The following is a 114689-nucleotide window of genomic DNA, read 5'->3' as shown; positions in this document are numbered from 1 at the left end:
GAAACATGAATGACTAAAGATTATGGGAGCAGTAGTAAAAAAAAAACCCAAAAAAACCTAAACCCCACTAACTCCATTTGAGTCAGAGGCCTTTGTGTTTCAAAGGCTGCTTGATTAAGCTGCTACAGCTTGTAATGATGTAATTTTGCACACTGAGAGGAATGCGATGTATGAGCAAAGGTATGATTTTACTGGGGCTTTTTCTCTGCTTAGGATCAGAAGTCTTCCAATGAGGAAATGAAAACTCTCTCATGATCCTTCTGGAAAGAAGAGTTTACTCTTTGTTTCTCATTTCTGTGTAGCTTCACTACAAGGCAAGTGAACATAAAAGCTGACAGAAAATGAGATAATATTACTGAGATGATTCACACAGTGAGGTCATTCAAAGCTGACTGACTAAATAGTTCAGAAAGCAAATATTACAGCATTTCATGGCTGAAGAATCTTACATTACTGTGAAGGCAAAAGTAATCATGAGTGTTTCACGCATACTGGTAGGACAGCCCTGCCTCTGGCTCCCCATGAGGGTACCCCATGAAAAGTTAAGTTGAAGTACTTGGATTTAGGTTCAATAGTGGATTTGGGCTGGAAGGTTAGAAACTATGTGTGCCAGGTACCATATGGGGCAGAGAATAGACTCTATACTCGGTGGCATCTTGTGTTTTGTTTTGCTGTTCTCTCCCAGTGACACTGATGAAAGCCAAAAAGGCTCTGGGAGGTCAGTTTGCCAGAGGTGTATCTTTGCTACACCTCAGATCTTTATGGTGAGATAATCTGCTGAAGATAGAAACACAGCAACAAGCCCTTCCTGCTCCACTAGTAGCTTCTGCAATTTTTTTCCTGACAACTGCTTTGCTCTCCTGCACTGAAGAGCTGCCTTTCTACAGAAATGTCTTTCCCCGAGAAAACCTTTTGGGGAATAACTCAGCATTTTTCAATCAAGTTGAGGTTACCCATTTTGCATTGCTGTCTTTCTCCTGTAGATACCTTTTTGGATGCTCTTCTTTTCATTTTCTTGCTTCCAGGGAATGGTGAATTCTTAGAATATGGATGCTCTGCACAGAAGTAATATTTGAAGCAGTTTGTACAATATATCTAAAATTAATTAGCATTTTAGATCTTTGAGTGTTATTTTCTTATGGGAATTAAATATGCAACATAAAAGAACATTTTCTGTCTCTGTTGCTTTTATGTGCCATGTTGCATGCAGTGGTCCAGGTAGAAAAGCTATATTTGTCCATGTCTAGAACCCACACATAGGGAAGAGTTGAATCAGTTCTTCTAAGTGTGCTGTTGAAAATCAGAAAACTACACAATTACTGTAACAAAAAATAATCTAACAAGCAAACTAACCAGTTTTAATTCAATGGAAGCATTTACATCTGCTAATGTGCCATTTAATGTGCTGTGTAATACAATTCTGCATTCCTAATTGAAGCAAACTTTACATGCGCTATATCAAATGTCTCATTGGTTGCATTTCCAATGTCTTCCTGGGTCTTTAATTACGTTCCTGTGCCAGGGGAAAAAATGAAAAAGAAGAAAAGGAACTAGAACTAATTCCTATTAAGTTGTCTAAAGTGAAATAACTGCAACTGTAGGCATGCTCTGCCTGAAATCCCCAGAACTTGAAAGAAAAAATTCTGCTGATTTCAGGGGGCATTTGCTCTGATTTTGTGTAAACACTGTTGCAACCATACCTGTGCTCCACAAGCATTGTAAAAGCAAGTGGAGGGACTCCAGTGTATTTTGGAATGCATGGGCCTAAGGGCAGTATTACAAATGCCATAAGCATTCCCTTCATAGATGTCTCTGGCCTCATGACAAATGAGCTCAGCCTTTGAGCGAGCAGGGAGATGAAACATAGTCAGCATGCTTACAAAATATATTAAGACTGTTTAGATGAAAAACTCAAGTAACCGAGGTGTTTTAGCTGTGAGCAAGATGATTAGATAATATCAGTTTCAGTGTGATTTTTTTCCGTATGGTTTTTCTAACATGCAGCATTCTTATGGAAGTGGTTCTTGAGCAATAGGATTTTCAAAAGGCTTATACTAAATACAGTGTGATGCATTTGCCTTTGAAAAAGGCTGTATCAGTTTATAGATATTTGCCTCTGGTGCACTAAGTTATTCCAGTTGCTAGTAAAAAGTGAGTAGGAATCCTTTGTTCCCTTGAGGTATATTGCACTACTGCTAGCAACTTACAAGTCGCTATCATACAGGACATCAAAACAGGTGCTAACATGGTATGGGTATCAAGAAAATGGAGTTCGGTCTACCTGTATTATGAAGCATCCAAACAAGTACTTGTGGAGAGTTATTTCTCAAAAAATGAAGTCAATGCCGTAGTTAGCCTTAATTGCTTACAGTACGTTCCCTTGCAGGAGTTCTAACATGAAATGAGGAATTCCTGTCCTTGTGGGCAGTTTTACTGAAATAGAGAACCTAGTGAGTCCTGTAGTCTACAAGCCCTCCTCTTCTTTCAACCTTCAGTGGCAGAAAGTTTGTCAGCTGTAAGAGATGTATAAATATTATTTCTAAAAATAGTGATTTTGAAGCAGCTCTTTTTGCAAACAATATTCTCCTTTCTCAATGCAAGCTTCTATACACTGTGAAAACAAATGCATTGTGGCAGCAGAAATATGAAATAGTTTGCTGGCTGGTTTGATACATTCTCAGATAGAAGAAGGGCCCACAGTCTTCTGCTGAAGAATGAGTCTCTGAAGCCATTCCAAAGAAGGGATGAAAATTAATGGTGGTTACCTCTGAGAGCGAAGCTGTAACCTTCACAGAGACTTTCTTTCCAGCTGTGTTCAAAGGCACTGTAATGAGAACTGCAGTGACTCATTTTAGTTGATGACTACATAACTATTCATTTGCACTTAATGAGTTTATTCCACCAGGTGTAGGACAAATTCTAAACAAATAATGCCGCTGAATCATACACATCAATAAATTTGAGCACTAAACTGATTCTTAGTAACAAAGGTAATGATAAAGAGAGAGGAAGAAAAGCTGCTTCCAATTAATGAAAATGCCCTTTGTATTTTCTAATAGCTCAAACATTAATTTGAAAATGGCTTTCTCTGCAATAATTTACAGACAAGCACTTCATAGTGGGGGAACAATTCAAATTTATGTGCACTCAAACGGTGATGATCTGATTAACTTATTAAATTTTTGTTGATTCTACAGTCCAGATGAAGTGTACCATTCTTCATGGGTTTCATACCTTGCGGTTTTAGGTTCTCACATTGTCAGACTTCAGGCTTCGGTTGTTACTGAAGGTCTTTCCCCTGGGACATCCTCTGATTCAGAGTGGTCAGAACCAAGAGCCCAGGAATTGATTCTTTTTGTCTCTTTCCATTAATTCTGGAGATCCATTCTCTTCCATATTGGAGGAGCACTTGATTAAATTTAGCACTAGAATTCACATAGTCTTCAGCTGCTGTGGAGTATAATTGTGTGAATTATTAGATACACACAATTCACGTTTGAGTTGATTCAGTCAGGGGATATCCATGCTGGATTTAAGTTCAAGAAGCTTAGCTTGAACCCTGTCAAGCTTATTGTCCTTCAAAGGAAGTGAGATAGCTTTTGAAGCAAGAGAAGATAAAAATTATCCATGGGAAAAGACAAAAGAACATAGTCAAATCAATCTGCCAAATCTAGTGTCCAGTGGCTTTAAACAATGGTCAGTAATACCAATTTATCTGTAATGAATTTGTCAGCTAGAGCTACCCCAGATTTAATACCCATCCCCTTGGATTTTTTTGTGCACTCCAGATAATTCCAAGGACAATACAAAATTGTTCAGATCCTCAGATATTGTGTAGGAAAGACTGCCGAGATGCCACACACTAGCACAAATTCTTTTAAATATAAATATAGCTATCTCCAGCATCCCTTTCACAATGAAAGATAGGCTCCCTGTGGCTATGCAGGAACATTAAATAGTTCAACCTAGTGTAATTAGAATTAAATAAACATGAGCCCTAAACCAACCAGCCCTTCATTTACCACTCTGCTTCATGGTTAACCCTACCATTTATTCCCTGTCCTGTTTTCACCTTGGACCGATCCAGCCTTTCAGGGTGATGTTAATATAGTCCACCACTGTTCAGACAGAAGATGGACTTGAAGCATGACTGTATATTCAGGTGTGACTTAGATGTCATGGCTCTCTCCTGCACATCCCCTTGGAGCTGCAATTGCTGGCTGATATGGTGTCTGTCCGTATTCAAGGAAGAGAATTGTTTAAAAATATGCAAATATTTTAGCTGGCTTTAGTCAAAACTTAAACTTCATCTTCCAAAACAGCCCTGAGTCTTGTCCAGTATCTGCAAATTCTGAATAAACTTAGTTTGTTTACTGAATAGGAACATAGTTTTGCTTTTTATCAGTGCAACGTTCCAGCTTTTTCTATTTACTTTATTTACCAGGTAGCATTATTAACCCCAATATTTAAGTCTGTAATCTCACTCGTTGCTTCCAATAATTCTTATATCCACTGACCCAGAGACTCTAGGACTCCTCCCCACCCACCCAAAAGCCCCCTCTCATTCTGGAGACCAAAATCTGAAGTTTGAATCAGTCCTTCCTTAAAATTCAGTGGAAACTTTGCCTAGGTAGAAAGCTTGAGTCTTTATCTGAGTACCATTTAAATAAAAAGTAGTGTCAGTTTGACAGAAGTTATCTGCAAAGATCCAGCTTAACTGACAAGAGTCACTTGCTGTATTCGCTGGGGTTCATCTGCACAAGGGTACCCAGAGGAGGTGAGGTTCGTGAATTAAATTTGTAAAGTCGACATTCTTACACTGATTATCTTCTAGGAGCTATCCACAACCAGTTAAGAACATTTTATTTTCAAGTAAAAACAGCCACGTAGTGTTTTAACATGCAGTAGTTTACTCATGTTGTCTTCCCACCTTTTCTTGATTCACTTCAACTTCCCTGACTATTTCCCTCTTGTCCATTTGTCCATGTGTTCTTTAAAAATCTGGGCCCTTGTGGCTGAGTCGAAAGACAGTTTTGGCTTTCTTTATTAAAACCCTTGCCATAGCAAAAGGGGAATTCCTGCCTGAATGATACAGACATTTGTTCTATGTTTGAGGCAGGAAAATTCTTCTAAGTGCACAACATGAAGCACAGCTCGAAGCAGCACCAAATGAATGAAGTAAAGCCAAGTCAGATGCCGTGAGCACAGACTAATTCTATGATGTCTCACAATACCTACATATAGGGAAGACCATCGTCCCACCTGCCTATGTCACCCCCATTAATGTTCTTCCTGTCAGTCTTGGATTGGGTTAATTGTGGCTCAGCTTTTTAGTCTAGTGTTCAGTGAGGCTGTATTGTCGGAATGATACTCACTTTTGTCTCTATTTTCCTGGCACCAGAGAAAGGCAGACACCTTTCTTCACTGAATGCATGCTCCTCTATATTCCCCTGCACTGCTAGGAACTCTTGCTCAAAGGTAGTCCAGCAAAATTTTATCCTAGTCACTAAAATGTGTTCATGCTTGGCACATGTAGAATGTAAAAAACCCAACTATTTGAGATGGTAAGGCTTACTTTGGTCAAATGAGTCTGCTTCTTGGCTCACATCTTGTAATACACATTGCAGCCCAAAGCACATTTTTATGACCACATTACAGTGTTAAAAAAGATCCCATGGCCCCTTGAAAATACAGTATCTATGACAGCTTTGCTGTCACAGTCTTAACTAAAGCAGTATAAATGCATAAATAGAATGGGAAGGTGGAGGCGCTTCAGGGCATTCCCCTAAAATAGTAACAGTTCCCTAATGAGGTATTTAAAGTGAATCTTCCCCTAATGGGAAACTGTATATCCAAAACTAGTTGGCATTCCAGTCAGGTGACGAAAAAGCAATATCCTCTCATTAGCTGACTGGAATTATCACACAAAAAAGAAGCCAATTTTTCTTTTTTAATTCAGGTTGCAAGCCTAAATCTCTGTTTTCAAAAGAAACTTTCTCTAGAAGACCTCTGTTCACTCTTTCTTTGGCAGTGCCTGGGGAGTTTTAACTCTAATGGGCAGTGCTGGGCTCTCGCTGAATGCAACAAAGCAGCCACAGGGCCAGTGGTGAGCCTGGGACAGGTATCAGTGGCAAATAAAGTCATATAACACTTGTGCATTGCTAAATGCAGGTCACTAATCTTTCCTGTCCCATTACTTTTAATGCTCTGATCATATTTTTATGAAGTAGATTGCTAAGCTTCCATTATCCAATAATGCCGAGGTGTGAGAAACTGCCTCTTGCACAACGGAGATTGTCACCTGCACACAATTTTGGGCATCACCGAGAGCTAAGGTTGTGTCTGCAGGCTATAAATTAACTGTTGCAGCAGCCTGCATCACTTATGTAGTCCTTCAGGAGCTATATGTCAATGTATATCAAAATAACAATATATCAACAACTGTCTGAGGCACAGGACATGAGATAAAAAGAAAATGAGATCATTTAAAAAAAAAAAGAAAAAGGTTGGACAACTATCATTTGCTGATGAGCAGCTTCAGAAGTCGTTATTCATAAGCCAGCATTTGCTACAATAAGTTCTTGTCAACCTGTAAGCAAGGGGAGGGAGAAGTGATGGACCTGGGTACAGCATGGAGACCCCACAGCTCCAGCAGCTTGAGCTGGCCCTTAGTTTGGCCTTCTGCCATGACATTGAGAGGTAATTAGTTGAGGGTCATTTAAACTGTGCTCATTCGATCAAATGCAGCTCATACTTCATCAAAATGAGGAGAATTTACATCAGCCTTACCCTTTGTATTGAGGTTGATGCTAGCTGTAATGGGAACTATATATTTATAGCTGCTCCCAGAAAGGGTTGCTCTGTCATGTACTGCCTGATAAACAACAGAATGAGATTTTGATACCACATGAAACGAAAAAAAGAGGGAAAGGAAATGAGGAATGTCATTTGATGGACACTGATAGGTATTTATTCACCATGACCTAATTCACTGCTCGTTTCTGGAGCCCAGGGCAATGAATAACATATTAAGTGATATTAATGTGAAATATGTTTTTCTGCTCCAACAGCAATCTTAGGAAATAAACTTCTATTACATGTAAAAAGCATACACAACTTTTTCTTCTTTTCCAGAATGTTTTTCACAGTTGCAGGCTGCAGCAGTATGGCTAGTTACATTAATTCTACCATTATTACCAATCTCAGAGCCCAGGACTTTTCTAGTTACTCTGCTAAGCAATCCTATTCTTCTAATTCCATTTCCTTCTGTTCCTAAGGACCCTCCAACCCCTTTTTAATGTATGAGTGAAGCAGAAATACAGCTCAAAATTTTATGTCTATCAGCACTTTTAAAGATACTAACCAAAGCTATTTATCCCCTCTCTCTCTCTAGCAAAGCAGAAGCTTGGAAACAAACTTCTTTATTTTCTAAAATCCTGTAAACAGCAGTGCATGTTCACAGGTGTATTTGATGTAACATTTTATATCAACATGCTTATTTCTTTCATGAGGAAAGCAGTAAGCAGATGAAACTGGGAAGCACTAGTAAAAAAAAAAGAAAAAAACGACATGAAATATGATACAAAATTGCAGTAATAGTATTTATGTTCTTTTACATACATTCCCATAAAGTATAAATCAAGATAATGCCAAGATTATGCTCCTTCCCCTCTTTAATGGAAGAAGAAATGCAAATACTCTAGACATTAAAATTCATTTCTGGGCCCTCTTGGAAACATACAGAGGATTTTTTACACTATGACTGACTTTTATCTTGTAGCTGAAAATAAAAATATCTGTACTAAAATAGGGGAAAATTTGTGCCTTAACAAAGGGAGACCTCCAAATCTATAAAAATAAACAAACAATTAAGTAAATCCTAACAGTTCAATGCCTGTTAAACAGGAAGGCAATGTTCACTGCAGTTTTGCTAAGTGTGAGATCCAAGTACCTGAACTGAAAAAAGGTTGCAAAACATCAGTATTTTAATGAAATCTCAATATGTTTCTTAATGAATTTCTGATTTCTTTTAAACAGGCTTTGTTACTCTGACAGGCTGACTTAAACCTGATCGTATTCTGTATCAGCCTCACTATTGGATGTTGAGCGTCAGCTCGCTTCAGTTAAAGATTGCCTGAATTCATGTCACCTGGCTGTAAGATTTTAGGACAGAAGCCTAATTACCCCAAGGTCCCTGTATTCTCCATGGAGAGAGAGAAGCCTCTCCCAAGGGTGAACCAGGTCCTATACATTGACTGTGCAATCTATGCTGGTATCCTGGTCTCTCAGGGCGCAGCTGGGCTACATCTCCACAGGCATATGAGGAGAAACCTGAATGGATGAGGATGGTCTCCCCTCACATCCTGGCTTTCTCTGGAGAAAATATTGGATGTATGGTAAGGAAGAAAGCTACACCACACTCACAGAGAGCTTGTGTGAATTGTAAATTGTGTGAATTGTAAATTATGGAGTGTACCACAAACCTAATCTGTATGGCCATGTAGATCCAGACTAGAGATAAGGTTCAAGGGCGCAGTTTGTCTAAATCAGAGCAAGGTTATGGAGGACCAGTTTTAGCTCCAAATCTGTGCTTGACCCATCTACATGCCCTCACCAGCAGCTCCGTTTTCAAAGCATGTCCTTGATCATCACCACGAATTCCTCAGGACACAGAACTGTGAGCTACTTGCACTGACAGCTGTGCAGGAGACGGGTCTCATGGTTGTTCAGTCAAAGTGCAGTGGTGGTGGTGTCCTTTGTCCAATGGCTTACTGAGTAGAAAGACAAACTTGAACATCACCACAGACATAAAGACACCAGATATGGCCATGATGGTAATCCAACCCAGGATACAAAACTGTATGAGATATGAGAAAAAATAACCAAAGCGCTCAATGCCACATAAGAATGATGAAACATGAAAATATTTACTTCTGAGGCTTGAAAAATAACCATGCTAAAAGCAAATCAGTTTAGAATAGCAATTTTTATGGAGACAGAAAATATAGAGAAGTTTTGCAAATAACTAAACTCTGTAGTTGTAGATGATCTTTACTTTATAAAGGTACCTCCAGAGCTTTAAAGGACTGTTCTGTCCTTATGTCACAATTGATAGGAATTTAATTATTCCACTTGAGTATGCTTTTGGCTCACAAATCAAAACTAGTTATCAGCAAAAGCTGTTAATTTCTCTTAGAGAGTTTTCTTTTGAGTTCTTGTGCTGAAACACTAGTCTTGAATAACTTTCTTATATAATTTATAGAAAATGGCTAGTTTCTGTCTCGAATTCACCCACTTTATGTGTTCTTTACCACAGGCTAGGGGTTTAATCCATTTCAGAGGAGCATTAAAGCTCTTAAATTTAAAAATTAAAAATTCCTTCCTTTCTCTGGGAATGTAACTTGGTTTTAAGAATGAGAGATCTCTGTTTAGCCAAAAGCTGAAAGTTGGAAATGAGATAGATGTCCCTAGATAGGTCTATAAATCTTGAGCACGATGTTCTGGTTTGGAATCACCTGCAATCCACATGCCACAGTAGCCTCAGGCACTGACGTTAATCATTCTTATTTCAATGGTCACAAAGGGATCAAGACGTCAGCTGTATTGGATCCTGATCCAAATTCTCCTGACATGTATTATGAATTTCTGGGATGCTTGAGTTGAAAAGGGTGGTTATAGAGTAAAGTGACAGTGAAGTAGTAAGCAGGTAAGAGTAAACAAAAGATAGTAAAGATAGCAAAGTACAGTGATTTGAATGATATAGTAAAATGGGAAGGTATGAAAATAGCTGTAATTTTTTACATCTTCCCATTGTAGCATATTTTTCTAATATATTACTATTTTTTCTACTTTGACAACAACTTCATATGCATCATTTGACTACAGGAGTGCATAAGCTGATTGGAATAACCAAAATCGTTTTAGTTTCTGTGTGAGACATGACCAAAAGTGTCCATGAGGTCCTTCAAGGCAGATTCAGAATCCCGCACAGTAGTGAAATTCTGTCTTGCCTCCAAAGATTGTAGAGCTGGAGGACTTACTGCCACATTGTGACAAACACAATAGAAAATACTGTACTACCTCTGAGGTTGGACTTAGTAGCCTTAGTAGACCAAAGTATCAGTTTACCAGCCAACTGAATTGACTTTTGGATATGTAATATCATGGACTGACTCTATTTGCACTCTGAGTTTCTCAGGTCCCTAACTCAAGTCTGGGAGCTGTTTTGATAGGTGAGCATAGGACAGTATTTGAAATAATGAAACTTGGACTGGAGATAGGCTGTGCAATGGTTTTCATCTGACCATACAGCATTATCCTTGCAAAATACGTGTTCAGCCATGCAGAAAATTTAAGCTAAAAATAAACTGAAGCTTCTCAAAGACAGTTAAATGTCTGGCTCCCAAATCAATGAAAGGTAGCTTTGGAAATAGCTTCAATATGCTAAAGCAAAAAAGGGCATACCTCAATATGTACCTTTCTCACAGTTGAGCTTCCAAAACACATAAATATCAATAGTGATTCCTGGATTTCAGTATTTCAGCTAAAATTCCATGTATATATGTATGTACATGTAGCATTTACAATGGTATTTTTTTATTTACATTGTCTTTAAAATGAGAATCATTACATGCCAGATTTCAATGGCAAATACAAGACTTCTATAATCACATGGAAAGCAATCATATCTATGTTTGCTTGAGAAGAGGGTTACCTTTTTAGTCATGTTCTTCGTTTCCCCCCTTTGCTGTTGTGCTTTTTAGCATAATACAAACCTAAAATGCTCTTGTGCTTGCCAACTGGTGGACAGCCGTGGGAGCCGATTTAAGCAGTAAGCAAAATCCCCCATCTGGTATCTGGACTTCCAATGTATGTCCTGCACATTAGCACAGCTGAGGCTCCAGCTGAGACCCTCAATGTATTTCCACCAGGTGAGCCAAAATATTAAGCCAGGAGGTGCTTTATTAAACTTGTCTCAGCTGGAAGCTGGTCTCTGTGATATTTTTCAGTGTTACTAAATTAGTTCATTCCATTCATAGATTCTACTTTAGAACAGTTTTACTCTTTTCCGCAGGCAACCTGTTTTTTATTACAACCTATTTTTATATGAATCTTGTTCTGCAGATTTCTTGGAAGAAAGAAAAATGGTCTCTGAGCTTGAAGTGTGTTCGGTGCCATTCACTGATTTATCAAGTGAATTTGGCATCAGGCCTTTTTTTCTCTTGCTGAAATATCATATTGCTCCCTGAAAGCTTTGTTAAAAAGACCAATGCCCAGTGATCATAGTAGCTGTGATTTGTATGGAATACATTGCGTGGTTTAAGATTTTTGAAGTATGCTGCCTTTTTTACAGAAACGATCTTATTATTGACTCTCATATAGTTTCCCTGACAGAAGAGAGATAGTAATAATACCCATCATGAACATCTGAAATTTCTCTTTGGGTCACAAGATTGTCTCCAGTCTCATCTCTGTATTCTCAATGTAGTCTATGTCTAGGTTCTTATGTTATTTGTAGGCCTAATTCCTTCCGCCTTTGGAAATATAAAAGTAGCTTCAGAGTCTAACTTTAAAGCACTGTCAATGGGAAGGAATAAACACCCTCATTTAAGTTTGGGCTTTCTTTGTTAGCACCTGTCAAAAGTTTTTGAAGCCGCTGCCTGTTTTGAGCCAAATGAAGGCACAGTTATTTGTCAGAGAGATATCTGGTGATGATTGCCTAGAGGAAAGGACCTTATTAAGACAATCACCAGGGTAAACAGAGAGAGGTCAGCCCTGGTGGTTATATTTGGTTTGCCCAACAACCAAAAGGCTGCCAACTGTTCATATGCATGGCCAATCACATCCTGACCAAGGGCACAGCCTCTGCCTGGCCAGCAAGCAAAGCACACAGGTAGAAGACATGGGAGATCCCAACCTCTGCATGCAGGTGCAAGGCATGTAGATTTGAGGTTAAGGGTACTCTGAGCAGGTGAGTGTCATATGGCTCAGAGCTGGTCACACTGGGGGATATATTGGGGGTCACAGAACAAAGCTATTGCATGGTTAATTCCACTTAAAAATAAGAAAAGCTGTTTTACTATGAAGGTTGTCAAATACTGACAAAAGTTGCCCAGGGAGACTGTGGAGTTCCTGGAGGAACTCCAGCTGGCCATGGCCTCAAGTAACCTCTTCTATTTGACTCTGCTTGGACAAGGGCAGGCAGCAAACATCCAGAAGTCCTTCCAATCTCTGCAATTCTATGACTTGGTGAAGCATAGGGCACATGGGAGTGAGGAGAATCCAAAGTGGGGATGCCAGGAACGAGGGTGTCATTGAAGGGCATAAGGGACATGGAAGGTGGGTGGGCAAATGGGGAAGGCTGCTATCAGGGAATTGTTACGGTACTGTGGGGCTGTGACATAGAAGGACAATAAGAGTTCCCATAAGACCACGGACATAGCAGTGTATACTGAAAAGGATACATAACAGATGCTGGAGGTGGGATTCGCAGGGGAGATGGGTTTATCACCTGAGAAGATAAGGAATATAGAGGAGCCCTAGGAAACATAGCTTAATTAGTTCCACAGGCCCTGAGAGGCTTGCTATGTTTCATCATGTTTTCGGTTCTTCAAATGTTTTCAGCTCTTTTATGCAGAATCTTGGCTGCTGGTTTGTTTTTTTTTCTGTCATTATTGGGTTTGGGGTTTTTTCCCTCCTTAATTTTTGCTTTAATATCATGCATCTCAGTGAGACCATTTTTCACTTTCTTGACTTAATTGTAGGCAAGAGGTGGAACCTGCTTACCATGTGTTACTTTATTATGTATTCTTTCTTTCTGTGTGCTTCTTTCTTTGATTTGAATTACTTTGTTTGGCTCTTTTATTGTGCTTACAGGGTGCTAATGCACTTCCAGCATATCATAGGAGTCATTCATATCAGAAGAGTTTAGCTTTGATCACGCTTTTCCTGTTATCCTTGTTGATTACCACTATTTGCATATTAGTTGATTCCCCAGGTTTGTGATCTGTTATTTGGTCTGGTTCCATCCTCTGTCTCTCCAGGATCCTTGTTTGCTTTGCTTTCCTGCTTTGCTTTGCTCTGCTTTGGTGTAAGAGATGTTTCAAAACTAATTGATTTTAAAGACAAAGGTTTGTTTTACACATTTGCTTTTTTAACTTTGGGCAGTGTGGTAGTTTTAGTCTAGGCCTTCCTTGGTGACTAGTTTGTAACCAAGGAAGTGGCCAGATTACTCGGTATTCCCTATGATTTTTACATAAGCCAGGGGTATAAAGAAGAAGGGAGAAGAGGCCTTTGCCCTCTTCCCTTCCAGTGGCTCTGGAGGTGCAAGTTCCCTGCTGTCGGTTCTGCCGTGTGGGGGAGTGGGGCCTAGCGAGGCCTAGTAGGACCCTGGGAGGCGGAAGGTGCCAGCGGTTGTCCAGCACGATTGTGCTGTCCCAAGGAGAGTAGTAAGATATTCTTTTGTTAATTCTTTAGTTGCTAGATATTGACTTATTAACGTGTATATTTTATTTTGGTTTTGTTCCTTTTTCCTCTCCCCTGCCTTCCCTTTCCCTTTTCCTTCTGGAATTGACTGTACATAGTATTTCATCTGTATATAGCTGTATATAACATAAATACATTTATTTTCATATAGTTTGGCTAGTTTTGATTTTTTCATAGTTTTTTTCCTTAGCTCTTCGCCGGAGTTTTTTTTTTGTGTTGGGTCTGGGGACTTGGTGGGGAGCCAAGTAAAACTTAGACAGGCAGTTTTAATTTATTTCATTACAAATGAGTCTTCAATATTCACTAGAGATCATGTGGTGAATTGTTTACTATTAAATACCTGGTTGAAATAGGAAGTACAATAAAATGACAGTGCTTTAACAAATCAGTCCTGAGAAAATCAGGAAAAGAATACTTTCAGCGTTAAGATTTTGGCAGGGCTAAGTGTGCTTCTACATACAGATGTATTTCTGTCTGTGTGAAAGTTTGCAGTCAGCTTCTAAAGTCATACAGTGAGAAGTACCTAGTTTTTCTAGTGTTCGGGACAGTGAAGGCCATTTAAACTATCTGCTTCTGTCTCCCTTGTAAAACCATACATTCACTACTCTGTTCTGTAGAGTAGTGCTCCTCATTTTGTTAACTGCCTATGAACCTGCACATTGGGTAAATGAGGTGTTGATAAATGGGAAGTAAAGACATATCCAATTATGAATAATAGTGCAAGTTCTTTGTCTGTGACTGTCATCTCCCTCTAGACTTCTCCCTGTGTCTGAGTAGATTCCTCCATTTGGTCGTATTAACAATTCTCAAGTTAACTTCTACTGCCTGCTCTGAGGCTCCTGCTCCTTCTCTTGGATGTTTCACCTTGGATTGGCTGCCATCCCGTATCAAACTGAGTACCTCCAGAACTGAAATTTCAAGGCTGCCCTTGAAATCATCTCTGCTTCTCTAACCTCCAGCACTGTCAATGACAAGACTTTCTCTCTCCTCTCTTGAAGATGACTTATGAGCCTCTCAGACACCTACTCTTCCAGATCAGACAAAATTTCACTGTCACAACTTCCTGTTGCCTCACCTCTGGTTCTCTTCCTTGGGTCCCACGAGTATATCAAATTCAGAATCCTTGCTTTTCTGTATGAAGTTTCCACTTTTTAATTGGCCATAAACATTTTTCATACCCCTTTTCCTTCTTCCAATGATATTTCTCCATGTATTCATTTAAGTAGAATCTGCTTAATGACAATTTATTTGCTTTCCTTAAGCTCACCTATGGCAGTGACTATTCAGTAGGGTGAAGAGCAAGACGGACCATAAGCACAGCAACAACCATGACCTGCACCCTTTTTCTTTACCTTGTGAAAGAGTATTTCAGCTGCTGCTCCAGCTCAAATCATCCATAGTGTGAATGTGTTGAGTTAATGAGATAGATCCAGTCTGATTGAGAAGTTCACAGGTGCTCAGGCTCTACCCTTCCAGAAAGTCATAGACTAAGATCCGTATGTCCCATTATAGATTTTTATATATCCTGAGCAGGTGATGAACAAATGAAGATCACATCACAACTCCCTCACCTTATTTTCCTCCACAATTTTATTTTTTTTAGGATATTTACAAAACTGGTTTCTCAGACCTACACATTCATCCTATTCAGGTTGTTCCTGAAAGTTTCCATCCAGAGCTGAAAGCATGTATTCTGCATGAACTGAAGATGCATATAAACTTTTGTACTACCAGTTGCCCTAAGCTAAACCAATCTGTAATGTGGGTTATTGTTCCATATTTCTGGACATCCTTCCATGTTCTGTGAGTCCTGCAAATCTACAAGGTCTTCCCAGGCCATCAGCGTGGTGGTTCTTATAGTTTCTCTGAGTGGCCAATCAAGACATTTTACACCATGGTCCCATATTGTTAATTTTCTTGAATCAGTCTTTAGTGATGCCAGACCACAAACCCTACTGCCTTCCATATATCATTGATGGAGGTAATGAGGACACTGAATCAGTTTTAATTTTTCAGACATGCTTTTTGCATGCATACACTTTCCCTACTTTTTGGGACTGATCACCATTTTAAACATGAAGCTCTATATGACAGCTGGACTTCCGCATGGCTTTCTACATCCTAATGGCTTTGTAAGAAAAATAAAGAATACCCAGTGCATTCCACAAAACGAAGTGTGGGAAGAACTTAAATACCTATCTGTGGATGAACAGAGATATATATATGTGTGTGTGTGTTTATGCATAAAGCATACATATGTAGTATGTATATGTATAGTGTATATGTCCATTTTTATTTATATATGTGTACATACACAGAAACACAAACACAAGGCGAAGAATATATTCCAGAATCTTTAAATAATGCTGTATTATGGATGCAAAGTGACATTTTGAGGCACAAAATGCCAGTTTACTTGTTTAAGTATAAGGTACCCACATGAAATAAAACACAGAGCCATAAATCCTATTATTAGAGAGTTTCACTCTGTGTTTGTCATTTCTACAATTTTGGAGGCTTTTTCCTGAGCCAGTGGGATATAATTTCTTAATGATACAATAATATCTTTCCTCAATTCTTTCTCCTGAAGTATTCTATGTTCATTTTTGCAACTTTAGTTCTGCTGGAATCAGGTAGAAGAAGGAACCTGGTGCCTTTCTCTTTAGAAGACAATCCCAGTGCACACAGTGAAGCCTGGTATTTTTGGAAGCAATGAGAAATCTTTCAAGTGATCTATGTGGGTGTCATCTTTTCTGATGCAACAGTTTAATATTTTTGCGAGAAACAAAGATAGCCTTTTTATGGAACCAGAGACTAGGCTTGAGAGAGTAATCTCAGTACCAAGGGGAGGTGAACGAGTGATTTCCACCTTTGGCTCACTTATGTTACTAACACCTGAATAAAACATTCTTAATTATTTCTGAAGGTCTCCCTGGACATTTTTCACAATTTGGATGACTCCTACATATATTCAGGTGTTTTAAAAAAAATATTTATTTTTTTAACATGATAAAGGTTTTACGTATGTTGTTACTTATTATAATTAAGATGTGGTCATAAAATTAAAACAAAATTATCAAAATAATATACTGGTTTGCAAGATATATTTACTAGAAATATGAGCTGAAAATTTTCCCTGCACAATGAATATAATTCCTTTTTGGAGAAGTTTTGCGAGACACATTTTGAATTTGCAAATATCAAACATGCTAACATGAGGCCACATCTTTTAGATGCAAATTAAATGTACAGATTTTTTTGAGAAGTGGGGTCTTTATCTTCTCTTTTGGAGAACAGTTTTAAAAAGTAGGTCCCTGGAGAAAGTGAAAGATTTTGGAGGAATCATAAGAAAATAGGAAAAAAAGAAAAATAAGGAAAAAAGAAAAATAGGGGGAAAAAATAAAAGGAAATTGGTGTTGGGAATGGGGAAGACTGAGGAGAGAATTTTGACTAGGGTTTTCAATTTGCAATGTAAACTCTGTATTTCAGAGAAAAATTATTAGACTTATGCTCAGAATGAAACATATTAAAAAATTGTGTTTCCTGGTCCTAAGTGTTTCCCATAATGTCATATTGTGCCACTGAAACTGCCACAGTCTTCCTGCTTATCATCCCAGTTTTTTTTGCAAACTGCTGCGTCAGCCCTTTGCAAGATTGGGTCATGAGATATGAAAATTGTTGCTTCATTTCAACAATTTTACTACTTTTCTTTAAATAATAGTGTGGTATAGCATTCCCTGTTGAGTAAGCGCAAAAGATTGCCCTTTGCCCACTTTCTGTATTTTTCTGTACCTGGCAAGCCAGCAAAATCCATGAATTTTACTAGTTCTTAATAAATACTCAGCAGTGATACGAAGCAGCAGGGGAGATGCAAAAGGAATAATAATTCTGTTAAATGAAAAAGAGTAGGATTAAGTCAGTTCATTTATGTTCAGGAAGGAGAAGGAATATGCTTACATATGATAAAAATAAACTGATGAAATATCTAATATTTATAGAACATTGCTCCGAAGTCATTTCAATATGAATAGCAAATTGCCTTTAATCTTCTCATCTGAGCCAGGCTTACCTTCAAGTCTGCGCTCTCTCACCATTTCTTTTGTGGGAACTCCCCCCATTTTCTGCTAGAGGGAGAAAGCAGGGAATTAGGTGGTCTCCCAACCTTGGGGCTGGAAATGCATCAGTACAAATTACTTATACCCCAGTCTAATTCATTATATTTCTGGAGCTATAGTAGGGAAGCATTCCTTTTCAAAATCCCACTATAAGGGAGAGCTGCATGCTGCCACCATGACCCTGAAAAGTCCCAAGGGCCAAAGAGCAAATACCACTCTCAGGAGATTGCTCAGCTGAGGAGTATTGCACAGCTGCATCGAAGAAGCACTAGACACAATGAAAATATTTACATTTCATCCACAGTTTAACAGTAAAGAATAATATCCCACTCCCTGCCAAGCAGAATCAGACACCATTTGTTTCAATACCAACATTGCTGTTGGGTCATTTTTGGGAAACCAGAAGAACATAGCTCCCTGCAAAATGGTCCAGTCCACAGTTCTTGGTAAAACTGGTGTAGTGATAGAGCAAACCTGTAAGAAGAGGTTGGATATTCGGGATCCATACCTCGCATTGTAACCATTTACCTCTCTTTTGCCACTATTTCAGATGATGTTTGGATAATACCTAAGCCCCTCTGTCACCAACATAGAAATTTGTCATTTTATATTAAGTTTTCCTCCAAAATGTCCATCTGCTGTTCTACTTATCAAAACACCATTGTTATTTCATCAGGAGAAGGGCTACTTATAGGCACTGGCCACATTTCAGTTCCAGTTTTGTCATTTGGCTTTGGCTAAAACAGTGCTGACTGGAAGGCGAATGCTCAGTATGGAGTAGCTGCTTTCTGACTTGGGGCCAGCTGCCCTGGCCACACCACTCCACTCTTCGCCACGCCCAGCTCATGCCTGTTCAGTGCTGTTCCTTATGCACATCCATGTCCTTCTCTATGCCACCAACTTTCCTTTGTCTTGTCTTGTCTTTTCCATGGTAACAACCTGACACATCCAAAACCTGGTCTTGCTGGGTCTCGTCTGGCATATTCAGAGACTGCCTAATCCCCACTACAACACTTTCTATGGTGTTTGCATTTGGATTGTTGACATGGTCAAGAACATGAAGCAATTATCATCATGACAGGTCTCAGTTAAGCCCATGTACTGTTAACTTGATGTTGTTATTTCCTCACCAATGCATACAGAAAGCTTGGATGGGATAGAGACAAACCTGCATAAGGGAGTAGGCATTACCACAGGGATGGGAAAAAAAACCCTGCACTCTCCTGACGGGACAGATATTGATATGCCCAACTATGGCACATGGAAATGGAGTCTGCTGCAAATTGAGGTAGTAAATTAAGCTCGTCTTTTGGCATTGGGCTAATACACTCCTGAGCAGTGAGGTCAATGACATTTCCCTGCACTGTAGCAGCTATTATGGACTCAACTCATCTCTGCCTTCCAGATCCTAGTGCCTCACTTCAGCTTCCTTAGTGTCACATCACTGCTGGTCTCTTTGAGGAACAAAAGATGGGAATTACTCACTTTTCTGTTAAATTAAGACAGCAAGAGAAATATTCACTCTCTACAACTACCTGAAAGGAGATTGGAGGAAGGTGGGGGTCAGTCTCTTCTCCCAGGCAACCAGCAGTAGGACAAAAGTCTTAAGCTGTGCCAAGAGAGTTTTAGGTTAGACATTAAGAAAAAATTATTTATAAAGAGAGTGATCAGACGTTGGAATGGGCTGCCCAGGGCGGTGGTGGAGTCCTTGGAGGTATTTAAGAAGAGACTAGATGTGCCACTTAGTGCTATGGTCCAGTTGACAGGGTGATGTTGGGTCATAGTTGGACTCGATGATCTCAGAGGTCTTTTCCAACCTAGTTGATTCTGTGATTCTGATTCTGTGATATCTGTGATGAAACACGAAAATTGTCCATTCATATACAGTTATGTTCAGGACCTATCACTCGTTATGTTTAGATAGTAGGTTGCATCTTTCCTCTAATTTCACTTTTTTAATTGCTTCACTCTCTATCATAGTCTCTCATGGATCATCATTTGTACATTTCCATGCTGCATTTCCCCGTTCTGCAAACAGCTTGCTAAATGGAGGGTATGAGTCCAGCACCCTGCTGGGCACTTCCATTGCTGACACCTGAAGTTGCCAGGGCTGAGCTCCTGGGAGGCTACCAGGAACCTGCTACTACCTGCCTGCTCCGTGTTCAGGTGGATGGGAATTACATCAAAAAGGCAGGAAATCCCCCTGGACTCTGCTTACCAGCTGTCCAAAACTCCTTCTGTTAGGCTGCATTGCTACCTTACAGTGCTGAGTAAGGTGTGGGAATAGATGGGGCTGACCCGTGGAAAGGGCAATTCACTCTTTTATTCAGAGATGGGGAAGACAAAATGCAGAACACAGCATGCTGCCTATATACACTCCTGGAATGTATAATTTGTCAAAATAATGTTCTTTTAATACCTGATTAGACTTTCTTGCAAGCCTGAGGCACTAGTATTTCTTATGGTTAATCAGGATCCCTGGTGCCAGAGTAAGCACTCCTGTGCAGCAGCCCCACTCTTCCATTTCAGTGAGGTAATGAAAAAGCAGCCTGATTTTAAGTCAGTTATTTTTACAGGATATCCATGGTACCTTCTGGAAGAAAAGTGTGAAATAGTAAGTGTGTTATGCTATGATTTTAGAGGTTACTTAAGCACCCTATGGAGGTGCTTTACAGAAAAGTCTGTGTCAGTAGCTAAGTAAATAATGTATAAGGAGCAGATATAAATTTGGGTTGCAGTGAAGAAGGAAAAGTTGGAAAAGAGAGTGAAACAATGTAGCACCACTTTGATTCAATCTTCTGCAGTCAAAAAAAAAGTACAGGTTTTAGATACACATTCAGTAATTTAAATCTGCTGACCTTTAATTCTCACTTAGAATCTATGAAACAATGTGAAATCCATATTTCAGGTAAATATGTGACCTTGTACCAGAGTCAACTTGTTAAGCTAGAGATAGAGAGGATGTGTCAAGGGATAGTCTGTTAAATAAAGCTATGGTATGAAGGACATTCTCTTCAATACAAATATTTCACCTCTTGATATTTACTGTGCAGGTTGTGGCTGTGAAATCCTTCCCTTTGTGCATGGACTTTTTTAGCTGTTCCCATTTTCATTTTTCTGTGTGCTCCTATTAAAATTCACATCACACCATAGTTCAGTTCTATTAAAAAAAAAAAATCCCACTATATTATTGCATTATGTGAAGAATAAAAGCAGAAGAATCCTAAATCATTTCAATTAGGTTGATACATTCCTGTGCACAATTTTGGTAGCACTTATCTCACCTCCATTGATATTGTTAAAGTTTCATACCAAGCCTTCACACTGTTCTGCTTTTGTGTAATCTTTATAGTAATAGAGCTAATTCAATAATATTCACACTGCCAAGTGAAGAAGCCCATAATGTAAAACTCAATTACCTTTTCTATTCCTTTTCTCAGTTGCTCTTCTGCTGTGCTTACTCTTTTATCTTTTTCACTGTAAACAGGTAGCTTATTTAAATTTAATAGACACCACTGCCTTCCTCGTTTCCTTTTTTTTCCCTTTGAACCTTCTAGACACTCTCATGAGATGTTCATTCACCTTTGTGTAATACCATAGTAATAGTAATATGAGGAAAAAAAATTAACGATTGCATGCAAGCTATACTAAAGGCCTAATGAACACTTTGTTTTTAAAGAATGTCACTTGGATTCCTAACTGCACTTTGGTAAATTATACAAATTAAATATTCATTACTTTGTACTTCATTAGTTCACATTTGGAACACTTTTTCTTCATTATAGTAGCCTGGGGTAAAGGTTTTTTAATATGGTTTATTCTGTTATTTTTCAGAAAATCTTTAGTTAAAATGTTAGAGGAAAGTTGTATTTATTCCACAACAGAACAGAACATCCATATAGTCCAGAGACTGAGAATTTTCTCCCACAAGAATATTATGTAGGTTCAGAAATTGTTCAGACTTCTTATTTCAATAACCAAAGTAACTAAATATTTAAACTGACTCTTGCAGTAAGTTTGCTTACTGATCATATCCCCTCTCAGAAAGAATTACAATTTCATCAGCATGAGCGATGCCTGTGAAGCACAAAGCATGTATTCTTGCACAAAGCACTGTTGCCTTGCATTGCTTGTAGTCAATGCTGCCTGTGTCTCTTCAGGGGGTTTATTTGGTGCAGGAGGCAGATGCTGCTCACCAGCCTTGAGAAAGTGGAAGGAGTTACAAGGAGGGTGGCAGCTGGGGGTTCAGTAGCCCTGATTCCCCCTGAGATAAGGTGGCCATGAGATTGCCTCTACCCCACAAGACCCTGGCCAATGCAGAGAAGTTCTTGCAGCTATTTGAAACATTGGAAGGATGTTAGCTGAATGAAATCCCTTAAAATGTTTAGTGCCTCTGATTTGCTTTCCTCACATGTTCCTTCATCCTCAGACATGGTTTCTGGGGATACAGTCCATCTCCAGAAAGCCTCCTCACAAGCTGTGCAACACTTTAAAACAGAAAAGCATTTTTTATTTTGATTGTTTATGGGCATTAAGCCATGTCAAACCTTGTTGTTCAGATCTGAAACTAGGGAAGCTGGCAATTTCAGCTGAATTTCAGATGCACTGGAGGGAGGGGATTCATTAAAATAAAATCTTACAAGAGCTTGGGTTTAGCTTGTTGGTTTTCAGTGAGCACACAGTTGTTAGATGTAAAGGAGAGACTCCTGACCTGGTGATTAGTAACTACACAAAGAGAAATAATTTGCTTTGTAGCTCAGCTGTCATATTGCTCCTTGCCAGGAGAAATAGTCTTTTAATTCTCTTTGCAAGTAGCCCTCAGCAACAGAATGTGTTTGTGTGAATGATGGGATGAAGTGAGTGTGTTGGCCTACCCATACATTATCCTTATCCATTGATAGGGCTGTGGAGTGCTGAGCTGCACATGTTGAATGCTTAAGACCCAATGTAGGGTCAAGTGTAAAGCAGAGCTTTACAAAACTTCACAAATGCAGGGTTGAAAATCATGGTCCATGTGACTTCACTGAGGTTACCGAGGGAACCCATAGAAGAACTATGAAGAATTACTGTCTTATGATTCCTCTTCTTCTCCATCAATAGCAATTTTTTATCTGCTCTTCTGCTAAAACACTTTGTTGAAATAAAGTGTGATGGTTTGAGTTGCTGCTATAGGATGCAGGAATATCCCTGTGTTTAAATGAGATTGTGACCACTTTAGGTCCTCATCCTTCCCCAGCCAGCAGGTACTGTGCACATTTTGGCAAGTCAGCTATTCTTGTGCCTCTGGCAGTACAAGTGGAAAACTGGAGAGAGAATAGGACACTGCTGAAAAGAAACAGGTGCATCTGTACTAGGTTAATAAATCAGAAACAGGCAAACATTAAATCTGAACAGTGTCCAGCTCTCTGTGTGCCTGCATTTTGCTGCATACTAATTTTCTCTTTTTTTTTTTTTTGTGAGAACTACATCAAACATAAATCAAGTTCTATCTCAGAGACTGCATGAAAATCAAATCATACATGGATCTTGTTTTATTTGCTGAGAACAGGCATCTCCAGACTATGTTTAGAGCTTCTAGGGGATGCAATTGAAGAGGTATAAATTAAGATAAGACGCTGTGTTACCAGTCACTGTTTCTTATACAGGTAGTTGTATTAAGAGCAATAAACAAGCACCACTTTGAAAGGTTAAGGCAATAGCCAGGAATGGATCAAAAGTGCAGCATTCTTGGCCATTGCATGTTTTATTAAGCAGCTACATGGTCCACCGGATAGTTATTTCCAATTTAGCTGGACAGGTTGCTTTGTTATGAGACAGCCCATGAAAGGCATGTAGTCCATAGCTTCTTTAGCTTCTTGAAAAAGGCTCCTTTTAAAAGTTGTGTTGCTGTATTGTTGGTGTCCTTTCACATTGTGCACACACATGCAGACCTGAAGCCTAGGCAGAACTCCCTCGCTAGTCAGGGGATTCAGTTCCTCATTCCCTGTGTCCTCTGCTTTAATGGACTGTAGCACTGGTTTATTCCTGGTTGCCTTTTCCTAAACCTTTCACCCTTGGGGCCAATGTCTCATTCACTGACAAACTTCAGAGTAATTCCCTCCAAAATATGTCCATATTAGTCCCCAGTTCAGTGTTGCCTATCAGTTCGCATTTGTGCACATCTGTGTGTGCTTGTCGGGGTGAGAACTCTGGCACACATTATCCTCTGATCTGTGTCCAAGTTTGCCTCTCAACAGACCTATGTAGTTTGTTCTGATTCAGAGGCTGTGGATTAATTTCCAGGCATACAGTGCAGTAACTAAGGGATTTTGGTCCCTTTGATTGAGTCAACAAAGCTGGCCATATGGACATACTCTGGAACTACAGTTTTTTACTTCAGGAAGATATGAAAAAAGCAACCATAGGCAGTGGCCGACATCTACACACAGAATTTGCCCAGGGTTCTAAAACATGCTTCTTAACTGAGCTCCTCTTCCAGTGACTGAAGAGCAGTGCTTCTCTCTTGCTTCAGCCAGCCCTTCAACCCAATGTCTCCCATATAATGAGTCCTGAGGAGTCCTGGCCTTGTTCTCCTGAAGGTCTTTGGGGAGGACATTCACCTGAAGTGAGAAGATGGCTCACTTTAACTCCATTGGTGCTAAAGGACTCATCAACATCACAGTATGTTGAACATAGTCAGATTTCCCCAAAAAACAGTGACTAGTTATGAACTTTGAATAAAAGTGACCATTCAACACTTATGAAGATGGCTTCACTAGTGGAAGTAAGAGGATTGTATGTTTAATGCAGGAAACGCAATGTGTAAATAAGAACATCTGATGATACAAACATTAACATACAAAATTAATATCTTCTTGTCACAGTTTGAGACTTTTAAAAAATCCAATTTCCAAATTTCCAAGCCCCCTCCCACAATTTGCTTCAGTGTGAGAGGGTTTTTCCAGACATAACACATCTACTAGCATGGGGAAATTATATCAAATTTATTGCTACACGATAAATACTATAATACATTATATACAACAATTCTAACTATCTCTCCTATGGTAAAGCAATGTATTTACATTAGATCAAGTCCCTCCTTTCCCTCCAATAAAAGTTCAGAAGGAAAGAAGAAAAGGTCTTTTCCACTCTCAGGGCAGCAGTGTCTGTCCTTTTCAAGGCAGCAGACATAGCTGGAGTTGTCGTAGCTGGAAAATCTCTCTCTCTTTACTACAATACAGGGGTTTTTGCTCACCCTTCTTGGCCCTTCAGCTCCAACCGAAGGTCTCATCTATGGGCCTCGAGAGAAACAGCTTGTTATCACCACAGTCGACATTCACGAGATACAGGGGTAAAAGCTCAAAGTCTTTAATCCTCCACTCTGTGGACAGACTCTCGGGAGACTCCTCTGGGGATTTCCACCCCTCCTCCCCAGGGTCAGAACGTTTAGGGGCTCTCAGTTCAGTTTTTGCCCCAAGCATTCTACCAGAGCTCCTTTGCTCTGTCTCAAACTGCCAACGTGGCAAAGGGTGGGGGGAAAGGAAGACAACTTCCCTCGCATTCCTTCTGGCCATCCTGGTCCAACTCCAGGACATCTCTGCATTCCAGAACTCCCTTCAAATGGAAGTCCATCCCCTCCTTCCAAAAGGGGTCTCAAGGGTTTGGGGAAATAAAGCCAAGTCTCACCCCAAACAGTCTCTACTAAGCTTAGTCCTCTCTTTCTCTCCATCGGACAGCTCTGTGTCTCTCAGCTTGGCTCCATGCTGTCTTTGCTGCTTCCCTCTTATCTTCTTGGCTTTCAGCCACAGCTCTCTACTCAGTGCTACTTATGCTGCCACTTCAGTGTCTCTGGCTGTCCACTCACAGCAAAGAAACTTCCCCCAGCTTTCTTGGCCACAGTACTCGGCCCAGTTTGACACTGTTCCAAGTTTCCACAACCCCAACCGGGGGCTGGGGGGGCCTTGGCCCCCAGCGGAGCTCCCTGGCCCCTCTCTCCTCGTGGTCTCAAAACATGGCTACCTCTCTTCCAACTTATCTCTTCTTTTCTGGCCTGTTGTGATATGTTTAATTTTGCAGGGGTGCTGACTGGGTCAACACCAAGAACACCACCCCCTGAAGTTATCCATTTTCTAACTCCAGGGGAAACCCCTTTTTAACCCACGACACCTCTGCAAGGCCCTTACATAGCTTGAGGCAAAACTCAGGATGGTTAACAATCCCCTTGAGTGTATTATCCAACAAGAAGACCTGTGTTCATTAAATATTTTTATTATTAGTTGAGATTGCCTACACTCTAGAATACAGCTGTAATTGACAGCTAAAGTTGTGATTCCTATTGCATTCTCTCCAAATAAAACAAAATCCTAAAATAATATAATACTGCAGCTATATCTAATCACAACCATGCAGAACAATAGGAATTCTGTGCTAATTTCACTATGCTTTTAACATGTTTGAAAATGGTGTGGCCTAGGACAGATCTTGTACTTCATCATGAGTGTGCAGGAGAGATGGGAATAATGGCATGGCACCATGAGATGGTTTATAGCCATCTCATTGGTGATGCCTCATTTTACTGAAACGGAACAGAGCATCCTGGCTCCCTGCATATAACTTTTCCTTGAAGAATGTTAATGGTTTCTTGTTCTGTTTCAGGTCGTTTTCAGACCCCAGTAACAATCAGCTCTGATACTCTGAGCGGTAAATGAGAAGGAGATAGGAGGGAAGAAATTGGCCTACCCAGGGCAAATGTTATGCAGGAGAGTCATAGAGTTAGAGGAGAAGAAAAATACTTTAAAAAAAAAAACCCAGCAAAAAATCATCTAAAAATGACCTATGATATTTGATGTGGGGTAGTACAGGAGGATAAAAACTAGAGACAGAGGGGTGGAGCCCAAAAAGGATTTAGGATTGGCAGCAGGCTAAATACTGGCCCCAAGGCTACATTCCCATATGATGCTGACGGGTCTCACCTCTCCACAGGCAACCAACATGTGGCTGAGTATTACTGGCATTCAGGAAATATAAAACAATGTGTAGGGACTTGTCTAACTTGACCAATAGGTGTGCAAAAGACAGGATGCCTCTTAACCCTGACCTTCTCTGAGGTGCAGGTGCTTTGGAGTGGACATCAGGGAAATGCCTCTGGGCTTTGCTGAGCCTTATCCTTGAACATGCTCCTGTGCCAGCCTTGTCCTACAAAATCCAGGTGAAGGGTTATGCAATAGCTCAGCTCTTGGACCCATCCAGAAGAAAAGTGTGAGATCAGATTGCAATTTCTCTGTTGTAGAATGGAAATGCAGATACTAATCTGCAAAGTTGTAAATACTGTACTGCAATTAGTATGTTTTTCTGCACTCATCTCAGTGCTTTAAGGTTAAATTTTTCTTTGTTTCCTGAGCCTATGACAACTACTTAAGATACTAACACTTCAGTTTTACTATTAAAACACAGAACAAACAATATGTATTTTTCTACATTTGCAAGCCCTTCTGACTAAGAGTCTTGTAAAGTAATGATGAATCTCCCCAATTTTTTAATTTCTCTTTACTCCTGCAAAAAATTCTCACAGGTATAAATTAGATGAGGCCAGGGACACATTTGTAATATCCCATCTTTTCCTGGTAACAATAGGAAATCAGAGAAGTCCCTCAAGCAGAGTGCATTAAAGGTGGCAGAACAAAGATCTTGAAGAGACCTCATCAAACACAGACAATATTCAGCATTAATTCAGTGTCCATTTTAATTTGTTGCAGATGGACAGGAAATAAGGCCTGAGTGACAACTTTATTTGGTAAGTCATACACTGCTGAAAATTTTATGAAATGATGCAACATATGTGCAAAACAGTGGGGCTTTTCATTAGCAATGCTTGATTAAGATACAGTGAAAATGTAATTTTCATTAGCTATTTGTCAATAAAAGGCATGAAAAATAATTGAGATTAAAACCTTGCTCTGCATAATTCTGCCTTTGTGTTTGCAGAAGAACCCTTATCACAATACCTTTTAATAATATGGAACACCTATTGCAGCATTTGTTTTGTCCCATTATGCTGGGAATACTAATTGTTCTCTTCATTTTGCCTTCAGCCAAAGCTCCCATTTGTGATGTGGAGCATTATCTTTTCCAGTATTCTTACATCAGTGGTGTCTATGAAACATCTGGCAGTTGCTGTGGACACTTTTTTAGCCAAAGGTGCATTTTCACATGCAGACTCTCAATTGCTTTCATAAAAGCTGGCATGTGTGCAATGGCTTGTGTCCCATGAAAGGACATTTGTATTGTATCTTATGCTGAATTAAAACCAGCAGAGAGAGTCAGAGATAAAAAAGGTGAGGAGAGTGCACAGCCCTAGGGCGCTATAATGAATATCATTCTCATGGAAAATGTCATTACTGCTGGCATTTTAGATTGAAAATAGGAAAAGTTATAATAAACCTCTCTCATAATAATAGTAATAACAATCCTTTAGAATAATTTTTAAATTAACCTTATTAGTAAATTCATTTAGGTTTAGTTATTTCCCTGATTCCCAGCAGAGGAATTCTTTAGAGGGCTAACGCCAGCAATGTGTTTCCTCCTTTTCTGACAGCTTTCCTTGAACTCTACATGGAAATCAATTTACCTCCTCATTCTTCATAGAGGTGGCAGCTTCTACATAGAAATACTCCTTTAAACAGAAGCCAATTAAAGGGCTGGCAAACTGTTTTCAGAAAAGAAAGCTGCCTGTTCCAAAGCACTGAATACCAGAGCCAACTACAAAAGAAAAACCAAAAAACAATTTTGTTTTTCCAATTTAAAAGCAAAACCATCCTGGTGCAAGATGCTTCTAAGTGACATGGGGCTAAAGGAAGACACCATAGTTAAATACAGAATAATAATTTTTCTTGGCTTTCTGTAGTAGCACACAATTATCTGTGAGTAATGCTACAAAGCAACCAGTGAGCAGGGCACTTAATAAAACCCAAACAACTGTCACATGTAGGTTATAAGGTTATTTCTCAAACATAAATAAACTGGAAATCCATCCGATGCCGATGGATGGAATTTGAGAAAGTGCTATGAAGTTTACCACAAAATAAAAAATGAGTTTCACATGCTATTTTATTTCTCAAGGGCATTTTGCTAAACATATGCATATTTTGTCACAGCTTACCCACAAAAAAAAGAAATTGGTATCACAGGGATTTTAAAGATGAAGTGTTCTTTAATTGCATGGTATATTATTTTTTATTATATAATCACAACAAAAATGACAATTATGCAATGATGCAGCTCATCATTGAGCTTTTGATAGCTTTTTCCTGATTCAAAATAGTGTAGGTAAATTTTATTATTGCCTCATGGAATATAAAACTGAAACACAAAACTCAGTGTCAAAGGCCATAATGATTTACTGGTTCCCTAAGTGAAGCATCCAAATCCAAGTCCAGTGCAGTAAGTGAGTAGCTGGGCTTCAAAGATAATATTCTCCTGCAGATCAGCATTTGGCTGCCACCCTTTGTGCCTTTTGAGCTCAGCAGAGGCTGCAGATGTTCAGCATCTCTGAAAACCAACATTTCCTGATTCACATTTTAGGCACTCAAATTCAAGCCTCTTGTTTTAAATTAGACTCTTAAAATTTCCTGGAGGGGATGTCTGAATGAGTCAGGAGCAACAAGCCCACTACTTTAACCGCTGACCAAGGGCATGCAGAACAGCCCTTGTGCCAAGGGTCCCTCGGTATTGGTTTTCCCAGGGGCTGCCCTAACTTCCAGGGACCTACATCCTAATGGCACTGTCCTGATGGTATCTGCCACAATTCAGCTGAACATATGAAGTCAACTTTTCACCAAACACTTTGGCTTCCTATTTATGCTGGACTGGCATGGGGAAGTGTTGCCTCTATTTACGATAAAGGCAAATATAGCCTGAGGCCTGGCTGTCTGGAATTCCGCTTTTCACCTCATGATCGTCCATGGCAACTGGGGTAGTATTGAGTGCTGGTGCTAGCAATCCTTGTATTTCAGTAGGTCCTCTAAAGAAAGAAGCCTCCATGTTCTTGGAAGCAACCTAAATTCAGGTGCCTTTCCAGCCAGTGGGATGTAGGATACTTCCTTTCTCTGAGATGGTGAGGGGAGTTGGGAAGGATCTCATTCCAATTATCTTTCAGTCTTTTGCCTTTAAAAGGAGAGAGAACTTTGTGCATTTTATTAAATTGCACCGAAGTAAGTCACTAGGGCACCTTTGGTGAATCTAAAAATAAATGAAATAAAAATTGCTTTTGAGAAGGCTATCAGAATGCCAGCCATGCATAGGTCTGTCCCTGAATACTATGTGGCATGAAGTTATGCAGCACTGATTTGAATCTTCTCAGAGACAAGATAGGGAAACCATCTTAACAGATGGCACTTGTGCAGCCCAGAATAACCAGGCTGCCTCTGGTACAGGTCTGCTGGTCTCTCCTCCCTGTGCTCCTCACAGAGGGTCACTGTGAACACTGCTGAATCACATCTCCCTGTAACATGTCATTTTGACACTGTACAGAATTCAATAAAGCAAAAGGTCTGATGGGCCCACCAGATACCCTAAAAATGGTAAATGACAGAGGGAGGGAGGAGCCTTAATCTTCAATGCCCACAAGCTCCTGTTTATACAGCTGCAAAGGGAAAACAGAAGTCCATAGGAAAGCCGATTTCCTAATAAGATGAGAAAGTACAATGTTACAGAACCTTCCAAGCATTCTTTCAGTGTGCTATGTATATCTTTAGGAGTGCAAGCAATAGAAAGAGAGGGAGACAAAAGGGGGTTCAAGGAGGAGGAGAAAGAGACCCACCTCTGCAATTCTCTAGGCCCTCCACCTTGCCACAGATGCTTTGGGCTCCACACCATTGATACCTGTAAAACCCTGGAGCTGAAATCCAAGCATGAATAATAAGGACTTTTTCAGCACTATACCGTTTCAGACACCCACATACAATGCACATTGTGAATGATTGCCAGGATCAATGAAGAGATCTTGCCATGGCCTCCACAACCAACAGGGTAGAACAGGAACTTCCTGTGCCCTTGGGAGCTCCCGTTTTGATTAAACATCTGAGAAATTTCCCAAAAGACTACTACACTCAATCAATATGACATTGCTTCAACTAATGAAAATCTTTTAACATTCAACATCCTTTGAATCATGGATTAGAGAGGGCAGGTTAGTTCAGATACTGAACTACATTTTAAATTACATAATTGTCTAGTAACATCACTGTACATATTAGAACACCTATTTTCAATGGAAAACTCCAATGTTCTTGAAATTCTATTTTAAAAGCTGTAAAAACTGATTATTTTAGTATTTTGAAGTATTTTGAAAGCTTAAACAAGCTTTCAGGCTTGCTAACGTCAGTCAAATTCAATTGCATATTCTTTAACATAGAAAAATAAATGAATACATCATGTAATTATTACTGACACCCAAAAATCTTGAAGTTAAGGCAGTTATAGCATAACTACTTACACGACTGTATTTATTGTGAGATTGTGGATATTTCATTGTCAGTAAAATATTTTTCTATCATATGAAATATGTATATTTCATTATATAAAACAAATTTCTAAAGGAAATTTGATAAAGGCAAAGTAATTAATAAATTTTCTAGTCTTTACTTTCCTTTTTTAGATTACAAAAAATCTTACCTGAGGTTTTGTTACTGTACTAACTGTTCACATATTTAATGTTTGTATTTTATTTTCCTTGTGTGACAATTAAAATGTTGTGGCTTACAGGAATGTGTTAGATATACTGGTAAGACGCTGCCAAATATTTTCACAAAATTCTCATGGAAAGCTCTAATGTGTAAAATTCTTCTTATATTGTAGCCTATCACACTAACATTTACAAAAGCATTTTAATCCAAGTCCCCCACAACTAATCTTAAGTTTGAAATTAGTAGGTTGTATCATTGACTGAGGTACTATATTTTTACCAAACTATGAGGGACTAACTTTTTTGGAGTAAAAGCTTAAAAGGTCTTAAGAATTAAGTTTGAGTTTGGGTTTTGTTTGTTTTGGAGTGGGGTGTTCTTAAGGAAAAGAAAATGAACAGAGAGAAGATGATGCTGAGCCCAGTTTTTGCAGCTAAAGTGGGTATTGGCATAGGAAGGTCATTTCCTATCACAGTGTTTATATTACAGAATCACAGAATGGGTCAGGTTGAGAGGGATCACAGTGGATCATCTGGTCCAACCTCCCTGCTCAAGCAGGGTCATCCTTGAGCACCTGGCACAGAATTGCATCCAGACGGCTCTTGAATATCTCCGGTGAGGGAGACTCCACAACTTCTATGGGCAACCTGTTCCAGTGCCTGATCACTGCACAGTAAAGAAATTCTTCCTCATATTCAGAAGGAATTTCCCATTCATCAGGTTCTGCCTGTTGCCTAATAAGTCTAATAAGACTGACACAGGTAAAAAAAGGTGAACTTTATCCTAAAATCATTAGATCTGCATTTAAATTTCAGGAATTTTTCAGATAAGATTGAGAACCAAGAATAGTTGGGGTTATGCCTTATTTTTCAGCTGTATGCATTCTGTAAAGTAAGTTTTATTTCTCTTTTTTTTTTTCTGTGCAAAATGCATATTTTAGAATGTAAAAAAAAAAAGGGGGAGAAAATATTTTCCATATTTATACTAAATGCTGTAACTCATGGACTCCCAGCATTTTGTATCTCAGCTTCCGCCTCTAAACATGTTCTGAGATAAAATACCAGATATGAATCAGATTGAGATCCAGGTCTACTTTACATATTTGGAAGAACTGTAGAGAAAAGGCTGGGAATTGAAGGGCACATCTGACAACTCTTTTGGGGAAGCTCCCTGGAGAGGTGGAGGAAAAGGAAAACTCTTAGATGTTCAAATCAAAGGGATTTTTCTGCCTGAAATAAAGTAAATGTAAGCATACAGATTATTTTCATGAATTAAAATGGTTAGAATATCAACTGCAAGCAGACCTGATTTGATCAAGAGATCACTAAATTCAAACTTTTTTGGCCCTTACATCAAATGAACCACAAAGAAGCAGTACCTTTTCCCTAATTACAGTTACAACATAACTTGAACACAATTTTTTGTAGAACAGTGTCAGCTATAACTTACCACATACAAAAAAAGGTGTTCTCTAAAAAAATAATGCAAGTCTATATCAGGGAATTGTACAGATCACACCTTGGCTGTCAGCCTAGACATGATCTATAGATATATCAAATTCTTCTCATGGGGAAGTATTTTATGTCATGTCAAATTTTGCCTGGCCCTGTACAAGGATACAAGTCAATGCAAGAAGCATTGTACTCTGAATTTAATTTCTTTTATGGAGCTAGGTAAAAGACTATCTTACCAATAAGCAGCACTTCCCAGCTGTCTTGGACCCTGTAAGACCATTCATTGCTGGTCTAACAACCTCATGTTTGTTCTGCACTACATTCTTGCTGGACTTTCAGTCAGAGTGTCTCTCCAAGTCCTTGAAAACTGCAGTAAGCATGAACCACGAATGTTTAACAATGAATACTGTAAAAATCTGGGATAGATGAAATAGAGGAAGGAAGAACAAAAGAATCATTAGGACAATAAGGTGATGAAGACATAATAAAATAGATAAAAATGTAAATAGGAAACAGACAAATACTCATATTTAACTTCTGCAGCAAAATCAGTAGCAGCATAATCAGGTCATCATAGGAACACAGTTATGAAGCCTTTGTACAACACTCACACAGCTGAAATTCAAGGGACATCTCATCATTGGTTCAGGTCCACAACATGGAATTTGCTAGCATTGTGAAAGGCACATGTGCAACAAATACATCGCCTCCTTTCCTCCACCCATACTGACAGTGTCCAACGCCAAAGCCGCTTCACTGTGACTGAGGGATATTTTGAGAAAAGTCTTCTGCAGGGTAGAGTTGACACTGTGGAAACACAAAGTCTCACAGGTCTCAGAGCTTTTGCAGCTCTTTTTTTTTTTTTAAAGGCTATGTTACCTTAATTCTATTAATTTGCCTTTCTTACATATGTTCCTGTTCAAATGCCTCTGATCTGTCCTTTTTCCTCCAACAGCAGAGGCAGAAACTGTGAGGATTAAGACCATCAATTTCTCACTATTGACTGATGCAGAAGATTTTAAGCACGGACCTGATATGCAAGTGGAAATAGGCTTGAAGAATATGAGGTAAAACCACACAAGAATATGAAGTAAAAATATCCTACTTTTCTGTGTAGCTGAGTAAACAGTCTCCTGGTTAAAATAACTTTTTCCTCATAACACTGCAGTTTTCCATTATAAAACATATCCTTCAGTGCCAGTTTTCCCACATGTCACATCAAGAATTTCAGTTTGCCTGTGAAACATGGCTAGTGAATACACCTGTGGAAAAAAGCAACCCTGGAGCACTAAATAGGTTATCAGGTCACTGTTAAGCTTAATTCTCACTTGTTCTTTCTCCTTTTCAAAATTTCACTTCAAAAGTTTCTATCAGCTTACAGATTTAATTAATTATTTTTTTTATTTATTTAATGTTTATAGTTGTTAAGGCTTTTAGTGGAATAATTTTAAAATATGCTTTCAGGGTCACTTTATTTCTATTAAGCTTTTAAAATAGATTAAATCCAGGGTCTCTGCTTTCTGAATACAAAAACAGATCTTGCCTGTGAAGCCAAAAACAATTTAAAACATATGAAATGCAGTAGAATTAATCTGTCCAGAACCAAAAGAAAGACTGTATTTATAGCAGCTGATTTATTTGTTTGATATACAGTATGTGCTCTGGTTTATAATTTTAAGGTGTGTGAAAAGGGTCACATTATATATTACAAAAATAGTGAGGCAATGATTTACAAGACTTCACATTGTGCCTATTGACCTTCTCAATAAGAAAGGTTGGTGGTTGTAAGAGCACTGAAAAATTAAACCCATGGGAGTCAATTTAATGTAGTATAAACCCTTTAACAACCAGCAAAATAGCCATATCAGCTGTTTTATCTGCAGGTTATGTTTCAGTTGTAAAATGCAGTTTTTAATAAAAAGTGCACAAGCTTTCTTTGTTCTACAAAGCTTGTGTTTCCTCCTCTGCTGAAGCGTAGGATCCCTACCTTTCTTGTGGCAAAAATAGAAGTATTATGTTATAACTGGTCCCCTCAGTGGGAGAAGAAAGAAAACAAAGAAAGAAACTGCTTAACAGCAGCGCAAGTCATTTTGTCTAGTTTCCTCCTAAAAATTAATCTCTGAGCTCTGAAGAAAAGATGTACATCTGTTGATCCTTTGTTGTGGACAAATACATTAGTCTGTCCACAAGGAAAACTATATTAGTCCATGTACAGCTTGAAATAATCAATACCTAGACTTAGCAATTGGGCAATGCTTCATGTTAACACACTCACTGTGAAAACAAGAGGTTAAGGGCAAGAAATCTCTTTTAATTATCAGAACTGTGTGTCATGGAGATTACAGAAATAATGGCATTTGAACACATCTAAGGCACTGTCAGGTAAATGAAAGACAAAACCCATTCAAACTGTGATGTTCCTTATGATTTACCTCATTTTTTGCAGGATTATCTGGCTGCCTCAGTAACTTGCAGAAATGGAAGCTGGCAAGAAAGATAAAATCTTATCTTTGGTTTATCATCCCTAGGATGTTCACCTCATCCACTTTTTGTAAAGAATCAGACAGAAATCAGCCTAGAGGTACACAGAGATGGCTGAAGCTCTCTTCTAAAATGAAACAAATGCTATCAGCAAAACTATGCAGCTAACATATCAGGTATTCTGATTCTGGCTTATACCTTAGGATGGGCCTTCCAGAGAGAAAGTTAATGGCAGATAGGCAATATTGGAGATATAACTAGCACCTTTTGACATCTGGAAGGGTGCTGTGGTGTATTTTGGTTTTCTTAACGAAAGAGGGCCTTTCTTCTACCTGCTACTATAATGATTGGTGAAATGTGGAAGCTCACTAAAGGTTCATGCATTACACTAGAATTTATTTTACTGATTAAAGTAGCAAGTGGCAAGATAGTTAAGAGCAAGAAGATTGGTGTTTGTGCAGAAGCATATGAGAAACACAAATTAGACGATCTGCATAATACGCTCTAGTGGAAGTTCCTTTTCAATTTAGCTCATCTACATGGAAAGTTCATTATGGTATTTCCTTTATAACTTACATCTCTTCCAGAGTAGCAGAATAAAACAATTGATGGTGCAGTAGTAGACATCTTTTTTTACATCTTCATGTGAGAGATGGGTAAACATTCTGTCTGTAATTCTCATTCCAGTTACGTATTGCATATGAAAAGAATGGATCTCTTCAGAGTGTGTTTTAAGCCATAGTTTGGTGTGCTATGTACTGTACACTCTCCACACATACATTTTAAGTCCTACTCAATCTGTTGATTATAATGCCCTGGAGAGACAAAATGTGTTAATATTTCAGCACTGTGCCCTATTAACGGTTAACAATTTCGTCGGAACATGATATTCCCATACTGATAACCAATGAGCTGAAGTAGCAGGGTTGATTGTATTAGCTTGCCAAAAAAATATAGGCACAATTGCTGGAGCCTTGATAATGGTTAGAATTAAGGAAGTATCATAAAATAATAGATATCTCTTTGTGCATTTCCTGATTCTAAGATATTTGTTGGATCTGAGAAAACCCCATAAAAGACAGGTGAAAACATCTATTACGTCTAGTCAGCATTAGCAGCAGGAGAGCAGGCTGTACTATTGCTGGGACATGAGGAAAGCAAATCTAGATGAAAAAAATTCCCAATTGCTAAGGATGTTTTTCTAAAATGCACATGTGTTTGTCATCCTAGTGAAGCAAAACTAAGTTAAAATGCTACTAAAGTGGTGGTTTCAACACCAGCTTTGAAGAAGTGCACATGGCCATCTCAAAGAAAAGATGAGAGGAAGTAGACTCCTAAATTCTTTACCATACTGATAAATAGTATTTTAAGACGGTTATCAAAGAAGTATTTTCCTTCTCCCTTCTCTGTTAGCTCAGAATTTTCAAAGAAGCGTTCAAGTGGTATCTAAATCTTTGCAAAGCAGAATCAACCAGTATATCCCTAACATTGTCTGGAGTCAAGTGAGCAATGAAAGAGGTCTTATTTGTTTTGAAAGCTCTGTCTAAATGTGTCCAGAGGTAGGTTTACAACCTTTTATACCTGAGTTCCCTACGTTGCAAGCACTTAAATATAACTCCCCAAAACCTATCAGAAAGGCATTCAGCCTGAACTGCTTAGGTCAAAGATTAAAGAGAGAAAACAGGGCAAAAGGAACTCCAGAAGAGTTGTATTAAGGGTCCTGGTGTTGCTGACCATATGACTTGTGGAAATAGACTATTTCTAATCATTTGCTGTCCTGTCACCACAGGAAGCTCATTCTAGACCTTATGAATTTTCACAAACCACTGCAGACCAATCTTGTGGAAGGTCATGTAAAAAAGTTCAATAATGAAGCAACTGAGACAGTATCCTGACATTTGTGATAATAAATATTATCAACGACATCAGCTAGAGCTCAGAGAAACATCTGAATTTCACATGTCAAACCTGCTAGTGAGACGTGCTGGAAAATCTTTTAGACTGACATTTTCCTGGGAGAGACAATCAGCTCCAGAAATCCTTGTGCCTTGAACATAATTCAATATTGTCTCTATCCTTCTTCTTCTTGATCACAGAAATTAGAGCTGGAAGAGACCTCCAGGTCGCCAGGCTGCTATACATTTTCAAGCCTGTCCCAGTGCTCAATTAATGAGAGAAAGTCCATGCAATGACACTTGTACCATTTCTTTCAGGAGACAATTTCATACCCTTAAGAGAGGGGAAAAAAACTCTCTTGCACGATTCTTCAATGGCCCCTAACAGCAGTGGCTGGTAATATAAAGTGCTGCTGTACTGAGAGCTGGAAGCAAATTACATCTGCTTTACAATTTCCAGTGGTGTAACTTAAGTGAACACAATGTGGAGTGACATACAATCTGGCCCCTAGGATTTCACTTAAGAAAAGTGCTGTAGCAATTGAATGTCTCTACTTTTTGTTTCTCTTTTCACTTCTTTTAGAGATGCTGTCCATCTGTGAAGTCTAAAGCCCTTGCAGGAGTTTTAGTCATATATCACATCAACCAACTGAGCAGAGGTAGAAAAGTCTCAAGACTGTTTTGACTAAGATATTTCCAAGAGCACAGCACTGGTTTCTTCAAGGACTTTGCAAACCAATAAATAAGAGTGATAAACATACAGGAGTGGAAATAAAATAGAAAAATCACTTTAGATCTGCTAATAGCCATCTTCCAGTCTATAGCAGCAAACCTCCTACTAAAGTCAAGATAAAGGATTCAAAAATAGGAAAAGAAAAAAAAAAGCCGATGTTCGACATTGCAACCAATACACTGAGTAGAATGAGCTTAATAAATTATATCCTGTTTGTGTTCCCCAGTCACAGTTATATTTCCTATGTCCCTGAATCCATAAACAATTCAGGTTATGGACATGGAAATCCTATTCAAACTTACAAACGGCTTCAGTTCTCCTAATTTCAAAGCATACCTCTTTCTTATGGTTTTTGACACAAGCTGAACAAAATATGAGATATGGGAAGATAATCACAAGCAATTGAGTCTCCATAATTAGTTTCCAAAGGTTCACATTTGTCATTGAGCTGCAGTGGCTGGCTGTATGTGTATATGTCACCTAATCCGTAGGTGGAACATAAAAGCATTAACTTAAATCATTGCAAAGGTCAGAGTTGCAATTTGTATAAGTAGCATTGAGATGAGGCTCAGTAAAATAAAATATTTATTTCCTATACAAACCACCTCAATAATTTCAGCTCACACATTTTACTCCTCACTTTTAACAGACAAGGAGCATTCACGCAATTAGGTAGCACAGTTTATCTGCCAGCTGGTAACTCCTTACATCTCAGTAATTTGGTTTCTAGCAATAGCCCTGTTATATCCAGAGTCTGGAAGAAGCAGGGGGCAGGCTTCTCATAGACTGAATGCTATGAAACCTTTACAAAAAGAGAGCATGGAGCATTTCTTACTCTTCTTAATCTGACACATCTTTCCAGCCCAGTGCTCTCACATAAGGGACTGAATCATCCACTGAGCAAGAAGGGTCAGCCAATACCTGCATGGCTTGCTCTCACATAGCTTTGTGCCATGAACACTAAAGCATATCTGGTTTGTTTATTTATAAATCAGTGAAGGTATGCAAGGTGAGTAATCAGAGCCAAATAAAACCTGCTGGTTTTACAAATTGGGATTACTGGCTGAAGTTTTCTCATTTAGCCTCTAAACACTGAGGCAAGACTTGGGATAGCTTTAGTGATGATTACCATGCCACAAGGCAAACTGTCTAATCTGCTATAACCAGGGGTTAAAATAATACATACTCTGTATTGAGTAATTGCTATAAATGCCTTGAGGTGTAAAAGTATTGTCTGAGATGTTGTAAATAATGTGGCTGGATTTAACTGCAACTTGATACATCTGTTCTGTTTGGGGGGGTTTTTCTAAGCAGCCTGGCCCCAAGTGTCTTTTCAGGTCTGCTCTTCAGTCAGTGTAAGCCATAAAAGAAACAATAGTTCCATGTGCAGTATACAAACATCTGGGTCAGTCTGAGAGCAAAGCTCAACTGAAGGATATAAATGAAGTATATTACTATGATAAATAAAAGTAGTCTACAGTAATACAAACAAGCTTGACTGATAGCAAGTACATTTCCAAGACACAGGGTCAAGCACTGTGCATCAGCGAGGCTGAGGAGCTAAATGAGATGCACTGCTGCAAGCAACTTAAGAGATAAAGATCCCCAAACAGGCTATAATAAAGTCATCTTGACAGTATACTTTCTGTTCCTATTTTCAAATCTTTGCTGTCACTGTCAAAGGAAGTGCTATTTCTTTCCTGTTATGACTTTTTTTCCACAGGCACCTTGAATTGGTAGTCTTTGTTTAGTTTCATCATTGCAGCTTGGTCCCCTATTTCATTCTTTCATCTCTGCAATACTTACGGTGAAACAAATGTTCTTTAAAAAAATACCTGAGTTTCTTTATCTATAGTATACCAACATTCAAAGTTTGTATTTAGAAGACACATCCTTTGGAAATATACAGCAGGAGTCATTCCTGATGGAACCCTTACTTTTTTAAGTTTTGTATGTAGTTTGTATGCAGTAGTGGGCCGAGTTCTGACAAGGACTAACTCCATATAGTGTAACTCTGAGCAGACAGGGAGCATTTCATCCATGAATCTACCTGCTAGGCTGGTTTTCAGTGAGGGTCCCTGGACTACTGTGAAAACAGAGCCACTGCACAAAATGCAGGCGTAATTTATGTTCGAGCACTCAAGGTCTTGATGCAGGAGTCAGCACTAAGCTGAGTATCAAGAATTGCCCTTGGGAGGATTACAGTGCAGAGAAGCACAGTGAGAAAAACCTGGTCAAAGACTAGACAACAAACAAACAAGCCCAACAAAAACTACCAAAGAAAAAATAACCAACGCGCAATAGAGGCAGTCTAAAGAGTATGGATAAAGTGCTACAGAAAGGAGTGGGAGGCACAACTTGTACTTTATCTGATTTCTTTTCCCATCATTGATATGGTTTGAAGCTGGTTCCCTGCCAAGTCTCCAAACCTTACCACAAGAAGTGTCCCCCCGCCCAAACCTCAGGGAGAAGAGGGAGAAAAAACAACCAAGAAAAACAAAAACAAGAGAGACTGCTAAAGCAATATACATATGAATATATTTACACTTATGTTACAGTTATATACAATTGAAATATATATACAATTTCACAAGGGAAAGGGAAGGGGGAAGGGAAAAGGAACAAAACCAAAATAAAATATATATATATCCTGATTAGTAGCCCAATATCTAGCAACTAAAAGAGTTAGCAAAGAAATATCTCACTACTCTCCTTGTGACAACCGAGAGTCGCTCTGGAACGATCACCGGCAACCTCCGTCTCCCAAGGTCGACAAGGCCTAACCAGGCCTCGCTCCCCAACACGACAGACTCAACAGCAGGGAACCTGCACCTCCAAGCCGCCGGAAGGAAAGAGAGCGAAGGCCTTTCCCCCTTTCTTCTTATTGCCTGGCTTACGTAAAAATCGTAGGGAATACTGGGTAAATCTGGACACTTCCTTGGTTACAAACTGGTCACCAAAGAAGGCCTAGACCAAACTACCAAAATCATTTAATAGGAGAATGAGGAAAGTATGATGAAATGATAAACAGCAACACACAAGTCTTCTGTATTTGGAGTGCAAATGACTAGTGACATAGGATGTTCCATTAAATGATATCCATGAAAAGCAAGCACATAGTGAATCATTCATCCACACAGGCTTGCAATAGGATTGTTGCAGAACTCATCTCAGCTGATATTGCTGCTATTTAATGTAGTTTCTAGCAAGCAATTTATCATATTTATGGCTACATCTAATCCTTTTTGCTATGTCCTTTTTTTAAAAGTTGTCCTAAAGAAAGGCTATTCCACAGCTTTATGAAGCTGTGAACTGGAGAATAATGCATGACCTAAAGCAAATGGGGGTGAATGATGCCCACATTATACTGGTTATCCAGACCCATCCAAGAACTGCCAATACATAAGCACTGTTGACCAACTTTGCCATGCCTATAGATTCTAGAATAGGTAACAAAATGCAATTGAAGGTGCATGGCCAAGGTTCCCATCATGTTATCGTATCAATCCTATCAATATTCTCAACAAATATGTGTACTTGCATCAGTTTTCAAAAACAGAAATCATGTCTGTGCTACAAGGACCCAGGTTTTCAACAACAGAATAGGAGCACTGCCTAACCCTTCTGAATAAGTGTTTCCTCTGAGACTACACTTTAAAAAAATATGCAGAGCTTATTAAGAATGTAGCTGGCTTTTGGACTAATAAGTATCTTTCAATAATTTGAATTGTTGAAAAAAATACAAACACTTAGTAGCAGCTGCTGGACCACACACGATGTGAAAGAAAGAAAAACACGTTTTTGTGGAGAGATTTCTCAGGAGTTTCACACCATGCAAATCCTTCTACTTCAGCTAAATCCCTGGAGTATGTAATCCTGATATAGTTAAACTGTTCTTGGATCATTTACTCCCCAAGAAGCTTACTTTACTGCATGCTTGGTGTGCAATTAGTTATAGAGAAAGCCCTGTCCCTTTGCAAAGCATAAAACAGTTTGTGGTATCTCATGTGACACTTGATCTGCTTTTTTATTCTTCTTTTTTCAGAAGTAAAATTCATTGAAATATTACATAGATTCTCTGCAGAGGTATGAAACGTAAAAAGAATTTAAGATTGCTTTTATTAGATCAGACTAAGTGTTAGCATTCCCTAGTATCTGGATAAGCAGGAATATAATAGTAAGGGAAGAGTCCAGTGATACTTCCTCATGTTCTTGAATTTCCTGAATAACAGCTCTGTGGTTAATCAACAGTCTTTCTTACATTAGTGTTTTCAATTGCTTTTAGAACCCATTGGTACTTTGGCATCTGCTACATTTTCTGACTATTCATTTTAGCAAAGGAATTGGTATCTTTCGTTCTCTGTAATGACTGCAAACTTAGAGAAAACTCAGACTCTTCTAGATTGGATCCTTAGGCTTCCTGTGATTGCGTTTTCCTCTTCAAAATTTTGATATTGATACTCACTCGTCTGTCTCACTGGCATGAATCATTCTACAGTTATTTTACTAAAATTTGTTAGTGAGACCTGTTGATTCAATAGCATGTGTTAATCTGAAGATATTTAGGCAAGGAGTTACTTATTTCTTGATTTTCTTTTTAATTAGATCTTGTTTGTGACAGCTAAAGTTGCACAAACTTCTACTGCATGTAGCTGCATGCAAAATGCTTCTTCGTGCTGCCCACTTTCCAAATTTCAGCTGATGAGTTCTACATTTTAGTGGCAAGGGAGAATTCGTGAAAGATGATTTAAGTTATTATGTAGACTGTATTTGGTTATTAGAAGTTAAGATTGCTGAAACACTATGCTACAACCTATACTTTTCTGAGTTTCTGATATCTTTGTTCAACATACTTTTAATATTAGAGACGTGCCAGAGCATTGTATTCATTATATGTCTCATCTGAATTTTATAGACGCATGTTTCATACAATTTAGTCAAAGATCTTACTGGAAGAAAAAATACAACCATCAATTGCTTTTTACTATGTCTTGCCTGTGACAGGTCAGCAGAGCATGTGTGGAGAGGCCATGGCTGGTAGCGAGCAGTTTGGTAGCACAACATATTTTGAAATTAGTTCAGGTACAATAGTCTGCCTCATATATTTTGTCTTTCTTTGGGCTTCAAACACCACATATGGGTGAAGAAAATCACGTCTCATTACACCACCCAGCATAATCTTCTGCAGGTCAGTGTCATGTACAGAAGCCTGGTCTTTCTTTTCCAGAACAGCTGGAATGAGAATGCAGCAGCTGATGGTATCTTTGTTTTCCTGTGGGAACCTGCCAGTCAGCCCAACACGGGCTGTGGGAGATGGGATTAAACTCCTTCCTTCAAAATGTGAGAGCAAGGGAGAAAGATAAAAACCCCAAGATGTCTCAAGATGTTATGTGCCAGTTAGTCCTGGGCTGCAATCCTTCATCTGTACTACCCGTTCATTTTAACTTGTGGCTGGTCATAGCTTATACTTCCCACCACTCAAGTAAGTAAAGGACCTCCCCACAGTGCAGCTATCCTGACTTTCTGACCCTGGGATTTTTGCAGTCTTCACCAAATGATGGGACAGTTTAATCAATAGAGTTTGAACATACCTTTTGCATAACCCACACTGGCTTCTTGGTAAGCATTTAGGTAGTGGGTAAGAAACTAAATGAGAAATGATAGCAGTCAGTCTTCCTAGCTGGAAGACAGCACAGATGCATCTCTCATCTTGATTGCTGGGATGAATCCTGGTCATGGTTTAAAGAGCAGCACTGTACCCTCCCACATCAGAAGTCCTTCAAAAAGAAAAGGTCGCTGCCTTTTCATTTTTTGTTGTGTCTAACCTGGGAACGGGAGTGGAGGGCCCACAGTAAGCATTTTTATGATTTGTTCAATGCTTTCAGGAAAGAGTATGGAGGATGACATATTCTGACTACTGCTTTGGATAGACACATGAGAAAACCAAGGAGACTATAAATTAAACAATTTACTTACAGTTATTGAGGTACCTCTAACTGACTTTAAATCTGCTTTTCATATTTTGTTCATAACTTCATATTTTCTGTATTACACCTCAATTTCTTTGGGCAGAGGGGTCAACCCAATCTTTATGTTAGTCAACATTTTATCAGTGGTTGTATTTTTGTTTTCATCTATGCCAATGAATGACACAACCACCTGTAAACCACCTATATTCACAGATGGTGCCAACTTTCAATATTATTGGTGTCACTTTTCACAGATCTGTCTATTATCTTGACTTTAATCCATTTAATGCATACGTCACTGATTTTGTGTGGTAGCATTAATTGTACCAGGCAGTAGTAAGAGAAATGACTCACAAAAGCCTGCTTCACCCAAACACATGTATCAGCTAAATTGATTATTCCCATACATGTAATTAAGATTATTACAGAATCATATTTGTTGTCATAATTAACTGAACCTCATCTTGGTTTAGTACGATTTTGTCTAGAACTGATTGCCTAGAGAATACTTGTGCTAGAGACATCTGGATAAACTCACAACTCTTTTAAGATCAGCTTGCTGGAATTTTTAGGTGTAAGTTACTCAGGCCTGCTGATTTGAAACGAATTATCCCCCATACAAGGTTTGGGCTTTTTTTTAATATCTTTCTCAGCTCTTAACAGTGTGCTTCATCATCTTCATGTGAAAACATCACTTCCTCTAGTTTCATTTAGAAAACAGAACAGGGATTTATTTAATGTACGCTCCTGCATTTCCTGTCTCATTGTTGATGGCATTATGATTTCTAGTAATGGATTTGTATTATTGCTGGGATTTCATTTGTTCCTACCATATTTTTAGAAAGCTTCTTATTTTATATTGCCCAGAGACATGTTATTAGCCTCTCTTATCAATTGTGTTCACTTCACAAATTATGTTATCTGTTTCTTTCTTTTCTCGTTTATTACATTCTGTTGGATTTCCTCCATTTATGATAGCTTCTTACACTTCACATCTGCAATGAAAGCATCCTAGGACAAAGTTTCTTGTCTTTTGACTGTGGACTCACAGCCTTCTTGCCATATAACCTTCTTGAAGAAATCTAAATTGAGTTTTAATTTCTTTTTTCCTACTTGGTTGTCTTTTAACTCCTTCAGCATGTTCTTCCAGTCCAGTGATTAATTCACCTTCACCTTCCATAATAAAGCTGAAAATTAATTCACTTTGCAGTGGCTTCTGAATTAGAATATTTTAGATTTTGGTTTTTTTAGTGACTTTAGTGGTCTTGTACCACTGGTAGAAGGGAGCCCTTGCACGTCCCCACAGTAGGGGTCTCTGCCATGTACCAGCCTTCCCTATGATTCTGCTTCAGTTTAAATCTCTCCTGGCTGTGCCATCTAGTCTTTATGCAAAAAAAATTATTCCCCCACAGGAGTAAGATTCAGATTATTACACTGTTCTTGGGCGGAGGTGGCAAACCTGTGGTGTAGATGGAGGAAAGGGCAATGCCGCTGTAGCAGTAATGTGGTGCCCTCTCCTCTGCCCTCTTTCTCTATGCAACCTTGCTCCTGAGAGGGCAGTGGACTGCAGAGCTGCCTCTGAGGGGTGTGGGTGCATGGGGAGGGGGAGAGAGAGCTTCATTACTCCCCATGAGCTTTTGTGCATACAGAATGGTGATCTCTGTAAATACAAGGCACTCCTAATGATTAAATAATGCAATTAGCCTGAAAGCATTTAAAAATTAAGAAGTCTTATCTATTGCAAGACCTATGAACTCAATTATCTATGGGCTGGTCCACCTTTAGCTGAAGTCACTTGGTGTAGCTTCACAAGAGAACTTTAGAAGATTTTCTAATGTCAAGATAATATGAAGTTTCCTTTTAAACTTCATAAAGTGCATATAAGCAGGAAATAAATGCCATTCTGGGATATTTATTTGTTTTATACCAGACCTTTGAGTAAAAATAGCAAAAGCTATTAGCAGTTTGGAACCAAATGTTCTTCTTTGTCTTTGGCCTGAAGCAGGGCAACATGATGAGCTTGAAGTCCAAAATTACATTACTGTCATCTAAATCAGAATTTGGATAATGATGAGTAAACAAATCATAACATGTAAGTTAAGATCAGCATGTGACAGTATTGTCAGTGGTATGGGAACACAGCCATTCTTTCTTCCCTGTAGCCTCATTGCTTAAATAAAATATGCCACACTGATATTCTTCTGGCTATTGTTTTGGATTTAGTATGATCCTGCATTTTTAAGTTCTGCCTGCTGCTAGAAAGAGTTTCATTTGGAACTTTTCCTATAAAAGCAAGAAAATTAAGCCTTTGCTGTTTTAGCAGCTCTTTGTGAATCCTAGACCTTGATTATGGCAAGCAGAGAGCAGGCACAGTTTTTCATAAAATCATAGAATACCAGGTTGGAAAGGACCTCAAGGATCATCTGGTCCAACCTTTCTCAGCAGAAGTGTAGTCTAGACAAGATGGCCTAGCAGCCTGTCCAGCTGAATACCACTTCCCTGGGGAGATTATTCCAATGGCTAATTGCTCGCATTGTGAAAAATTTTTCTCTTTTGACCAGTTGGAATCTTCCCAGAAGTAACTTGTGCCTTTTCTCACGCCAAGCTTCCCAGTGCTTGAATCATCTTTGTGGCTCTTCTCTGGACTGTTTCCAACCTGTCCACATCTTTCTTGTATAGCAGAGGCCAAAACTGAACACAATATTCCAGGTGTGGCTTGACAAGTGCTGAGCAGAGTAGGATAATGACTTCTTCATGGTGTCATAAAGACTGGTGATGCCCTTGTTGATGCAACCCAGCATCCTGTTGGCTTTCTCTGCCACAGCAGCACACTGTTCACTCATACTGAGCTTGTTGTCCACCAGGATCCCCAGGTCCCTTTCCTCTGGGCTGCTCCTCAGCTGAGAAGATCCCAGACTGTGCTGCAGTCCTGGATTATGTTTTCCCAGATGCAAGACCTTACACTCGTCCTCATTGAACTTCATAAGGTTCTTGTTAGCCCAGTCTTCCAGCCCATCCAACTCTTCCTGCAAGGTGACTCTACCTTCCTAAGTGTCCACTTCCCCACTCAGTTTGGTATAATTGGCAAACTTTGTCAGGGTACACTTGATCCCATCATCCAGATCACTTATGAAAGTATAAAACAGCATGAGGCCCAATATCCATTCCCGAGGGAACCTACTTGTGGCAGGTGCCAGTTGCCCACCCACTGCACAGACCACTTGTCTAGAGCCCCACATATCAGTTTCTCCAGGAGGAGGCTGTGGAAAACGGTATCAAAAGCTTTGGAGAAATCCAGGTAGACAATGTCCACCAAGCAGGTTACTTTGGCAATCAGGTTTGTCAAGTACGATTTGCCCTTGGTGAATCCTAGGTGGTTTTTCCCAGTCACATGCTTCATCTAACTTGTAATAGCACTGTATACTTTGAACTACCATACTGATGAAAATATTTCTGTAAATCTCTTTAGATCAATCATATGGTCAAACTGTTTTTCAAACCTTTCATCACTTTTCTACCTGCAGCAAAATGTCAGATAATTATTGTCTGAAGCAGAGCAATAGTCTGTAATTGTTAACCCAGCTAAATGCATCTCAGATGATACTATATCAAAGCAAACAAAAGATGGTACTTTGTGGTAGCCATGAGCAAAGAAAGGAGTGATCAAGGTCTCTAATGCTTATTCTTGCAGGATTTTTTCTGCTCTCTCTTCACATTGTAACCTCAAAAGTCCCTTAATCTCTACTGGTACCATTCACCTTTGTCCTCTTTAGGTATTGCATTAATTGCCATGTTGCATTAATTATCACTTTAACCATGAGCCTTCTCCTACATCCACATATGGATAAAATTTAATTGTCTGCTGGCTTCTGGAAATAGACAGCAGTGAATAAAACTGATCCATTAAGTCATCATAATTTCAGTCCCCAAACCTGGCTTGTGGGATGCAGATTAGTTCAAGAGGTATTTGTCAAAGCTGAAAGATGCATGTACAATTAAGTGTCCTCTTTATTCAATGGCTGTCTTCTTTTGTGTGGAATATAGCCTATTATCATTTATATGCGTATTTTATGTAGCTATACAGTTAGATGGAAGAATAAGTATCCCTCTTCTTGCCCAGACTGTCTGTGACATCCCTTGTTTAAAGTATTTTTGAATGCTAATTAAGTTTTCACTGCCCCTCTCTTTAATGTCTGCTACAAGCCAGCTCCCATTCAGTAACCACCTTGAAGTTACCATAGATCTTGCTAGTTATCTGTTTCCCCATAATTCCAATGGATAAGAACCTATCCATTCTGTGACAAACAGGGCCTAAATTATGCAGTAAGATTCTCTGACCTTCTAACACAGCAAACTGCAAATACTGCAGCTTCAGGTAAATTTTAAAAAATGAGATTATTATTGCATTCAGGATAAAATGAACAATCCATGAAAGAAATTCCTTGCATTATTTGTCACAGTAAATTAAGCTTGTTTTATCCTGCACCTGCATTTCTGCACTGCTTCTGAAATGTAAGGGAAATGAAGAAATGAGGGCAAAAAAATTACCAGGGCCAATGACTGCAGTTATGCTAGCTAGAAGATAATTGGGAATTTGGGGCATGAAGGAAGCCTTAGGAAATTATTTGAGACTCAGGATACAGAAGGCAGTGTGAATGCCTCTGCTTAAAAGACAAGCCTGTAAATAGTCTATCTGGTTAACATCTTAAATGGCTCAAGAGAAGTGCAATTTCAGCCTGTCTGCACAGCGCTGATCTGTTCGTACCTGCACTAAAGATTTGGCAGAAACACTATTCAGAAAGCAACAGTTTTATGGCCAGATCCACATAAAGACCTTAAATGTTGCAGAGCCTAAATTTTGGGATGGAAGGGTGTGTCTCAAGTAGTGAAGAGGAAAAACTGAAGAGAGGATGTGTCTTAAAACTGACCTTTCTCCTTATAGTGGCACAAGGACAAAGATGGGCCAAGAGGTCTCCTGACTCCAAGGGCCAGCCAGTTGTGGTTCCCACCTCAACAGCTCTTCCAAAGTCACTGCTCATGTCATCAGGCCAGTGGCAGCCTCAGGACAGGAGAGAGGAGGAATTACTGTGTCCTGTATGTTGTAGCAGCACTCGGGGGCTGACTGCCATCACAAAACTGTGAGGTTCTCTGTTTTCAATCCGTATCGAACAATTTTGTAGCTGAAACTGGCAATCCATCATCCTTGCTGCTAGATGAAGTGAGATGCCTCTAGTGCTTAAGCCCTCCTCTTCCCACGATAAATACTCAATTTATTAAGGCAAGGGAAAAAGACAGGTATATGTACAACACAGAGGGCCATGTAACTCGCCCCCTGAAATGTTTCTGGATCCATGTGAGAACTGTGGTTGAAAATAGGAACAGGGAGAGCTCTTAATCCAACATAATACTGCTTGCTTTTCTGCTTGTTTTCGTGGGTTCTATTGATTGGTGAGCTCATGAGCTCACTGGGTCAGACTGCAGATGGAAGACATTCCGTCCTCCACAGGTGCTTAATTTGCCGATCCAGATGTGCAAAGGGAAACGAGATGGGTCCCTTGCTGTGGAGTACCCTCAAGACAGTTGCTACCTCATTGAGGAACACTTCCATGACATGGCAGATCACCTGAGGTTTTTGAAGACTGAAATTGAAAAGCCTTCAGGGCATCCCTTTGTGCATCTATCTCTGAGACTTTGACTGTAATCCTGACCTGTATCTCTACAGAGCCTGTTCAGGGTATTTGCTAGCAATGTTTGAATCCAATTTTAACTGGAAGAGAGAAAGAGCATTTATTTATTTTTTGAATGAAAACAAACTAAGTCACTGGAATGTGATTCAGAAGAGCAGATTGCCAGCAGTACAGACCTTAAACTATTGATTTATTATGTGAAATGCGGGTTTTCTTGTACAGATGGTAAAAGATTTTGACATGAGAGCTGCAGCTTTGTTATCATCTCTGCTATTCACTGCTGTCTGCAGGGTGAGCTGTTCCCCATCACTTCTGTTTGCCATTCACGTCAAGGGCTCTGGGTGGGACTGGGATGTGCGAGATAGATTTCATTGATTTTTTTGTACTACTAGGAAGATCCAGAGCAATGACGAAGTTCTACCTTGGGAATGAAAGTTGTACAGATCCATCACTACTTCTGTCTTTCAGGCATCCCTCAAACAATGTGACCTATATGTATCCTCCTTAGGTGAGAAGAGCATTTCACAACTTCCAAACATGAAGATGGCATGGTTTTCTAGATCTCTTTGCAATTAAAGCAGATTAAACATTTCAGGTTGATTTTTTTCCCTGTCTTAGGAGGATATCAAGGCTACTGAATTTCACCCAAACTGGTATATCAGTCCAGCAGTTTCTCAGATGAAAAGACTCACTATAGGAGTCCACAGGCATTTCCACCTACTGCCTCTAAACAAGTGTTTTGACAGGCTGGTCTGAAAATGGATTGCAGAACCTCCAGATCTTTAGAGCTTTCCAGGGAAGATGGTGGACTCCCATATTCCCAGGACACTGTGTTCTCCAGCAAGAAGTCTGGTGGGTATCAAGAATCCCTGGGAAACATCATGGCTGATATGTCATGATAGGCTACTCCTGTCTGGCTGTCACCCCATTTCACAGATACTGGCTCCTTGCTGTTATGACCCACCTGTGAAGGTGGGGTAACTGAGATTCTTGTTCATAATAGATCCCTTGGGGCAGATTAAAGTGAAACAACACTAAACAACAAATGTTTATACACATAATATATATATACACATAACAGGTTTTTCTTCAGAACAATTTGATTCCAATGGAAAGGAGACATGTAGCTATTTTGATAATTATCTGTAGAAATATAGCAATATGAAGGCATAAAAATACACTTGACAAAATGTATAAGGAAAAGAAAGAAAGAGAAAGAAAGAATAAGAGTAGAAATATATCACCACCCGTGGATCCAGCGGTGAGACTTGATTGCTGCAATTTCAGTGTCTGTTGGTCGAAGTGATGGTCACAGTCTTAATCTGTTGGTGGCAGGGAAGCCTGTGAAACATGAAGTTCAGTGAGTTAATATATGCTCAGGTGGACTCACCCAGGTACCTCCCCTGGAGGGGGAGTCTTCCACTGATGTAACACTGAAGACCACATGCAGTCCTCTGGTGGAAGGCCTCAGAAATTAATCTGGGGGTACTTTGGGGTCTTTGAAGGTTTATGACACCTTCTAAGATATGACAGCTGCCTCTCACATCAGCATTGTTGAGCCAGTTATGCCTCATCAGAAGGGATGAATACCTTCAGGCCTATGTGTGAATGTGAATGTTCCAATACCTCCTCTAGGGTGGAGAGTTTTTATGCCTAAGCCAGTTATATAAGAGTGGAAATTGGCATGATAAAAAGCATCATTATCCCACCTCCAAAGGGTTTGCTTCTTATAAGCCTTCTCCTTTATCTCAAAACTCAGCTCGTAGCCCCTGGTGGTGGGTATGCACACCCTCTGCACCTAGGCTGTTACCTTGCACATCATCAGCAAAGCACCCGCTGCTTTTGCAAGTGGTCGATTGTTTGAGTCATTAGCCCTTAACATTTCCATCTCTCACACTCATTACCCCCCCTCCTGACAGCAAGCTGGCTGTATGGACAGCTTAGCTCTGTGTTCGTGGGCCTGGCAGACTGCAGAAGAGCATGTTGCATTTTGGAGGTACTGCAATGTCCCTGCTTGGAAAACATTCCTGTTTCCAAAATAAAAACGCCAAAGATTTTTGCTTCCACTAAGAATCTTAAGTATTTGGCTTTTTGTTGCTTTGTTCTGGTTTTGATTTTATTTATTACATGCAAAATACTCCAAACATTTCCATTCTAGTTTTTGGCCTGCCCTACAGGACTCACTGTGGAGATGTTGAGAGCTCAGCTACATACATAATTACTCTTTACTGGCACCTATGACATAAACAGAAAAAAGGATTGTTGTGTTTCAGACTGATACATGAACAGATGTATAAATTGCCTGGCTGCATATCCAGGTGCTGGGGTCTTTTCCAAAGTAAGACACTGTGATCTGGCTTCACTCACAGTTGACAAGGATTGAAACTCTAAATACCTTTTTTCCTCTTCTCAGTTCTGCTCTACATTAAATACTTGAATTGAAGATAACATACTTCTCTGCTTAAATGATAGCTAAAATGGAGGACTACAACTCCTCTTCAAGTGAATAAGGAGAGACAGCAGAAATGTCTGAAATAATACCCATGGTGAGAAGATTCATTTTTTTCATTCTAGCAGTTCACAGTATTATTGGCTTGTTCCTTTGTATTAAATCTTTTCCACTTTTTTCTGCTATAGAAATGTAATTTGCATCATGTCTTTTTCCCAGGAGGTAGCTGCTAGAAACATCTCAGGAGCTGATTAAGATTTTTCTCACCGAGTTCACATTTGTCATGTAATGATTTGTGAGTAGTCTGACTTGTTTGAAATACTAATGCTAGAAGTTTGGCTTAATTGACTAAGCTCTGGATCTTCTGTAAACTTCACAAATTCTTTCCTAATTTCTTTCATTACAATGGCCTGCAAAGAAGTGGATCAGCAATCATCATTAAAACGTCATTTATATTCTCTGTGACTTCATTCTACAAATATGCTATATATTATACCTGCAAGAGGGAATTTTTGTGCTAACTTTGCAAAAGTGGCAAGATTATCACAGAAAGGAAGTATATGCTGAAGATACAAAGAACTGTGGTTAGCTTTGACTCCAGTCAGAGCAGTTTTATAATGGAACCATACCTATTGATCCAATACTTGTGATGCTTTCCGTTTATCCATGCAGTCCAGGACTCCCATCTAAATCACTTAATTCAGGTCCTTTTAAGACTTCCTTTACATCACAGGACAATAGCATACCTTTCATACAATTATACTTCTTCATATATGATCTGCTAATTAATGCCCTTGAAAAGAATTTCTCTGCTTTCCACTAAACTAATTGGGCAGCGGAGAGTCCAAACTTTTAGCCAGCACATTGGTGAATATCTCAGCATCAATACAGAACAAGTAGACAGGGCTATGACTGGCAAAATCAAATTTGTCTTTGCTAGGTTTCAAGCCAGTTAAAGATGGGCTTCTATTGATTTTGAAATTTTGACATTTTCTCAGATTACAAACTTAGCAGGGCTGCAAGTTAAACCCCTGCTCTGTTTAATGTCTCAGTAAGGCTTTTCCTCCTGCTCTTTTTAGTCTTCTACCATTTCTTCACGTATTCCTTCACAGTTATTTTTGTTAAACTTTCCTAGCTTTTTTTCATCCAGGATCTGAATTACTGCAATGTCGGTTGTTAACCTTAGTGTGCAGTCTGAGCTTTTAAAACTTCTTTATCCATCAGCTTGCCTAAATGGGAATAACCACTTGCAAATTGAACACACTTTGTGATTATGCCTCTGAAGTATACCCTATTTAACACACATCAAAATACCCTTATAAGTATAGGAAATGGGAATTTCCCTAGTTTTGTTGAAGACAAAGGGTGATAATGGAACCGTTAGGATCAAGGAAGGAATTGAAGCTCCTAAAATCCTAAAATATTCCTAAATCTGGAAGAACTTTCTCAAAGCAATGCAAAGCTACAGTTCTAATAGTCTCTGTGTAAGTATACCGTGGGTTAGCTAATATCTTTTTCTAATTATTTACATCGGTGTTCAGTTTCTTTCTTCTTTACAGGACTGCCTAGCTGGCATATAGCCAGGTGTCTCACTGCCCAGACCCTTAGAGGCATGGCCTGCTAGATATTCTCAGACCATGCCTAAAATATATCAACAGGCTTACATGTTTCACAAAACAAAAATGTTCTAAATCTTCTTTTCTGTCAGAAATGCAATAGGAGATCTTAGTGTGTATTGACCTGTGTGGCTGGCACATTCTCTCAGGAACAGGGAAACCTACCCACCTTTTCTTTCTGTCTAAAGGGATCCAGATCTCCAAATCTCAGGATTTATTGGACTAGATAAAAGGAAAAAGAAGAAATGCACATGTATCCTAAAATTACTTGCACTACTTCAGGAGTGAAGAGGCCAGCATTTTAATCACTGTTCCTGGATCCATGACTTTTTAATAGAAAATTGAAAAGCAGTACTAGCAACAGTGCTTCTGGGTTGGGAAAACTGGGGTTGAAATACTTCAGGTCTCCTCATTTTGTGGGAAAACAGGGTTGGACAAGAACACTTCCTCTTTCGCTGCTCTCAGATGTCATACTTTTGCAGGAAGAAATGAGCCATACTTGCGTGCTATCAAAAAAATGTGTGGGTATCTGTCATGAAGAGCTGGCTACCAGCTCCCAGGTAACACAGAGGTAGGGAACTCATGCCCTAGTACAGCAGCATGACACTCAACTCCTTTATCTTCATCATGAAGTCTCAAGCTCAGTCTTTTGGCTCTTTGCACTTGCCATTTTTTGTCACATACGTCCCCATGTGCGGAATGCTAGGCTTATCTAGGGTTCTATCTTCACTCCTAGGCATCCTATCTCTAATCAGTGCTTCCTCTCTTATTGTGCTGAACTACACACTCATTTATCATAGAATCTAAGTGGGATATATCCTTGTTCAAAGTTTAATAATTCCTGTTAAGTGCTCATTTACTTTTCACTGGCACAATCTGATATACAGCACAGTGCAAAAGCCAAGGGTGCTAGACTATAGCTGGTTGCAATGTGTATGAGGTGTTCCACCTATATATACACCCAGGAAATTCTGTCTCCCTTACTTTAGAGTTTCTTTAGCATGAATTTAACACTTTTTTGAAGAGTTCCTCCTTCTTTATGTCAGTCTGGTCTGGGATTTCTTTCAATCCGGTGTTATATCTTCTTTCTCAATTCTCCAAATTATCTATTTTTTAGGTTCTTGCTTTCAAGCTCCTGAAGTCTCTTATCTCTATCGTTAACTGTATCTGAATGCCTGTTTAAGCCTGCCTCAACTTCAGTCATTCTACCTTTTATTGTAATTCCCTGAAAGAGGCTTGCATCAAAGCTTTCATTGATGTTAGCTTAGACAGTAATTCTCTAATGTCTGCCAATCTTCCTCTGTTCTATTTTGTTTGTAGCACAACGCTAGGCCTCCAGGACCTCCTGGGGTCCCAGTGATTCTCTCTGGCCGCTTGTAAAGGCATTGATAATACCAGCAGTGCACCTCTGTACAAGTGTGCTGGCATAAGGGATTGGCAAATATTTTAGGTAGGGCTTTTGGATAATTTGCATTTTCTCAAAATCATCAAAAATTACATACTGATGGCTGCTTTGAATAACTGCTACAGCCTTTAAGACATGCCTTTTGCTCTGAATAGCACCTACTATCCATTTTTTCAATTAGATTTCTGAACTTTTCAGACCTTAATAAAGGGTGAGTTCAGCCTCCTTGATCCAGTTTGTGACACATCACTCATGATTGCATGCTCATGCCACTTTTACATACATATAATATAGACTTACCTAGGAAAATGTATCCCAAGACCCAACCCCACTTGTCATGTAAAGGTGGTTGCCCAGCCCCGGATCTACATGCTCAAGCTTCTCCTTTTGCCAAAAAGGAAATTCCCACAATTAAGCATATTACTCATTTATGCCTTTCCTGCCATATGAATATGGAAAAATGCTTAGCCCTGCATTCTGCATTTCTTTGAAAATGGTCTGTGCCTTCATCTTTCTTTCTACTTCTCCTGCTTCTAATACAGAGTAGAAGAAATACCTTCTTTTTCCTCCTATGCCCTTTCTACACTATCTTCTGCAGTACTGTCTTCTGCACTGTCTTCTGCACAACTACTACTGCAAAATCATTTGTTATCTCCTTGATGCAGTTGTACTCAACCTGAAATTGTTCTCTCCTCAGCTTCTTTTACATCCAGTACCCGTCCAGATTGAAATCAAATGCCCCATCTGTGATAAGAATGTTGGATGTGCTCTCCATGGCCAAAGTGAAAAAATATACATCTAGTTGTCCAGTTTTGCACTGCTAAGGAAAACTTGCTGTAAAATGTGTGATTAGGAAGTTCTGCAGAGAGAGGTGAATCCTAAATCCCATCTTCCACTGGAATTTGCATGTTGTTGTGTGAACGACAGTGCTTACGGGGGATTAGTTTCCCAAAACACTCATCTAGAAATAGATATCTCCAATGTGTAAGGGGCCACCACAGAGTCTGCTGTTAAAACTGTGCTGAAAAACATCACGGTTGTCATCTGCTATAAATTTGTCCTTTGGTGAACATTACCCCTTTCACTGAAGCAACTCTGACACCAAGGGCACAAACTCCAGGAGGGCTGCCATGTAGGGCAGAGAAGCTTCACTAAAGAGAAGCTCCTCCTAACAGGAGGAGCACCCCACACTGTGCTTTGAGTTGAGAGCCCAAACTCACACATAAGTCTCAGCTCTTGCTTCTTTTTGGGTGGATTAATAGCTGAGCTGTGCTCTTCAGAAACACGGAAAAGCAGCCAACTATCTAAGCAGTATCTGCTGTAGCAGCCCATTTTGACCTGGTGGAAATACCATGTATTTCATACCAGTCCTGATTATTGCTGCAAAGGCCCTTGCTTTTCCCCGAGCCTGGGTTTATAAGAATACTGCAATGGATCTTACAGCTCCCATGTTCCCTGTCACAGGAACCGTAGAAAGAGCCTAAAAGAGAGAATTCTGCACAGGTGTTACTATTCCCCTCTAAATTAAAACCTCTGTTGCTTTCTCTGGAGATGAAGAAATCAATCAGCAGTCCTCTCCTTCTAAGAACAGAAATGTATGAAGCCGTTTCCTTTGCTTTAATCTACAGGACATTCTGCTCTTGCTTTTTTTTGTTCAGTTTTCTCCTGGTCCAAATCTCATAACCCTGATTTAGGTGCTAATGTGCTGCAGTGAGTTACCATCCCCAGGCAGCTTCATCATCTCCAATCTGTGCAGGCTTAAACTCTTAACCTGTCATAGTACCGTGATTAAGACCCATCATACATTTGAACAATTTAAAAGCCCATGTCTGCTTCCCCACCATTCATTCTCTCTCTCTCAGTAAAGGCAAAATCAATTGCTCCCTACATGAAACAGAGGGAAGCCAAGTGGGCATTTTCCATGGCTTTTTACAGCATTATAGCCCAGCCCTCCCTGACCAAGTTTATTTTATGCTTCTACTGTTCTCAATCTTGCTGGTTTTTGAGGATGAAACAGAATAATAATCTCCTTCACACTGCTGATACTCTGATATGACTTTAAATGACCATAAACTTACATTGCAGTATTATATAGATCCTGTGACTTTTAGGCCACAACATAGTGATTTGCATTACTCCTGTTAAAATCTGTAAGTCATTGGTCTTCCCAATACACTATTTGTCATTTGGATACTCTTAACACATCCTCATTTCTAACAGTAATCATAAGGATTGAATAACTACATAGTGTCTAGTTTAAGAAGGTAAATGAGTCATGAGCCATGTGAGTCATGAGCCAATGAAATTTCACTAGGAATTTTACAGGTAGCACTACCCTGCTCATAGAAAGGATTTCTTGCTTTGTGCCTGCAGTTTCAGAGGGTGTAGGCATATGTGTGTTCGTTACCTCCCTGTACAGTAGAATAAAAGAAGTTGAACTGTAGTAAGCCTGAATGCTCACTGCCAGACAAAAGCTTAAATCAAATCAAATAAGGAAAGCCGTGGTTCTGCACTAAGCACAGGCAGTAGACACACTAAAACAGAGTATTTACAGCAGCCAAACAAAAACTAACTGCATACGTAAAAAGCCCATCTTTTTTTCTGGTTCATGTATCAGTCCGATTTCTATCTTGCCTTCAGTGATCAGGGAGAAAAGAGCTCCTATTGTTTAGTGACATTTCCGAATATTTATAGCTCTCTAGTAGTAACCTTTTGTTTGGTAGATAGCAGAGTTTGCACAGCATGTTGAGTATGTCATTAAACATTTGCCTGAAGATCTGAATGTTAGTATCAATGACAGAGTTTCCTAAACATGTCACATTTTCTTTGGCTGTCATGAAAAATTATAGCTACTGTGACTCACACTTTAATAGCAGCTATTTGTGATATTTTAACCTAATGTACAGCCCCAGAGGAGAAACAAGAGACACAATAAAGCATCTGCCACTGACTTGCTTGAACTGAGGGACTCTAAGCATTATTAGGATGCCAAATTAAAGAGAAAAGGCTCTTGTGTCAAATGCCAAAGGGTCTTGGTGTTTGTTAACTTCACTGTAATTTATGTCTTATCTCTGAAAGCATATAAAGAGAGAGAAAAGAAATATTCCTTTCCTCTCTATTGTCTTTTTCTCTGTATTTAAATACATAGTTCTTGTGATAGAAAGGGTTAAATACTTTAAGAAACCACACATAATTAACCTTTATGCTATTAACAATTAAATAATTAATGGGAAATATTTATAACCTTCTAGTGTATCTTATTTTTTCAATGTAAATTTTTAAAAGTAACACAAAAATTTTATGATATGGGCATTCTGGGTGCCAAATGGAAAAAAGACATTTGTGATGCATTCCTCCATTTTTTTCTCTTAATCATCTTGCTCTTTTCTGCAGGAGAAAGTAAAAAAATTAATATTCCAGGTTTCTATAAAAGGAAAACTGTTCTTTTCCCGTTTATCTGCAATCTTTCCCTCTTTCTGTCAAAATTTCTCATGCCATTGTTACATACATCAGGAGACTTATTTATGACATAATTTGTCCACCTGAAAATGAGAATAGAAACACTTGTCTCCATCCTAGTAAAATTCAGTCTTGTTTGGAAATGTTTTAAGAACTCACAGGGAAGATGAAATAGTTGCCCATATTGTTTTATATAAATTCAGAGATTTGACCCATATAACTAGGGTGGCGATGTCAAATGCTGAGCTCCAGAGGAAAACAAACAACTGCCACTAATAGCAGCCAGTTAACAGATTTTCTTGTGATGAAGCTCTTGAAGTCTATTCTAAAAGCAAAGATTAATACATCATTCTGGATAAATGTCATCAACCACCTAGAAATCTTCACTCTAGAGTAAAGGAACCACTGTAGGTTTTATAACAAAGGAACAAACTCTGCAGTTCCATGCATGCTTCACTGTATATCATTTTATTACCTCACAGAAAAAAAGGAATCCATGAAATGTGATGTTGTTTTTGCTTGTCCTCACAGACATTCAGTAAATCAGGCCACACTATAGCAGCTATGTTCACATTTCAACATAAAACCCTGATATCACCTAAGCAGCTTTGTGAAATATGTTCTCAATAAACGGGACTGAAAAGTAAAGTTGCTATATGAATTAAGGGACAACACAAAGATTCTTAAGGAAATGTGGATTCCCTTTTCAGACTTTACTGTCCAATATATTCTGTTAGGCTAACACCTGCAAATTTATAATATTTTATTGACAAATTTTTCATTGCACTGTTTAAGCAAGGCATCTAATCAAGATTTTCAGGAAAGGAAAAGTCTAACTGAGATCATATTTCTAATTTTCCACAGTTGCAGTTTCTATTTTCAAGAAACAAGTCTCCTGTTTCTATCAGATGTATTAGCATGAGCACATCCATCACTATGTGCCTTGCCTTTGCATTGTAATGCAACTCTTGATCACTCCTCTCAGAAACATCAACATGCATTTCGGCATGATAATGTATAGTTGGGTGAGCACTATCATGCACCACTTTTTATAAGAGGATTATGAAGACAGAGCAAAAGTTTTTTATTATCGTTCGATCACAAGGAACATATGTGAATATTGCATTTCTCTCCTCAAAATTTAAATGGAATTAGTTACTAGAACAGAAGGGTTGCAGCTGTCACACATTATTATAAGATCATTCAGAGACAGAACTACAACTTGGAGTCCTACTAAGATTATCCTTCTAAAAGGAGATTGAAAAAAAGGAAAGAGTACAATCTCAGTGACAGGTCTCTTCATAACAGGTGTTATTTAGATGTAAAAAGATGAAGAACAGGAATTTGACACCTAAACCTAATGGACACAAAAATGAACATACAGCCCAGAAAACGAGAAGCTGTCCTTGTCTAGGACTCCACTTTTTGTCTCAGTCCCATGACCAGTTACATCTGCAATACAACCTCTCAGCAGTTATGACAGGGACTAGGATCCTGCTCATGTCAAAGACTACATAGATTCTTCAGAAGATACCATCACAATGGCATTGCACTTACATATTGGTACAGACTCAATGGGACTCAGATAGTTTAAAAATAAAGTTCATCTGGCTCTAGTCCACAGATTGCTAACAAAGCATAATTTCAATGTGAGTTGTTATCGATCCAAAACTTCCTGTGAATTGGACATTTCCCTGTCCAGAATGAAGAGGGACTTAGCACAGCACTAAGCCCATTCTATAAACTGTACTTTTGCTTTTATAACACATTCAAATGTTGTGAGAAGGGATATGTGGAGGGAAGGTGAATTGCTAGTGAAGGACAGAGGAAGGGGGAGAAAGAGAGAGGGAGGTTACAGAAGGAAAAGCAATCTACAAGGTGGAAGGAAGCATAAACCATCCTGATTTATACTTTTTCTCCACCCCTTCTGTTGATTGCTTTTCCTTCTATAGACACATCTTTACTCTTCTTCTACAAGGTGTGATGTGAACTGATTTACACTGCCTTTCCAATAGATAGTTAACCCACCCTCCTACTCAAGAAAAAAATATTAAAAAATTAATAAAGTTTACCTTGTTCAACTAGCTTTATTTGTCTTCACTGGCTGCAGTTTTTTAAATTTCATTACAGTCAGTTATGTTGGTAATATATAAACACCTTTTAATTTGTTGCTTTAAATAGTAAGTATGCCATGTTGGCTTATGTGAACCTCAGCAGTAGATACTTGGAAAATGTCAGATGCAAATGAGCCTTGGATTGTTCTGTGTATCAGCTGTGCAAAGGGTAAAGATGTATAGTGGTCAATTTATACCCTGTTTAACAACTCTGATGATATAAAATGCTATTCCTTGTTGCAGGAGCTGCTTCATGGGTAGAGGAGTCCTGAAAGGGCAAAATGGTCTTAAAAAGTTGCCCCATCCTTGCCCCCACAAGGTGTTAGGGCAAGAGTCTAAAGGGTGCTATGTGGGCAAACTCATGATCTTACAGGCAACTGTGTTGAATTCCCCTCTCAAAAGAACTGAAGCCAGCCCTGTGAGCCACAGTGCAGTCAGGTGGGCAGAGGAAGCGCTTGAGTGGTCATGACCTGGATGTAAAATGAGCCAAAACCTGTACGAGATCGTTTTAGCAAGTGTGAGATTCACTTTAATGTTTGAAACACTGTTTTCCTTCGTAACAGACAGTTTAAACAACACTGCATGTAAACACTTCAGCGATATAAGTAGTGACTGCTTGTGACATATGTGAAAAGGAAATTTCCAAACTTAATGACAAAACATTGCATAATTCCACAAGGATCACGTCTGGAAAACAATGCAAAGTAGGACCAAAAAAAAGCATTCTTATCTTTGATGAATTCTTCAGTTGCATAGTAACTTTTCAATATAGCATCAACATTTGAGAAGCCAGATGTTACGAAATGCAAACCACAAGGAGTCAGTGTTTCCAGTAGTCAATTACAATCAGGATTAGTTTCTCCACCAGCTTCTCTGAGGTTTCAGATCTGACATTAGAGGTGAAGCATAGGACACCAACCCGCAGCTCCTGTTTTAAGAATACTGAAAACAGCAGTTTCCCTTTAGCACTGACGTGGCTACCAGGCCAAGGTACCTTTTAGCAGGAATCAGGAGCCCTATTGCTCTGGGTAGTGATGCAATGGCTTTCCTGACTCTTCACTGTCTGCTTGCAGACCATCTACATTGTACATTGTCACTTTTCGATCTGCTGAGGCCTCATGTGTTTATATCAGAGATTCTACCTGCACTTAGGGGTGGAAGAAAGGATCTGGGTGGCTCTTATTTCATTCCCAGTAAGTACAGCATCATTTTTCCACATCACCTTCTATGTCCTGCTGGTCTTTTAATGTGACGTCATTTGGGACAGTAGCTCTGTGTTACACAGATTTAATAAAGCACCTAGCTGACAGAGCTGTACTGTCTGCTGGGGGCCTCCAGGAATACCAAGATCTTAGGGGCACATGCAAACAAAGACAGCTTTCCAAAGTCTCTCTCTACAGCCTCCACCAAAGTGACATGTCAGGCCTCATCTCAACTTGACGTTTTGACAGTGCTCTTCAGGTAAGAACTGAGAAGGTTCGATTTTGTCAGAACTTAACTTGAAAGGATTTCCAACAATTCTATTTCTTATTTATTCCCTTCTGACAAGAAAAGTTTTACATGTGGGAATCTCATGGAGCAGAAAATCCAGCTTTTATATGGCATTCCCTCTTGGCAACAGATGGCACTAGAGTGACTGAGTCCATACCACAGCCTCAACATGATTTGCGTTTAGAAGAGGGGCTGTTCTCTGTCCCTGCAGGAATGCTGTGTCATTTCTCAGGCAGTTTTTATCTAGATGATACATTAAAAAAAAGTTGCATTCTGAGTCTGCCTAAAACTCCCACCACCACTTTCTAGCACAGGCAGCATACTTTTAATACAAAACGGACCTCTCATCTTTGCCCTAGGTAAGTGATACAGTATGAATTAAATAATGTACCATTTAATTTGTATTCTATATTATAGCATAAGATATTAGAAGTGATACTCTGACACAATAGTACTGACACCTTTGAAAATGCTTTTGTGCTGGCTCATCCACCATATTTTCCTTCCATGGAAGAAAAATACTGTGAAGCCACTTAGGAAGAAATGAGTTCTGGAGGTAGTTAATCACTTGTGCGAGTGCAAGGTGTGGGATGTGAGATAGGATTCATGGGCAGCAAACAGCAGCAAGACACTGAGAGAATGTGTATTCTGAGGGCCATTAATTTGCATTGAGTACATGGGGCTAGGAAAAGTGGTCTAGTTAATTAAACCGTCTCACTGAAACAGGTTCAAAAGAGGTTTAGTTTAGTATTAAAGTCAGCTTTAGCCTACTTTCCACATGGGTTACATTGAGATAATTTATTCTGTATCTGAAGAAGTTCAGATATAGATTATGCAGTATCACTGGCTTTATAGAGCAGAGTTCCCTGTGTAAACATCCCTCGGTATCTGTATGCTGTTCCTCTCCCTTCACTCATTTGAAAATGTCAGTACAGACAAAAAATTTGAGGATGAGATTCATGGAAGGCTGATTTTTGCAAATGACAAAGGTGAAGTGACCTACTGAAAGTTTGAAGTAGCTTTTCACCTCTAGGTATCTGTAACAAAAAACACTGGAGCTTTTAATATCTATTTATTCCTTTGTATTCACCCAGTAAATCACAGTGCAAGCCAGTAGGACTAGCTCAGGCTTAAAATATTGGCAATGATGCAGGTCTACACTGACAAGCACAGATGAGCCAGATAGAGGAAGTCAGACTAAAATAACATCTGTTTGATCAGCACCTGTCTCTATTCACTTTTATTACCTTCATCACATTCCCAAAACAATAAAATGGGTGTTATTTGCGTAGATAATACATAAGGGAGACGAGTCCACTATGTACACAGATGGTAGTCCTTCATCTCAAATTAAAATTATCATCTTTTGGTAGCCCAAAATTTGCTTAAATGAAAGCAATAAAGCCCACAGGAGCGCAAGGAACAACCTTATTGTTGTATGGCTACCGTGGTTTTTTAGACAATGAAAGATTATCTGTAATTTAAATGTTTTTAAAATTTTAATTTCATCTGAGGTTTTACCATCTGTGTGTCTACTGAACTCCTCCCTGTGTTGGTAGTAAGGTTCCTAGTTTCTTGACTTGGGATCTAGAAATAATGAAGGCTGGAGGGATGTTCATCAGAACTGACTTTAAATTAAAATTTTAATACCTGGGAAGTTAAAGAGCTATTCAATGCAAAGTGTATACACTCAATTTTTTTTTATTTTCTGAAATATTCCACTTAAGATGAACAAATCCCAGAAGTAAACTAGAAAAACTGTCAATAATTCCATGAGTTTTTAGAGAAAAATATGGCTCACTGAAAGCACTACCTAAAAGCTTGAGCTTACAGTCAGATTTACAGTCAAGGGAATGATCATCTTTACAGTTCCCAGAACTGTTCTGCTATTGTGACCTGTTGTTCAGGAGAACAAGATTACTCTTGTAAGGGTTTATAGGACTGACTCCTGAGAAACCACAGTCATAGAAGAAAGAACTGAAGGTATCCAAACCCCACAATGCAAAAACAGTTACTTTTGTACTCATAGAAAATCCCTGTATGAAAGTGTTTTCTTACTTCTGTTATTCAGTGTGTGAGGCAGTACAGGGTCAAGCAGGCATTTGGCTATTGATATTAAAGGTGTCTATTAAAGAGGATTTGTATTTTGTTCTATTCCTAAGCATAAGACCTGCAAGCACAGAAAGCAGTGGACACCCAGCAACTCATAGGAAATTAAAGTCTGAGACTTTTTAGTAAGCATATCAAATTTTTATCACACCCTCCACACTTTGTAGTCATCCTGCCACCTGACATTTCAGCTTACTTCATGTCACCACGTATATTCCTACAACATATCTTTTGTGATCAAAATGGTGTGAAAATTACAAGCTAGAGCAATCTTGGTATCAACATGTCAAACGAGGTTCCTAAACAGGATATGACAAAACAATGGGTGAAAATGGGGTATTATGAACAAAATGGTCATCCAGATCAAAGATATCAAGAGGTGATTTATAAAACAATGATTTAAAATAAATATTTTAAATTTCCATTTACCAATCTCTCCCAAAAGCATACATTGCTTTTCAATACAGGGTTCCAACATGCAATTTCAATCCACATAAAACTCCTAATAAGAAGCCAGGTACTAAGAGGAGACAACTAAATTCAGATGCAAGCTTGCTGACAGGCCACAAAATGCAAAACAACCAGAACATAAACATATCTTTTGTCTCTCTTTGTAATGTTTCCTTCACATATAATAACTGGTTTTAGTATCCTGAAAGAGACACTAAAATGAATACCTAAAAAAAATGACTGCAGATAGGTGAAGTGTCATTAATTAAGCAATAATACCCCTTGAAATCAGCCATTACCAGCAGTTTTCTGTTATGAGCCATTAATATTTTAACTAGCAAGTCATTAATAGCGGCAATAACCAATTCTAAGGGGATTATTGCTTGAATAAACTATTTTTAATTATATTCAACATTCTGAAAAGCTTGGTCTGTTTTAAGTTTAAATTTTGATTCTTTGTAATGCCTCTGTATGAAAAGCTATTCACACTGAAACAGAAGCATTGCTACAAGTACATAACACAATCTTGCATGGAATTTGTTCACAAGGTATAAGGCAAAATGTCTCCCCTGCCTGTATTATTATATCTGTGATGTTGATAGTCAGTCATAGCTTCTGTCATCTGCCTTTTTCTTTTCTGATGACTGCTCTATAGCTTGCCTTGATCAGGGAGACCTGAGATACTTCAGTCATAGCCTCTAATCCCATCTATTGCTGTGGTTCACTTTTGATATAGCTGGGTATGTACAATTACTCTCAGATGAGCTTCTGAGGGGCAAAGAGATATAGTTTACTCCAGGCAACATTATTTTTGTGCCTGTACACAGAGCAAGCCTAATATTTAGACTCTGTCCCTCTATATCTATTAAAACACTGGAATTTATTTCACAGATAACTCCCCAACAAGGTTAAATCATATAACTCTGGAGAAATAAGTTGACACAAAAATGTATATTTCATGAGAATAGTCCCAGGTCTATATCATGTTCATATGAATATAGCTAGGGATAGGAAGGACAGATAAGAAAGATAAGATGTAAAGAGCCTCTTACCCCTCTGGAAAGCAGAGATCATTTTCCCTCAGGAGACACAGTATTTCCTAACTTTGATCCTATCAGACTAGCCAGAAAGGAAATGGTATCTGTTTTATGACACTCCAGAATTCCCATCTCTAAACCTCTACTGGAAATAAAACTTTTTAAAGTAGTCAACACTTTCCTTGACTCAACAAAGGTATCAAAAACGCTACAGACAAAACCTTGACCTCTCTACTTGTATCGTAGGCTAGAGGAACAGGGTCTAAGTCTGTCCAGAAAGCAGAACCAGGAGCAGGCAGATAGCATCAAGGCAAAGTATATCAGATCTCATACTTTTGTATTTTCATTTCCTCACCCTCATTAAATTATAGTCTGACTTTATAAATGGCCATTTTATGCAATATATTTACAGGTCTTAAGTCTTCATAACAGTCATCTGTTTCTAGGGACATATAACAATGCTCCTTTCAGATTTGATCATTATTTTGCATTACCAAGAACAATAAATCTTCTGGTGAACAGGTTTTCTATTGAGGCTCTATCACACAATGTTTTAACACTAGATGTCTCCTGTGTTGGGCCCAACAATTTCTGAGGGTGGAAATGCAGCCAAACCCAACAGCACTGTGAGAGGGACTCTGCCAAGGAGTCATTCAAGTAATCTCAGTCACTTCAGCATCTCATAGTGGATAATTTCACACAAAAATGTGAGAATGCATGTCTCTTACACAAATAATGAGTATAGAATCAACTGGCACCATTTTGCCCCTCAAAGAAAGTATAAGAAAATAACAAAAGCATGAATGAAGTAGTATATGGGATCTTTTGAAATAGAATTGACACTGAACACAAACAATGCAAATGTATCCACTACTCCTTTTCATGATTCCTCAGAAGCCCAGGTAATTACAATGTCAGCCAGGAAATCCACAACTTTATTATGTCCAGCTTTGATGCTTCACTTCTTCCTAAAGATACAGCAGCAACCCAGAGTTTACAGGTGCAGTTTGTTCCCAACCCTTCCCCATTTCCTCTTTATTCCCAATGACCACAGTACGCCTCTCTCTGATTCCTTCTCTAGCTGTCTTTTTTAAGAAACCTTTTTGCAAAGATAATACTTTCATTTTCATACAGCAACAAATAATTCATATAAACACCTTCATAGATAACAGATGATGTATAAGAGGTTTATAAATTAGCAGATAGCAGTCAGTATAGCAGTCAGTATAGCTATTATTACAATGTGGGGAAAGGGTGATTTAAGAGACTGGTAATATGACAAGGAATCTCACTTCTAGTCTGTTAGTTACAATTCTGCCAAGTAAATAGTAACCGAAGGATATTACCTTGTCTTGGACAAGATATTTGGTGACTTGTGAGGAAGTGTTAACAGGCAAAGTCAGTGGCAGACTGACACACTTAGAAGTGGGAAAAAGCACAAAATAATTTCTGCATTCTTTCCTCTTCTGCTAGGAAATACCAAAACTCCTCCCATTCCCGTGCATCTGGTTTTCCACTTAATAAAAGGAAATATTTTTGGCAAAAAAGCCTTTGTTTTTAGACCTAAAACCATTATCACTGAGAAGGAGACATGGTTTCTGGATGAATAAGTAGAAATCTGTTTTTGACACTTCCCATAGGACTGACCATGGTCTCACCCCATGGTCCTGTGTATGTCTCATTGAAATGCTAATCCAAGACTGAGAAAACCATCATCATAAAGAGTAAATACGGATGGTAACAGCAAACACACCAATATACAGGATGGAGAAGCCTCACTGTTGAAGTTCTTTCTTTCAGGTTACAGTGGAGCTGGGAACATGTAGGGGAAAATGTGTTAGGCTCCAAAAGCCATTGTACTAAACCTAAACCTGTCACAGTGGGAGGACAGAAACTGGCAAAGAGAGGCCAGGGTAGCAATAAAGTTTGGCTTCTTTCCCTTCCCTATTTTTGGTGGGTAGGAAAGGTTCTTGGTTGCTATGGCTGCCAAGACCAAATGATGCAACTCACTAAAAATAACTCTCACTTCTCAGAAAGCTACAGATCTTACAGATCAGATAAAAATTAAGTCATTCCTTCTGTTATTTATCCTCTTTCTGGCCTCATCCTCCAGAAATACTCCCAAAATGGAAGCAGGACATTAAAGCAGCAATTTTCATGATGATTTTCACTTGAGCTGCATCAGACAGACACTTATATTTGCTGCGTCCCATGCACAGACCCCTGGAAACAGGACATAACTTTATGACAGATATTTGCAACCTGCTCTGAAGTCTAGCCTCCAGAAGTTGTTTTCACTTTACCGTGTACAATAAGTTTAGTCAGAAAAGGCATCACATATTTGATGGGAAAGGATCAGGATTTACCTCAGGAATAAAAAGGGTGATAAGTAGGGATAAATAAGAAATAAGATTTGAAATGCATATGTGATACAGTGAATCTTGTCCTGTATCAATCTGCTCAGGCCCACCTTTGCACAGCAACATATCAGCAATGCTAAACACTAACTGGCCCTGAAAGATACGTTTTGATCTGCAGAGAAAAGACACGTTGGTCGGTGCAGCACGTTCTCATTATGAGTTTCTCTGTGAGACTGCATAGATGGGGCATTCAGTGCATAGTGGTGAAGTAAAGAGAATTTCCAATTTTCTTTTTACTTCACCTTTACAATGATGCTGTCAACTGGAAATGAAGAAGGAAGGAGGCAATGAAGCAAAAATATTCAACTATAGCAGAGAAAGGAAAAAGTAAGTGTAAATGCCAGATGCAGGTACAGAGAAAAAGAAAAGAATGCTTACAAATAAGTAAATGAAAAAAAAAATAGGGGAAGAATGCAAGAAAGAAAAAGATATTTTAAAAATAACCAGGAACAAAAGTGCCTAGAGACTGAAATATAGTGCTGGAGTTTATTTTTTCACAACAGAATAGTAGATAGAAAAGCTGAAGAGCTGCATAGGACTCTGCAGGCTTGTTCTACTTTCTACCAGTCATGAGTATTTGACTGATGTAGCAGCCTGCACCATGGTTTGAAGGTGACTGTGGGACTGAATATTTTGGAGATAGTACCTAGAAATCTATCTGTGCATGATTTGAATGTAATCTCTAAGTAAACTGCCTTTGTTAAAACTTCACTTAGTAGAAAAGGGAAGACATTAGTTACTAAATACTAAGTTTATTTTACAAGAGCTAACAGATAACTTCAAGTTAAAATTACTGCCTACTATCTACTGGCCTCAAATTATTCTGTGATTATGAAAACCTGATCGAGTGGGTGGCAACCCTCACGGTGGGGAGGTTGGAACTAAATGATCTTAAAGGTGCCTTCCAACCCAAATCATTCCATGATTATATGATTTTATGCACAGACCAATTTTGTAAAGATATTACGTAATTTGCTGAGGGCATGCAATTAGTCTGGGACTTTGCAAAAAACTGGATGCATTTTGCTGAAGATGTAAACTAGTGATCCATTTACTAGATTACTGGGCCTTTTTTTCTGGCTTCCATCCCACTTTCTTCTTTCTTTTGTTATTTAAAATTGTCTGATCCTACTACTGGTAACTGGAGCAGAAGCAGCTCTCATTGCTGATCAGTACTCACTTTATATTTATTACCCATTCTCTCTTTTCCTTCTGTCTATTGTTGTCCTAAATATGTGGGTATACATTTATTGAGATAAAAAGTTGCTAAGTACCTATTAACCTTGCATAAGGACTTCTTGGAAAGATACATCTTATGCAAAAAACAAACAAACAAAAAAATCCAACCAACATTTTCTTCCTCCTTCTTTTGCCATAACCTCTATGATCTCTCTGAAGGCAATATCTGTAAAAAGTTTATTCTGCCAGTGAAGTTCCATGTATGCTTGGATTTTGTGCCACTTAGTGAGGCGACTTTTCAGTCATGCTAACGAAATTTGTAAATGTATGCAAAGTCACACACAAACAAGAAATTTCTACCACCTGTTCACCTCTTGTTGTGGAGCAGTATCAAGATGCCTATTCTGGAAGAATGAGTGTACAAATGATGTGCGGTACTCTCAACATAGTCTAACTGAATCCACACTAAGACCTCTCCTCTGCACATAAGGAGAAAAACCTCACATGCTTAACAAAACCAATGAGAAGACAAACCTGTTAAACTGTCACTGGTTTCAAGACAAGAGGTGCGCTTCTTTGATCTAATGCAAGCATTACATCAGAACTGGGTAACAGACCTGTGAGATTCAACTCACCACTACATTTTGTGATATTTTCTAAACTTTTGGGTGTTCGAGGTACAGTCTGTATCCCAGATGTGGATTTTGGTGAACCAGTTATACAGCAAGTTAACATGCAGACTAGATTTATGTAGAAGTACACAAAGGTTGGAGCTGGAACTGCTGAAAGGAGAGTGCTGCCAGGCAGTGCAGTGCAGAGAACTTGAGGGCAGGGGAATGGTGCATGGATGTGAAGGGGAAAGGGCAGAGCCTCGGAGACCTATAGTAGGACCAATATTTACTTACCACCTTTATTAATAGTCATGAAGACAGCAGAATAAAACCACATTCATTAAATTTGCAGATGATGCTAAATTGGGAGATATTATACAAGTATGGATCAAGAAGTGTAATATAAAGCAGCTCAGAAAAATACAGGCTGAGAATAGCAAAATGAGATTCATCTTGTAAAAATGCAAGTTAATGCATGCCACAAGGGAAGAATAACTTGGGCTGAGGGAAGCCACAAATCTGATAGAAGGCAAAAACCTCAAGGTGACAGTGTGCAACAAATTACAGAGGATCATTCACAAAAGGATGGGTGCAAAGGGTAACACAATTGTGGGTTGCAAACACAGAGGTACTGGCTCACAGTCAGAGAGATTCAAACCAAGAGATTTTATTCAGGATACCAGTTTAGCTTCAAGACAAATATATGTGACATCTCCCTAACTCAGACATATTTGTGAGGGGAAATTTCTACAGATAGCTTCTGGTGTATAAATTGTCTCTGGTGTTTGGTATACAGAGTCTGAAGGTAGGTAAAGTGGAGTGAGCTCAGAGAAAAACAATGATTCAAGGACACTTCCATAAGCTAGCTGTGTATGACACAATGAAGGAAAGTTCCACAAATACCTGAAAAAAGAGAAAATACATCCTGCAAAAGGAATCACAGGTAGTCCTATTGTCATCTTGATTAAGATGCAAGAGCAAAAAAGTTATTATTTACTAGAGTAAAGTAGTCATAGTATCTATAAAAGTGGAAGATCTCACTTGTGGGGTGTTTTTTGAGTAGGAATTGCAAAATTGCTCAGGAGAAGCAGTCTTGAACTGACAGGAAGGTGATAACAGAAAAAGCCTTTTCTTTCTTTGACATCTATACTAAGTTTAGAAGACATATGTTACTGCTGTGTATTCTCATATTTACTTCTGTGAAGCAAACAGGGATCCAGGAAAATAAAAACAAAAGCAGCAAAAGAAGAAACTTCTAAAGAATCACCATCCAAGCAGCTGGAGTAATGCTTAAAAAAAAAAAAGAAAAACCAAAATAGAACTAAAAAAAAAACTATTAGAGCCCATATTGCTAATTAAAACTAAAGTGAACTGATCACAATAATAAAAATAAAGATGTTGAATTACTTCAGAGTTCATTCTGGAGGAAAATCAGAAAGCAGTGGGGAAGAATACACAGGAGAATATGATCAAAAATGTATTAATATTCTACATGCCCAAAGGTTACATACGCCATCTCACAATAGATAGAGTAAGAGTGAAGATGGACATCAGGATGAAAGGAAATTACCAAAACAGGAGAATATTCAGAATTATAATTTACGCTATATGAAGAACTGTATGACAAAATCTAGAAGATGCTTAATATACCTTCAGTTCAACAACATAGAGAGTGTCAAATGCAAAAATAGACAAGAATGTTTATGACCATCCTCTGGTTTCTAACCAGGCTAATCAGGTACACAGCAACAAGATAACAAGATACTTTTTCCTGGGCTTTCAAGTTTACTCAGGGTAAGAGTTTCAGTGAAGCTGAACAAATAATGTGAAAAAAAATTGAGTATGCTCTTGATTTGTCTGACACTGTTTATGCCTTCCCTATTTCTGCATTCATGGAAGTGCATGGAAACATATCCTATGTCATGGAAAAATGTCCTCAAGCAAATCTCAACTGGAAAAAGTTATCATAAGCATTTTCTCTCAAATATTTCTGGATGGTAAATTTGAAATTTTAATTTGAAAAATCCAAGCCATTAGCATTTCTGTACTCAGTGGAATAAATATGTGAATCTTGAGGTTGACTCTGTTACGCATATGCTCAACTTTATGCCTGGCAAGTGGTCCCATTGCCTTCGGCTCCAAGACAACTTACTGGAGCTCTTGGCAGTGGATGAAACTGAGCTAAGGAACACATCTCTAGGAGATCAGCATAGGTCCCAGCCCGGGAATGAGACTGCACTGGCTCTCCCTGTCCTTGGGTACATTTCACTGTAGGGTAGAGTCTTTCCAAACGCAGTTCACAATCAAAAGCTGGCCCTGGGGGAAAGCAAGTCAACATTTATGTGTTTTTCAGATAGTCAGAATTAGTTCAGGCTTGTTAAACACCTGAAAGAATTTCTGCAGAATTCATCAAATATAAATACAATACATGACAATGAAAATATAACCCATTTCTAGAGCCTACTTCTTTTTCCCTACTGCTTTCTCTACAGAGTAAGGCAGCAAAGAGCTGTAAACTACAGGGCCTGATACCTTTTGTATGTCTTCAGTGAAATATTCACTAAGCTCAGTCAGCGTTACCTGTGGAAAATCACTGACATGAAGGGGGCTGCGGGGGTGTCAATCAGAGCACAATTATAAGCCAGTGTGTTACACAGTCATCTCAGGGGGACTAATTTAGTCTGCAAGTCTTTGTAACTGCTGATGATATGTGAAATGGAGGGAAGTTAAGGCTGACAGTAAAAGCCCAAAGTGAGTTTGCAGGAATGGCAGATACAATATCCATCTTTTTATTTGCAAGCTAGGCCTTTTTGATAAAATAGGACCAAAACAAAAAACCACAAACAAACAAAATCTCAAACAAGAAATATGAAACTATTTTTACAAAGTCACTTTTTTTTCAGAGTAGAGCTGAATTTAACTATACCTCATACAAAACTCCTGCCAAAATCTTCTCACAGTTTCCTGCTCCTACAGAGAATCCTTCTGAAGCCAGGTTTGAATTTTCATCCTTCTGGTTATAGCCATGAATTAGGGTCGTTTATAACTATGAGCTTTAGAGACCCCACTGCTTCTGCACCGCAATGTAATCATAAGTGGTTTATAGAGAAAAGATAACTGGAATTTATGATTCAGTAGTTCAGTTAGAGGGTCACCCAAAACTGTAGCATAGAGGTACATGATGAGGCACTGTGGCAGGGTAGAAAGCACGTAGGAGAAGGCACTACTAGAGGAGGTTGTGGCAGGGCAGGGAAGAAGGCATAGAAGCAAACTGATGTTCCTCTTCACACAAGTGGTACATGCTCATACACGTCATTGGTATATAATTACTACCATCCTGATTATTCATCTAGGGGGTTATGGTACAGAGCTCAAATTCTACAGTGTTGAAGCCCAAAGTGTTCTCACACCCAGCTGCATGCAAACCTGAACTCAGGCTTAGCACAGACCTCCTATATATCTCCCTTTCTCTGCTCAGAACTCCCCTAGGAAGAACATTGAAGTATTTATTTTGCTTCACATCAGTTGAAATGGTATTTGGAAGTGGGGAGGAGAAAGACACTAGGTCCCAGGAGAAGTCCACTTGGCAAGTGAGTGTGCCCTTGGGTATACTATGAAGTATAACCTTTAGATGTTTTTAGGCATTTCAGAAGAGTAGCTATAGAATCAATTCTAGCTGGGAAGTCATAAGGTTTGAAAGATTATCTTGGATTTCTCAGTGTATATTTGTAAAAATACCAAGTGCAAGTTCAGAGCTACACCCTGGTTCACAACATCACAATTTCCATCACCTCCCTTTAAAAAGTGGAGGACCTGGAAGCTATAACTTGGCAGACTGCCTAGCTAACCCCATCTTCTTTTCCATAATAAGGAACAGGGAAGAGAATTCCACAGGCAAGAACAATTCATGTCTGATCACATGTTTAAAGCTGGGTACTAAAGATTTTTCAGCATTGAGATATAGGATGTCATAAGCTCAGAGTCCTGACACTGATACAGAGTGGAAGGGACCTCTGAAATAGTTGTCTGGTCCAGTGTCCTACTTGTAGAGGGGCCAGTTTTGATCATACTGCTTATGGTCTTGGCTAGTAAAGTTTTGAATATATTCAACCTGTTGAGGTTGGTATAAATAGCAATTCTGCTTTCCAGCCTCTTAAACAGTCCTTCCCAGTTTGCTGTCAGCCACAGACTTATTCCCATCCCATTTTTCAGGTTGTTAATAAAAGTGTTGCATAATATCAGCCCCTGAGGGATGCCACTTACCTGGCTGCCAGTGGAAGTTTATAGTATTGATTTCAACCTTTTGAGACTGAAAATGTAACCAGTATTCCACCACCTAATAGTACACTTCTGTGGGCCATATTTAACCAGTTTGGCTTTAAGGATACTACAGGGAGATGCCAAGTCAAAGGCCCTTCTTCATCCTTGAAGGAAATTTTCAATGCATCTGGGACTGCTGGTGCAAAACCCTAATATGAGAGTTGTGTACGCTACTTGTTAAAGATGATTCATTAAAATCGTCTATATGAAGGAAATTGTTCAGGGTTTTCTTGTTTCTTCTTGGTAACGGAAATGGTGGAAAACTTTTGCTTTTTCCAAGGCAGCAGAGCAAAAGAATAAGTAGTTTGAAAGATGGCAAGAGCAGGAAGGTTTGATCAGATGATCCAGTGTGGTCCCTTCCAACCTTACTCATTCTGTCATTCTGTGAAATATGGCCCCTACACATCAACATAATTCAGTGAGGGGCAAATCCTAAGGAAGAAGGATGTGATACTGTTTTTTCAATTGTTACAATTGCTGTTACTTTTGGTTTCCTTGTTATAATTATGAAGATAAATACGACTTTTTTGTTGGTAGTCCTTATTGTATATATTTAGAAACAGGAAAAAATTAATGTCGTGTTCTCCATGTAAAAGTGCAGTAGAGTTTTTGGAAATAATGGTGAAAAAGTATTTCTGTTTCTTGAGTGTTTTTCTTTTCCTATGGCAACAATAGAACACATTGGATTGCACTTGGACCTATGAAAGTAGCTTATGCAATAAGATAATACATTAAAACAGAGAGAGCAGGAGGGTTACGGTGAGAGAGGGAGAGAAAACCCTCTTCATTCAAATTTGAAAGTTACTTGTTTCTTTTTACTGTGTGATACTCCAGAATGAATATCAATCACAGCCTTCTTACTTCCCGTGCAGATTTCCATCTTAATGAAGTGGATTCATCATGACTTATTATGACAATACCTCATTTTTACCCACTGTTCCACTCCTTTTTTGACTCTTTTGATTAGAAAGATCATGCTGCAATGTCCCACATGATAACTGTATTAGTTAGAGTAAGTAACTGATCTATTACCGTGGGATAATACAGTTTGAAGGCATTTTACTAGGCGCTGGCACATTTCAATATTATTAGAGGGTCACGGAGTGTCTGACATTTCAATTTGTTATCAGGCCACTCATATCACTAGGGCAATCATTAAACATAGACTCTAATAAGGTTTCTGCTATGTAGGGTCATTCATTATTGACAAGGAGGAGAGAAATAAATACCTTCCCAGGGGCAGCCTCAGCATATAATAGTGTAAAAACCCTCTGAGTCTGGAACCATATTTTCTAGATTTGCTGGCAAATCAAGCATTACATTTTCAAATTAAACTAAATGAAAGGATACAGACAAAAACGTGAATACTTAGATTCTGTCTTTACATACTGTCACAACACTCATTATAATCACATATACATAAAAATTGATAATTAGATCACAAATTGGCTTATTTTACCACCGTGATGGAAGCTAATAATGCACTTGTGTCATCTTTGGTTTATGAGGTCTGTACACCTGGGACAGACTTTGCATAATACAATTAATCATCATATATCATCTGGCTCCTATAGCTATTTAACAGATCTTCACCTTTCAACTAGGTAGCCCTGTGATTTAGCTTGGAAACAAAAGGACTATATTCTTCATAAAAGGTTATTAATATTTTACCCCTTAGATTAATGTTTGGGTTATTTGGGATATATTTTAAAGTTCATTTTTAAATTTCAAATTTTCCCTGAATAACCTCAACCTCATCTACATTTCACATATCTGTCAAAAATTAACTGTGTTGCGCTTTAAAACTAAATCAAAAAAAAGGGAAAAGATAATTTGGAAGAGGTGAAAGATATTGTTAAAACCACAACTAAAAGGATTTGGACAGAGCTATTTATTTCTGGAAATTTAGTTTGGGGAAAAATAAATTTGTGAGATTTTTTCCCTCAGTTTCTTGGGAATAAAAATAAATCACACAGCAAATAGGGGTGTTAGGATGTACTACAGCATTTGGTGAAGAAACAGCAGTGTTGCAAATGGATGCAAAACAGAAAGGGTCTAATTCTTCAACTACATGCTGTCTTAAGTAGTCCTATTGTCCTGATCCGGATCCATTCAGAACACTAGAACTTTAACCTTGGTTTCTGAATCAGATGGATTGGGTACAAAAGAGCAGTTCAAGAGAGAATCAAACTCAAGAAAAAATGAGCTATTTTCACTCTACTCTTATAACTGATGAACTGCAGCTTCCACGGTGATAGTAAATTAGTTTATAAAATTTCTTCCATATTTAACAATAAAAGGTGTTATTAATAAGTCAGGTAAAAAAACATCTCCCACAATTCAATAAGGTGATCCTTTCTTTTTAATTCATTACAAGAGTTTTAATTGGATCAGAAGAGCAACCAGCAGACAACTGAATTGACAGTGTAATTTAATTCAACTAGTATAGTGAGAAGAAATCTTTACTGACAGTTTTTATTCAACCTTACTTCATTCCTGGGTACTAGCTTAGTCAACTCCAGCACTACAGCTTCTCTCTGGCTCATCTTTGGGACTTCCCTACAAATAACCATTTAAATCTTCCCACTGCAGTAACTTGCCTCAGTGGAGCAAATTGTTCTTATCAGGTTTCCAAGTTCCCTTATCAGGGAGAGTAACCTTCATTAAGTCAAGCAAGAGATGCTGAACTAAGAAACAGTTCTGTCTACAAGCTGACACAGGATATTCCAGGAGAGGCAGAAAAAGATGACTGTAGCCATGATGGCTTGAACACATGTAGAAAAAAGGTCTCTGTGAGGAGACAAAAGGATGTCAAAGTGTAAATGAGTAAGAGGGACTTCCTGGACTGAACGGATTAAAGAAATTCAGTTATACGGTGAAAAGCTAAAAGACTTACCACCAACATCTGAGGCTGTCCAATTTTAAAGTTGAGAATCCTAACAACATTCAGATATGTGGAGGTACTTGATTAAAATGGGGCAATATTTTTACATTGGTAAATATACCACTGTCTTTTATAGCCAGTCTATCACAAGCATACCTTATATTCAGCTCACATTTCTTCATAACATTCTTCATTCTATCAGAGACCACTGCAATACCAAAAAATGAAGTTTTGTCTTATTGATCATGATGTAAATTAGGTATTTATTTGGTACCATGATGTGTATGTTCATTTAGTCACTGTTTTTTTGGAAATAATTTGGCATTTGTCTGGATAGTTATATTTTTGCTGGGTGGAAAAAGTTGTCATTGGCAATTTAGGATTATCAGACCTGGATAGTAAAAAAAGTGTGTATTACAGGAAATTTTTCTTCATATCAAATACATTGACAGATTCACTTAATCACACAATAATGCATCTTTCTGATTTGGCTCCCTTAGGACCTGTTTCATAAAGTTGTCATCCAAGTTTTTTAGGAATTTTCTGGCCTGGGTTGAGCCTGCTGTGTTATGACCCTAGCTGATTTCTAGCAAGCTGAAATTCCCCCATAAGGACAAAGGTAGTTGACTTGGAAGTGACCCTTAGTTCCTCAAAGAATAATTCGTTGGTATTGTTATCCTGGCTGGGAGGTCTGTAGCAGACTCCCACAATGATATCTGCATTATTTGTTTGCCCCTTGATTCTTACCCAGAGGCTCTCAACTGTGGCAGTGCCAACTGTGAGCTCCATACATTCTAACCCTTCTATTATATACAGTGCCATATATTAATGAAGCTGTTAAACAATACCAACTCTTGGGTTTCAGGTCTAGTCACTGGCCTCCAACCGGACATGTGCAGCTGATCACAGCTCTTTGAGCACGGCAGTTCAGCCAGTTTTCAACCCAGCTCACTGTCCACTTTATCCTGACTGTGCTTCTTCAGTTTTCTTATGAGGATGTTATGGCAGAGAGTGCTGAAAGCTGGACTAAAGTCAAGATAAACAACCAAGCCAGTCATCTCATCACAGAAATCCATCAGGCTGATCAGGCATGATTAGTCCTTCACAAATTCATGCTGATTATTCCAAATCACCTTCTAGTCCTTCATACAATTCGAAACTGTTTCCAGAATTATTTGTTCCATCCCTTTAGTACAAGATATTCTTAAAGAGAATACATACACACGTGCTTGAAAGTTACTTGGGAAATGGGAAAATGTCATGTTTAAAAAAAACAGAGAAATATAACGATAGTATTGTTAGTAGTTTTGTTGTCCATTTAGTGGTTGAAAGTCTCATGAACAAGTTTAAGAGCAGAGCCTGAAAAGTGTTTTTTGGGATATTCTCTGACTGGACTCAGTCTGAAGGAAACTATTGCAAGCACAGGAGGTGCTTTGAAAGTTTTTTTCCAGACAGAAGAGGTAGCATAATAATAGTGAAGGGAGTTCCCACTTCTCAATCTGGTACAGAGAGAAAGGATAGATGACACAAAAATAGGGAGTTTGAGTCAATTTACATTCAAAATCACCAGGAACGTTCCACTGATTTTTCATTAATCGTCATGTGGTATTTTCCATAAATGTGTGAATTGTGTGACTGTTTTTGTTTGCAGTCATTAGATTATGTCACATTTCCTATTTGGTTAGCCAAGAAATTATGATAATAATTTCTATTAACATGAAAAACTTGATGGTAGAACCTCACACTCATTGAAGAGAATATATTTGTCTCCATGAAATTAATCCAAAGGCACCATGCAAAGGGTAACTGTCTCATCTCAGCAAAAAAAATGAGCACAGCTTCTGGATTTTAGAAAGATGAAAGTATTCTGCAGAAATATTAATATAAATTTATGTGCCTAACTTAATTTACACAAATCACAAGGAGAAGGAACAAGTGGTTAACATCTTGGCATTTTCTGTCATCTGCAGAGCAATTATTGTTACAAAACATGAAGAGTACTGGAGACCATGGAGGAAGAGAGAAGTAAGAGATGCCTGCCTCCCTCCCTGCATGGATTGGTGTCAAGCTCTAGAAATTTAAAACTCAGGACTGATTGATGCAATATATTTTTACAAAAATGTATTTTTTCTGAAGAGATCCTTTCATGTAGAAGAGTATGGACAGTGCTACACAGATATGGGACCATGGAGATACAATTCAGGTTAGGAAAGGTACTTGCAAAAGGGTCTGCAATATTTTCCTGAACAACTACATTTTTTTTCTGCAGTGCTCACCTGCATAACTGAAAGTATATAGAGGAATAAATTATTTCCATGGGGAAAAAAATGTACGATTAAGTTGCTTTTTCTGTAAGTGGTTTTCTTTCTAAAAATTAGATACTAAATTACCAATGTCATATAAATGGTATAAAACATATGCGCAATGTAGTTTTCACAGCCTAGTCAAAAGCAGTCAGACCTGTACATCATAAACACCTGAATTATTCAACCATTACCTGGCCTTTCATTGGAAGCAGTTCCGGTACAGATCTCCTGCACAGTTCTTATACATGTAGGAGAAGTTAAACCCGGTGTCTGCAGCTCAGAAGGAAGCAAAGGCTCCTTTGACACTGGCACTACCCTACTACAGTAAAGCCCATGCTTATTACTTGAATACAAAAGTCATATACGAATCCTTAAAATGTACATATTTTAATTAAAAATTACTGGACATTTTTTGGAAAAGAGCGAGTGGGGGACTCGCTCTCAGGGACTAATCTGCTAACTTTTGTCTCAATAAATTTTTTAATTTCTTTGGCTATCTATGGACCTTTAGATTACTGCAAAGAATATACTGTTGTATTGCCTATGTAGTCACTGCATTGATGATACATTTTGAAACACTGTAGATTATCATGGGTATGAAATGTGCTTTGTGGCAAACATAATTTGAAAATCCTATGTTGCTGCAGAACATAAGGTGCAAAACAGATCACGGGTTAGTCAATACTACTCAATAGAAAATCACTGATACTGCACCAATACTGCTAGCAGAGTTTCTGTGCACTACTTTCATGGGAAACAGAAATAATAAAGGATAACTTTTCCATGTAAATCTTCTTTCAGTAAGGAGAAAAGGCCAACCATAGGAAAGGGAAACTCTTGTTTCTGTGGACAAGAGTGGTGGAATATTCAATAAAAATGTGCTGTGACAGGTCAGTAATCAAGATCTTGCCTATGCAGAATATGTTTTTTCCATATAGGCTAAAATAAGGTACTAATGTGATGTTGTGTCAGAGCAAATTGTCCCATCACTTGTCTGAACACACTGGCAGTCTTACTCTGGTAGAAGTTTCTTTTGACCTTTTATTTGGGAAGAGGTTGAAACTCTTGCCCTTGTGCAATGGTAAGACAAGTTGAATTAAGGAAGCTCTGTTTTTATAATTATGAAATTAAGACTGATACCACAGACCAGTACATCCTTTCCCAGATCTGGCTGAGGTGGTGAAAAAAATCTCAAACATCAGAACTCCTCCCTGCCCAACAGAAAGAAGCCACTGCCTCTCCATGTGCACGCATCTGGTACCAGTGCAGAATGTTTCTGTATCTGCCTAAGAACAGTCGGGATTCTTAGCTCAAGCCATCAACATACCACATGTACCCAGCTGTCTTTGAGATGGATGAGAAAGTCTCACTCACATAACCATTGAGTGATTTTAACCAGGGAGGGATGCTACTGTCTCTAACTGGCACAACAGTTTGCGAAAGGAACATCAGTCTTCCTGATATTGAAAAGGATGTGTATGGAATAAAAGTTATCTCAACACGAACTGTTTTAGTTCTAGGTTTCCCTGCTGAGACTGGTATTCTGGTCAGCTGAGACTTCCGGAATTTAAAGTACTGATATAACATAACATCATATGCTGGCTGGGTTTGACTCTGAACATACTGGGGTAAACAGTATTGTTCTCCTGTACAGTGAAAGCTCTTCAAACATGCTACACACAATTCTACACTTGCTTCAGAAAAAGCTGTTGGTGTTCCATCTTTGACTCTAACATTTAGTTAGATACTGCACAGGACTCAGAGCTGAGAGGAGATGGAGAAGTCAGTGTTGGATTTTTTCTCCATGTGTTTCTGCTGCAGTGCCTCAGTCATGCTTCAGATTTCCAGAACAACAATTTAGTTTACAAAAGAAGCCTGGAACAATACTGGATAATTAAACCTGAAGAGCCACTGTGCCCCTGGACCCTCCCCAACATATGTGGAGATCAGAGTGAGAATGAATGCAACTCCAGAATTGGTGTCATTCTCCAAAGCTTAACACAAAACATGTTCATGATTTAGAGGAGGAATACATAATGCTGAAACTTTAACACAGTGAACTGAATGCCTATCCCTGCTCCTTCCACTCTCTGGAAATGCTTTTATACTTAGACCTATCCAGCTCCAAAGGGTCAGAAGAGGAGCTCATGCAGTGGGGAACACCTGTCATTCGGGCTGATGCTGCCAGTAAACACCCACTCTGAAGCTGGTGGCAAACACAAAGGTAAAGGCTGCCCTGCCAGACGTATAAAAACCTGTCTCAGAGGCAGACACAGTGTCAAAGATATTTCTGTTTCTGTGTGGTGGTGTGACACACATGAAAAAATCACTTGCAGTGGCAATATTTGCTTTTGCAAAGAGAGTTTGGAGTAGCACTGCATTTCTCTTTCATAAAAACCAACCTGTGTTTGCAATGGAATGGATTATCCAGCCTCTTGGTCATACCTAGGACCCTGTGAAAGCCCACTCATCTCATTGATCATTCTCTGTGTAGGTTCAATAAATCTGCACCTGCCTTTGGCTAATACATCAGCTTTAAGGTATTCGCCACTTCTACAATGAGAATGTTTGCTCCTGTTACAATCCGCCCCACAAGGCAGAGGTAACTTTTGGTTTCCTGCTAATTAATTCCTTGGTGTGAATTAAGTTAATTGATACTAGATGATCAGTGTTTACAGGTCCATATATATACGGTTTATTTTAGAACAATTTGGTTGTAAAAGAAAACAGATATGTACCCGTTTTGGTTATTATTATCTATAGTAATATTGGAATATAAAAGCATAAAGGTATCACCCAAGAAAATGTGTAAGGGAAAAGAGAGGAAAAAAGAAAGAGAAAGAATAAAAGTTCATATTCACCACCCAGAGGTCTCTGACGAACGTGGTGGTTGTCACTGGTGTCTTGGTCCATCGGGGAGTGATGGGGGAAGAAGCCTGCAAAACATGAAGTCCAGTGGGTTTATATACACTCAGAAACCCTTCTGGTACCTTCTCTGTGGGTGAGTAGGGGTTGTTGTTTTTGCACAGTCATGCTGCTTTTGCAGGAATGAGTCAGAGGCTGGAGGTGCTGGTTTTTGCACAGTCACATAGGCTGGGGTGTGGTGTGCTTTGGTGGCACCCTCTCTAAGAGTGAGGCCTTCTCTGGGGTAGTGGTGGGTGTGTGCACTGAGGGCTCCCTTCGACATAGCCTGGCTCACAGGAGATAAGCATCACATATCCAGAGACTGTCCCTGACCTCCACAAAGTTAACAGGTTGTGGGCTATGGCCTCCTCCCCTCAGGCTTTATTTTCAATCTTCTGCCAGGAAGCTTCTTTGCACAGCCTTCTACAGTAGCACTGTTTTAAGGTAATTAAAAAGTCCAGTTCCTCACAGCTCCTCACCTAAGCAAATAGTTATTGAACCTGATGTGTCACTCCAAGTGCAAAGATAAACTGAAGCCCCTGATCCTCACATCCTCACCATTTGCACCTCATTCTTAAAGAATATATTTCTAGAAAAATCATACCACATCATTCTCTTTAACAAAAAAGAAATTTTCAAAATTTACTTTACTGAGGGTTCTGTAGATTTGAGGGCTGTAACCATGTGGCCGTAACTACCCCAGTTTCTCCCAAGTTTTTTCTGGTATGTATTCCACTGCTATGATAGTTTTAGACTCCCATGTCTGTCCCCCATAGCAAGCAAGGCTTTTTCTGCAAAGCAGTTTTTCAGCTTATATTGTCTGGCTGTGGTGGGGGAAAAAAAAAGTGTTTTCCCCTGGAGCTAAAAAATGGTAAGCACCAAGGGGGTGGTGTTTCTTGGTGTTGACCCAATCAGCGCCCCTGCAAAATTAAAACATATCACACCAGCCCAGAAAAGAAGGATAATGATGTAGTTGGAGGAGAAGTGTCCATGTTTTAGGCCAGGAGGGGAGAAGAGTCAGGAGCCCTGCTGGGGGCTAGGCCCCCCCAGTCCCTGACTGGGGGCTGCAGGAACTTGGAACAGTGTTAAATTGGGCCAAGTACTGTAGTTAAGAGCTGTGGGAATTTTCCTTGCTGTGAGTGGACAGCCAGAGGTACTGAAAAGCGGTGGCAGAGCAGCAGCAAATGGAGAACTGAGTGCCAAAAAGCAGCAAAGATGGCATGCAGCCAAGCTGAGAGACACAGAGATGTCTGATGGGGAGAGAGAGAGAGAGAGGACTAAGCTCAACAGAGAGAGTTTTGGGGGTAAGACTCAATTAAATCTCCCCAAAATCCCTTTGAGACCCCTCCTGGGAGGAGGGGGTGGACTTCTACTTGATGGGAGTCCTAAAATGCAGCATGCAGCAGAGAGAGAGGAGCTAAGAAGCTCAGAGACTGGGACGGCCAGACAGAATGCGGGGGAAGTGGCCTTGCCCCCGCTGCTGCCAGGTTGGGAGTTGAGACAGAGCAAAGGAGCTCTGATAGGACGCTTGGGGCAAAGACTGAACTGAGAGCTGCCCTAAGCGTTCTGACTCTTGAGGAGTTTGAATCCCCTGAGGAAGGGACTTTCATGGATGTCTTACACCCCACGATATGACCATGGTAAGGCGAGTTTTGTCCCTGCTTTTGCAAGCCCACGGGAGAGACATCTTCCCTTGGAGCCGAAGGGCTGAGAGGGGTGAGAGGAGACCCCTTGTATTGTAATGGAGAGAGAAATCTTTCAGCTATGACAATCCAGCTATTGCTGCTGCATTGAAGAGGAGAGACACTGCTGCCCTGAACGTGGAAAGGATCTTTCCTTCTTCCCTTCTGGACTTTTATTGGAGGGAGAGGAGACTTGATCCAATGTAAATATTGCTTTACCATAGGAGAGATAGTTAGGATTATGCATATAGTGTATTATAATATTTATTTGTGTAATAATTGAAATATAATTCCCTTCTCCCATATTGAGTCTTGTGTTGTGTCTGGAAAACCCCTCTCACACTGGGGTGAGTTGTGGGAAGGGGGCTTGGATTTGGAAATTGGATTTTTGGGGGTCTCAAACCACCACACTGGCACAATAAATACGTGAGAGAAAGGCTAAGTAAAACAGCAACCCACTGCCAAAAGTACTTTGCACAATCATGCAAAGCTAAGCTGGATGTATGACCAGACAATATGCTGTAATTATAAACAGACAGACTATCTATTGCTGGAAATCTTTTTATCATGTATTATTCTGACTCCATGGCAAAATCGGCAACGGGTCACTCAACTCATCCTCTCTTTCTTTGGCTTAACTGCCAGAAAGGTGGAATTAAATGGGAAGTCACATTAATGACTTTGTGGCAATAACAGTGGGATCAGCAGAATAAAAATGTAAGAGTGATGCAGGGGATGAGAACTAGTGGAGTCAAGGATGGAAGAAGGCAAAGCAATTAATCTGTGTGCCATGAAAGAGAACTAATTAGTTCCCTTCTAGTGCCACACTCAGAAGAGAGCTGAGGTCTGGGTTAGGAAACTAGTTAGTGCAGGACTGCTGCCAGGTACTGAGAGGAGTGAATGAAAAAATTTCTGCCTCTCAGATCAAAAGCAGGTCCTTTCATGATTTATTCTCTGCATTGGGTAGCAAATCTCTTTCTGTTATTTTGTTTATAAGCAGGGCTAATCTCATCTAGATATACATATAGATTTAGATACAGATATTAATACAGCTGATAGAGATAAAGATATAGGCATAAACATAGATAATAAATATGTGTATACATATAGAAATAGGTATAAACAGATATAGATACAGATGTAGATGCAGATGCAGGCATAAACATGGTCCTGCCTTGCTCACCCCTCACCCCCTTCCCCAGCACCCAGACACACCATCAGCAATAACAACTAGATTAGTACCTGAAGAACCCAACAGAGTTGACTTCTGGGAGCAACAAAGGGAAAAATAAAACAAAAAAGAGTTAAGCACCATAGCTAAATTGAGGTTAGACCTATCTGGGGAGTTGGATGAGCAGACAAGAGTTGATCAGAGAGGCAGGAAAAGATTGAAGCTTCTGTTCTCTCAATTCACCCCTACCATGTTTTCTTACCAAGTTTTCATCTTTTCTTTTCTCTTTTCTCTTTTGCTATGTGTTGGTGTGATTTCACATTCTGCAGTGAAATAGCAGATTGCAGATTGCCTTGAGAGAAGCAATGCAGACTTCTTTTTTGAGATGACAAAGACCAGATGAAGATCTGTGAAATGTTGGGAACAAATGTCACTCCTGCTCTTTTTTTAGTGAGTAAATATACAGGTTTGACTGCAGCTCTTTCTGTTATCAACCTTGTGATCTTTCTCCAGTGCCTTTATCTCTCCTTTTCTCTCCTGTACTTACTGCTTCTTGGAATACATTTATTGGCAGTTGAAACTTTCATTAAAACTGTATTTGAAAAATTAAATTATTGTTGTGTCAAAGGTTAAGAGTTCTTCTTTAAATATTGCATGAACTTTTGTGGGGTTAGAAATAGATAAAGAGATAGCTGGACCCTTTAACATTGCATGCAAGTAGCACCTTAGCCCAATCTAATTGCTTTCCTTTATCATGTTCACTCCGATTGCTCTCTAAACACACACACACAGAACATGGAACAGATTGCAAAGTCTGACTTTGGGGAGAAAACAGTCTAGCTGGTTGTCCCCTGGCCTTGTGAGGGATTTAGGGACTTAGGCTCAGGGAGGTGGCTATCCACATAAGCAGCTCAGTCCATTGCATCTAGTGACAGGAGCATCACAGAGGCTCTCCAGAGTATAACGTGGCATTTCTTCAGGCCTGCTTGTTCACAGCTGTCCCCACAGTCTCAGTCTGCCTCTGGCTCACTGCTTAGGACAGCTTGCCAGCATCATTCTTCTCTCTCTCTTGGTACAGGCAGGCAGCTCAGGACTAGTACAACTAATTCAGTATCAGCTTTAACCACTCTCCTTCAAACAGTGGGGTTTAGCAGTTTTTCTCTTATGTGGAAGTAAATGTAACATTTCCAGATCCTTCTCAGAATGCAATCTCATGTTAGGGAACACTCACATTTATTGATTGTAGAAAACTTTGACTTCTACTAAAGGCATGGTGTTAGCTGCTCTGTAGCCTCCCACATAAGGATCGAGCAGCAAGTTCCCAACCGCCTCTTGGTGATTTCACCTAAAACTGAGGAACCCACATTGGTAAAGCTTATCTTGAATGGGGGAAGAGATTGGATCCAACACCAAGCAGCAGTATGACAGAAAACAATGCAAATGGCCAGGTCCCTTCCCAAAGCACACAGGACTTGCCCTTCTCCCCTTTTTGAAAAGAGAGCATTTCAAGTCCTGAATGCTCTTGGACAGCCAGTGCTGGGAGCTGTGAAGAGACAGCTTTGAATGGACAAAGGCTCTGAGGTCACTACATGCAATTAAGTTCCTATGGCCTAAGCAGGTGCTATGTGTCTAATGAGCAATGATACGACTGGACGATACTCTTAGGCCACCTCATCCGCAAACTAAATGCATGAACTTAAAATTGCTGCAAAATTAAATTGTAAAGTCAAATCTCATCATTCAAAAATTTTCCCACAAAAAATAAATGCTAGAAGTGGATGAATTGTCACAGACGGTTTCAGTGGAAATGGAACTGGTCTCTCAGAAAAGACTGTGCATCAACCTTATTTTGTCCAGTTCTGTCAAAGCAGGCTTTAAGAGATAATGATCTGTGTTTTTTTTACCCAGAGGCAAATGAAAGAGACAAATCTATGGCGCTCTGACAGTGGTGTTTGTTGGATAACTTCTAATGATTTGTTTGTTCCATCTGGCAAGAACTTAAAAGGCTTATTGTGTGATGGCAAATAATATCTAGTGATATTCTTAAGCTGTCATTTAAAATTAATCCATTATAGCAGAACCTACTGCCATAGGATGAAATACAAAGAAAAATACCAGATATGAAATAAGCAACCTGAAAAAATAACCAGGAGGCAAGAAAATTACAACTTCGAGAAACAAAGGGAAGAAAGCTCTTAATACTTGGTAATTTATTTAATCAAAGCTTTAAAATTTCCTGAACTAGAAAAAATACCATCTGGACTTACTTTTTATCTTTACCTTTCAAAGAGTGAGAACACATCATTTTAGAAGAAAGAAACATTTCCCAATAAAATATAAATTTTATTTTTCGATATTGATGATAATAATAACAACAAAGTGTTTATTCTTTTAAAGAACACAAACCAAAGAAATTTCTGTACTGAACAAAAACACTACATCCAGAAAAGTCTCAAAAGGGAAACTTGGCTTCATAATCGAATACCAAAATGATTTGAAAAATCTAATAATCTACCATATCCCAGCAATAAATAATATATCCAGCAAACACAAACTTAAAAGGAAAAATGTCTTTAATCACAGTAATAGTTCTCCTGCTGCCCAGTATATCAAATTACCTTTTCCTTCTCAAAACAATATATCTTCCCAATCCCATTTATTCCTATAGCCTCTGGGCTGGGTTCTGATCTCAGATACACTGTTCAAATCCAGAGTAACTAAACCGAAATCACTCTTTTCAATTGGGACATTTTCTCTGGGTTAAATAGAAGTTATTGACCAGTGGAGCTGCACAAATAGATTACACAGAGGTCAGTTACATGTTTCAAACCATGAACTCTCTTTACTGAACACACCATGTAACACTGACTTAACTAAGCATTTGCCTAACCAGACTAATTGCTATACCATTTTAAATGCTGTCTTTCTTTGTGTGGCGTAAAAATATTTTTTTTTCCTATTTTGGTTTCAATACTGTTTAAATACAAGGAGGTGAGACTGAAAGAGTCCTGTGAAAAAAACAAATGATCCCATCCTTCCCAGATAGACACATCTCTGAATCATCCAATAACTTTCAAAACCCCACCTGATCTGAATGATCATCATAAGCCCACGACTACCATTTCTACTACTAACAACACTGTCCTGTAATGTGTTCAGTGCTGTGATGTTGTTCTGATGTTTTTCCTAATGTCCAGAATGAACCTCATGATCTGTGATTTGTCGCCACTGCCCTGTATTGTATCATTAGCTATTTCATGAGAAAAGTTTGCATCCAGCATCTTTGAAACTGGCTTTAAGTAGTTGGAGGCAACTGTTGGGTTTTCCCAATGCCTTTTCTCACCAGACTTGGCCAGCCCAGCAAAGTCACCCCAGGGCAGAGCCAAGAAGACACTGTGCGATAGCAGTAACTGAAAAGATGGAGTAAGCGTCGCACATGGAAAGCTCTGAGGAGTAGAAAATATGCAATGTTCACTACTGTGTGAGTACTTTAAATATAATAACCTGATTTTTGTGCAAAAGAAAATAACTGATGTTTAGTCTAAGAATGCATCTCCTACTGCTGTCAGGCTTCTTCCTGAGGCACCTTCAAAGGAGTTCTCCTCTCCTTGAAACCTTCAGGCTTAAAAATGAACCAAAGAGGAAGAATGGAATGTGGAGAGGGAGGGGAAGGATGTTTGTTAAGTGAATTGAAGGCAGCATCCAAACCTAGTTCTGATTACAAGCATCAAGCCTTTCCTGAAATATCGCAAAAGAGTGGAAGGTTGGACAGATTTATGGGTGTGCATACTCCACTGGTTTTTATTTTGGAGTTGTATATATATGAGCAAAGATTAAAAGCCAAAACAAATGTCTAAATCATCGTATATTGGCGGTACAGTGGAATAAATACAGCATAGACCTCAAGATTCTAAGTAATGCTGATTGTAAAAAATAATTTCATCTTTGCATTCACCTCACTGAGACACAAAAAAAAACCTCCATAAGAATTATGAGAACAATTTCATCTGCACTACTACCTCCACTCAATTCTTAAAGTGTTCATTTTCTATTTTGATGTGGATCCCATTAAAAAGAGAATGTGTTATAGACTTGAAAGAGTTTTTATTTAATATAACATACCAATAGAAGATGGTCATATTGCATGTCAAAAGTCATAACTTTCTGAAATGGTAATACTGCCCCCATAAAAAACATTACCAATAATAAAAATACTGCCTTTTACTATTGAAGTCCCGCCCATCTGACAGGTCCCATACATGGGACATGTACAGGAATCTTTTCACTATTATTAAAATAAAGATGTGATTAGTATATTACTATATTTGCAAAATATTACCACAGAGTCTTTTTAAGGAGGATGTCGGGAACTGATTTAGAAAATTGTGATCATGAAAGGCAGTGTTAAGGCAGGCCACTTGTAAAACCAAAGAGAAGCTTACATCAGCAGATTTATAAAAAGTGGTCCTTTAGTGATCACAAATAGTGGATATCATATTTTACATCTACTCGAATTGACATAGGTTGGATTCCTGCATATAAAGAATATCCAATGTCTAAGGCATCCCTTGTATGAATTATAGACATAAATAAAATCAGCCAATAACATCCTTCTATCCAGCGAACTAACCCTATAAAATCTGACTTTTTAATCTACTCCTTGCTGACAAACACAGATTTAGTGTGCCCATGCGCATTTTAAGCAACTTGATCAACAAACATATGCACCAACATATGTGGGAAGTACTAGCACAAGTTTGGCTGAATTTTGTATAGTTTCATCATACAACAAAAGCACAAAAAAAAGATGATTCTGCAACTAGTCAATGTCTAGAGATGATGTCAGTGATTATAACTGCAATTACGCTAGGATTTCAACAAATATTCCTGAACTTTTCCACAATCCCAGAGAAAATGCCAAGCACTGATAACATCCAATTTATGACTTTAGCAATTGCCATCAGGGTTTGTTTCCTGCAATCTGGCAGACACTGTATATCCTTTACAAATAACAGTTGTATCTGATTAATCTCCACACGACCAGTGGAAAAGGACCTCGGAGTGCTGGTCGACAGCCACTGAACAGGAGCCAGCAGTGTGTCCAGGTGGCCAAGGCCACTGACATCCTGACCTGTCAGGCCTGTCAAAAATGGTATGGCTAGCAGGACTAGGGAAGTAATTGTCCCTTTGTACTTGACACTGGTCAGGCTGCACATTGAATCCTGTGTCCAGTTCTAGACCCCTCACTATAAGAGACAATTAGGTGATGGAGAGTGTCCAGAGGAGGGCAGAGAAACTGGTGAAGTGTCAAGAGACTAAGTCATATGAGAAACAGCTGAGGGAGCTGGGGTTGCTTAGCCTGGAGAAGGAGATGCTCAGGGGAGACCTTATCTCTCTCTAGAACTGCCTTAAAGGAAGTTGTGGCAAGGTGGGGGTCGGCCTCATCTCCCAGGTAAGTAGTGATGGGACAAGAGGAAATGGCCTCAAGCTATGACAGGGGAGGTTCAGGTTGGACATCAGGAAGAAATTCTTCACTGAAATGGTTGTCAAGCATTGGAACACACTGCCCAGGGAAGTGGTGAAGTCTTGGATGTGGAAGTGATCAAGAAACAACTGGACGTGGCACTCAGTGCTGTGGTTTAATTGACATGATGGTGTTTGGTTAAAGGTTGGACTTGATGATCTTGGAGGTCTTTTTCAACCTTAATGATTCTATGATGATTCTATGACTGTGGCGAAGTAGTTCAGACCTGATCACATGTCTGGCCATGCATAACTGAAATATTCAAACCAAAGTCCTTTCTTGTAGACTATGGGGCCTGTATCACAAAGTCTGGCAGAAATTAGACCATAGCATGTTCTCTCCCTATAACTGAAGTCTAAAGCAAAGATTTTCAAAGCTCCTGGAGTTTGTTTCATCCCTCAGGAAATGCCCAGTAAACCTATCGGTTTAGTAGGCTCCCCTGTTTTCTACGACAATACTGATGTATGTCTGTAAAACCAGTGGAGTTACATTAGCAAATGCCTGATGTGAGAGGATTGAAAAGCATGCACAACGGAGATTTGAATTTTGTTCTTCTAATCCTGCTTCAGACTGAGAACATAATGTGATCAAATTTTAAGAGTTAGCAGAATTTTCTAGATCTAATGCATTTCTGACCTCTCTGAAAAGTACAGGCCCTTGTATCAACACAAGAGGACATCAGTATAGTTTGTGCCTATAAATATTCATTATTTGGATTCTTTTAGCAGGTGGACCCCTGGTGGTCTAGTGGTTAGGATGCAGCACTCTCACCACTGCGGCCCGGGTTCGATTCCCTGTCAGGGAAAAAGTCCCCCGGGTAGATGGAGCTCGTCAGCCCTGTAAGGCAATCCATCTAAGAGAAGGTCACTCTAAACAAACCTACGTTCTGAGGACCTCACTGCCACTGTCCAAGCTTGCTCGGCCCCAGCAGATGAACCTCAGGATTAAAGGGTGGGCTCAGTTCAGCGCACGCTGTGTCTCACCTAAAAAATCCACTGCGCAGGCTCGAAAGGTAAAGATCTTTCCCAAATCTTCGCTCGCGAAGACTGGCCATACTACTTATTTGGATTCTTTATTATTTAAAAGTGATCTCAGTCAAAGAAAAATATTTTGCTTGTTTGATCAAGAGTTTTATGCAAATAGATATGCTAAGCAGAAGGCTTCCTCCTCAGGAGTATAATGTCTTCCAGTGATGATTATGGAACATAAAAGACATACTCTACCTACCTTGCTTAGGATTATAAATCACTAAACTGCAAGCTTCACTTACCTTACAAATTTTGATAACAACATTAACAGAATTAACAGCTTATCTGCCTCACCAGGAGATTGTTAAAAACAGAAACTGCAGCAACATGAAAAAAAGTAAAAAAAGATGGAAAAAGCCCTATTTTTATGGCCAAACCTCATTGTATTTCTTGCTTGATGTGAGGCAGTAATTGTGTTTTCTCTTGTTCTCCTGCAAAATTATACAACCTTTTTTAAAACAATGGAAGAAATTCTATCCATTATGGTCTGCTTGTTTGGGTTTCATGCATAATTAAAGTTGGACAAAGGCAGTCTGTGATCAGACACTAGCAAGCAGAATCAAAAGAGTCCAGCAGCAAACTGGTGCTGATAAACAGGGATTCTGAAGGACTGATAAGCAGAGAGCCATTGTTATCCCAGAGAGGATTTACTAGGCTCTGTTTGGTTTGTTCGCTGGCTTCAGGGCAGGATCATCGTCTGTAAAAAAATTGGGTTTTAATTGCTCTTCGGTATGCTCAGGTTCAATGAGGCATGAAGCCAGTCAGATTTCCATCAGTTTCAGTAGGATTGAGATCACACTGGAGATGTGAGAAAAGCCCTACATCTTTCCTCTTTCCATCCCTGCCTTTGTGCAACATTCAAGTGAATTTGAAGTGTCTTCGAAACTTATCCTTGCTTTGCTTTTTTGCCCTTGCCCTTAAAAAAGCAATAGATTTGAATTTTACCACTTCTGTGCAAAACCACAATGTGGTATGCAGTAGTCTCTGAAGCTGTTAAGAAGTGTGGATAAAATGGGAACAGGTCCTACTCTCAGTCTGGCTGCATGAAAAACTAAAGTAGGATTTAGAAACTCAAAAAAAATAACTCATGCTGGCTCTGTATGTTGAAGCATGAGGAAGTTAGTGAGAAATGTGACATTTTCCCCAGGCTGCACAGAAGCAGCAGATATCCTGGAAGCATTGCAGTGTCTTGAACAGCTAATGAGCACCTCCTGACAAAACACAGAATGGTTAGATCAGCATCACTAAGGATGTCATCAATGTGCTGTCCCAGGCTTAGACAATGTCTTTTTTTTCAGTAAGAAACAACACTGTCGCGTGAAGAACCTGCACGTTCCACATGCATACTGCCCATATCCAGCATGCTCCTGCAGCTTTCCCAGCTGTCCTCAATCTACAACAGACATCACCTCCTGGCACCTGGAACAAGGAGGAGAACAGAGTTAGGGAACTTCAGTATTAGTAAGGTTACTTCTGATGTTGATGCTTGTAAGACTCTCTCATACTGCTGATACACTGAATTGGATATGGAAGAGCTGAAGCCACGAAGGAGGATGAATTGCCGTATAAGACATTTGCACCCAATAGATGTGTATATCTAAACTGAGTGCAGAAATACTATACCTTTGAAGTAAAACTGTGCCCTCTCTATCTCCTGCTTGACTTAACTTGATCTCCAGGTGACCCGTCCAGTGGATCGGGGAAAGGCTGTGAATGTTGTCGATGTGGACTTCATCAAAGCCTTTGACAATGTCTCCCATAACATTCTCTTGGAGAAGCTAGCAGCCCATGGCTTCAAAAGGTTCACTCTTTGCTGGGTAAAAAACAGGCTGGCTGGCCAGGCCCAGAGAGTGATGGTGAATGGAGTTCACCAGCTGGCAGCTGGTCGCTAGTGGTGTGCCCCAGGACTCAGTGTTGGAGTCAGTTCTGTTTAATGTCTTTGTTGATGATCTGGACAAGGGGATCAAGTGCACCCTCAGCAGGTTCAGAGACAACATGTAGTCGGGTGGGAGTGTTGATCTACTAGGAAAGTGCTCCAGAGGGATCTGGACAGGTTGGATCAATGGGCTGAGACCAATGGTACAAGTTTCAACAAGGCAAAGTGCCTGCAATAGGACAAGAGGAAATGGCCTCAAGTTGCACCAAGGGGTGCTCGGGTTGGATATTAGGAAAAATTTCTTTGCTGAAAGAGTGGTTAAGAATTGGAACAGGCTGCCCAGGGAAGTGGTGGAGTCACCATCCCTGGAAATGTTCAAAAAATGAGTAGATGTAGCACTTCGCAGTATGGTTTAGTAGGCATGGTGGTATTTGGTCAAAGGTCGGACTTGATGATTTTGGAGGTCTTTTCCATCTCAGAAAAGTACCCTACAAGTGGTCAAATGAGCAAAGAGCAGGTTCTGGGGAAAGGCATAAGGAGACTTTGTTTGTGCTCTGGGCATGTAAATTCCGTTTGAAGTCCCTGGAGATCTAGCCATGGGAGTCTGGAGAGCAATTCAGTCTGCCCCAGACACCCAAGGGGTTCCGGGGTTTATAACAGGACCTCAACACAACAGAATCTCTCTAACTCCCTTCCTTGTGCTGACAATTACTCTCTCAGTTACCTGTACAACATAATGACTGCTAGTGCTTGAGATGCCCTGGGTTATCCATGCTTTCCAGAGGTGTGGGTCCCCAGCAGGCACTCTGCCATAGATGCCATCCTGAGCAGATGCCTGTGGTACCCCAGGGTATCTCAAGTAGATGTCTGTGATTAGACAATTGAATTAACTCATGTTTTAGAAACTGGACTCGCATTAAAAAAAAAAAATTCCACTACACAGAAGAAGCATTTCATAAGGGCTTTTATTCAGTGCTGGTCTCGGGTGCCTACCATAAAAAGACCTTGTGCAGCTAACATTGTCTTTGTAGGGGCAGCAGCAGTCAGATCACAAACCCAGATCATTTATAAAAACTGACTTAATGAAATCTCTTGGGACTTCATCTCACAACTGGATGGAGTGGGGAAAACCTGAAAACCAGACATCTGCAAAACCCAGGAGGCCTCAAGATCGTGACCTTAATGTTTCTTACCAAAGAAACATTATCTGTCTTCCAGTCAAACATCTGAAAAAAAGGAAATAAAGACCTCTGAATGCCAGCTGCTCAGAATGGAGTTAGGACAAGTCTTGTATACCGTAGGTTCCTTTGGAAGAGTGGGGTATTGCCAAGGCAAAGGTTGAAGTTAATAATTATTTAAGTGATTGTATTTAAGTGTCTTTGTCTGGGGGATCTGGCTCTCTGGAAGATTCATAGAAGCCTGATTGATCATTCTCACCATCTCCAACTACAAAATTTCCCCACAGTTTTAAATCAGCCTGGGCTAACAAGGGCTTGGAAATTTACTAGAAAAATTGTAAAATAAGATGAATTTTTTACCTATCTGCAAAGACATGGGAATAAATCCAATAGACCTATGACAGTTCATGAACTATAGGAGGTAGCTAATTCTTTAAATATTGCTAAATATTAACATCAGAAAGAAGAGGATGTAACATACATGCATACCTAATCTCTGATTGTCATCATAGGGTGTGTAAGTAGTTACAATGCAAGCCCAAATAATGCATCAGACTCCCTTGTGTTAGGAGATTAATCCAGAAAAAAAATATTTTTAAATAGTTTTCTGCTTCTCTTTGCAGTCATTGAATGTTAATGGCTGGATGAAAATCAAAACTCAGAATTAAAACACTAGACCAAAATACATTTCAAACGTTTTAGTTCTGTGTTCTGAAATATTTTCTCTTTTTCATGATCTTTATAAATACTTCCTGGAGCTCATTTCACACAGCTCACAGTTCTGTAGACTTCATTCTGGTTTGTTAAAACACAAATTCCCAGTCTTTAGAGTCAAATCTTATAATCTGCCTTAGAAGCTTTTCTTCAGCTTGAGGACGCCTGTGAGTAAAGCGAGAAGGATTTGGTGATATTTTTATTTTGAAGTAAATCTACTTGCAGGAAATTTGTTTCTAATCTAGCTTTATTTCTGAGTTGTCTACTATTCAATACAGATTTCTTAAATAGCATTTGTTATTCTCTGTTGCTGTATATTTTTATTATATTAATGCCTAAAGACCTTTACAAAGTTTGCAATTCTATTGTAGTAGATAATGAATAAATAGAAAAAAAAAGATAATGTGTACCCTGGAGGTCTTGCAGTTGATAAACATTTGTTTAGTTGCTTAAATAAATAATATTCTGCACATGGCTTGTTTTCAGCTATTCATTTCAGCTGTCTACTACATGGATTACTCTGAGTCCTGCCTTACAGCCCACTTATTTTGTTCCCTAACTGGATAACAAACATTTTAAGCAATAGAAAGATGAATAGTGAACAGTGAATAGTACATTTCCTAGAGGAATTTTTGGGCAAATGACCACCTGTGCTAAAAGCAGTGAAACACTGAGTACTCATAAATATTCAGAGAAACATTTGACAGTTTTCCAAATGTTGGCAAATTAGCAACATGACTCTACAAATAAGGATGACACCATACATTTCTGGAAAAAAAATTAGAATATATAGACACAGTGTTCAATTGTGCATGCTTCCAAGTGTTTTCCTTTTACAAAACCTTCTCCCTTTTGAATGATTTTTCATCTCCCTTCTTAAAATAAATACTGCCACACATTTCATGAAACACTTTCCTGAAACCTGTGGCAGCACTCTTGGCTTGAGACAGAGTTTTCCAGTGACACCACACATTTCAAACAGAGCACTGGGCACAAGAGATATGCCTGGGCAGTGTCTTTATAGAGATCTTCAACAAAGATGGTTTGGAATGGAAATTCTTCTCAAGAGGGCAATAATTCAGGGAATGTTATCGTAAACCTGCTGACATCCATTGCTATTAAGGGGAAACTTGCAGTAAAATTCTTGCCCCTTCTAGAGACATCTGTACACAGACACCCATTTTTTCTGAACATGTCCAGAAAATAACAGTAGCCAAGACAGTCCCTTGTGTATCCAAGCAATTAAACCCACTGCAATTAGAAATAGGCCATTTAAGATAATAGCATTTTTCAGAGATGAAGAAAAGCCACAGGTGGTAAATCATAGGCTGAAAAGATTTGCTAAACACACCAGAAGACCAAAGATTTGTAATTGCATACTTTGTTGATGGAACAATGAGGACATAAACACATCTTCTTCAAAAGAACTCAACAACAAAAAAGGCAAAGAATAATTTGAGATGCCAGTGTAACATGAACCGATCTCTGAATAGAGTGATTCAGCTGACGTATAAACAGTACAAGTAAAAGAGGAAATAACTTGTGTGATTGCAACAATACATTACTAATTATAACAAAGCAAAATTAGTTCAGTGAAAAGAAACTTCTAAAGTGTTTCTAAAAACAGAAGAAAAAAGTTGAAAAGCAGAATGTTAGCCCTTCCTAAATGTGCTTCCAACTCAGAAGTAGAAGGACTGCACACTATTTAAGTGGCACCACAAATGCGCACAGCTTCTTTTTTCTGTGATATATAAGCAATTTCCCACTTTAAAGGGCTCACGATCTAAGCATCAGATTTCTCAAATGATATCATCTGTCACAAAGTTTAGTATCCTGAGCACTCCCTTTGAAACTAACCTTTAAGTCACCTATTGCTCCTGTTCTGTTACTGTTCATGAAAAAAAATGACATGCAGAGTATTCTCAGACTGATGCTGTGATTTCACAATGGACACCACTCTATGCTAGAAATTAAAAAATCAATACTGTTCCCAAATGAGAAGTGAGATTTCCCAACCAGGCTGTTGAAACCTATAACAATCCAATTATAGACTAAAATGTTAATTGCTTATTTAATGACCCCATCAGTAATATTTATTTAGCACTTTCATTTTGTAACCCTGGTCTTATCAGAGTGACAAAACCTCTGGTGTATTTCTGAAACAAAACCCTGATGAAAGTTGCTGGACAGAGAGACCATCCTTCCTGTGCTTTACACAAAAAGAAAACGGGATTTTCCAGTGTAGTAACAATATAGAAGATGCCAGTTTAGACTGTTAGCTGCATCAGAAGATGCTGGAAGTTTGCAAAATGAGGATAACAAACAAACAGAGAAATTAGTAGAAATTCTTAAAAGTGGAAAAAAAAATTCAAAATAACTGGATGTTGCAGTCAATCGGATATTACTTGAATTTGTAGATGAACATGACACTGAAAGCTGATTTACTGCATAGAAGTGAAGAGTTGCATCTGCAGTCATTGACTGTTATCACTCCCTCTCTTCCCAGGGGCTCTTCGGAGGTTTTTTGAGTGCTATTCATTCCTTTTTTATCTGTATTTCATTTTCTTCTTTTTTCTTTCCAAATGAAGTTTTGTATAATTTTGTCTTTGAGAAAGCCCATTAACTGACATCTTAAAGAAGGACCTTTCATGGACATGAGGACATGTACCCCAGGGGAGCTGAAAAACAAGTCACCTGAATAAGGATTTGAATTCAGTCTACTTATGAAGAAATGCTGATATTATCTACTTCTTGAAAAGACTTTTCTGTGCAGACCAGAAAGTGGAGGAAGTAGAAAGCCTTCTGACTACTAAATGTTTCCCATTTATTGTGGTTTCTGTGATATCCTGGCAGAGATTGATTTATAAAGCCAGTGGTCCTTAGTAGTTGCTAGGAAACAGTGCTCTGCACTCCATCTGCACACAAGGGGATGTGCAGCTAGAAACTGTGGTTTCTAATGGAGTAATTCTTCTGACTTCAACACTGTACAGAGGAATATCATCACGTGGCTTCCCCAGAACAACACAAGCAAGTTTTATTCCTGTGTGCATATATTGTAGGTTAAACTAAGCTCAGCTAAACTGAGCTCTTAATAACTTTCTTCCCCCAGGTCCAATGACCTGGTGTAGATTCCAAGTATGGAATTTACTCATTTTAGAAATTAGAAGATATAGGGACAAGCTGGGACGGACTTCTTAGTCATATATCCAGTCCTTTGGTATTGCTGGCCATTTACATAATCCTCTCCTTACATTTATCAAGTTCCATCCTTAAAAAAAGACAGGATTTTGTCCACTACAAACTCCACTGGTAAATAATAGCCCTCTTTTAATGTCTAACATAGATTTATTCATGCACTTTTGTGTGTGTGCATGAACATGGAATTTTCAGCTAAACACCTTTCTCCTTTTTTTTTTACCATGTTAATGCATTTATAGGCAGTAATCCTATCTCCTCTAAGTCTGTTTTCTGTTTGACTAACCAAACCCAACAAAAGTCGCTTATTCCTGCATGGTGAGATCTCTTTTCCTGTTGTATTGTGGTGCAGTACTTTTCTGCACTTCTTTCTTTGAATTTTTCTTTCTTGAATGTTGGTGAACATAAATGTGCATAGTGAATCCAAGTAACATATTACAGTGCATCAGTGCTTTCCCCTCCTTACTGGAAATACTTCTCCTGCTACTGCCTATTGTATGTTTTGGTTGTTTTTTTTTTTTTTGGTCACACAAATGGCTAAGAGACATTCTGTGACTGAAAAATACAAACCCATCTTTTTTTTCTTTTTTCATTCCCATTTTCAATGGGTAACAACCATACTTATTACTCATTCTTAAAAGCGCAATCTTGGATTTTGTTCTAGTTGATCTAATCCCACCCTACAATTGCAGGCATCAAGTTAACCAGATTTCTACTGAATTTGCCCTTTTGATATACTTTGTACATTCAACAAATTTCATGATTGCAGATTGACTTCTTGATCACTAATAAAAGTATTTGAGAAACATCATTTGGAATTTCATTTTAGAGTGCTAGTTTCCTTTTCAGCAGTTAAAAGCTGTAACTACCAACTTGTCTTTGTAAATACTGCTGTTTCATTTAAATTAAAATTGGGTCAGTACTGTCATCAGTGATACTGCTTATTTTTTCTACTACTTTCTCTATAATATCTTTGCTACTTGTCCATCACCAACTTAAAATACTATAATCTCTTAGCAGTTCCATGGTTTCTTCAAATAGGAGGTTTGTGTAAACTTCCACTCTGAGAAATTATTAGATTCTGCTGTGGATATAACATCTGTTCTTCAGTCTATGACTACGGAATTTAACATCTCTCATAATGATATGATCATCAGGTAGATTTATCTCTCTCATGATACTAAAGTAATCTCAAGTTCAATGTTGACTGTAGAGCCCAATCTCCTTCCAACTACAGAATACTTTCCTAACACATTTGACATAAACTGATCCTCTTTTATCTATACTATTAATTAACAATTTTACTGCCAGCTATATTCTTAATATATAATGCTACCACATTATCTTGACAATTCCTTCTGCATTCCTTTCACAGTGTGCACCTTGTAGTACTTGCACTCCATTTGCAATTATTATTCTATCAGGTTTCTGTTATCCTTCTAATATTCCATATGTTTCATGTCATACACCAGCAAGCCTACTTCTTCCTTCTTCACGTGTAGGTTGCTTTGTTGCATCTGTTATTGCCACTTCACCTGGTTTTGTAGCCAGGTTAAGTACAGTATTTACACTGATTTATTGTCTATCCACTGAGGTTTAGGGTGTTTTTTCCCCTGTGTTTCCTCCTATCTGATATTTCATTATCTTTGATGTATCCTCACTGACTTGATTTTACTTTCTTTGTGTTAAAATAAGGTGATGGTAGTATAGTTGTTACCCTAATATCCCTTTTTCCAATGCAGTGACTTATGTAATTTAAAGCTCTTTCTATCTATTATGGCATACTTTGTCCTAAAGAGACATGCTTGAAGTATTCAGGTGGAACAAATCCTTAGAAAAGACTGTCCCTTGTGGAATAGTCTTTCTCTTATTTCTTTCTAAGTATTTATGCCACGCTCATTAGCTTAGGATATGGCTTTAGTCAGGCCACAAGAGTGTTTTATCATAACATGAACAGCATTGCAAAACTCTTTCTTACATGGCTCTTGTCCCAAGCAAAAATAGAATGCCTTTTCTGGGCCCTCCTTTCTTGTCAGTGTATGTCTCTATATTTTCCATTAAAAATACCTATTTCAGTTACACTATAGATACAGGTGTTTTGCTGTAACTGGAGTAGTCTAAGGACCCATGCAGGACAAGTTTGCAAGCTGAGATATTATTTTTATTATGCCAACCGGTGCCGTTGGGAAAATTAATCTAGCTTTTCAGCATGAAAGTACATCTTAGGGTCACTTGGTGTCTGAAATGTTAAAAATGTTAATAGATCTTGGTATCTAAATGGCCCTTAAAGGTATAGAAATACTATCAACCTTTTATATTTACTGTTTAAGTGGCTTGACTGAGTCACAAGGAAGACTCTGTAGTAGATTTAGAACCAGAATCAAGTGATCTCAGTCTAAAATATATGCCATTCTTGATGACACTCTTAATGACATCTGTAAAGAACAAAATGGAGAAGAAACGTCTTACTACAGAAAGTTCATTAAAGAGGATGAGCAGTTACTACAGGAAAACACTCTGGAATGTCTACCCACTGGTATCTCCAAAGAGCTTCCAGAACAAAATGGAAAGAACAAAGGAACACAGATACACACCTAAACATGGTGCATAACCATTCACTGAACACAACCTTGTGGAAGCAGAATGTCTTATAAAGGACCCTATGAACAGCAGAGGGGCACAAAGGATAACAACAGGAGCAAGGCCCTGGCCTAAATAGGTGCCAGTTTAAACATTCCTCCAGCTCTTCATGTTTTATCAAGAGGGTGAACAGTAGCTCCTATTCCACTGTAGTAAGCAGTGTACAGTTTTGATATGAGAATTAAATGACCTTGAGAGATAATAAAAACGGGATGATGTCTCACAGCATTAAGTTCAAGATAGCGCATATAGCTGATGTTTATAATGGCTAACAATAAGAATTACAGTAGTAACATGAACTTTCAAAGAGAAAGTTCAAATTTATCACAGAATGAGTAAGAACTGACCCTGTGGAAAAGGAAATGCAGTTCTAGATAGACCAGGCAAATATATCAGTAGAGACAAAGCAGTATGAGCTTCACTACCCAGGGCGTTGAGAAGATCTCTCCAGCCTGTTGTGTGCTCTTTTGGGGATCTCAGCCAGGAACAAGTGCAGATCATAATCAGGGGAACAGATAGCTGAGAGCATATCTAGTAAGCCTGGGAAAACAAAAGCTGAGAGACAGTATCATGCAATATGCATGTCCAATATGTAAGCACCAGGGAAAGGAAGAGCTATTTAGTCTAGAAGCCAAACCCCATGGCAGTGAGGTTCTGAAACACCCATTGAGAGGGCTGTTCAGATGAAAACCTCTAAGTCTCTTCAAGCTGAAATCAGTCAGTTTATTAACAGCGATCTAACATAATTGTTTAAGAGAACAGATGCTTCATTCAGTGCCCCACAAAGTCAGTCCCAGGCCTATGTGTAGTCCTAGATGATAATACCTATTAATAAAGCGACATTGTCTCTTCAAAAACTGATGGCTTAAGCAACCTGTCAAACAATGCTATGATATTTCTTGGAAGAGGATATGCTGTGGCGAGGAGCTTGAGCAGTTCAGTCCTTCATCTCATCTCAGAAAAAACATTAAATGTAAGGTGTTACACTGAAAAAAACCATTGACTTATATTTAGAAGTATCTGTATGACAACAAGTATGTCTTTTACCCCTCAAAACTATTCTGAATAAAGATAAGCATGTATTTACATAGACTTCAGGATGTAAACTCATCAGGGCAAGCAGTCTGCCTGTACATTCTTTTTTTCTTTTTAAAGCAAAGTACACATCTATACAACCAAGCACAATTTTAGATTAGAACTGTTGATGGCCAGTTGAGGTTACTTCATTAACCATAGATGTGCAAGTGACTACTACCAGGTACTCAGACCTTTTTGAACAGTGAGACATCTGACATACTGGGCATTAGACCTATTTCTTACATCCACAGCAGGGGTGTAAATAGTCACAGTCATTTGAGCATCACTTAAGCACCAGCAATAAAGACCCTGAGCATTCTGTAAGAATTAATGACTGCTGAGAGTGTTAATAGCCTGAGGTGGAACTTTGGGCCATTAACCCCTACTGCCATTAAACTTCAGGAGATGGCCAAGGCTGAGGTCATTATGACAGTTACAAATTCTAGGGAGAAAGGTATATTTATATATGTTGATTTAGCAGTATTTCATCTGTACTTTTGTAGATCAATTCTACAGATAGGCTAAAGAAACTACAGATCTCTAGATACTGGTAACAACCAACAACCCTTCTTCGTCTCAATGGAAAAGACTGAAAATATTGACATATCAGAAAATTCACAGCAAGGTTGGAAATGTGTTCACTACTTGTAAAATATTCACAGAAGCAGGGAGAAATTTCTAAAATTTTCATTAAATAAACCCTTGAGAATCAATAAACCTTGAGAATCAATCCAGACTTCTCCCTTACAGCCACAGACCCTTGTAGGTATAAGTCCAGATACAAGGCAGGAAAAGGAACGTGAGTTGGATATAGGCCTTAAAAGGGCTGAAATTCATCCAGATCCAGGGCTTAGCTCTTCTTGAAGTCCCAGATGTATCTGGATTGTAATAAATGCACAGGTCATGTCCCAGCTTCTAGACAGATATCTAACTTACACGGTCAATATGTTTCTGGCAGTGCACAGCTTTGCCACACACATCAGAGAAAGGATGAGGACTTTCAGTGCTGTTGAGGGGCAGCACTGATACCAGCTCAGAGGTTGTCCACCACGTGGGATGCTGTGGGTCAGCAGAGACCTGAGAGGAGCGGGGCACCCAGAGCACAGAGCTCAGGGCTCAAGCACCCATTTTAAAAAGGACACAAAACTAAGGTACTCCCTACACAATATTGTAGATACTTCTTACACAAATGAATGAGTTAAGGGAGGTGAAAATGCCTTCACTTGTAAGAAGTATCGAAGAGTGCTGCTTCATGTGTCAATGGAGCTGCCGTAATGGCTAGGTGGCTCTCAGAGAGCATCCTGGCTCCTCCAATTGCTTACCCTCCACCTCCTGATTTTGTGGTCCTGTCCCTTCTTGATACCTCTATAAGTCCATTCAGCTCACTAAACTGACAGAAACCTGGAGGGCAGAGCGGATTGTCTCTTTTCTGGTCTATTTATTTGAGAATTGGTAAGATAGCATAGCCTGCAATCAGGAAATGGAGGTGGGGAGAAATCAGCCATTTAGATCAGCTCACTCTAAGTGATACGCCATTTCCCACAGCTAGAAAGAAGTATTAAGCTACAAGAATTTGAAAATCTTATCAAATAGGGCAGAAAAGTCCCACAGAGAAATCTGTCTCCATGAAAAACAATAGCAAAATTCCCACCAGTTTCACTGGAGACATGAACTCACAGATGTTCTTTGCCACATCCTTAGCAAGATTTCCTGCTAATTTCTAGGGGAGAACTGAAGAGTACCAAAGAGATTTAGAAAATCAAATAATAATAATTTTTAAAAAGAGCTAAATAAACATATTACTCTCAGTTCTTTGGAACAATTGAAATGTAGAGACAAGTAGCATATCAGATACAGACATATCAGCTAAAGAGAAAGACTGTTCACAATATATCTAGTTCCCCAACTGTTTTTGCCACAGCAGTATTAAATACCAGGAATGAAGTACTGTGTTGGCAAGGAGCCAGAGCATTCCTGGATCGAACATATGTTAGATGTGCCTGGCATTTGCTACAGCAGTGCTAGAGCTCCTCTACAGTAAAGGGTCTGTAAGAATTTCTACTATAACAAAGAAGTTAAGGCTCTAATAGCTTGCTTGTTTCATAAGCCTCAGTAAAGAATTAAAAATAAGATTCATAGAGGAAAGCTTGACAAAGAATGCTATTAGACAATTTTAGTTCAGAGATTTTCCAACCTCAGTTGTTCCAGAGCATGGGGAAAAAATAGCCTGTAATACTGCTTTTTAAAGCTTTTAGTTTGTCGGCAGTTCTGGAGGTAATACATGTTTCTTTTCATCTGTGGGTTTGACCCATGAACAGCTGGGGCATCATTACGTTCTCTACCCTTGGAGTTCTCTTCTTATATGGGAATCACAAAGCACAGCCACAGATTTAGAGCAGGAGGTTATGGCTCGAACTTTCTGTAAAGGGACTGGCAAAGGTCAATACACCTGCCAGACACACCCTGCTAGACAAACTTTGTGTTGCCTCCACAGGTCACCAAGCTACCTCCCCATCGACTGCACGTTAAATTGAGATTCTGCAATGCCATGGCAAGCCCACACAGCAACGGGTAAATTAATATTTATGTCCTGGGCTGTTTCTTTTAAAATCAACATGCTCTGAGTGAGCCACCATGGCCTTAGGCCCAGCCCAGCAGGTCAGACCCTGTGCTGGGGTCTCCCTACAGCTGGAGCTCTCTGTGTTAGATGGCCTCCAGTGCACCCTGTGCCAAAGCCTGTTAAGAATGGGACTTGCAAAGTGCAACTAGTTGGTCACGAAAATGAATCAAAGAATGATTATTGGTCTGTGCTACTTGCACCAGAGGTAACAGGTAACTGAGATTATGCCTGTGCCTTGATTTCAGTGGCAGCAATCTGTTATTACCACCTAAAAACAGAACAGGGAAGAACCTCACAGTGTTCTTTGGCTGGACATGACTGTGGTGGTGACTTTGAAACTGCTGTGGCAGGAACCAAACAGGATTTTATCATTTACCTTCCTGCCTTCTGATAAAGCATTAACCCAAATTGTTACTAGGAATAGAAACAATACCATCACTTTACTAATGGGCTCTTCTAGATCCAGCATCATGCCCCTAAAAAACCATGCTTTCTGGGATGTTATGAACAGATCTAAAGTACTGACACATCCAATAATATTCCCATAGTTGTAGTTATGGGAATCCATATTTTAAAGAATGAGCCAAACACTAAAGCATTCACTTTTTCAAGAAAAGGGCAGGAGCAGAACAGTTATAGCCCAGCCTCTTCTATTAGGGAGAGCATCCACCAGATTCACTTGTGTAAGAGGGCATTACCTTCTGAAGGGCAAATTTTTAGAACATGTTACTTAGCTGGTAAGCAAGAACCATAGCATACCTTTAAATCCTAGCTGAGACAGTGTAAACACCAGCTCCCAGAGGATTTGTCATGGCCAGAAGAGAAGGAATGGATGCAAAAGTGTCCCATCTGACCTCATTGTGAAGAAAAGCTATAGATAATGGCCTGTGGTTTCCAGCTATCTACTCCTAGTTCTTTACAATCAGGAGGATGCCACATATGCCACAAGCTGAGTGCAAGATGAAGCAATTAAAGCAGATGTTTAAAAGCAGCCTGAGTATACTTTGCTTGGAGTCATCCATTACAACAAGCAATATATTAGACACCATTCGCTATCAGGAATCTATCCTGCAGGTACTGGAATTTCTCCCCCTTGCTTTATATTGGGCAAGAAGGTGAATTTTTCCCTATAATCCCAGAGGATCTTACACCACTTCCCACTGAGACTCATAAGCACACGTTGAGAGACCAGGATCTGAACTTTGAGTAAGATTTATGGATGGGTTAAGGCACTCTGGCTAAGTATAATGGTGAGTGATCTCATGTAGATAACTACGGCTTACAGCAACTCTCCCATTTCTATCAGCTGGTATCAACTTCTGGCTACCTTTTACCTGGACAATATTTTTAATGGTATATCATTGCATATCATACACATTGTAGTGTAAGAAGCCATCAGTGGGGTCAAAGAGATATTTGTATCATGTATGCTTTACTTTGGTCTGCCCTCGTTGCCTGTGATGCAGCACTCACTTTCATTTTATGTTGGAGTCTCTGACCAAAATCAGGTGTCAGAGTCTGAGGCTATGACAGTCTCTTTAGAGAGTCAGTTTGATTTTCTTCTCTGTGACATCTCTGTGGTGTAATAAATTTAAAGACTCAGAATCTAGATCAGAGGAAATACTATTGTTTCAGAACTAAAGCTGGGAAGGTTCAAGACATTGAGTGACCTGTAGTTTGGGGGCTTTTTCCTCAAGAAAAAGTAGATTCCTCAAGAAGAACAACTATTTGCCTTGCAAATGCTACTCCTTAGCCCAGCTTTTGTGTGTCTTGTGGCTAGGACTATGTTGTCTCTAATGAGGTTTATATTCATGCACTAAAAAAAATCTGTTTTCCTTAGCAACTGTAAATTTCACAATAACCTCCCCGCTACCAACCACACCCAACTCAGTCTGTTTCCTGTTGAACATGCTTTGGTTTCCCTATTCTGTTTTAGGTCTGTGCTGCTGGAAGTACAGAAAGGTCTCAAAGCAAACTGTTGGTACAAATGTTGGTACATTTAGGAGGGCTTTGGATTGAAAGAAATAGAGGTGCCTTTACTTTCCTCTCTTCCTTGGTTGATAAAATTATTCTTTCCATGACAGTTCCCCTCCTCAAATCAGGATTATCTTGGTTCTTTGGATATTACACTAGTCCTTAATATCCCTCCCACACCGAAGCATGTGTGGGAGCATGTGTGTGTATGTCTAATTAAGGAAGACTTCCTCGTGAAAGCACCACTGTGGAGCTGGAGTGCACACAGACACAACTCTTGAGTTGGCTCCCTACACTCCTCCACTTCAGGAGCACATCCTTCGAAGATCAGCTTCAGTGATACAGAGTGAAAGTTTCTTTGCCTTGCAGATGAAAGTAAAAGGTCATGTGTGGTGCCCAGACTGTGCACTGCTGATTGTTGCTTAGCAATGAAATGTGCAGTGGTGATGATACAAAGATATCAGAGTATTTTTTTGAAAAGGAAAAAGAAATGGATAAGAAGGTCACACTAATAATCATGAGAGAAATGGGAACATTATCAGATGCAGCAGCTAGAGAGGAGGTCATACACCTTCAGCCTGTCTGTAAAATCTTCTTCCCTCATTTACTTCCAAATCTGAGGGACAAAAGCAGAGGCAAATTCAAAGTGTTATGTCCTTGCTCCTGCCCTACTGCAAGCAATCCCATTCCACCATTCCATTTCAGCACACTGAAGTAGAAACTTCTTTTTTTTTTTTCTATTTAGGCTTGTTCCAGGCCTCAAATGACAAAGCAAAGAATCTGCCACATTACGCTGAAATAATGAATTTAGAAAGAAAAGCATTTATTAATGTGGATGAAAACACAAATACTATTTTCAGGCTAGAGTAAGATATCCCATTAATAACGATCTACCAAGGATCCCAGAGGCAGATAAATAAAACAGGAAGGCCAGGCCAAGCTAGGCAAGCAGCTTATGATCACAGTTACACTCCAGCCCCAGTGGAAAAAAAATTAAAGAAAGAGAACTGACATCCTTCACAAAGCAGAGTACACAAGAAATGTGACTTGTGGACTTTTGTTAATGTAGTATCAACTTTAATTGAACCTTCATGCTTTGATTCAAGTCAATACATCTGGAGCTTCCTTGAACAATAAATCTTGATGTTAACCACAGTAGAGGTCAATCTCTGCCTCATATATGCTTTGCAATGCATTTAAAGTAGAGCTATACTATGTAGATGGTGAATTATTCATATACACAAACTGTTAATGAATAAGTCACTACACAGAGAAGAATTGAGACCTTTAATATTACAAAGAGGAATTAGCTCCACAAGAACACAGGTTCCTAATGATAGTCTAATACCATGATTCACCCGTGCATTCATTCTATTTATTTCTACCAACCTCATTTGAGTCCATTTCTAGGCTGAAAATTTGCATTCCGAGACTTGGAGTCTGAGAACGTGCCTCTTCCATATTGCACACAACCTCCAGGGATAGACTGAGACCCATACACAGCTTGGAGCAAGCTGTGGTTCCCAGAGCCACCCTGCCTGGGTGGACAACACAAGCCCCATTACAGCACCAGCTCACCTAATCTCTCTACACCTCTCTCCTTTGTCTGTGTGCCAATGCCAACAAACTCTGGTGGTCCTTGCATTCCCCCACCACCCCAGGCAGCCTGGGTGAAGGACTGGAGCTGAAACTGGAAATACTTTCCTCCTGCTTGTGGGAGGGAAGAATCACAGAATCACAGAATCATAGAATGTGCTGAGTTGAAAGGAATTCACAAGGTTCTTTCATCAAGTCCAACTCCTGGCCCTACATAAGAATACTCCCAAGAGTCACACGATGTGCCTGAGAGTATCATCCAGACACTTCTTGAAATCTGTCTGGCTTGGTGCTGTGACTACTTCCCTGGGGAGCCTGTTCCAATGCCCAGTCACCCTCTGAGGGAAGAACCTTTTTCTAATATCCAGCCTAAACCTCCCCTGACACAATTTCAGGCCATTCCCTCGGATCCTGCCACTGACCATGACAGAGAAGAGATCAGTGCCTGCCCGTCCTCTTCCCCTCACAAGGAAGTTGTAACCACAATGGGGTCTCCCCTCAGTCTCCTCCAGACTGAACACACCAAGTGACCTCAGCTGCTCCTCATACAGCTTCCCCTCAAGGCCCTTTGCCATCTTCATTGCCCTCCTTTGGACACTCTAATAGCTTAATGTCTTTCTTATATTGTGGTGCCCAAAACTGCACACAGTGCTCAAGGTGCGGCCGCACCAGTGCAGAGCAGAGCAGGACAATCCCTTCCCTGACCAGCTGGCGATGCTGTGCCTGACACCCCCCAAGGACACAGTTGGCCCTCCTGGCTGCCAGGGCACTGCTGACTCATATTCAACTTGCCATTGACCAGGACCCCCAGGTCCCTTTTCACAACACTGCTTTCCAGCATCTCATTCCTCAGTCTGTATGAACATCCAGAGTTGCCCCATCCCAGGTGCAAAATCCAGCACTTCCCCTTTTTGAACCTCATATGGTTGGTGATTACCCAGTCCTCCAATTTGTCCAGGTCTCTCTGCAGAGCCTCCCTGCCCTTGAGGGAGTCAACAGCTCCCCCAGGTTTTGTGTCATCTGCAAACTTGCTTAGTGTCCCTTCCAGTCCCATGTCCAAATCATTTATGAAGATGGTGAAGGTCCCCAGTGTAATGTTATCCCATTCACTGTTACCCTCTGTGCTCAACTCATGAGCCAATTGCTTACCCACCACACCCATAAACAGCTGTTTATCCAGCTGTTTGCTGGACATTTTGTCCAGAAAGGTCCTGTGAGAGACAGTATCAATAGCTTTACTGAAATCCAAAAAATTATATCCACTGGCTTCCCTTGATCAGCTAGGTGGGTTACCTTGTCATACAAAGGAAATCATTTGATAAACAGGACTTTCCTCTTATGAAGCCTTGCTGGTTGTGACCAATGACAGCCTTATATTTCAGGTGTTTTTCAATACCTCCCAGAATAATCTTCTCTATAATTTTACCAGGCAGTAAAGTGAGACTGACAGGCCTGTAGTTCCCAGGGTCCTCCTTCTTGCCCTTCTTGCAAATTGGGACAATGTTCACCAGCTTCCAGTTCACCAGCTTCACCAGCTGGGACATCTGTATTCCCAAGACCACTCAAAAATCAAGTAGAGGTTTTGCAATGACATCAGTGGGCTCTTTGAGGATTCTGGGATGTATCCCGTCAGGTCCCATAGATTTATAAGGATCCAGCTGGAGCAGGAGATCCCACACAGTTTCAGGGTTGACTGGGAGTTGATCATTCTCACAGTCATGGTCCTCCAGCTCAGGGCACTGTGACCCCCTTGATTCGATTCATCATCTGTGTTGAAGACAGAGGCAAAGAATGCGTTAAACACCTCTGCCTTTTCTCTGTTCCTGTTTGGGAGATGACCATCCTCATCCTGTAACAGGCCAATGATATTTCTATACTGCCTATTGCCATTAATATATTTGAAAAAACTGATTTTGTTGGCCCCCATATTTCTGGCAGCTTCAACTTCAGGTGAGCTTTGGCCGCACGAATTTTCTCCCTACAGTGGCAAGCAGCATCTCTGAATTCTCCCCATGTCATTTGACCTTGCTTCCACTGGGCATACACCTTCCTTTTTTGCCATATTTCCAAGAGAAGATTCCTATTCAGCCAGACCTGCCTCCTGCTTGACTTCCAACATTTGGGAATTGCCTGCTCGTGTGCCCTTAGGAGTTGATGTTTGAAAAGTGACCAGCACTGATGGACCCCATCACCTGGAAAAACTTTCCCAGGGGACCTTACCCTGAGCAGCCTGAGGTCTGCCCTCCTCATGTCCAGAGGTTTTGCTGGCACTTTTCCTCCTGTCAGCAGAGACCTTAAACTCAATCCCTTCATGGTCGCTGTGGCCAAGATGGCCATCAATCTCCACTTCATTCATGAAATCTGCTCTGTTGACAAGCAGCAGATAGAGGAGGGCATCTTTCCGATTTGGCTCCCTTTGGACCTGTTCCATAAAGTTGTCATCCAGGTTTTATAGTAACTTTCTGGCCTGGGTTGAACCAGCTGTGTGATGGTCCCAGTTAATTTCTGGCAAGTTGAAGTCTCCCGTAAGGACAAGGGCAATTGACTTGGAAGTGCCCCTTAGTTCCTCAAAAAATAACTTGTTGGTGTCATTGTCCTGGCTGAGAGGTCTATGGCAGACTCTCACAATGACATCTGCATTATTTGTTTGCCCCTTGATTCCTACCCAGAGGCTCTCAACTGTGGCAGTGCCAACTGTGAGCTCCATACATTCTAACACTTCCATTACATACAGTGTCACCACTCCACCTCTTCTCCCCTGCCTATCCCTTCTGAAGAGCCTGTAACCATCCATAAGGGCACTCCAGTCACAGGTCTCATCCCAACAGGTTTCAGTTATGTCAACAATGTTGAATTTCTGGGACTGGGCCAAAGCTTCAAGCTCCTCTTTTTTGTTCCTCATGCTGTGTGCATTAGTGCAGAAAAATTTCAAGTGTGCAAGGACCACAGCCACCATAGCCACTAGAAAGGAGGCTCATTTCAGATCCTGCAGCTTATCTAGGCCTACTGGGCTCACAAATCAAAGATAATTTGCAGATCATGGGACTGATGGGCATGGCCATTGGATCTGAGCATGGGAGAGAGATCACAGCCTCAAACAGAGGAGACAAGACTATGTGATGGTGGGCAGAGATGGGTCTCCCATGAATGAGTTGCCATTTTATAATGTAGCCTGGTGTCTCAGCATATCAAACCATTAGCTGCAAAATTAAAGTTAATATAAAAAATCATAGCTACAGTTAAACATTTTGAAAGCAAAGAAAGTCTTCTCATTCCACTTCCAGTTCCTCTGTGATACAGTCAATCCAGTCAGTTCCTACTCATACATATTGCTAGAGAATATTACACAGGAATCTCTGAGCCACTCTCAGGAAAAGAGCACTGAAACAATTTAATGAAAATAGAAGTTGTAATGTTTACCCTATGGTGCAGGAAAAGAAAAAGCAAGGAAAACCAGTAAGATAAAATTTTAAGCAACATGTTTCTTGAGAAACCCTGTCACAGTTGATGAGTACAGAAGACATGGGCAAGCCTGTGGCTCTTGGCTGCAAGAAGAAAAGTGTTAGAATACGTGCAACAAGAATGGGGGATCTGCTTTAAATGATATATGTCTTTTTTCATTCCTCAGTGAGCATGTATCTTTTCCAATAACATTCAAGGAAGTTAGTAAGCACATCAATAAGAGAATGTGGCAGTGTTTGCCAAGTATCATTCAGATGTGAGAGAGATTTAACCATTTAGCACAGCTCCCCTGCCCCATTCAATCATTGGACTTGCTTGTTACAGCTGACAAATTCTGAACAAATATCTTGATAGAAGCATCCCCACTGGTACTTCTGCCCAGTCAGTGAGAGTGCCTTATCAAAGGAGAAATAAAACTAGGGATGCAAACGTCATTTCTCAGACAGCAAGAACTTGATGTGGTGAATAGCAGCTGCAAAACTCCACTTCTTGGGTCTTTGTTACATTTGAACAAGCTGTAGCAATTTCACCCAAATACAAATTCAAGCTATGGATTTAGGCATTTTCTGTAATGTAAATTGATTTTTGTAATGTAATTTGATTTTCCTGTAATGCAATCTAACTCATTACCTATGTGAAAACTTCAGAGATCAAACAGAAGAGGAATCACTACTTTGATTCCTTGTAAAAGATATTTTGCCAAACCCTAGCTCTGCTCTTTGGTGTGTTGGGCCATTGAAGCGGCAGCAGTGGGCAGCCGACAGCTTCCTTCAAATGTCTGTCTGTAATCCTTGGGTCATGGAAAGGAGCTTTCAAACAGAGGAGCTTCGTTCGTCTTCTCTTCCCTCTCCAGTACATTTCTGTCAAAATCTCCCATCACGTTCAACTTGAAGGATAAAGGATTTGTCTGGGTACTTTCAGGGATCATTGTTCATGACAGCATCTTACTTCTTTCTGTGTAACAACCTCATGATCACAGTTGTCTAGAAAAGTAGAGTATGTAGAAAGTGTTGGAAAACTTCAATAAGATAAAAATCTGGGTCTGATGCCTATTCTGCTCTCTTCAGCTGGATTTTAGACACAGTTTATGTATTCTGGGTTAATTATTCTTCCTGAAAGTGCCAAGGAGCAAAAACACTGCTGCGTATCAGCAACCAGACTTCTCTGGGTGTCAGCACAGATGTTCTCTGCTGATGTGGCTTCTTGATATATGTAGCTACAGTGAAGAGAAGCAACCCTTCAAGCAATTCAACACATTCAGTATTTGAACTTCTCATTTTAAGAATTCGTTATACCTAATTTTCTCTCAGAGAAAAGAAGAAAGAGGATGAGGGTTATGTAGCTGTATGTTCTGACACAGCACAGACCATCTTCCATACCACTTACACATCAATCGCCCTGCTCCATATCACTAAAACTAAATGATTGTTGATGTTAGCTTCCCACTTCCTAAGTTTTCGCTATCATCTTCAACAATCCTAGGGTTCTATGGAAGAAAAAAACCCTCTTCCTTCACAGAAATGATTTTCTTACTCCTTAAAAATCCTTTTATCAATAATTCTTGACAAAGCAGTCGTTATCGGCAGTCTAGCGTCTTTTGTCAAGGTATTTAGAGCTAACAAGATTTGCCACAGCCTGTTAATGCTCTCACTAGCCAGCCATTATGCAGACTAACCACCACCTTCACGGTTAATATTGTTACTGAAATGTGGAACCTGAATTTTAGCCATTGGACTTATGGGACTGGTATATTTGATAAACTCATAACTAATAGGTTAAAATGAGAGGGACAGGAAGTGTTTGGTGTTTCAGGCATGAAGCAGATATTTGAAAACATCATGTATTTCTGGGAATACTGGAGAATAGGTCTGCAAAAGATCACACAGATTATTGAGTCAAGTCCCCAGCAATCAAGGACAACATGAAATAACAGTTTAGTCCATAAAAAAAATGTATAGGACTGTAGAAAGCTTCTAGTTTTTCTAGGTCTGCTGTTCCCGGAACATCTGTCTCACGAAACCCTGCTAACCAGTGATAACAAATTATTTCTCAGCAATTTGTATCAAACTAAAACTTTGTCATGGTTAGGCTTCGCGAATGAAGATTTGGGAAGGGCACTACCCAGGTTTGTTACAAGCGCGTTGGTGGCTAAAAAGGCCACTACAAGATAGACATGTCCAGATGCAAAATGCACAGTAGAAAGACTCCTTAGGAGATACATTCTGCAAGGCACGATTCTTTCTGCGTTGTCTTTTCTCCTTGAGAGTGATCCTGTGTGCTTTCTCAAAAGGAAGCAGCATTAAAGATGGTGTGTCTCCAGGCCTCCCAATTGGAGGCCAGAGTAGACCAGTGATGAAGATCAATATAGCCAAGGCTGAGATGTTGTTTCAGGGAGTCCTTGTATCTTCTCTTCGGGGCTCCTCTCTTGCGGCAGCCGGTGGCAAGTTCACCATAAAGCAAGATCTTAGGGAGGCAGTGGTCCTTCATCCTTGAGACGTGTCCTGCCCAACGCAGTTGTGTTCTCAGTAACATGGCCTCAATACTTGTGACTGGTGCTTGTTCTAGAACAGATGTATTGGTCACATAATCTAACCAGTGAATATTTAGGATTGTACGGAGGCAGTGTTGATGGAAGCGTTCTAGGAGTCGCAGATGGTGGTGGTAGATGACCCATGATTCAGCTCCATATAAGAGAGTAGACAGCACTATGGCTTTGTA

At 39.4% G+C, this 114689-nt stretch overlaps 1 long non-coding RNA gene across 6 annotated transcripts; it reads left to right on the top strand.

Moving 5' to 3' along the window:
* The first annotated feature begins 13236 nt into the window (after positions 1–13236).
* LOC108508957 lies at positions 13237–79258 on the top strand. Of its 6 annotated transcripts, XR_001878549.1 has the most exons (5): positions 13237–13448; positions 27338–27375; positions 33671–33782; positions 51894–52026; positions 52149–52937. It is a non-coding gene; the product is annotated as an uncharacterized LOC108508957 (long non-coding RNA). The 6 variants fall into 6 exon arrangements; XR_001878551.1 differs by lacking the exons at positions 51894–52026; positions 52149–52937 and adding an exon at positions 78995–79258 and having other exon boundaries at positions 13248–13448; XR_001878552.1 differs by lacking the exons at positions 51894–52026; positions 52149–52937 and adding an exon at positions 48736–49473 and having other exon boundaries at positions 13248–13448.
* Positions 79259–114689: the final 35431 nt, after the last annotated feature.

This window comes from Lepidothrix coronata, unplaced genomic scaffold, assembly GCF_001604755.1.
Source record: "Lepidothrix coronata isolate B3197 unplaced genomic scaffold, Lepidothrix_coronata-1.0 Scaffold325, whole genome shotgun sequence".
NCBI classification, from domain to species: domain Eukaryota; kingdom Metazoa; phylum Chordata; class Aves; order Passeriformes; family Pipridae; genus Lepidothrix; species Lepidothrix coronata.
Note: the sequence above shows the minus strand (reverse complement) of the source record. Positions and strands in the feature narration are given on the sequence as shown.